This window comes from Tachysurus vachellii, chromosome 17 (assembly GCF_030014155.1).
Source record: "Tachysurus vachellii isolate PV-2020 chromosome 17, HZAU_Pvac_v1, whole genome shotgun sequence".
Classification (NCBI taxonomy): domain Eukaryota; kingdom Metazoa; phylum Chordata; class Actinopteri; order Siluriformes; family Bagridae; genus Tachysurus; species Tachysurus vachellii.
Window position 1 is genome coordinate 19,234,255 of NC_083476.1, and position 114,361 is coordinate 19,348,615.

Sequence of the window (114,361 nt, forward strand, 5' to 3'; positions counted from 1 at the left end):
CAAAATAAAACAAACGAGTCAACTGGAATGAATCGATTGCAGTATTGTGATATATGAGATCAGTTCTGTGAAAAATACTAATTATCTGTTTTGAAAATTTGAATGATAAGTTAACGCTGTTTTTTTTTTAATTATTATATTCAAAGTAGATATTATATATTAGAATATGCACTATTTTTTTATTGAACTGTTGCTCAACCGTTTTACTGAACTGTTGCTGTATTGAGCTCTTGAAGCTTCACAGGGCAGCTTAGCAAGTTCACAGGAAAGTGTTCTGCATACAGGAGCTCAGAGATGTCTGCTATTGGCTAGTATTTTTCTGATTGACAGGAGGGAGATGTCAAGATGTCACATGGACCAAAAGCACACTGTGGTACCAAACCTAATGCTACCAGTAGGAGCCAGCTGACCCGGAAACAGCTGCGATTCCAATTAACGTGAACGCAGCTCAGATCTGGGTTTGAAGGTGTTCAGTAAAGTAACCTGCATGAGCGTTCCAGTCGATGACGACATCATTAGTCTCACATGTAGCACGGGTGCCGGGGGAACGTTATGGGATAGAGAAGACAAGAGGTACGATGCCTTACTGTGCATAATAGCATCAAAATAATAATAATAATAAAAATAACCATCATTGTCTTCGTCATCATCGTTTTTCAAAAATATGGTAATTCATTATGGTTGTGTTCTGCATGCACGTTTGTGATGATGTAACATGAACACGTATACAGGAGGGTTCGATAGAATCAAGTGAGTCTGAATCCAATGGCGTCTGAAGCAATCGCACTCGTATTCAGACCACAGCGAACGTGCACAGCGTGAAAATCACCTTGCTAATCAATCTTACTAGAAAAAGAAACATTACACCCAGTAACATACCTTTTCAGCATTATTGGCTGGTATCTTGCGGAAATTCTCACACGCCAGCCAGAACAGAATGTTCTCCACACTGACCTCAGACTTCAAAAACTCCTGCAAGTTACAATAATCCATATTAACGTTAAGGATTATTCGCTATATACAGCCAAAAGACATGAGCTCTAAATAAACAGTGCAGCAGCTTAAAGAAATTAACACATTTTACGTTTGTTGGATGAAAAAACTAGTCTTGGTTGTTCTCCAGACCCAACACTTGAACGTTGAACATGTTTTTTACCCAACTGATGCCCCAGCAAACTGCACACCTCCACATGGTTCAACAATTAACATGACTCATAATGTGGGCTGATTCTTGTTCTCATCCGTTTGGGAAAAAAGCTTCTCATTGAGTGCCTAAGGCCTGGCGAGCAAACGTCTATTATTCTGAAAGAGTTGCTGATGTGAGTCGATTGCCTCAGCAGGGAAGCTGGCGACGCTTAACATCTCACTTCAAAACTAACACACTGTCAAGTGGGAAAGTATGAAGAAGTGCATCATTTAGAAATCCAGGACTGACTCACATTGATGAGGAAGCTTTTTTGGCAAGTATCCGGGTTCACTTCGAACGCTCACTTCGAAATGAATTAAAACTGATTGATCTTCACTTCCTGCTGCTGCATGTTCTTTTTATAGTCATGACATTGCTCCAGATTAATGCTTGCTATAAAAGACGCATTTCCTTTCTACTTCACTGTATCAGGGAATCATCCTTATTTTGGAATACAGGTACTGATATGGTTATAGGCTTCTGGAAAGTTCCGGTTAGAGCAGTGGATCTGAAAGCTTGGGACTGGGATACAGGAGGGAACATTTAAAATTGTATATTTACAATAATTTTAAAGAAATATATATATTGCAATTTGCTTTAGGTTCAGTGTAATAAAGTAAGTGATGTTTTATTTAAAGGTAAGTAAACTATTTATCTTGTTAAGGGTTCAAACGGACCTGAGGCCTATCCTGGGAACACTGGGTGTGAGGTGTGAATGTGGCCTAGAATGTGGTCTGGAGATGGAATGCCATCCCCATACACACACACACACACACAAACAGTCACACTTAGAGGTGGGAAGAAACTGGAGAACCTCAAGGAAACCCACGCAAAACACAGAAAGAAGCAAATTTCCACACAGACCACGCAGTAACCTGCGCTCAGGATCGAATCAGGGAATGGAACCTGGAGCTGTGAGACTTAACAACCGCCCACCACACTACCCGAACAACTGACGTTTATAATGTTATTCTACACAGCATCAGTCGAGCTGCGGTGCTTTCATCAGTTTTGATGTTAATCACAAATAACAGAATCAGCTGACATTGTTATGCTAACATAAGTTTGTTATAACCAGTTTATGTTATGCTATAAAAACTTCCAGGCTGACTTTCACATGAGAAAGACAAGTATATCTCAGCAGATGCCAGTGAAAAGATTCTGTTCTTAGCACTTGGTAGGAATACTGTCTATATAACAGTCTATAACACTGTCGTAGCAAAGATTTGAAAATAACAATGAGAAGAAGGACATTTGGTACCATTTAAAGGCAGGGTCTCCGATTTTTGAGAAATGAGTCGGGCCGAATAATAAACAAAAATCAAAACAAAAATCAAAACAAAAGTGTGGCCAATGAGCAGAAAGGGGCGTGTCTTGTCAATATTAGCATAGAGAATGTTCAGTGCACATGTGTGACATTAGCAGAAAGCGGTTTTAACATTGACATGGAGGATAAAAACAAAGAAAGAAAGCGAAGAAAGGCTTACGATAAGGTAAGAAGTAGGACGTGTTAATATAGGATCAGCTTTCCAGCGCTGGAGAGAAATGAAGGAGCAGGAAGTTGGCCACATATTCACAGATTGGAGTTTCCTGAGTCAATAACTCCTGAGTTAAACGCTGTTACTACACAAATAACACCTCTTTTCTATCGTAGTAACGTAGAGACGCAGCTACAACCGTGTTTTGTGTAGTAACAGTGTTTAGCTCAGGAGTTATTGACTCGGAAAATTCAACTTTACTTAAGACGCCGAGGCGCTTTTTTCCTTCTCAATACTTGATTAACGTTGGTTTTGCTTTGTTACACAGAACTAATATATGCCTTTGTCCTTTACATGATTATGCTTGTGTGTCATTTTTGCTTGTTTGTTTATCTGCAATCGTATTGTTCTTCCCTTCAGCTATGATAAAGTCACATTTCTTTCCATTAGTTGCCTGGGTTACGTATGTATGTGTGGGCGGAGCTATCAATACAGGGGTGGGACCCATTTGGGTTAGGGGTGTGTTTGTTTTGGTGATTTTACTGTATATGTCGACATTGGCTTTCAAAAATCGGAGACCCTGCCTTTAAGATTGCACAACAGCAGCGTTTTTTTATCAGTCTAAAGTAAAGCGCATCACTTGTTCCTGTTAAAAGATTTTTTTTTTTTTTTAATCAAAACTAACACAGTGTGAAATGGCAAATTGGAGACAAGTGCATCATTTAGAAAGTCAGTGTTGACTCACTTTGAAGAGGAAACTTTCTTAGCAGGTGGCTAGTAAAGAAAACGAAAATGAAGCACACTACTTATTCCTGTTTATAAGATTATTATGAATGATTAAGGCAGTTATTGTTATGACACAACAAGGCTGAGATATGTCTATTTCCTTAGCTTTTAAAGTGTAATCATTTTGCTGTGTATAAAGTTTTATGAATACTCATATGTTATGACACAGTAGTAGTTAAATTATTAGAACGATTTTCTCTCGAAACTAATTTAAAGTGCATTCGTTTGAACTTAAAACGGAATTAAGGCCTTAATTTAAACTGCTTTCTTTTTTTTTCCAAACACAGATGCCTTGACATATGTAATAACACGGTTATGTCTATTTCCTTTGACCCAAAATTGCTTTTGATGTTTGACTTTCAAATCATCGTCACATCGCACATGGAAAACGTCCTAACGAAACTAACACAACGTTACATCAACACCAGGATGTCCTGACAAAACTGCAGGCAAATGGTACGTAGAATACATGGTCCGTATATCCGTATGTCATGGAGGGTTAACGAAGGTGTCATGTAGCTCTCTGGACACTATCCGTAAGTCAGGTATTAGCAGAATGGGCTTTAGTTCATGCCACAATGAAAAATATGCATTTCCAGTCACATCACAACAACAAAATATTTGAATAGTTTTTTTTTCTTTAGTAGCATCTGTTTGGCAAAGACCCCAGTCATAGGTCTTAGACTCACGGTGAAGTAGAGCACTCCCAGTGGATCGTCTAGCAGCCTCTCAAAGCTGACAGCCCAGCTGGCCACCTGACCCACCCCGCTGGCCCTGACGCTCGGCACACTGGGAAGGCTGGTGTTACTATTGGAGCATTGTGAGCTTGTGCGCTTCACCAGCTCCAACGTGTTCAGCTCTGACGAAAAGAGAGAGAGATTTGGCAACTCACACGTGTACGTGTTTTTTATTAAAGATGACATCATTTCAGATATGGCTCCTGTTTAACTCCTTAATCCCTTTTGTGATTCAGTTTTACATCAATGACAACAGCAACTTATTCTGAATCTAAACAAAAAGGGATGTAGTTACATGAAGGAGAAACTTCTGACTGGTCTGATAGAGTTTAAGGGTGTTTCTGTTAAAGTGGGTTCTGTCAGGTTTGGCTTTTTTATAATGAGTTTATTCCACAACTCACTATGAACAAAATAGATAGATAGATAGATAGATAGATAGATAGATAGATAGATAGATAGATAGATAGATAGATAGATAGATAGATAGACTCCTAATAGATAGATAGATAGATAGATAGATAGATAGATAGATAGATAGATAGATAGATAGATAGATAGACTCCTGATAGATAGATAGATAGATAGATAGATAGATAGATAGATAGATAGATAGATAGATAGACTCCTGATAGATAGATAGATAGATAGATAGATAGATAGATAGATAGATAGATAGATAGATAGACTCCTGATAGATAGATAGATAGATAGATAGATAGATAGATAGATAGATAGATAGATAGACTCCTGATAGATAGATAGATAGATAGATAGATAGATAGATAGATAGATAGATAGATAGATAGACTCCTAATAGATAGATAGATAGATAGATAGATAGATAGATAGATAGATAGATAGATAGATAGACTCCTGATAGATAGATAGATAGATAGATAGATAGATAGATAGATAGATAGATAGATAGATAGATAGATAGATAGATAGATAGACTCCTGATAGATAGATAGATAGATAGATAGATAGATAGATAGATAGACTCCTGATAGATAGATAGATAGATAGATAGATAGATAGATAGATAGATAGATAGATAGATAGATAGATAGATAGACTCCTAATAGATAGATAGATAGATAGATAGATAGATAGATAGATAGATAGATAGATAGATAGACTCCTGATAGATAGATAGATAGATAGATAGATAGATAGATAGATAGATAGATAGATAGATAGATAGATAGACTCCTGATAGATAGATAGATAGATAGATAGATAGATAGATAGATAGATAGATAGATAGATAGATAGATAGATAGACTCCTGATAGATAGATAGATAGATAGATAGATAGATAGATAGATAGATAGATAGATAGATAGATAGATAGATAGATAGACTCCTGATAGATAGATAGATAGATAGATAGATAGATAGATAGATAGATAGATAGATAGATAGATAGATACAGATAGATAGATAGACTCCTGATAGATAGATAGATAGATAGATAGATAGATAGATAGATAGATAGATAGATAGATAGATAGATAGATAGATAGATAGATAGATAGATAGATAGATAGATAGATAGATACTTAATTCTCATTGTCACAGGGTGCAACTAAATTAAGTGTCGGCCTTTAAAGGGAAAGCAATTATAGACTAATGATATTAATGATATTAATGATACTAAAGGCAAATAAAGTGAAATTTGAAGAATGCACCGTTTCATTAATACATGATGAGATCATAATAATGATGCATTTTCTTCCCTAATCGGTGATGAACATGTCTCACATGTGACTCCTCTGTTGTTGTTTGTTTGTTTGTTTTTATTTTACCATAAATCTGTATAAAACCTCTTTAGGATATTTGGATTTCAGCACACAGTGTAGACTTGCTTCTGATTTCATTTTGGGGAAGTAATAATAAAAGCTGATGGCTGTAAAAATCAGCTCTAACACCAGAATAACTGTGACTTTAAGTCTTACACGATAACCTGGTAGCTCTATAACGGAAGTGTTACGGTATTGCTGTACTACAAAGGAGATGAATTCATTTCTGGGGAGTCACATGGTTTCTTTGAGCTCGATCAGTCTTCCAGTCTTTCTGCCTTTATAGCTTACATTCATAATGAACTAATGGAGGAAGTAATTGTGGTAACATCTGCACCCCAAACAGGATGTAAACAGGTCAATGCCAGACTCAAAGGCTCATACTGTGACTTCCAGCGTGCGATGCGGATGTCACATGTGAGACACAAAAGCAGTGTGTTTTTTTACGCAGTCAAAAAAAGTCTCATCGAGAACTGAATAGTAACCTTCAATCATATTATCCAACTTTTAAAGTCTTATTATATAAATGATCAGAGTTATATGATATATGTTACGAGATATGTATGAATATAAATGTTCTGTTTTTCACTGAAATAGTAAGTAACAATAACAATAATTTCATCGCTGATGATTTTCCCAGTAAAGTGGAAGCACAATAACAAGCTGCACGCTGTTTGTTCTCATTACTAATACATTATTAATTCATAACTCACCTCCATCTGAGACAGTCAGTGTCTGTAGGTGGGGAGAAAATTACAGTGGATAAAAAGAGACGAGGTTAGATGAGTCAGCGCTATACATCGATGTAGTGATTGTAGTCATCAATCTCATAGGAGCAACGCACACTATTGTTGTGCTCCAAAACTCAGTTTTTTAGCACAGACATATTTCTACAACAACAACAACAAAAAATTATGTTTACAAAAAAAAAACTTTTGAGAGATTCTGTTCGTGTAGAAGCCACAAAGTTTATGAATGAGGAGACTGAAGAGAAAGAAAGTCAGTAAGACGGAAGAAAACAGAAGTAGAGATTTTAACAGAATGGGGATTCAAATTTAAATAAAAACCTAAATAAAATGATTTGGAGCTTGGAAGCTGATAAAAGAGAATATGAATTTCATATATTTGAATTCTACACATTTAGCTGTATTTTAGTGTAATAACTGATGTACTGTAAAGTTTCTTTGTTTTGATCAAAGCTAGGAGTAAAACTTGCGACTTTTAAAAACACAGAATCCTAAATATAACTCTTGAAATTCCAAATCTATGAAATTTTCTGGAAATTGGATCAAAGATGAAGCAACGTGGATTTCCAGGGCAAAGCAGGCGCTTGTAAAAATGGGTGAAATTTGATGTCATCAACAGAAACGAGTCTAATGAATCGAAATATTACCCTATACTGTATATAAATATACTAAATCTACACTGTATATATGTATAAATACAACGGTCAAGTGCAAATGTTTAACCAAATGATATATATACATACAGTACACAGTTATAGAAAGAAAATGATTTGTAATCAGACTCATTGAGCTCATTAAGGATAAATATACATTTCAATTTGAAACGTAAGAATTTATATTCTGGATTTTTAAATTCCTGTAAAGCTGCTTTGTAACGATGTCGATTGTTGAACCGGCTACACAAAAACTGAATTGAATTGAACTGAATTGCATTGAATATGAAATCATGCAAAAAAAATCACATCCATCTGGTACACACATGCATGAAGTAAAGTGAAATTACATGGAATAAAGTGGAACTTCCCCGCAATCATAAAGCGACATAAAATCAAACTGTGAACAGTAAAATGTAACCTTTCCCTCAATTTTTAATAGACTTAAAATCACTAATGGCTTTAGTTAATAAAGGAACAGTTAATAAATATACATAATTATTGGATAGACACAGTACGTAATCAACAACAGGATGAGATATCGCTAATATTAGCTGGCTAGCTTGTTGCTAAAGCTACTTATATTGTCTGCAGATCCTCTGTTCTTGCTGTTTACTATATTAGGAGAGTACGAAACAAGCGTGTCTCTAGAAGTGCTGTTGAACCTGCCGAAGTGGGAAATGACATTATTACAGCTTGGAAATTTCCAATTTTACTACTCCAATACATCATAAAAGCAGTACGCAGAAATGCAGCAAAATATCTAACTTCAATTTTGCCTGAATATTTATCCTTGTTAATCAAGTGTAGAACATCATTGTATGTAACTTACAATTTAAATAAAACCTTAAAATGTCGTGATTTGTTTGAAATTTTTAAATCACCAACATTTCCCTGGGGATCCCGGATACTCCAGCTTTGACCTAATTTACATAAAATGTGCGTTTCTGTGTGTTTCAAATTATAGGTTGTTGTTTTTTTGTTTTTGTTTTTTACAGAAGAGGAAAAAACTTTTATTTAATGTGAAATGTATAAAATTTGAATCAATTTGTCAGCTTCAAGATCCATATAACTGAACATTTATGTGTGTTAACTCTTCAAGTCCAAGACAAAAAGGCTAATGAAGGCAAAAGCTGAGGTTAGAAATTGAGAACTAGCCAAATAAAAAAAAAACAAATAAGTCCATATAATGTGAGCACATCACTGAACTCACAAAAGAATGGAATTAAGCTAACGTCTGAAAATGAGTTAAGAAATTCCTCACACTATAGCTTTGGAAATTTTTAGCAAAGATGTATAAAAGTGTATTATCTACTGATTAAAGTCTGTTCTTTTTCACTATTTCTTCCATATTTAAGTTTCTTTCTTGCTAATTATAATTATTTTTTAGCTGTTTTTCCACACCTTTACACCTTTACATTCAAGCGTAGAAACAAACAAGACCTCTCGTATCCTACCTGGAGTCCACCAGCTTCGCCAGCATCGCTCAGTTTCAGAGACATAGTCTTAGCATGAGAAGAATTTTAGGTACTTTACAAAAACATGAGTTGTCTCCGATATATGTCTGAACTCTGTCGCCTATGACTAAAATGAAACTTCCTGGTAAACCAGGAAGTCTTGCTATAGCAACATGCCACAGGAGGAAGTGTGTGTACTTCAGAGAATAAAAAACGTTGCTGCGAAACAACTTTAATGCTAGTCATTGCTATATATTTAGCAAAGAAAATGTACAAGATATAATTCGGCTTGTCTAAAAAGGTTCCAACAGACATATTAAACAGGTTTTAAAAAGCATCAAGCAATTTCCAAAATCGGGTCTAATAGAGTTATAAAGAATACAAAAGCCATAAGGAAAAAAAATAATAACAACAATATAAAAAGGACAATGACTGCATTGTATGGTTAATAAAAAGCTGAAAGTCAGGTAAAGACCACTATAATCTTATCTGAACATTTTACAGCCAACTGTAGAGAAGTTTTACATGAAGGTCTCTTTACCTTAGTGAGGATGAGAGGCCTGCTCAGCGTCAACGTGTGGTTTCTCCCCAGACGTCTACGTAGAGAAGCACGGAGGCCAAAGTGAGACAACCCTCTTGTGAGTTCTTGGAAAGGCATGGCTCTCTGTGTAAAAAAAAAAAGAGTTCAAGATCAGGAATAAATAGTCATCATGAAACTTTGTTCTGTGAAACCGTTGGATTGCTATAAACACACACGTAAAATGGAACCTGCTCATCTTTAAAACTTAAAAATCTGTGGATTATTCCTTGAACATGAAGCTTGAATATCGTAATGTGGTATAGACATTTATATCCGTATTTATGCATATACCTGCCACTTTAATAGGAACATAGGGATACGTCTGTTCATTCATGTCAGCAAATCAGCGTGGCAAGGGCAAAGCAGCAACGCATAATATCATACAGGTACAGGTCAAGAGCTTCGAGTAATGTTCATCAATCATTAGAACGCATGCAGCTGTCTCAGAAGTTTATCAGCAATGTTGATAGGACGGCTATAGTGATTCAAATAACCACTCTGTACAAGCATAGTGCAAAGAAAAAGCATCTCAGAGCCATCACTGATAAAGAGGACTACGAGTGTACAGTACAGTATGTTGTTCTAATTGAGTTTTTTTATGTTGAAATTAATTGTCATGGTGTTTCAGCTTGTAGCATTGCTGCTTCACAGCTCCAATTTCCAGAGTAAACAACTCCAGAGCGCCAGGGTTCCTGGTCCGAACCTGGGCTTGGTGGTGCTGTCTAAGTAAAGTTCTGACATGTTCTACACATGTTCTCCTGGTTTTCCTCCTACCTCCCCAAAAACATGCAGGTAAATGAAATAGCTTTTTTAAACACTGCCTGTAGTAAATTAGTGTGTATGATGTCTTGTGATGATAGATGGTGTACCATCCAGGATGCATTTCCTCCTCATGTTCCATAGGTACTTTTTCTCTAGCTCTTGAAGTTATTAGGACAAAATTCAGCCTATTACTATGTCATACTGATTGTTACAAAGTACTAACATTGGAGACTGGCACAGAAAGCTTCATCATATCAAATCCATTTATTATTAGCCTCGTGGCGCGAGTCCGAGGTATGAGCTGTCACTATAGAAACCGCAATCGTTTTATATCAGAGAGGGAACTACTGTTAAAACTGTGCAAGGTATAGAAATTTTTTAGAATATAGAAATATCTTGAAATTTGCTGGGGTGTGATATAACAGGAAAATCTGAAACAGAATTACTCTCACTATAAGATCCAGAGATCAGGTTAACGGATTCGACCAATTCAAGGTGATGAAATTCATTAAAAAATTTTTTTTTTTTTAAAAAAACTTCAAAAACCAGCTAAGTCTTGAGATCATTTCTATCAATGCTGATATAAAGAAACCTCGATGTGAACATAATGCCATTAAAACTCCACAGTTGTAATATGCGGCAATGGGAAAGCACCTACCTTGTCTCTGGAAGGTAGAGTAAAATTTGGTCTGTGCTGGAAGGAAACAGATGCGTCCATGCTGCCGGAGTAGGCTGGCGTTGTGTTGAAGACCGGGAGAGAAGTATGGCAAGTTCCTCAGCTCACATGAGATGCCTATCACTGTGTAAACACCAGACCTGTTGTAAAACACAGCTCTGCTGGGTATAAAAGTCACTCAGTGGGAAAACATACTAATCATGCAACTGGTGACCTGAGAAACCTCACAGAAATTTAAAGCTACTGATCCTGTCGAGGCGAGCCATGGAGAGATTATTACAAACACTGGTAACTCTCTTTAAAAAAAGGCTTACTTCATTAACACATCCATCACATACAGTGTTAATGTGCCATGTATAATTATCAGTACGTTATTCCTGAAGTTTCTATGTGCACATAGACCCTGAGCGTAGACGTGGTAGAGCAGAACATCCTTACAACACATGAATGCGTTTCTCTCCATGCGCCATGGAGCTGAACCAGCCTCCGCAAGTCAAGACCGGCCAACCAACCAGAGGCAGCCGGATTCTTCTCACCTCAGTTCCTGTGTTTTGAGCCTAACACCTGTTCCCCAATGAACATATGTGCACTGGTCCATGTGTCTCGCATTAAACCAGTTCGCCGTGCCATTTTGTGTTCCAGTTAGTACGCCGAGGTTGGATGGTAACGCAAGCATTTACTTTCCTGTGCATTTCTGGAGAGTAAATACGGTCGTTGATGACACAGGCTGTGGCACAAATCTTCAGAAAGAACAAGGATATTTTGCTTTATAGCTGAAGATGTTTTAACAGCCTTTATAAGCTAAAATAATTATAGCAAAAAGAGTTCTTAGCTCAGGTTTAAGGAGATTACTTCAGTAGCAAGTGTGAGGTTGGGAACTGCTTGCTGGCAGTGGCAAGTGATAATGGATCTTTAGTTGGTTCTGCATTAAAGAGCAGTAAAAAAAAAAAAAATCAATATAATCCTTTTACAAATCAGCATGTTCACTGTTGGAGCGTGTGAACGTGTCTGAGCGGTGACTGGTGGAGAAGAAAAAAAAACAGAATATTGAATCACTTTGTATTCATCATCGTCATCATCATCATCATTAACGTTCTTAACTTTGCTGTAGGCATGCCTACGTAATCTGTTTAAATCTGAATCCTTGTCTGTTTTTCTCATTAGCATGAAAAAAGGCTCAACTTTTTCAGTGGCATCCTTTCGGTTGAACAGTTGAACAGAGTTTTTTTCATATTGATGAACTTAAAACATTCTCAATATACTATGACAAAATAAAAATGTGGATGAGGGCAAGGGGGCAGGGCTTCCAGCTGGTGTTAATATTGTAGAGGCTGTGAAACTGTGAGTGCTCTGATTTAAAGAGGACAAAAAGGCTGCTGTTATTGCCATCTGATATTAAACTGTGGAGCTGCTGCACAAAATGTTATCGATATAACAGAATTTGAAATCACAAATCAAGCTGCCTATCTGACTTTATTTGTGTGTGTTTGTGTATTTGTCTGTCACAGTAATAGCGCCAGCCTGGTATCCAGCCTGTTAGATTTTCCCCATCATATACCTGGGCTCTTTTTAATTGTTAACATATGAGGTGAATTTAAAGCTATCAATAAAGCAGCTTAGTCAGTAACCTTAGCTGAGAATTCTTCTAGCCTTGGTCTTTGTCAGATTTGTATAGTTTTTATCTTTTCACATATTTTCTGGAGTGCTGAAGGACTGGAGCAGACAACAACAATGATGTACAGTAAGTCACACGGCTGTGAACCTGTGAGCGCGCTGTACAAGGTTTCATACATTTCTGGAGCTCGACAGCATGACGTTCACAACACTGCTACACAATGACATGGCAGGCGAGTGAACTGAGGTGAAAAGTAAAAAGGGTTTCTCAAGGATTCTTTACTTTCTAAAGTGGTTCTTTGCTTAAACCCTCCGTTCTGCGTGTATGATCTTTAGAGCACTTGCGGCCTCAGCATAAAAAATAATATTGAAACTGTTGTAATGTCTATTATTTAACATTTTCTCAGAACAGTAATAAGTCAAATTCTCAGCATCTCAGCAACGATGAGAGTTTAATGATGAGTGATATTTAGAGAGTTATGGATATTTGTCTCTTTCTTAGCATTATTATATATTTTATAACCTTTAATCGCTACAATAAGTGTTATCACCTAATACGTACGATTAATAACGTCTTCAATGGCTTGACAACCTTGCCCTATTGGCAAAAACAACTTTTACTAAGCTACACACAATTATACAAAAATCACAGCGAAACTTCGATGGACGTCTAAATGTTACTTTATGTCAGTGGTCTTCACTATTTTTTTCATGTGAGCCACACTGACAGGACAAAGTCAATAGGAGAGCCACTTTCACCGCAAAGTATGCCAAGTTATTCAGTCTTAAATAGTTCATCAGCATCAGTTACCTCTTTTGTCACTGTCACATTGCTTTGTTGCTGTTCATTTTGTGCACGGGATTGTCTGATAAGAAATCGATCCATTTTTTAGTCCGTGTGTACAGTAAACACAAGTTGTTAACTAGCATGAAACACAAACTAGCTTCTGACAGGCCGCCAAAAACTGGCTATTTCGCAGAACGCAGTCACTGACGAGTCAAATAATATATATAAATATATATTATTATTTGTAATAGAGCACATTCGTTTTTCTATGCTTCCCTGATTGTTTTTGATGTTATTTAAATGAAAAATAAATTTTAACCACATGATCATATCATATTTACTGCCATGCGTGCCGCATATTAAAGCTTGGCGAGCCATGTCTTGCTAGTTATATAGCTAGCTACATATTTTGCTAACAGCTAGTACACATGGCTATGCTACGACAAAGATTATATTCGTAGGCAATTTTAGATAACTGTATAGCTATTTTGTGTACACTATAATGCTAAAGATTTTGAGAGAGACATATTGTTTGTTGTTGACATAGAGTTTGCCAAGCAAAATAATTATTTGAACAAGGTTCGGATTCTCAGATGCTGCACATTTAACACTGAAAAGCAACTTGTTTTCCTTTAGTTTGACTCTTTCTGTCTGTCTGAATCTGTTATGTAGCATCAGCTTTTATGCGAATTCTGTCACCAGAAACAGAATTGGAGTCAATTTGAAAGTCAGTTTGCTTTGCTATTAAAAAAATTAGCATAATTTTTTTTTATATAAACAAAATTGATCGTTGGCTTTCTGTTGTTTAACAACTTTATGAACAATTTTAAAACAACAAATAAAAAAGCAGTTTCCTTTTAAAACGTTATCAAAGTTCATTACATACAAAATAAATAGAAATGATAAAAACGAAGATACAGAGACAAACAAATCCTTCACGCTTTTGTTTTCGATTGAGTAACAAAATTCCCAAAACCCTGTTTAAAACATTTTTTGACTCAAAAAATAAAATATGACAGAACAAAAAGTGACTCGTCAGAATATACAACATCTCATGCTGTATCTCCTCTCACTTAAAGCACATATAAAAGACAATTGAACTCAAATACGAAAAAAAAAAAAATTTAATCTACTCTGAATTGCTCAAAAGCCTGAATTAATTGTGACGTCTGACTTCCCTTAAACACAATTATTGGGGAATTTCAAATTGGACGCTATCGCCCTCTGCTGAACAGGTGCGGTACTACATCAAAAACAATCGCGTCTACTGTACATGACAAGCAAATAAACTGACATAAACATAAAAAAGACTAATGCCATACCACAAAGCCAAGAGATGGAGAAACAAGAGAAGGTGTCAGATGGATGAATGGATTTCTTGCAGTTAAGATCCAGCAATAGAAACAGAGAACAAGACTGAGAGAAAGGAGTCTGTTATGAAGCAGGTGGCACGGAGGGATAATCCAGGTAAGACTTTAATGCAGCAGAGAAGTCTGGGGGAGGTGAAAGGAACAAAGGAAGGTGGAAAGGTTGCTAATCATGGAAGGTTAATCCAATCCGTCCTCGATACCCCGGCCCCCTCCTTTCCAACTCTTCCTCTTCTGAAGAAGAGCACGGCAGAAAAAGGCTCCACTTTGCTAAGTTTGACTAGAACAAGCATTAGAGGTGAGGACTTGAGGACTTGAGGACTTTTGTGCATGACCACATCTCACTTGGACTTGCTTGGATATATATTTTAAAGCATGTAGCTGGACTCTTCTTCCTTTTTCCTTCTCTCTTTTGTGCCTGCATAGTCACATCATCATCATGGGTGAAATCCAAAAGGTATGTATGATCAAATCTGGGGATCAGACACCGCCATGCTAATCCACTGAGACCAAGGCTGTGACAGGGAGTCCATAATTACTTTCACAGATGGTTGGATTTAAGGAATTTAACGATTACTGCGCTGTATGTTATCTGGTATTAATGATAAGTTCTTCATGAAGAATAATTTCCAAAAGTCAGTATTAGGTTTTACATGGGGTTTTATAGAACTGTCCAAATACAAACCTGAATTTTCAAATCTGTTTTGAGTTTTATCTCTTCGGTTGAATTCGTAAGTAAACTTTAATAGTTGAAGTTAAAAAAAAAAAATTGTAGCAAAACCTATTTCAAATTCAGAATTACGAACAATACATCCGGAGACGGTTGAATCAAAGCAGGGAAAATTTCAGCTAATGAGCCTGTAATGTGAAATAATCCTAAATAATGAGATCGTAGTAATTAAATAAATCTTGAATATAGTTGAATATATCTGGTATTTTCTACTATAAAATTACAATTTCAACATTGTAAATGAAATGTGTATAAAGATCAAGAAATAAGCTTTATATTCTTATATTTGGTTAAAAACAATCAGAATATACATAGAAGATACATTTAAGAAAAGCTAGATCGATTTTAAGCTTGAAATTATTAAATATGGCTAGAAATAAGCTTAATATTCACTTGATAAGATTTTGAATTGAATTGAAAACCTTGCATTCATTGTAAGACATCATAATTAGCAAGTAAAAACATTTTGTATTGTTCGTATTTTTTAAGTGTTTTTTTATCTTCTTACTTTGTATATTCTGATTGTTTTTAACAAAATATAAGAATATAAAGTTTATTTCTTGATATTTATTCACAATTCGTTCAAAAGTATTTCAATTAAAATGTTTTTAATTTATCAGAAGATTGTATTTCCGTTTATTTCTAATACACTGAGAAGTGTATATTTCTATAATCTGTAATCTGGTAATAGATTACAAAATAAGCAGATAAGCAGAAAGTTCTCTTTTATCCTCACAAGTTCAAAATTTCTGATTCATTCATTTTAAATTTAACCACTAGATGCACATTTTTATTCCACTTCCTTATCTGTATTTTGTGACCATGTTTGTCCAGGGTTTATTTTCCGTCATTGAGAAACTAAAGGGCACGACAGAGCAGGAGCTCAGGATCGTTCTTCTTGGTCTGGATAATGCTGGGAAAACCACCCTACTGAAACAGCTCGCTTCAGAAGATGTGAACACCATCACACCGACTCAGGTACGTAGCAGTTACACTCTCCATCAAAAACTGTAAACCAATTTACTCTGGTTTCAATTGCATGGTGCTCCAAATCCTCGGATAATACAATTTACCTAATTTAGACATTAGGTAATGAAAGTAGTGTGACCTACAGCTACAAAATAACACAGAGCATAGAACGATAGACTTTTCTAAAGAACAGTTAAGATTCTCACAAATCTCGTTTCTGAAATACTAAAGAAATAACTTATTACACTGCAAAAAAAGGTGGAGACTTCATGACTGTAGTCAAGTCAATTATTTCCTATTATAATAAGATTATAATAAAGTAAACATATGATTATTAAACCTGTTTCTAGACATTTTCTTCTCATTTTAACTAAATGTTTTTATTTCTCATTGTAAGAAGTTATTTCTAGAAGGACGTTAACTATATAGCTACCAAAAAATAAAGAAAATTTAAAGTTTGAAATGAGTTAAATCATTTAAAAACAGCCTGAATAACACTTTATGTCGTTTGAACTAATCTCATAATAAGAAACATTATGCATATGCAAGAAATTTTCCCCTGCTAAGACAATTTTTTTTGCTCTGTCCCAGTGCTAGTATAATACGATCTCGATTTATGTCTTAAAAAAAAACAAGTTCTTCGTATTACTACATGTTGGATTGAGTTTTCCGTTGTCAACATGTCTAGTAGAAAATTCCAGTCACAAGAACGAGTCAGAACGGTGAAAGAAACATTAGCATAAAACGGATGTGAAATTTGACAAGCTTTTAAAAGAGCGAGCTAAAGGTTCTCCTCAGTGGAGAGACATTATTCACACGACAGGAATTACAGTAGTGTATCAAATTATACACAGAGCAGAACAGGATGGAGCTTTGTATTGGGAATCCTGATAGGAAGTTAGCAGTAGAGAACATGAGGAACATAAGGAACCTTTACAAGAACATTGTATCGACATCGAATATATATCATAGACTCCGTAGAAACCTCTATCTGTTTGCTTTAGTGAAGTCATGCTGATGGCAGGCCCTGGGGTCTATTTCTGTCATGTTCTTAACCAAAGTAGAGTCAGCAATGGCCATATATAGCTGAACTTCTTAATGACTTCCTTATAGTTAGGATAGTAATATTAATGGACTATCCACACTGACTAGGGCTTTGGTCTGATAGCATGCTATCTTCAAACCGAAACAACAGGATTTTAGAATTAAATATGATACCCAGTTTCATAATGGACCACACAGGAGACCTGATTTTGAGGACAGAGGATCGAGCGGTGTGTTTAATCCTGTGTTTGAAGCTTACTTAACCATAAATTGATGCCCTGCTGGTTAGCTAAGGTCATCTAAATATAGTTAGCATGTTCCTGTTATTGTTTTTTCTTGTTTCCTGTATAACGTTCTAGGGCTTTAACATTAAGAGTGTAACCTGTCACGGAATGAAACTGAATGTCTGGGACATCGGGGGGCAGAGGAAGATCCGCCCTTTCTGGAAAAAGTATCTGGAGAACACAGATTTGTTGGTGTGTGTTGTAAAAGTTTTCATTTAATTAAATAACTCACAACTATGTAGGACAGAATACCATCATTGTCGTATTAAAGTGGTCTAAAGAAGATAGAGAAGCCTGTATTCTGTATCTGACTCTATCTATTTCTTTCTCCCTGACAGATTTACGTCATAGACAGTGCAGACAAGAAGAGGTTTGAAGAAACAGGCCTGGTGAGAACAAACAATTTAGATACAGTATAGAGAAGATATAAACTGTATACAGAAGGGATGAAGTAAAAGAGAAAAACATGACAAAATTCACGTGAACAAGCGTCTGAAGAATGATTTTTATAAATGGTTCCTTATAAATCTGGACAGCTGTCCATGGTTTAAAAAAAAAGCCATTTATTAGTTACTCATCCGACTGATGGTTTTATCCAAAACGACTTATAATTAAAACAGCCATTAAGATGTCGACCAAGCACAAGATGTTGAGGCTTAAAGCTGTTGAGGTTTTTGTTGTCTCGTGTCTATGTAGGAGCTTTCAGAACTGATCGATGAGGAGAATCTGAAGGGAGTGCCTGTGCTCATCTTTGCCAATAAGCAGGATCTGACCACAGCGTCAACAGCCAGCGAGATCGCAGAGGGGCTCAACCTGCACACGTACCGGGATCGAGAGTGGCAGATCCAGGCCTGTTCGGCTATTTCTGGCGAAGGAGTCCAGGTGAGTTTACTAGAGCTATACACCAGAGTTTATACACCAGACTAGAGCTATACACCAGAGTTTATACACCAGACTAGAGCTATACACCAGACTAGAGCTATACAAAAGAGTTTATACACCAGACTAGAGCTATACACCAGACTAGAGTTATACACCAGAGTTTATACACCAGACTAGAGCTATACACCAGACTAGAGCTATACACCAGAGTTTATACACCAGACTAGAGCTATACACCAGAGTTTATACACCAGACTAGAGCTATACACCAGACTAGAGCTATACACCAGACTAGAGCTATACACCAGACTAGAGCTATACACCAGAGTTTATACACCAGACTAGAGCTATACACCAGAGTTTATACACCAGACTAGAGCTATACACCAGAGTTTATACACCAGACTAGAGCTATACACCAGAGTTTATACACCAGACTAGAGCTATACACCAGAGCTATACACCAGACTAGAGCTATACACCAGACTAGAGCTATACACCAGACTAGAGCTATACACCAGAGTTTATACACCAGACTAGAGCTATACACCAGACTAGAGCTATACACCAGAGTTTATACACCAGACTAGAGCTATACACCAGACTAGAGCTATACACCAGAGTTTATACACCATACTAGAGCTATACACCAGAGTTTATACACCAGACTCGAGCTATACACCAGACTAGAGCTATACACCAGAGTTTATACACCAGACTCGAGCTATACACCAGAGTTTATACACCAGACTAGAGCTATACACCAGAGCTATACACCAGACTAGAGCTATACACCAGCATACATACAGAGTTTTCACAACTTTGTAGAATGGGCAGTGTTAGCTCAATGGTTAAGGTGTTGGACTATTGATTGGAAGGTTGTGAGATTGAATCTTGGGACCACCAAACTGCACTCCAGGGCCCCTGAGCAAGGCCCTTAACCCTCAATTGTTGAATAAATGAGACATTGGATAAGGTTATCTGCCAAATGCTGTAAATATACTATATCACTTGGATTAGTACAATCTGTGACATCATTATCCCAGCAAAAGAGAGTCACTTTATTTTATACATCTCATCAATGAATCCTTTTGAAAGCTGTGCATCTAAAATTATACAAATTCTTTGTGTTCTTTGTGTGTTTCTGCTTTCTCTCAGGATGGAATGAACTGGATCAGCAACAACATTGTAAATAAAAAGTAATGAAGCTGCTGGAAAATATCTTTTTTATTGAAAAATAAAAGTTCTCTGATCTTTGTCTACAAACGAGGATGTGTTCAGATAGATCAGACTGACTAGAATGTTTTGTAATATTTTGTATGTCATAGCAATTGAATTCATAATGACTGACATCAGGGAATATACAAATACAAGTAAATGGACTCCGGAGCAACTTTAGAGAATTATTACAACCTGAAGGCAAGCAAAAGGAAACAACAAAAAAAAAAGCTGTGATGGTTAAATTATTTTCTTCTTTTATTGGAACCTTTTTGCTTTTGTCATTTCAAAACTCTCTATGACAGATCTGTGACTCATTCTAGCAGCAAATAATGATACAAACAGCGTTACAGCCTAAAAAGGGATGAGTCATGTGTCTAAATTGAAGCTTTGTATGCAGTTAGTTCTGAAGCAGTGATGGAGGAACCATCTCAAACAGAGAACCTTCTACCCTGACATGAACTTTTGTACCTTCAGTTGTATTTGTGGGTTCTGTCAGCTCATGTACTGTCTATAATAATCTGAGTGTGTGTGCATCAACAATGAAGTCATTAAAGCATTTACTGTTAATAAATAATAAATAAATATAATGGTGGCATCTGGGCATGGTGGCACCTCATGGCTCTCCCTCGGTTTCCTCCAGGTACACCGGTTCCTTTCCCCAGTCCAAAGATATTCATTGTAGGCTGATTGGTCCTCAGTGTGTGAATGTGTGTGAGTGTGTGACTGTGTCCTATAGTGGGTTTCCACCCAGTCCATTTTGTTCCCCACTTTCTATCCCGAGTCCACTGGTAAGTGTAGAAAGTGTAGACGTGCTATAGAAAATGGATGCTTGAATGGATATGCTCACTGACCACAACACATGTTTACCTGCTTGTTCACGCAATTATACAATTAATATCAAACAAAATATAATATCGAACAAAAGGTGTTAGGAAAAAATAAATCCCTTCTCAAAACGTGGTGTGTTGTGAAGGGTTGTGAAGGTTGTGAAGGGTTACTGTTACCTGTTACCTTTCTGTCTGCTTGAACCAATCTGCCCATTCTCCTCTGACCTCTCTGTTCTGCTTGAAGAACTGGCGCTTACTTATTTATCGCGCTATTCTGTGTAAACTCTGACTGTTGTGCATGAAAATCCCAGAAGATCATCACTCTCTGGAAACACTTGATGCATGATGTGAAGATTAACTCAAGCTCTTGACCTGTATCTGCATGATATTTATACACCGTGAGAGCGGCTGCTACTGCTACGTGATGGCTGACTTGATAATTGCACTGTTAAGCCGTTGTTACCTAATAAAGTGACTGATGCTTGTATATACCTCTTTATTATTTTTTTTACAACACAAACATATTTTAGAAAGTTAAAAAAAATCCACCCGCTTTCTTGCTTGAGGTAAAAGATAACAGATGAAGCCTTTTTCTGTCTTCAACTTTTTTATATTTAATTATTCCATGCTAGCTTTTCCTCACTAATTACTTTTTTGCTTGTTCCTAAGCTGTAAAAAAAAAATAAATAAATAAAAAAAACCTCTTTTACACATTTACACTTACACTTACAGCAGAATTAGTTATTAATATTGCCAACATTTGTTGTGTCATATTTCTTTACAGTACAGGCATGTTAAAGTGTATTTTTAAATAGAGAACAAATCTATTTTTATAGAACTACATACTTGGTAACAGTATATTAGGATAAAACCACTGCTGTAGTTTACCAGTTCTAGCTGCTGCAGTTTTTACTGTTATTTAAATATATTTGTCCTTTATTTCCAAACACATGGAAAAAAAAATCAAATAAAATGTATTTATTAATGCAATATTTTCATTTCAGTAGCTTTCCCAATAATCTACTTAGCTCACTTTTGCTAGCAAGGAATAACAGTGTGTATTGTGTGCTACACTAGCTAGCTATATTGAGATTAGCTCACCTGTTAGCTGTTAATGTTTAGGTGTTTAGCATGTACTACGATTCAGGCTTACAGTATTTTGACAAAGCATATAGCTTTCAGGGAAAACTTGGCTTTAATTTGTATTTATAATTTATTTGTTTAAGTAGCTACCAGATATCTATTTAAACTAGGATGCTATTGATGTAAAAGAGGCTAACAGGTTTAGTTTTATTTCTAGTTCATACTTGGATAGATTTGCTGATATTACAGAAGCGATACTCTTTTTTTTAAAAAAATAACAACTTAGGATCAATAAATAATGACAGAGTCAAAGATTTTAAAAAAAGAAATGAGGTTTTCTTTCTTTCCTCTCCGACTACTGATAATAACTTAAAAACCATAAAAAGAGCATAAAAATTAGAGGAGGCAATGTAAAAGTTTTTGGCTTCTAGGGTTCTTGCATTTCTTTCCACAGGGACCCTCCTCATGCGTAATTATGAACTCTGAGAACGAAAGACTTGTGGATGACTCAGAGTACAGAGCTGCCTCTCAAATTTTCTGGACCATCTGTGAGCGTGTCTAAGGATCATGTTTTTATTAGTGGGGATGCAAAAAAACAGTTCTGCTAATCCAAGTCCATTAGCATTCACTCCCTCTTCTCTATAATAAGCCTATGAGCAAACATGGAGAAACTTCAGGGTCCATTTGATAGCTGGCAAATACTGTATAAGAGTTTGCTACTAAAGACAGGGTCAGATTGATTCAGACTCTTGTGTATAAAGGAAACGACATTTTCTTCATAAACCGGTGAGCCTGGGAGAGCTTGGTATAGCATGTAAATCACATATTTATGCTTAAGAAGAGCTACAGAAGGGTTTCAATAAGTGCTGTGTTGCATGCGTCATGAATGCTAAAGATTCCTGTAGTGAGAAAGCAAACCTTAAGCTGTGCTTTTAGACGGTTCGGATCATCATGCCTGTCGACCTGGCTAAAGATAGACAACTACAGAATGTGGCACTGTGCTTAGAGGCACGAGGAGGTAAGGCATACACAATGTGATTGTATTTTTTTTTTAAATTCTGGTTTCAATCCTTTCAGTAAAACTACATCAAAACATTTATAATTAAAAAGCGTCGGTTTTGTGGGAGTGGATGGCTGAGGCCGGACGACTGTGTTTAATGCAATATCACAGCGAGGATCTAAAAGCTTTCATCTTTATCACGCATGACCAACAGGGCGAGAGAAAGAACTGTCAGAAAGATGCACTGATGTCTACAGCAGGCTTGGAATTGATCCAAACTCCAGTGTCAAGTTTAATGATTCATTGGTTTGATTGCTCAGTTCATCAGAATTTATGCAAATCCTAGTGTCAATTTAATGATTCAGTGATTCAGTTGCTCAGTTTATCAGACTCTTTTCAGACCTCAGTGTCAAAGTTAATGATTCAGTGATTGAATCCCTGTGTCAAAATGAATGATTCAGTGATTCACTTACTCAGTTTATAAGACGTTTTTCAGACCTCAGTGTCAAATGTAATGATTCAGTGATTTAGTTTGCTCAGATGATCATAATTCATCCTAACCCTAGTGTCAAATTTAATGATTAGTGATTCTCAGCTGCTCAGACTTTCGGAAAACATTCAGACTCCTGTGTCGAATTTAAAGAGTCAGTAATATGATTGCTCAGTTGAACAGAAATTATTCAAACTCAAATTTAATAATTAACTAAATCAGTTACACAATTTATCAGAATTCATTCTGACCTCACTGTCAATTTTAATGATTCAGTGATTCAGTTGCTCAGTCAGATCAGCATATGAAGTTTATAATAATAAACATTACAATAATACCTAAAATATCTAGCACTTTTACCATACAGATAGTTTACAATAGTAAATATCTGGTTGATTTAGGGGATTTTTCCTGAGAAAATATTACGCTTTCTGTGCAATTCAAACCAAATAACAGACTATGAAAAAGACAAATGCTTTGTGGCCAATTTGCAGGGAGATAACAGCGGCACTCTCTAATATTAGACCATTATTATTCAAAGTCTGCCTCGGAAAGGAAGGACAATAAAATGTCTGCTTCACTGATAGGGATGTGACGCCACATAAACAAGAAAGCTGACAATAAATGCATGAAACACATGGCCAAAAATGATTTATACCTCCCTGACCCTCATTAGCTTCACACAGCTTGTAGGCATGAAGGGACTGACATTTCTAAAAAACCCTTGTTAAGAAAACAACCCTGTGTATTGAGCAAACCCTCTAGACATCTTAGCTCAGAAAAAAATAATATGCTCTTATACTTCTCCTGTTGTTTCTTCACGTGGGTGGATTTTCTTTCAAGCCTTCACATCTCGTTCGTCCTTTGTCAAGGACGGACCAAAATGAGCATCAGGTAAAAAGACACGAATACAGCGTTGTGTATAAATATACTGTATACTGTGCAAGGTACTGTCCATACACCACAACATGCATGTATAAGTTCAAGGATTTAGTTATCCTGGTTTATAGAACATTAGACTGAAAAACATTTGTCTTTTGTAAACTTTGGTAAGTTTAATATAGAAAAAGAGCAACCATATAATTATATATGACTTCATACATTTTAATCATGATGTACTTGTGTGTGTGTGTGTGTGTGTGTGTGTGTTTGTGTGTGTGTGTGACAGCGTGTCTGGACTTGGGCAAGAAGATCAGCATTCCTCAGGATATAATGATGGAGGAGTTGAACCTGGTCTCAAACAGGGGGTCCAGAATGTTCCAAGAGAGACAAAAGAGAACCGAGAAGTTTACGCTGGAAGGTGCCGGAAAACAAGCTGACAATGTAAGCCAATGCCAAAGTGCAATAACACACTTATATAAAATAAACCATGAAAATTCATGCTTTTAGTTGACTTAGAATATGGATTCTCACTGTGCACAGATGTCAATCTAAACTAGATTTGTTTGTCGCGACAAACTTTGATGTTGGCTTTGACGAGGTAAGTATTCGCAAAGGCCAGTGCTTTTTGGAGGTGAGTGCAGATAAGGGTCAGTGTTACTTTTGGAGGAAAGTGGACAGAAAGATAGGGTGCCAAAACATTTGGAGGCAAGTGGAGACGAGCATGTGACGTCATCCAAATACTCCTGAGGAAGTTCTCCTCATTGTTCTGAGTGTTTTAATATGTCACATGTCCATGTTGTAAAAAGTTTTTTGATTTTGCATATATTGGTGGCGGGGCTGCGGCACAACCGGAAGGCCAGTCGGTACACCAATTTAGCTTGCCGAGTTATAAACCTCCAAATTTTATAATGGGAGTCTATGGGGAAAAAAGGCCACTTTGAGACCCGGTACCGGAAGTACCGGTATGCGGATCGCTTAGAAAAGTAATAGCAACAAACTTCAGACCAGGGTCTACAACATATCTGAATTTGGTGCATGTGGCTCGAAAGCCCTAGGCCGCATTAAATTTTTATAAATTTTTGTCTAAGCTGAAATAGGAAAACAGAATGTCGGCTTCTACAAAGCGACATAATAACAAGGCCATGGAGGTGAGATTTTTGAGTGAATTCTGATATACTGTATGTGATTGTCATTGTGATTGCTATCCACTTTAGCAAAGCCAGACATCATGTCATCAGGCTACAAAAGAAATAACAGACAAAGCTCACGGCAGCACAAAGGTCAACCCACCAAAGAGAAACAACCCGCTGGCTACACTCCATCACAGCGGAGCCAAAAAGGGAAGTCCGAGCGTTCTCGCACCAGGTGACGGCACCGAATTTCAGTCTGTTTATTGAATATGTATTTGTAAATGAAATGATTAATCTGACACACTCTCACTGCCTCAGGATATTCCGAGCCTCTGAAAGAGATTCCTCCTGAGAAATTCAACGTTACTGTAATCCCCAAGTCGTACTACTCACCATGGGAAGAACAGAATGACAGTGAAAGCATGCTGGCTAACATTAGCTCCCATCTGCCCGAACCTCCTTACCAACTCATCCCTGCTAACTACAGATGCTTCAACAGGTTAGCATTAAAAAAAAACATTTTTTAAAGTTAATTACAAAAAAAAGTTCTATACCAGTTTTAGGCTCACTAGTATTTTGAGGAAATCTAGTCTATTTCCCATTCATGCTTTTGCTCAGAGAAGACGAACGGTTAGCATTAACGCTACAATGAATCAGTGGAGAAAATGTACTTTAAATATTTTGTTCCTAGTAATACATTGTACAGCCAAAGACCTGCATCTAAATTTCCGATACGACTAGCCTTAGAAAGCTAGCTTAGAATTATTATTTCTTACATTAGTGTTTTGATCTCACAAAGCGAATACAGACTGCAGCACCAGGTGACAATCATAGTGCGAGATCACAATAAAGCACATGGTGTGGCAAAACTTAGCACCGCTAGCTATAAGACGAGCAGTTGATAAAGACGAAAGGTTTCGTTCTTTCTGTTACTCTTAAGTGTTACTTTCATAATAGTAATGTAATACTTGAGAAAGCTTAATAGGGAACGGCACAGTCATGGGCGACCTTCTGTTTAGTCAGCGTTATCATACGTTTTGGTCAGATAGACAGACTAGCTAGTTTTAATGGGAAGAAAAATAAACTACAATGGACCGTATAAGTAACTTTCACATACACTATACTGGTATTTGATACTGCTTAGTGGGTATTATGGGAAAACCGGATGAAAAAAAATGATTAGATGGGCTACGTGTAATCGGTGTAGCAAGAAAATGCACTTTGATTGAACGAATCTCTAGAACTTGTCCAAGCCATTTTAAGGATTCTTTTTAACCGGAGAGACAAAATGACGTGACATACAGCTAAGTACGGTGACCCATACTCAGAATTCGCTCTCTGCATTTAACCCATCCTAAGTGTACACACACAGCAGTGAACACACACACCGTGAGCAGAAGGCAGCTATTTATGCTGCAGCACCCGGGGAGCAGTTAGGGGAGTTCGGTGCCTCGCTCAAGGGCACCTCAGTTCTGGTATTGCTCGGAACCCACAACCTTAGGGTTAGGAGTCAAACTCTCTAACCATTACAAGGTCGCAGTCAGGACCGTGGCGAGGAAATGACATCAATCAGAGCAATTCCAGACATAAAAAAACACAGGTTGCACCCTGATTTGGAAAGTAATGGAATGTCAAAATAATAAAGCAAACAACTGATATCTTCTACATGAGTAGATTAAAATGTTCGGTTGGTCAGAAATTGTGTTAATTATAATTCATTTTTTAATAACTGTAGATTTCAAATTTCAATGCGCTATAACTTTAGTATGGTAGAATTGCTATAGTAATTTACACGAGGACAACACAACTGGGTTAAAGTAAGCATTACGATGGTGATGAAGTTCTAGTATTTTCTGGAGAGTCTTCAGGATCAGACGTATTATTATTATTAAGCCCATTATAACGATGGGCTTGGTGTTTTCTTATCTAACGAATACACAACAAACTGCATGTTTGGCTGTAGCATAAGAACATCAGTTATTGGGATAATAATTCACTTTGGGGCTGCAACATCACACTGCCCCCATGTGGATTATTTTGCTATAACATCACACTTTGTTGCATTTTATTCCATACTTATGACCAGAAATCTACCTGAAAATTCACACAAAATTTGAGTAAACATGTAAAGAGTACTTGGAAAATAGACTGTAGCCCATGCAAAATATGGTAGAAATTTATTAGATGACAGTCACATGATAAACAGAAGTAATATGATTGCTTGCAAACTGCTAAACTCCATCCTTACAAATTTGACATTGCTCGGCTGAGATCGTGGCGTAAGTCTTCTGACACTCAAAGCCCCACTGAGGCTCTGACATAGTGTGATAGAAAACTACTTACACTCCATTTCTCCATAAGAAAGACTTACAAGACATAGAAACAAACAAACAAAAAAATGTTTTCACAGAGCACCGATGCCGTTTGGAGGGACGCCAGGTAGCACCCGGACCCTGCCTCTGCCTGGATTTGAACTCATGCAGGCCTACACGGAGCCCACACTCACCTGGGAGAGGATATGTGCCAGGCCCAACTTTAACCGCATACCGAGAGGCTGGAGAGCTTAACGCATTACTGACACCATTAAAGTGGTGAAGAACTGCATTTCGATCGTGACACACACACACACACACACCATCAGCATGTCACCATCATTGGAATGTCATCAAATCAACTGCAAACTGAGCCAATAAAACCGAGTATTTTCTACTCAAGCTTTAGAGTTAGATACAAATGTACAGAGAGCAGGATTAGGAAGGAATTTTGACATCACAATATGTCAAAAAAACAATATAAACAATACATATTTGTTCAATCTTGTTACGTCTCTTATTTGACAAATCCGTTCTCGGTACCGATCCTTTGTTTTGTTTGGTAAACGGGGACTAAAAGAGCAGTCAGCAATGGCCTCATGTGGTATTTATTGGTCACTGCAGATTTCTTTGCTTGTTTACACAGAACTGTAAAAAGAAAAACTCCACATTTCTTCCAATTAAAAAAAAAAAAATCCCTCTCTGCATTTTGAAACCTCCGATTCCAAATATAAAAGCATTACGAATTAGGTATGTCCTATCATTTTAAGCTGGCTATAATTAGTTAAGATGTTTATTTCTAGAACAGCAGGAACACTACGACAAGTTCACCAAGTTCATAAAAGGTTACTGATATAAAAAGACTCCAGAAATGAGGGATGGGCTGTTGGCAAAAACAAACAAACAAAAAAAACAAAAAAAAAAAAATGTAGAGTCTTCTTCACTCTCGTACGTATCCGAATAGTAAGGTAGCTTCCTTCCGGGTCTAGGAGCCTCCGTGGCGGCTGGCATGTGCGCCCATACGCAGAGGATCCTGGGAAGGATAATGCACCTGCCCTGGAGGCCTCATGGCCATTGGAGGTGGCATAGGAGGGGCCATAGGATCCATAGAGGGGTAGGGCATAGGGGGGCCAAAACCTGCAGAGAGAAAGAAGACCGTTACAAAAAAAACCCCTCCTTACATAGTTTTAACTGTGGAAATTGCAGAGAGAGAGAAAAACATACCTGGAGGTGGAGGAATGGCTACTCCAGGGGGAGGGGGGATCCCTAAATTCATGACAGCAGGACCGGTGTTAGGCGCCAAGTTGAAATAGTTAGCCGAGATGTCATCGTTGGAGACGGGCGGTGGAGGCAGCGCTGTGGAATACAAGCTTGTTACATGCCGAGGAATATATTACAGTGATTTATTCATTACAGAATCGTATTCCTTTACAAATTTGTTTTCATTTAACACACACACACACACACACACACACACACCCCTCCCCCCCTTGTGTTTCGCTTTAAAATAAACCACTGTGAAATGTATTCACTATATTACAATGGCAGGCTCAGACAAGTACACCTAGACACGCAGCACCGCAATATGCTGTTGTTTAATAACAAGAGCAGACGATATAAATAAGAAACAGAAATAAAGTCACAGTGCAACATTGCAATGTAAACTAGAAAAGATCAGCATGTTGAGGATTTAGCTATAAATAAATAAATAAATAAACTCTTGCAACCTCTGTTAGAGGCTCTCCAGCTTAGGAAGAACTTAGGGACCAACAGTTATTTATAACAATTCCTAAAAGCTTTGTGCAGTTTTAGTTTTTACATTTACAACACAGACACACGTCATCAAAGTGCTGGACACGTGCTGTGCACACGGCGGTTATACATGCATATTAACATGTTTTAACATAATGTATCTCTAAATGTTGCTCATGTTCAAAAGTGAATAGTAAGAACATGAAATTTGGAGGGGAAAAAATTTGATTCCCATATTTCCATACTATTTAAAAATGACATATACAATATTTGACATATACCAAAAAATGTCAGAGACATTTACAATCCAGCTGATTTTTAAGGTTTAAAAGAAAACCCGATTTTTCCCCTTTTAAAGTGAAATTTTAAATAGAAAGTTCAGAAATGATAAATAAACCTCTGACTCTGAGAACAGCAAACAGCCTTCTGAGCAACAGAAATCAGGGTCAGGATTTAAATTCAATTAAAGGTGATTTATATCTTACACACCCTTATCCTTATTTGGTCTCATTTGTATACGACTGAGCAATTGAAGGTTTATGGTCTTGCTCAAGGGCCCAGCAGTGGCAGCTTGGTGGAAAGGGGTTTTGAACATGAGCTACTACATCAAACCGATAAGCAATTTGTGATCCTACGCATGTTATATTTAAATGCTGAATCAGTGCAGCAAAGCACAAGAATAAATACAACACGCTACGACGTGAAGGTGCATCTGGGGGAAAAACGTAGTTTACGCCACCGAGCATTACATGAGAGCAATCTGTGGACCTAAATAAATAAAAAGCTGTTTAATAAATGCAGTGTTCAGAATTTCAAGCTTGAGAACTCCTGGTCTAGGAAACAATAATGTCCTTCGTGGAACTTTTTGTCAAATATGAAATAAGTTAAATATCACTTTCTAGTGCATAGCCCACACAAACTAATCTAATCTGGTGAACAGTAATAGATCGTTATCTGTTTACGTCAAACTTACCTCCAGGGAGGCCGGGCACAGGCTCCAGTCTGATTCCGCTCTCAGTCACGCCTTCCTTTTCACCATCTTTTCCTCGGGCTGCTTGGGACCTGAGACATTTTTATTACAAAAAAAAAAACAACAATATTTACACGGGCATTACACAAGTCAGCAGACATGCTACACAATGGTATTGTTCATAAAGACAACTGACATAGACATACATTTTAAACTCTGTACTGAATCTGAATCAACAGGAATCAACTACACGTGCTCCCAAACACTGTGCTTCAACTTCACAGCTCTGTGACACACGAACGGAGCTTTAAACCCCAGACGTACCTGCCCCACTTGACGTTGAGGCGATGGCCATGAACGATGAGCTTGTTGAAGGATTTCTCTGCAGCCATTTCAGCCGACTGACGTGTGGCGAACTGGATAAAGGCGCACTGCTGCCTCTGCACTACGGTGATGGTCCGGATCTCTCCGAACTGGTAGAAATGGTTTCTGAAATAAACGAACCAAAAGAAAACAGAGCTCTGGTTACTAGTTCAAATCAAGTCCAACACCAGTAGCCCGAGACAATCACAGAGACTGTTGTATTACCGAAAGGTGAAAACACCATTATGTATTGGTGTCTTGTTCTGTACCTGAGCTCTGAATCTGTAATGGTATCTGCTAGGCCTCCGATGTACAGCGTGGTGATGGACTTGTCCTCAGGTGGGTCTAACCTAGGCATTGTGGAGGCTCGCTTCAACAGCTTATTAGCCACCGGGTCGTTGATCCCGTAGTAACGGTCCTTAATGTTCTGATCAGCCAGCGGGTCATCCGGGTCGGTAGGCTTCTCGTGCCTATGGTACAGTTTTACACCAAATGTCACGTCAATCAGAAGAATTTTTTAATTAATTAATTAAAACGCATTTATTAACATCACAGCACAGTGAAATTCTTTTGGGGGTTGGGGTCAAGGGTTAAGGGCCTTGCTCAAGAGTGGCAGCTTGACAATGCTGGGGCTTGAATGTCAATCCCATCCCAGAGTCTTAACCGCTTGAGCCCACACAGCACCCAGTGAGGAGAGACCAGTAAGAGCTGAAGCTCACCTGTAAGGGCACTCCTCTCCTCTACGGCACTCTCCTTTCACCCAGAAAGAGCAGATATGAGGTCTGTTCCTCTTGTAGTATGGAGTGGTGCGAGCGAGCTTCAATAGCATGTCACTGGACCCGGGAGCTTTCCCCAGAGCACCGACTGGTCTTGTGCCATCAGAGTTCGCGATCTAGAAACAAGATGTTTAGAACAGTTTTATTTATTTACTTAAAAAAAAAAAAAAAACACACACAAAGCTGTACACACACACACAACCATGGAAGACAAAAAAAAAAAGCAGAAAGCACAAAGATGAGTGTAGTTGCTTTTTATCTAAACGGATGACGCGAATGCTTGCTGTCAAAGGCGCCAAAAAAGGCTTGTTTCTGGTGCAGCAGCAATTTATCAAAGCACCTGAACATAATGGAAAGTCCCAAACAAACTCAACAAAACATTTGTCCTATAATTAAACAGATTCCAAATTTATACATGGCGATCTGGGGGAAAAGAAGAAAACATTTAACGTATAAAAAGTCCAGATTTACATTAATTAACAAATTTAATTACTAATTAAAATTACTAAATCTATCATTAACAAATAAAATAATTAAATTGGGGGAACAGGGGGAATATTATGATAGACAGATAGACAGACAGACAGGGTATCGGAGCCCTAGAGCAGGAAAAGATAAAAACGGAACAAAATACAGAATATTCTATACGTTGATGTGCATTTGATTAGAATGTAGGGTAATTAATTAAAAAAATTAATGAAAAATGTATTTAATTAAAACGTGCTGTGTTTGCTTCTTTGTCGTCGGGTTTTAATTCACAAGACAATTTATAAAAGTTACATAACGTCGCTGTCGGGCGGAAACCTCGTATGTCCAAATTTGGTCAATTTCATATTTTTCACATATCGATGCTATTGGTCAGTCCCCACGTGGGTCTGTTATTTTTACAAGTTATTAACCAATCGAAAGTCTTGAAAATAGCTTGAGCGCAAATCTCATAACTCCATTGGACACTTCAACTGTCCACCTCTTCCTCACGCCGCGGGAGAGCTTCACGGCATATTTCTCCTCAAGAAGAGTCGCAACGAATCAACACGTCTTCTGAGGTAAATGTCTTCAAAACACTGGGCTCAAAGAAAAAAAAAAATCTTGACCCCCGCTAGTTCTGGTGCTCGTCTGAGGACAGGAATTTAGCGTAAGACAATCCACTGCAACGCGGACTAAACCCTGTGTACTGCAGATAAGGTACGGCGTTTTTTTCATTTAATTTTTAAAATAACAGTTTTGGAGATACGAGGATTCCGCATGACAGCGACGATAAGTAAGAAGCAACACAGCAGACGGAAATTTCATTCTTGTTTTGTCTGAATATTCTTTATCTATATCGTCATAGCAACAACAAAAAAAGATTAAAAAAATACTCAACGCTACAAGTACACTATAGATTTTGAAAACATATATATATATATATATCGTTTACACACACATTCTTGTGTATAGTATATCAGAAAAAAATAAATATATAAAAAAATAATTAGCGAGAAGCCATATAATCACCTCTCGCTCCATATTCTGGGTGTAGTACTCTTTGTTCACGTCCGATCTTGGCATGTCATCTTTAACGGATATCCCTGTGTCTCTGACTTGAATGGGTAAGCCTACAGAAAATTAAACAAAGAAATAAATAATAAAATTAATTAATTAAAAAAAATAAATAAAAAAAAAAGATGCGCATGTGATTGAAGTGCGAGTGTGGAAATGTGAATCAGTTCCGTACCGTACTCCAGATCCAGCAGGCAGGTCTGACACACGTTTTTCATCTTACTGCAGGTCTGACACACTTCCGTCTTCTTAAAGCGCATCCTGACCCCCGGACACCAGCGGAACACGGTGAAGGGACGAGCACAGATCTGAAACACAAACAGAACCCAAAGGCTGTGTTAAATACTTAACATCAAATGAGCAAACTGAGGTAATAAAATGCAGTCTGTTCTCTTACCTTGCACTCTTTGCCATACTTTTCTTTGGTCTGTTACAAAAACAAAGAAATAGAGGTCAGTGAGGAGCAGGTAACCCTAAATGGTTCCTCTACATACGTATGTCATTTTCAAAGCTCGGCCGGCTGTCCATTCGAACTGATAGGTTCACGGTTGCGACATGAGACGACCTTTCATTCCTTTTCAAGTCACATGGATTCCATCTACTACGCTGCACTTTATATTTCTCAGTCCATCCAGAATTTCTGAGTATTTCTTCTGTTTATTGTGGCCAAAAAATCACTTGAACTTGCTGTTGTTTTTGTGCTTTTTTTTGAACAAAAAATAATAATACTTGAAATGGGTGAAACTACAAGTATGTGATTCTTCTTTTAAATTCCTACCACTGAAGACACACATTTAATTACTTTTTATGATCTCTATTCGTGTTTGAGGTATTTGAATCGTAGTATGTTTTGTCTGAATGCGTGTCATGATGATGTCACAAGGCATTTTGAAGCTTGTTCTGGCAACTAAATGACCCATGATGGAGATTTAAGTCAGTCATCTTCCCATAAAAAAGCAGCGTATATTGTAAAGAGCTCAATATTAAAATCAACACTCACCATTCGGATGTATGGATTCTCGCCTAAACATGTCTGACAGAGAATAGGGAAGTCCTGTTTAGGAAAAGACACGAAACAAAGTGTTAAAACAGTGAATGAAGTGAGAACAAAGTAGAAGTAAACTCAGTAATGACAGGATCTACAGCTCTGTTATATTTTAAATTATTTGATAGTTTCATGTGGGATCATTTCCTGTCAAACGCTGCCCTCAATACCAGAATGTCTCTCCTTACTATGACGGTAACATCATCAATGTCCCCGTGTATAACTGAGCAACGGTGAAGATGCCAATAAACAGTAAATGCTGTGTGGTTTCCTCTCATTTCTATTCCTAAAGTGTCAAAGTCTACACTCCAGAACATTCCTTATGGTTCGTAAATAGGGGCCACACTAATTAGTGTTTTTATAAAGATAGTCAAATAAGGATCACATGGTACTGCACGATGCATTTACGTTGCAGATTCATTCAGTCATTCATTCATTTCTCAGCCACTTAATACACTTGTGCTTACATTATGGCTTAAACAATTATTTTTCATCATTTTCAACATATCAGTCAGATTATTTCGTAGAATAAAGAGGATTTTAAATCTCCTTTTGCACCTTTAATTAATTCAATTCAATTTCAATTCAAGTTTATTTGTATAGCGCTTTTTACAATGGACATTGTCACAAAGCAGCTTTACAGAACAAACATAGAACAAAAGATAAACATAAGGAATAGTATAAAGAATTAATATAATAAAAATTCAAGATATATATAGTTCACAGTGTGTATGTATGTATGTATGCATACATGTAATTAGCAGCTTAAAAAAACAGTTTTATGTAAATGTTCATGAATTAACAATTAAAACTTTACCTTCCATAAAAATGAAAATACCTATTAAATTAATAGTTAAATAATAATAGTAAAAAATCTGTTAAGTTAATAGTTTAAAAAAAATACATCAAGAAAATACATCGACATGTGCCTCGAAATTACTGAGGGTCAGATATTAAAGTCTTGCTAGATATCACAAGATTGAAGATTTTTGTAAAATTGTTGGTAGTTTTAAATAATAACGACTTTTTTTAATAGAAATAAATGTCATCATTTAAAGCGGTAGCTAACTAGCTAGCTAGCTAGCTATTACTAGCTAACACCAACGCTGCCATATTTAAACAAGGCAGCTAGCTTTAGTTAGCTTTTAGAGATAAGATATAGCAGAAATTTTACGTAAATGCGAACAAATATAAAAATTACGTAAATACAAAAACAAATATCGTATTTTTTAAAAAGTATTATGCTCAACACAGCGATGCTAATGCTATGCTAATGCTTTTTTAATAGTTGAGGTGAATTAGCTCGGTAGCTAACATTAGCACGTTAGCCTGTTAGCGCCAGTAGGCCAGCTATAGCATCTTGCTATCTGAGAGACAACATTAGCCGATTATCACCGCAGATTCGTGTTAAAAACGTATCTCTAAAGGTGTAAAAATAAACTCTAACATTATAATAACCATAATATGTAGTATTATACTTACCGAGTCCTCCCAATTCTGTCTGTTGTACGTGTTAGAGCCCAAGGAAGTCGCCATTTTCGATTACAGCCAGATGGAAAAAAAACCACCCGCTTTCTGATTAGCTTTTGCTCGTCACACACTAGGCCGCAAACCAAATCTCATCGTCCCCTGTAAATAAGTGCACTATCTAGGGTGAATAAACCGTTACTTTACAGCATAGACCTAGTGCACTAAATATCCAGTAGGTAGTGCCTGACTGAAGTGTTTTCGAACACCGAACACAGGAAAGGACGTTTAGTGCACAAGATATAGCGTGTGAAATAACAGGTTATAAACCCTAGACAACAGGTTATACACCCTAGATAGTGCGGTAAATAGCCTGCGGATGGTTTATTTGAAACGCAACCAGGATTACAGCTGATGTGAAAAGTTAATCTCGCCCTCTAGAGTTTGGGAGTAAAGTGACGTCAGTGTTAAATCATGCTAAAGGGTGCTCAGATTTCTGTATACAGTACGTACTCTCTCTTAATCATTTTCTACCGCTTTATCCGAACTACCTCGGGTCACGGGGAGCCTGTGCCTATCTCGGGCATCATCAAGGCAGGATACACCCTGGACGGAGTGCAGGGCACACACACTCTTATTCACTCACGCAATCACACACTACGGACAATTTTCTAGAGATGCCAATCAACCTACCATGCATGTCTTTGGACCGGTGGGAGGAAACCGGAGTACCCGGAGGAACCACCGATGCACGGGGAGAACATGCAAACTCCACACACACACAAGGCGGAGGCGGGAATCAAACCCCCAACCCTGGAGGTGTGAGGCGAACGTGCTAACCACTAAGCCACCGTGCCACCCACAGTACATACATATATTATTTATTTATTTATTTTATATATATATATATGTATGTGCATATGTATATACTGTGTTTGTGGGTAAGTGTGTGTGTGTGTGTGTTTATATATATATATATATATATATATATATATATATATATATATATATATATATATATTACTTTTTTATTTTTTTTTTTAAAGGTTTATTTAAAGGTTTATTTTGTGATGCATATTTTAAATTTTCAATATTCGAGCATATATTGCCCAAGTTTGTAGATACTGCTGGAATTTGTGAACTTTCCACTGGGTTGAATAAAATATCTATCTATCTATCTATCTATCTATCTATCTATCTATCTATCTATCTATCTAATCCTATTATGTGTGTCTGTATTTCAGTTCGTGATTTTTTGCTTTGTTTTTTAATATCTTGGAAAATGATTTCTTAATGAACACTGAAGGATGCTGTAGTTAGCATCCATGGAGTTATTTTCAGGAAGCATGTTATCCTACATATAGTGTAGGTAGCATTCATAGATACATGCATACATACATACGTACATACATACATACATGCATGCATACATACATACATACATACATACGTGCGTGTGGGTGAGTGTTTGTGAGTGTGTGGGTGAGTGGGTGTGTGTGGGTGAGTGTTTGGGTGTGTGAGTGGGTGGCTGTGTGGGTGTTGGTGAGTGTGTGGGTGAGTGTGGGTGTGGGTGAGTGTGTGGGTGAGTGGGTGTGTGGGTGTGTGTGAGTGTGTGTGGGTGTTTATTGCTGCTTTAACACAAGTGAGAACAGGAAATAACTTGTCTCTCGGACGTTTCACAACATTAATCCAACTATAAACCTTTAAACTGTTCGTCTTGGTGTTCAGTAATAAATGAAACACTGCAGTCGCTGCTAAATCCTAAGCGGAATAACACACTCCAGACCACACGGTTATACCTAACACTCTTATTATGTTAGGATAAGAAGGTTGATCGCCCTCTAGCGGCTTCTACAGTGCACTGCTCTCATTGTGGATGTGAGGGACACACACACACACAGAGAGAGAGAGAGAGAGTTTATCTTGTGTTCTTCCAGCAGCAGAGAAGCAGCTCCAGCTCCACATTAATACCCGGGACGCTTTACTTCAGCTTGGAGTCTGACACACAGGCTTGTTCTGCGCTTTATAAATCATTAATTCAACCAAACGAGCCCGGCGTTTCTACACTGCTGCTTCACTGCGTTTGTACGGGTGAGTAAACAGGTGTAATATTTATACGGATTCTGATCCTTTATTAGTATTTCACGTATATTAGCTAGCCTTGTTTGCTAGCATTCGGCTGAGCAGCACAGCAAACCTCGGATTGCTAACTAACTCACTCACTCACTCACTCACTCACCGGGTTAACATAACAGGACACAAACAAAAGCCTTGGATTTTTATTTTGTAAACAAAACAAAGAAAGGAGAATTAAATAGCAACTAGGAACCGGAAGGAATCCATGTGGAAAGCTAGATATATGAGTGAGTAGCTTGGAGCTGCAGACTCACCTCACTTAGCTGTCTAGCTGCTAATAAGAAGTCGAGATAAAACCACAGATAGTTAAACAGAAATAAACTCACTAACTAGCCGTTTGTTTTTGCTGTTTGTTACCTGTGTGTGTGTGTTTTGTGTGTTTTTATTTATTTATTTATCTATCCCCCTGAAGCAGCGTTTATAAAGCGGTTATAAAGGGTCTCTGTCTTGAGCTAACACTTAGCTAGCTAAATAAAGCTCTTTAAAAAAAAAAAAAAAACTTGACGTGAACGTGAATAAAAAAACGATATAACTCTTAAACGTACGAGAGGAGTTTAGGTTATAAGCGTTTTAATAATCGATAAGTTCAGTCAGTGTGTCTAGGTGTCGAGTTTAGCCACTTAGCTAAACTCCTTTGCTAAGTATATTAGCATGTTTTTTTTTATTTAAAGTGTCAAACTAACTAACTGTTGTTTAAACGCTTTAGCTTTGGTTTGTAGTCGAGTTTCGTTGTTTGTTTCGTGTAAAATCTGAGAAAACGAACGTACTCGAGGATCTCCTTGTTGCTGAGGTGGTGCGAGTTGTTCTAACATTTAACGATCTTAACATTTATCTATTTCTTTTTTTTACATGTAAGAGAAGTTCTTCAGCTTTGGATCCTCGGTGGGACCTTTTAAAAGTTCTCTATACGACTCTATAGGACGAGTTCCCTGTCCTAAAGGGTTCTAGGAAGAGGAAGAACCCATTAGTTTGTACCTTTCCTCCTCGTATCGTCCGTATAAAGTGGAGTTGAAAAACAAATAAAGAAAAACGGGACCTTTTTTTAAATCGGCAGGAGGGTTTCGGAGTGTTAGCGGTGTCGTAAAATATACACGAATTCGTTTGCGGCGAAGAAGGAAACCAAAAAAAAAAAACCCAAACACTATTTAGTGACTCATCCTGTACTAGTCTCGTGTTCGTCCAATAAAAAGCACTTTAATATGCACATGTCCCGCCCCCCCGTGTACATGTATTACTCTATAGTTGTAGCTCTTCAGCAGTAAACGTGGTTCTTATGCGCATTTTTTGGCTGTGTGGCTTCAGAGAATATATTTATATGTATATATAATGTGTATTTTTTTTTTTTTATTTATGCCTTGATTAAGGTTTAATCAAGCTCTAACAATAAATTGTTAAATTGCTGCTATAACTTTATTGTGCTTCTTTGGTGCCGGTTCTGACTGATCGAGAACAATTTGTATACGATATCAGGGATGCTCAAAATGCTTGTCTCTGATTGGTCCGAATGAGTGGGTTTATTTTTTAACACGGTACAGCACGGAGAGCTCAGAAAGTAGCTCTAGCTGTATCGTAAAGGAAAGGTTAATATTAATGCACTTCTTCTAATACATCATTGTTTCTATAGTAACGGCTCAGACACAGGGACTCGTATGGATAACTCCTATAATCTAAGATGTATACACAGATGTTTGTTAACAAATGAAGCCTTTAATCATTGATGTGTGTTTTTAGGAGACATTTAGTTTGTTTTTAGAAGGCTCTTTGGTTGTAAAGTGCTTTGTTTTGGTCATGGGGCTTTTGCGTAAATTATTGTGTGTTGGTGAGTGTGTTGGTGAGTGTGTTGGTGAGTGTGTTGGTGAGTGTGTTGGTGAGTGTGTTGGTGAGTGTGTTGGTGAGTGTGTCGGTGGGTGTGGGTGGGTGTGGGTGAGGGTGTGGGTGGGTGTGGGTGAGTGTGTATGGGTGTTTATTGCTGCTTTAACACAAGTGAGAACAGGAAATAACTTGTCTCTCGGACGTTTCACAACATTAATCTAACTATAAACCTTTAAACTGTTCGTCTTGGTGTTCAGTAATAAATGAAACACTGCAGTCGCTGCTAAATCCTAAGCGGAATAACACACTCCAGACCACACGGTTATACCTAACACTCAGCGACATGCGGCTCTGACGGCCGACAGCGGCTCAAAAAACACACAGCATTTTTTTGTATGATATTTATGATGCAAAGAAAGTGCTGGAGACTTCTTCCTAAAGTCTCCTTAAATAAAATGTCACTCTTTCAATGAACACACACACATACACACAAATTCAAACGATATATTATCTGTGCACCATGCAAACACTTCAACAAGCTTTTTTTTCTTCTTCTCTTCATTTTTTTTTTTAATTGAAATTATAACCGCCGCTATCTGACCAATCAGCATCAAGCATTCAACACGCAACAGCGGCTACGTGTTTGTTTTGAGCCGAAGAAATACCCCAGTGGTTTTCAGCGTAATCCCCATCCATCTGTACTGTACCTGTGATTACACCAGACAAGAATTTCAACACATTTTGATGTACTGAGTAAATAACAGAAACCTGTGGATTTATGGTTAAAAGATATTCGGTAAATATTTTAAATAAACATAAAAAAAAAGGACCTGGCTTTAGGCTAATTGCTCGCGATTGTACAGACTACACAATCGTTCACAGACGAGACTCCGTGATTGATAAATCCTGGTTTATCATGAGCTACGTGTCTATGTGGAAATGGAATAAAAGGAAATGAGACACAAACGTGGTGGAAGGATTGGTTCGAGCGATGCAGGGTTGTGAGAATCTTCTGTTCTGTAAAGAGAACCGGAGGTAGACTGTGGGGAAGAAAAAAAAAAGAAAAACGTATGTTATTAAATTTCTTCTAGAAGCATTATTATCGCGCTTCGGTTTTACGCTCTCGCTCCTGCGCTAACAGATGGATGATGAACCAGATTCAGGGATCTGCTGCGTGTGACATCAGATACGTTTCATTTCCTTTCAGACTCTCATTGGCTGTTTCTAGGTGCCGTTCTTGCTATTTGCAGAGGGTTCAAACTACCCCATCCATCACCGATGCTAATGGGAAATTGTGTACTATCTGTAACTCCTGGGTGTGTAACATGTACATCAGCATTACGTCTGTATGAGCCGGAAGGGAAGTTCTACCTATAACCGGTAGATTCGTACGATCACTTCAGCTTATGGTGGCGAATGTTGTTAGTTTGATAGCTGCATTACTGCGATGTTAACCTAAACATGAACGTACGGTTTCGGGGTCACGATGTCGGGGCACCGAAGTCGGGTCACGACACGTTTATAACGAAACCACGTAGATTAAGCGTTCTGCTTACGAAGCTGCCCGAGTAATGATAAGCCGTATCAGGCGCTAAACAGTCGAAGTGCTGATGAAGTAAGAAGAGTGTTAAGAATCCGTAAGTGGCTTAGAAGACAAAGATGTGTTAGTAAGGGTTTGAGCTTTGAATCTGCTAAAGGAACCAGGCCATGTGGTACAGACACGGTATCCTCTGACACATATCTGTGTTTAAATGCAAAATGTCAACAGGTTATTATATAAAGCACTTTATTTGAGAACACATTCTTTCACAAACCAAAGTTTGACCAACAACAACAACTCTCTCTCTCTCTCTCTCTCTCTCACACACTCTCTCTCTCTCGCTCTCTCTTTCACACTCACTCACATTTCTTTACCACGAAGGCTAAAGCGAGACTGAAGAGGTTAACAAACTCCACAGTGAGAAAAGACAAGCTATTTGAACATACAGAGAGAGAGAGAGAGAGAGAGAGAGAAAAGAAAAGAACGCCTCTGCCTGGTTTGTGTCGTTATAAATCTTCTCAGTTTGAAAGGTGAACGAGAGACCGAGCGCCAAAATGAATAGATTTTAAAAAAAAAAAAAAAAAGAAAGAAAATCTAACTCAGCCTTTCAATAAAGAAAGCGAAGACCTTGTCAAAGATGCCGGAGGGAACGCTGGGGAAGACCTCGAGTCAATAATGGAAGCTTCCAGACTGCCTGAGGTTAGTAGCTCAGGCCTGCGAGAGGTGAACTTTGAGCCTGTGTGGTGGTTTTTTTTTCATCATGTCTGTTAGAGAATATAATATAATATCCAGCGCTTTCCTACGCTCTCCTGTGCTGAATTCATTCGGCTGTAGGTAAGGTCGATATTCACGTCCTCTGCGTTTTTATCCAGTGTCAAAAGACGACAAAAAAGTGTGTCTGCGTCAGGTACGGCACCGGGAATATCCTGATCACATTTTCCTGAGTGTTTTTTTTTTTTTTTTTTTTTTTTTTTAAACACACACGCATACACACCTCCGTCTTCGATAGCGTATTGAAGCCATATGACCTCGGGCAGCCCTCCAATCTGTAGCTCTGTTAATACTCTTCAGCTCATGCTGTGCAGCACCACATGGTTTAACCCTTATGATAACAGGGGGAAAGTCCACCATGAGCAATCAGACAAATTGGACAGGGCAGAGGGAATCCGAGCGTTCTCTCAGAGACTCCCGCTGCTCTCCTTACAACTCTCCATCTATTTCTCTCACACTGGCTGTCTGCTGAACACAGCTCCCGGCTTCACGTACCGATTTATTTATAAAAGGCTGTTATGTAAGAGAGACAGGAAATCATTTGAATCGGTATTGCTCCTGTGACAATCGAGGCAATCAAAGCCATGGATAATAAGCTTCGGTTGTGAAAAGTTTATAATTATAGATTTCTACGTAACGCTATAAACGTTAATCAACCGGGAAGTTTTTCTAAGTTTCTGGTTTGGATTTACATTTTTTCTTTTATGATGATGAGTCATTCTCCTCAAGTCTCTTAATGATCGCAATTGCTTGTATTGTTCACTCACACTCGAGTAGCTTAATTACCCTACAAGCAGCTTGGGGATTCGGCTAATATTTTCATCGCAGCTTGATGGATTTTTATTGATGTTGACGGTATGGATGCTGTAGGTGTTTGTCCATTTTTTGTTTCATGTTTTTTTTTTGTTGTTGTTTTTTTCCTCTAGTAATCTGAGATGATGCACGTCTTGAAACATGATACACGATACAGTACTGAAACAAGCAGCGATTCAATACGACTCAGTTCGGCGGTGTGACGACTCGGTTCAGATTTAGTTAAATTTAAACATTTGTGTCTTTGATCAACAACAATTTTAAAGCACGTCTCAACCCTCTTCCTCATTCTTAACCTTGATTTATTCATTCTTAATTGTTTCAGCTACTTTAATTGATTGATTAGAAGCAAGCGTTAGAACTTGACTCCTAGAGTTCAGCTAGATCTCGCTTTCTCAAGGACTGTCATGAAAATGTCATAAAACATGCGTCGATTTATTATTTTTTTCTTTATTCTTTTCACAATATTATATAACACTAAAACATGCTAAATTTGCCTCGCATTCATTTAAGAGAATGATTAAGACTGTGTTCTCTGTCTATTTACTCTTAAAACTTAAGATTAGTCATCTTATTAGTTGTGGAAAGACCATCTAAAGCATTATGTCTTAGGGTCTTTTTACACCCGGTCACTTCATGTGTTTTCTCTGATCCGATAGCTATCTGATTTGTTAAAACCGTTCCATTTACATTAGGCCACATAAATGCGATCCGATCTTTCTACTCCCGCCCAAAATGCAAATATATTTGACCTCATTTCCGGGGTAATTGAAACGGAACACGCTTTGGTGTATGCGGTTTTCAGAATGCGATCAAAAAGAAGACGAAAAAACTTGTTACGACGGTTATGCTACAAAAAACAGTGTTTACTTAACAGCGATGCAGGACTCGTGAGTCGCTTCCGTTTGGGAGGAGTATAGCGCTGACGTATGTGGCTTGAACAACAACATTCATTTACACCTGTCCAGCTTCGTCTGAAATGCGTCCCAGACCACCTCCTGAAATTTATATTCGTTTTGAAAACGTTTCGGAGGGCATTTAGACCCGGTCTTTTTACGATCGGGTGGCTATCGGATCACAGAAAACGCATGAAGTGACAAGGTGTAAAAAGCCCCTTTGACACGGACAGTCAACACATTTCATGTTCTCATGTTGTATTATCATACCTTGGTTGGCTGAATATGTAACACCTCCAATATTCATTTGATAGATTGATTTGTTTCTGTCTTCAGTCTTCAGCTTAATCTCCTTCCAGACTAGTAAATCACACCATCTTGTAAACACACTGCCAGTGTTTATTCTGGTTTTACTACTTTTTATTTCTTTTCTTTTTTTTTATGCTGAAGCCCAGCATGTATTTTGCTTGTAAGAGATTTATCTGGCTGTGCTGGGCGTTGATCGACTTCACACTTATTTTTTTCTGTCTAAACAGGCAAAGATGGAGGCGAAGCATTTGTACTTTGCTACATGCACATGTTGAACCGATTTGAAATTAGGCTTAACAATGCTAATCTGACTTTTGTTTTTAAAAAAAATGAAGCTCTCCACGATAACAGAGAACATGGCCTTCAAAACGACACACAGCCAGGAATACGGTGCTTGAGTTTCAGCTCGATCCACAAAGCTGTGACGATCCTTCATGTCGTCTGCTTTACCCTCCCTCGCTTGTCGCTGTATGGTAGTTATATATCTTCGGTTTCGTGAACGTTCTCGCCATCAGGTCTCTTCCAGCGTAGGCAGACGAGCACGTTTCTTTTTCCCTCTGCATAATTAAAAAACATGTCGGACCGTTGCGTAACGTAGCGCTTTCTTCTCTAATTAATGTTTCCTTTTTACTGCTATTCTGATTAGTTGTGGCAGAATGCTGACATGATTTAATTGCTCATCAGTGATTAAAAGCATCTTTGTATGAGCAGGGACTTTCAGCCAAGCTGAGATCTGAAGTCTTACTCCAGCAGACTAATGAATGGAACGGAGTCTGATTCGTAGAACAATTGCTTTTACATCCGAACCGTCCGAGAGGCCCCGTAGAAATTTCTCCATTAACTGTTTTTCTTTTCTGGAAAGATCAGTACAGATAACGGAGATCTTTTTTTGGCACTTTTTAACGGAATTACAGTCGTTCATGAACACATTCTTTCTGATATATTGTAGAGACGAAAGGAAAAGCGAAACGAATTTGTGGGTAGAGAAGCCTTTATTATCGCCACGTATACATCGCAGCATAATGGAATTCTTTTCTTCATATCCCATCTGAGGAGGTTGGGGTCAGAACACAGGGGCAGCTATGATACAGCACCCTTGGAGCAGGGAGGGTTAACGGCCTTGTTCAATTGTCCCAGCAGTGGCAGCTTGGTAGTGTTAAGGCTTGAAACTGATCTTCCAAACAACAAGGCTCTGGGCAGCACATTCACATATAAATACATCGTTATACTTTTTATAGTATAATACAACTGAGAAATTGAGGGTTAAGGGCCATGCTCAGGGCCCCAGCAGTGGCAGATTGGTGGACCTGGGATTCAAGCTCACCACCTTACTGCTCGGTAGTCCAAACACCTTGAACACTAGTCTGCCACTTCCTCCATGTAAAGGTATAAAAACATATGAGTCAACACTGAGATAATCGTCCGCCGACAAATGATCCTCTAGGAATATCCGCTAATATCAACACACCGTTCTTCATTCCGAAGCCCTTTTGATATCCTGTGCCTCCGTGTTAATCCCCAAGCACACCTGCTCGACTTCCTGGTCCCTAGGAGCCCGCCTGTTGGAGTCTGGGCTCGTTGTCCGAGGTCGCCCTTGGCCGTGCTTCTTTGCCAGCTCTTGTTCTGCTGCGCCAGTGGAAAGAATAATTAATCTTCAAGTCGAGCGTGCCAAAACAAGGGACCACATAACTGTTTGTGTTCATCGCGGGGGCGCCACCGAATACTGGCTGAGCTCCTGATCCGTCCTCAACCCCCTCCTTCTTCTTCTTCACAATGTCCAAATGATGCCATCTGGTCATCAGGTTTCTTTCCTCTCGTTTCCTACAAGCTCTAGCTTCTGAGCTCCGAGACAGCTTGCGTTCGTTATCTTAAGACGAGACTCTCGACCGATCTGGATCGGGTTAAATTCAACCACTTTGCCGTCGTGTGGATCAAATGGACGGTAATTTAATGTTAGGTCTTGTTAAATCGAGGATGGTGAACAGGTTTACAGACCTGTAGTGCTGTCCGAGAAAATCATGAGCATCAGGAAAGATTTCGGCCGGACTTCCGCGATCCGTCATTCAGATAGTGGCATTATTGAATCTCACACGGCGTTAAAATTCAATTTCTCTTCTGTATCTAATCGAGTGAAATGCCTCAGCTTTACCGCTCGAGCTTTGCTGATGTGTTTAACGGATGTAACTTTTGTGTCTTTCTCGTGCACGTGCATTTTATTTGCACGAGGATGCAGTCAGTTTTGTAGATTCCAGCAGATTCAGATTCAGAGAATCATCCAAGCTACGAGTGACACAAACAACCCGTGTCTAGCTAGCATGGTTAACGAAACCTGCGCGCTTTCCTTGGGATAAAGGGGTAGGGTCTTTATCTCAAAACTTGACCCTTCTTTTGTGTTAATAAACTAACAAACTACCCTCTTATATCCAAAGACCCAAAAATACTAAAGGAAAGTAAAAAACATTTCATTTCTATAATAAAGATATTTTATTTCGCAATGAAGAAATCACACACACATCCTTTTATTCTCCACATGCCCCCTGTTTCACCCCTCAAGTCATTCTCCCTGACAAGCGTACAATAGCTTCACGTTTTTCAGCCCGCCGTTTTCCCCCAGCTTGCCTCTACACCCTCTCCTCGGAGCCGGCGAAGTCTTTATTCAGAGACTTGTTGGGGCTTGTTTTATATTTGTGCTACGGTATTAGATCTTGAACGAGTCGTCTGTAGTAAATGGGACACTGATGAAATACCCTTAGGTTATTTATTGGCAGCGCTGCAGTGTGGTGCCTCGTCTTTCCCACCAAAGCCGCCGCTGCCTTTTGTGTCGTCCTCGTTTCGCCTGCACATGCAATATTTCCAAGACGGGTCTATCGGTTCTCCGTATTTGTTTCCACCATGTGTAGCAGAAATCGATTTATAAAAATTGAACGTTATATAACCCATGATACAGCAGAGAAGCGGTGAAAGATTATTGGAGTTGCAGTTATTGAAATTATTACTGAACGCAAAGAGCATAAATGCTTAAAAACGCAGCTTGTCATGTTACAGAGAAGCTTGTCTCAATCCTTTGGTCAAAACGTCACTACTCCGACACTGGAGACTCCTTCCACGTTCCCTAAACGAAAAATCAGTCACCTTATCGCAAGGAACACGTCGTCTATCAAAGTTTTGGCTTTTTTTTAACGACAGTATTGTTCAACAGGAACAGACGTCTCCGACTGTCCCAAATCCGAGTACCAGCGAGTGAGCTGTTGCTATGGAAACGACTGCTTGTATAAGAACAAGCATGTCGATTATAAACCCGGGGATTGAGTTCCAGCTTGATGGAGATGCCCTTGATGGAGAGTGTTGTTGGACCTTCCGAACATTGACGTGTGAGAATTCAGCAGAAACACAAACTATTTTGTCACGCTCTCACACGGGGTCACATCCCTAACGTCTCAGAGTCGCATCGTCCTTGTTTCAAGTTCCAGTCGAATTATTTATCCGTGTTGCATCAGCATTGTGCAGGGTTCTGCTACATATGATGAAATCGGTTACTCAGGCAATGACCTTGATTTGCGATCTAAATTATCTTTTGTGTGTGTGTGTAAACAGCTATGAGGAATGAAGGCATCCTAAACTACCTTGGAAAAGGTCAACAGACTCGCTCATCGTAAAATTAAATGGATATCAAAGAGCCAACAAATCGAAAGTACAATACGCCCAGTGCCTTGTTCAAATATTTAATAACCCAACAAAGCATAATGTGCATCTTGATTCCCAAGGAGCCCGGAAAATAAGAGTTCTGTACGGCCGAAGAGGTCATTTTTTATTTTTTTTTTTGGTGAGTGTGTTTTGTCTGCTCGTCAGTCCAAGTGTTGACCTTTTTTGCACGTTCTTGGCACAGTGGCACTTTTGATTACTTTGGCACAGGGAAGATTGAAGCTCAGATGTCAAGAGTGCCGGCAAAAATAAGCGGCTTGTTTTTCTGCCTTGCCCCCAATGTTTTGCCAGAGAGCTGACAAGTTGGTGAATCGTCATGCTGAGCCAGGGAGCGAGATGAAAAGGCGTTCAAGTCCACTGCAACTGTCTTCTCTGCAACAGAACTCCTCTAGTGTGTCTTCCACGTCGCTCTCTACTCTATAACCAACACCTCGTGCTGGAACCGAGAACCGTAAAGCCACCTGATTAAATGTATTCAGAGTGACGGTAGTGCAGGGGCCGGTCTGTCTGAGCTCTTCATGTGGCTTTAGCTGGATTCAACACTAGATTGGAGGCAGTGGTTGGTCAAATGTTTAAGGATGTGGGTTTCTGATCAGAAGGTTGGGGGGTTTCAAGCCCCAGCACTGCCAAGCCGCCACCGCCTGCCTGTTGAACAAGGTCCTTAACCCTCTCTGCCCTAGGGGCGCTATATCATGGCTGACTTTAGGCTCAGAACCCAATTTCCTAAGCTGGTATATGGAAAGAAAATAAATTCCCTGTGCTGTAATGTATTACGATTAATAAAGGCTTCTTCTGAGATTCCCATTAAAAGATTTCTGACCAAACCAAATAAAACCTTGATTTCAGTATTTCGGTATTTCTGTCATTGACGTGATGCGTCATCATGGCTGCTCACAGGCTCAGGAGCAAATCGAATATTTTGTTTAATTATGGATTAAATCAGAATGTAAATATAATATTAAACTCTTCATTAACGTTAGCTGGCTAGCTTAATGCAAACAAAAATGCGCTTCCATAGAGACATGTTTTTTTGTTTTTTGTTTTTCTCTAAATTGTAGCACGAATGTTTTCACTGTCTCCGTAATTATTTTTTTTAATAAAATTTTCCTCAAAATTCATTAGTACCTTTTTTAAACAAATCCACACCACATAGGATTGCTTGATATTTAAATGGCAGTTTAGAGGATCTTCTTTTTTTCATTTATTTTCATGGATATTGCTCTGACAGTGAAGACAGATTTTGTGCGCCACCAATTGGAAATGTCACCACGAGTCACTTTCGGACAAACCCCACTTAAACGTTGAAAATAATATATACAAAAAAAATAATATGTAAAACATCATCTTTTAGTATTTTCCCCCACCATGACACATTGCACTAGCGTAGGAGTTCAGCAATAAAAAAACGTTTAATCAAGCCCTGAAATCTTGATCCAATTCAAATTCCCGAGCACGCTGCAAAAACAAAAAACATCTCACGTGTACTTTTACCACACGTCTCAAAAATCGCTGATGCTAGGACTGTGGGATTTTTTTAAGGGACATCAATCGCCGTCGTAGCAGCTTCCACCCTCCCGCGCGTACAGACACGTCCGATCTAAACACCATCAGCACGAAATGGTCAATTATCCTCTTCCTCCACTGCCTGCTCTTGTTAGGGAAAGTATAAATCTGCAAGAAAGTTGAGAGAGGGGAGAAAACAAAAGGAAAAGAAGGGGCTTGGCGAGTTTAGTTAAAAATCTGACGTCCAACTCTTGCTGCTTGTATGTATTGGAAATGGAAAAATAGATTTTGGCATCTCTGTTTATGGAGACGTTCACCAAGACATCTGCTCGTCGAGAGACCTCACTGGTCATGATGTTGAGAAAACAGCATGGAAATGGAAGATTGGGCCTGTGGGACATGTGGCAAGGAATCTTTAATAAAAAAAAAAAAAAAAAAAGGATGAGTCATTTGCAAGGGCAGACGCTGAGTCCTGTATCTATAACGTCTCCATGAGGCATTAGCTAATAGAAGAGACTTTGTGGAGAGCTGCTCTCTTGGCTGTTCCCCAGTGTCCTGCAGTGCTGACTTCTTAATCATACCGCACCGCTGTGATCCGGTGGAAAATTTCTGCAGGGACGCTACGTGTAGGCGAGGAGTTGCTATTCTTCGACTTCAGTGCTACCGAAAACTAATTAATTCAGGAACACGCATCCGGGCGAGGCTTTTAATTTCCGCACGCTTCAACGCAAGTCTCTTAAAAGACGCTCGCCAAAACGGACCGGAATCTTCGACCACACGAAGATCCACACGAACTTGGCGTGAACGTTAAAGGCATCTTCGCAAGCCTTTATTTTCAGGACAGAAGCTTTCTGTCGATCTTTGGGATGAATCGGGTTTGTAAAGACGGATGATGATTTTAGGGTGTTTTTTTTGGGGGGGGGTGGAAAAGGAAACAAAAAACGTGTGTAAAAGTGTAAAAAAAAAAAATAACATGGCGTAAAAAGTTTCCAGCTGACTGTTTTGATAACGTAAATACATTGTTAAACTTAGCTGGCTAGCTTGTCGTTCATGGATACGTCAACATTTTTGTTTTTGTTTTTTCCCTTCATGATTTGTCAAATCCGTCACTCGTCCCTTTACGCAGATACTCGACGTTGGAGGAGAACAGTTGCGCTGGTTTAACTGAAGGATGTATGGATGGATGGATGGATACTTTTATTGATCCTGGAGGAAAATCAAGAATCATTATTTATTATCAGTAGTAAAAATACTTAATACAATGATTAAATTTGTCAGATTTTGTGTTCGGTCGTTAATGACGTGACTCTCCGCAGTCTGGTCCTTTATCCGCCTCGTTAGGAAGCGCCTGTTTCTTTCACACCACCACAATCCTAAACTGTGAACACACCCAGGATGCTGAGGCCGTGTTGCCGTGTGTACAGCTCTAAAATGACCTCCGTCTGGGTGTGTCTCTATTCCAGTGTACCGTCGTTAAGGGGTAAAAAAGGGGTTAAAACCCTGGGCTGGGTTCTGCGACTCGACTGTGTTCTCATGCCTCTGGAGAGCTTTCAGCACCTGCGTGAGCGTGGAGCGGCTCGGTCCAGTTCACATCACATCACAACCCAAAGCTCTGAAATCCGAACCAGACTCGCGCTTACAGCTGCTGATTCATCCAGACGACCCGGAGACACATTCCACACACATTCCACACCGTCTTCTCCGACCGACATCCCAGAATTCTCTTTACACCAGGAATGGGTTATAATACGCCCTTTAATATGATGCTTACAAATGAGTTTCATCACCGAGGAAAAATAAACTAAATTATAACAAGGTTTTTCTTCCAGACCCCCCCTTCTCTCTCTATCGCTCTCTCTCTCGCTTTTTCTCTTTTTCTTTCTGTCTTGTTTCTTTTTTCTTTTTCTTTCTTTCTTACTTTCTTTTAATATTTTTTCTTTGGTACAGTTTTTCTTTCGTTCTCTATTTCTCTTTCTTTCTTTCTTTTTCTTCTTTCTTGCTTTCTTTCTTTTTCTTCTTTCTTTCCCATTTTTTGGTAGAGTTTTTTTGTTCTCTTTCTTTCTTTCTCTTCTTTCTCTTCTTTCTTTCTTTCTTTCTTTCTTTCTTTTTCTTTCTTTCTTTCTCTTCTTTCTTTCTCTCTTTTTTCCTTCTCTCTCCCAGTCCCTGTTCTACAGAGTCGTCCTCTTCTGGTCATGCAGTAGCAGGTAATGAAAAATGTTGCCCGCTGCGGCCAGAATTTAAAACCGTAGCCTGCGGACACCGGGGACGACATTTTTGTCAGTTAAAGTGCCTTTCTGATGTGCAAAGGCACAGGGAGTCTTGCTGGAGGCAACGCTCTTCTGATGCCGTTGTAGCTTTCGCACCCAAACATAGCTCTAGATTTGAGCCCCCCCTCCGAGACATCCTCCAGCGCTCGACTAGACTGCTTTCAGCCTCGGTTCATACGCAGCAGGAGGAGAAGCGGCGCGAGTAATAAGCATCCGTTTTAGAGAAACACCCAGACATGGCAGCTTTGATGATCTCACTCTGACTTTGTGATTAAACAGAAATTAAAAAAAAAAAAAAAACAGCCAAAAAATTACAGAATTCATCAACAGGACCATAAAAGGGCGAAGTCCTTTCTCTCATCATCTTCTCATCTTCATCATAATCATCACGCATGTGTGTGGCGTGATATGCTCGCAGTGCTCAAGAAGCACACTTTTACCAAGAAAACCGTTCACGTTCCTCAGACTCGCTCGTGTTTAAGACGTCTCCTCCTTTTCTGCAGGGATTTTCGTTTTCTTTTTTCATTACCTTAAATCTAAAGATTAGGTTTAATTTGTTATTCACTTTTTGTTCTTCCAGCTTTAATTGCTGCTCAGCGGTGGCACGATTAACAACGCTCGGCCCAACCTTAGCGAGAGGTAATTCTCCTGTCAAAGAAAAGTTGCATTTAATTTAATTGCATAATGTTTTTATTTATTTATTTATTTATTTATTTATTTTTAATGTTTTTAGACTAGAGAAGAAGGAAACATTTTGGCTCAGATGTCGTAATCTCTCAAAGCAGACCTGCATCTTGTACTGAAACAGCTGCATTGCTGTGTGTGTGTGTGTGTGTGTGAGAGAAAGATGGCCTCAGCTGTTCAGACAGGCACCAGTGAAGTGTGACTCTGTTATTGTTGGCTGTCCTCCCAGCGCACCTTCGCTGTTTTCTGAAGCTGTGACACATGCCAGCTGAAGATATAAGACCCTCGGGCAGCTGCAAGAACCATTGACCAAGCCTCCCAGCTTTTATTCCAACTTCAAAAAAAAAAAAAAAAGGCAGGGGGACAAAAATGTCTGAGCACTGAGTAAAAGCACTGCATCCAGCGTCATACCGAGAACCTCGGAGTAGCTCGAGTCGATAAAGACGGCGTAACGAGCTGCAAAATTGAAACGGTGTTGTCGAAGTCTCGCAGTTCTCCGAAGCCCTGAACGTGGCTTTGGATCTTGTGCTCTCTGTTAGACACCTAGAGCAGTCACGTGTATATTCAGCTTTGAACATCTCGGTCGCCATGGCGATATCTTTTATCCCGGATTGAGTTCTTTGTGGTGTTCGCGTCGGTGTAATGCGAACCTGCTTTCAAAAGGTTTTGAGTTTTTTTTTTTCCCCCCTCCCGAAATGGCGCGACAGAAAAACGTTCGACGTAGCGTCCGGAAATGATCGATTCCAATCCCGTAAATGTGGCTTGAGAGTGTAGAGTTGGACGTGGCGTCTAGGTGGGAGGCGTGGCCTAGTCTCTCACCTGTCAGTTACGGTGAGAATCAACACTTCTGGATGTACGTGAGATCATGTACAGTATGTGGAAAGGGTAGATATGAGTGTGTGTGCGCGCACGTGTGTGTGTGTGTGTGTGTGTGATTGATGCTCTTACCTCACTGCCAGATTGCCTGTAAGAACAAGCTTGGCTTTTCTCCAGAGTCACCGAAGCTCCAGTGATTCTGCCAATCCAGCCATGGCCCCGCTCCAGCTTTTCCCTCCTTTCACTCGTATGTAACACGGCTGTCTTTGATGTATCTTTTTAGAGATATGTGCCCCTCCCTCCGGAGCACCAGCGTCTCGTTCTCACGTCTGGCGAAGGAAAGCTCGATCCCAAACGGTGTCTAGTTTCTTAAAAAGGGAGAAATTGACCCGACGTCTTCGCCGCTGTTGAGCATCAGAGCAAGACACAAGATCTGAATTATTAACCGTCCCTCATGTCCCACTTCCTGTTTATGTGGTGCCTAGATCTCAATGAGATTTGGGAATTGTGAATCTGCAGCGGTGAATGTGAATGTCAGTGTACTGTTGTCTTTATCGCTGCCACTTTCTCCGTTTCGGCAGTAAATACAAAGGCAGAGGCGTCGTGTAATGCGTCATAAATACACCTGTTTTACTCGACTTTCACACTTGCGTGCTAATCCGTCTGTAGTCCATCCAGTTCGTCCTGCACGTGCTCCTGTCGCTGCGGGTTTAATCGATCACTTTGTGACGATTTTCCTCTTTTCTTTCAGGATGCCTGTTGCAGAGGCTCCCAGGACTCGAGTACAGACCGAGAACTCCAGGAGCAGACACTTTTGATGAGATCTGAGCAAAAGGAGGTACGTATTATAACCGATGTGACGTGGAGGCGAATCTCCAAGCAACTGAATAGCTTTATTGGTTTGGGATGGCGAGGATTTACGATAAGCTGAGAATCTTTTTTTTTATTACGCTGGCTCACAGTCATCGGCGCTAAAGATCAGTATTGTGCTATTTGTTGAGATTTTAGCTTAGACATACAGTAGGTGAAGAGAAATAAGGACCAGCAAGACGTTTTAACTCGTCTTTAACTGTCCGGTTTGAGGGAGCCTGTGTCCCGTGTGGAGTTGGACCTTATATTGTAACCCGTCCATCTTAGGTTACGACATCTTATCGATGCTTATTGCAGCTTCTTTTTAAGTTCAATGTCTAGTGCAGAGTCAGCCATGAGGCCATCCTTAAAAATATTTTGCTTTGCAGTAACAGTAAAAAAAATAAAAGGGTCGGTCGGTAGGTCTATTTATTTTTTTTTTCAAGTTTCAATGTAAAAAAAAAAAAAAGTACAATTTTGGTGACGGTGATTAAAACAAATTAGCATATCGTGACGTCACTGACTGGGTCTTCAACCCGTGCCTTCGGACGCATCATTGCAAACCTCATTTTGACGCAGGTTATATAGACCACAAACATTTGTTTGAACGGTGACCGCGAACATTTTGTTTACTGCAGCCGCAGCCATCGTTACCAAGCGCGAACCGTTGACTCTGACAGTGAATGAGAGGATGAGACGAAGCGAACGCACAGGCCATAGTGTGACATCCGTTAACCAATAGTGTAAACATAGATGACGTCACAGGTTTTTATTTAAAAGAAAGAACGTAGCCTTCGTTTGTATGTAGGCCTAGGCAATTTATATAATTACAATACTTATTAAAATATAATTACTATTGTTTTATTGCTTTTGTATTAGTTGTTCGAAGACTAAAAAAAAAAATTAGTCGGTCTTAACGCAAATTTACAACCGGCAAGTCGGTCGGACTTAAATCAAAAAAATAAATAAAATAAATGAGTCTGTCCTAAATTGACAGGGTCGGTCGGGTTACGGCAAACAAGGATATTTTTAAGGATGGCCTGATATTGAGCTCCTGGAGAAGATTTGTGGCTGAGTTTAAGGCTGGCAGCTTTGTTGGCTTGGTGGTATTGGGACTTGAACCTTTGACCTTTTGATCAGAAACCCCAATAGCTTAACCCTGTTCTCTAGAACTTCTGTGTGAAAATCCAATCTTAGGAGATCATGCCATCTTTCACGCCAACATCCATACCACAATCCAAATGCAATTTTTTATTTTTTTTTTTATTTCCCCCGTTCTGATTTTCGATGTGAACATTAACTAGATTTGTAAAGTTCGTCGCGACAAACTTTGATGTTGGCTTTGACAAGGCAAATATTCGCAAAGGCCGGTGCTTTTTGGAGGCGAGTGAACATAAGGGTCAGTATTACTTTTGGAGGAAAGTGGACAGAAAGATAGGGTGCCAAAACAAGTGGAGACGAGCATGTGACGTCATCCGAATTCTCCTGAGGAAGTTCCCCTCATTGGGCTGAGTGTTTTGATATGTCACATGTCCATGTTGTAAAAAGTTTTTTGATTTTGCATATTTTGGGGGCGGGGCTGCGGCACAACTGAAAGGCCAGTCGGTACACCAATTTAAAAGTTTGTTCAGAGTATCACCCTAAAGGAGCTGGCCGAGTTTGGTGTAAATAGTTCGAAAGCTTGCCGAGTTATAAACCTCCAAATTTTATAATGGGAGTCTATGGGGAAAAAAGGCCATTTTGAGACCCGGTACCGGAAGTACCGGTACTCGGATCGCTTAGAAAAGTAATAGCGACAAACTTCAGACCAGCGTCTACAACATATCCGAATTTGATGCATGTGGCTCGAAAGCCCTAGGCCGCATTAAATTTTATACATTTTTGTCTAAGCTTAAATAGGAAAACAATGTTGGCTTCTACAAAGCGACATAATTAAAGAGTTAAGAAGCATTTCATTCTACTAGTATTTAAAACTCTGCAGTAATGAAGTTTTTTTATTGGCTCTCACCGCTTCACAGGGTCAGTTGCCGTTATACGAATTCTTGGTTCTTGACTTTGCTCCTTGATGACAATTTAGCAGTTCTGTATGCATAAAAAACCCCACAGCGATATCATTCTCTTCCACACAGTTCCTGACCCAACCAAATGTGTAACCAGAGTCGTGTACCGGTGCGTCGGCGTGAGGTCTGTACGAGTCTGTGTGTCGGCTCCTGAAACAGGCTTGACATGACGCTTTGGCGTGCCGGGTAGAAGAAAGTTTAAAAAAGAAAAAAAGTGCCGCCGTTCACAGTGCCGGAGCTGAGAAGTTTAAAGCAGCGAAATCAAAGCACTGAGCGAAAGCAAAACATGCTGGAGGAGGAACATTCACAACACTCGACACCTGGCGTACATGTGAACGAGGCTTTGCGATACGATCTCAATATTGTGAGAAATTACAGCACAGCAGATTTAAACTCATTTCTATCCATTACGCAAAGCCACTTGCAGGGCAGATCACACATGACCAAAAATATGTGGACAGGTGGCCGTTATAACAACCACAACCTTTGTTGTCACGACATTTGACACAAATATACAATTGTAGAGAACGTCCTTGTACGATGTAGTGCAACAATTTCTCTCCTGTTCCAGCATGACGATTCCCTTGTGCGCAAAGCAAACTTCATGAAGACATGGTTTGTTACGGTCGGTGTGTAAGATCGGTGTGTGGGATGTGGTAGCCTAGTGTTTAAGGTGTTGGGCTACCAATCGGAAGGTTGTGAGTTCGATTCCTACGTCCACCAAACTGCCGCTGCTGGGACCCTGAGCAAGGCCCTTAACCCTCAATTGCTCAGTTGTATAAAAATGAGATAAAATGTAAGTCGCTCAGGATATAAGGGTATCTGCTAAATGCTGTAAATGTAAATCTTGAATGTTCTCCACTGAACTGTGCACCAGACCATCTCGCAACTCTCATAACGGAATGAACACAAATCCCGACAGCTCCACTACGCCGTCTACTATTAAGTTTTTTCCAGAAGACACATTATTACACAGAGGACTAAATATGCCACTGGCAAGCACACATGGGTGTGATGCTGATGTTTCCACATACTTTTGGTCGTATATCGTGCCAGGAAAGCGTGTCATGTTCGTTTTGTCATGCTGTTTCCTTGTTTCATTTCTTTGTAACATTCATAGAAATGGACCATGTGCAGATATCTGGCATTTGGAAACAAGGACTGAATCATTTCCTTTCTGCTGATCATCTCAAATGTGCTTTCGTTTCATCCTTCAGAAGTCGTGTGATATCCAGGAATTAAAGGGTGACACATTAAATGGGGAAAAAAAACAACATCAAGTGTGTGTTCAGCCACTTCCAGGACAGCTTGAGTCGGGCTTAGCATGGATTATAAAACTGAATGTTGTGCTATTAGTTGTGAAGATGAAGATGATGATGATGATGATGAGGATGTCTAACACTTTGCTCCAAAATCCTTATTCGGTGTCCAGTTCTGTTCAGCAGTGATAATGGAACATTATTTTAATATGCAACAAGCCAACCGGCGAGTCCTCGTGCACTGTAAAAGGGGGCGTGGTCTCATTTGCAGCTAACTATGCGTTGTTTTGTACGTCAGTCATAACAAAGAAAAAAAAATCAACACCTCAGAGTTTAAACCCAGCGTTTTTTTTTTCCCCCCCCTTTAATTTTTCACCCGTCTGGCCTGTGACAGCCCGCAGCGAGCAGCGAGCTCGGACCCCGTATCGCTGCTTGTAGCATTTCATCTTTCATAAACCTCTTTTTTTTTTCTTCTCCCCTCACGAAGGGAAATTGCGATAGAAGATGAATTATAAACTTAAATGAATAATTCAAAGCAATCGGTGCAATTTGAATTATTTATAGGCGAAAGAGGCATTTTCCTCCTGGCTTGAATCAACTCAAAGGCGTGAAACGGTCAGGTCTTGTTGCTCTTTTTTTTATTTATGCTGCTTGGCTGCATTTCAATAATCCTATTCGTTTACGGTGTAAACGTTAACATCTAGGACGTTCTGCTTGGAAGACTGAAAACTGAGCAAATGTTTACATTTGAATTACATACACATGACATTCAGTAACATTAAAAAAAAAGTTTTTTGTTAAACATTTAATTTTTTTTTTTTAATAAACATGAAGCCTTCAGGATTCCCACAGAGAAAATATCAAACAAATAAGTTTTTTGTTCTTTTTATTTATTTATTTATTTATTTATTTTTTTGTTTGAATGTTTGAAAAACCTTTAGATTCCCACAGCTATTTTAACCTTGATGCGTCACTAAATGTTATCTTCTTTACAGAAATCTGGCTAATTTGGTAGAACATTTTATTACAAAAAAAATACTAATAATAATCCTTTAAATGCACTTTACTTATATTAAGATGACTTCGTATCTTCTATTTTGTCACCAATTTACACTACAGCATTTCACTTATAGCTCGGTCACGGACAAACACGAACTTTATTTGTTTATTTATAAAAACTCTACTACTTTTTCCCTTAGAATGAGGAACATTTCACACTTGTGGCCTCATTTACATAAAAGCTGTTTTTTTTTTTTTTTTTTGGTTTTCCAGATTTGGCATTTAAAACTAAATAAATTGTCAAAAACATATAAATATATTATATTGTATATAAACAATGGACAGTTTTGGTGTTAAACTATATCAGTAGTTAGCTGGGACATTTTATTGAGTGTCGTTTGGACGTTGGACGTTTTATTGAGTGTCCTGGTGAATCTTCGCCACTTCTTTGGAGACTTTTTTTTTTCCTCCCTGGGGGGAAAAACCCAGCAGCCTTTTTTATAATTTCTTTCTCTATGTTGGTTTTTTGTTTGTTTGTTTTTTTGGAAAATCAGTATTTAGAAATCTAAAATGTTTATGAAAATAAAATAAGAAAAAAATACAGCAAGCAAGAGTTGTAATGGAATTTTTTTTTATTATTATTATTATTATATAGTTATTTCACATAATAGATATTTATAGAATTCTACAGTTATCATAATTCTTAATAATTATAATAAAATATTAAAATAAACAATAATTCCACACACAACCGTACAATAAAAATGTAGTGAAATCCTATTTGGCAAAAATAGTTACAATACAAATTATAAATGAAATTATTTGTAAAAGCAAAGGGGGGAAAAAATAAGGAAAATATCGAAATATAGTATATTTATGAATATGAGCTACTGGAAGAACAGTATGTACTGTGAATAAACTGCAGACGTGTGAAATTGGGAATTCGTATCGTCGCTTACGATTGAAGCTGTTATTCATCATCATTACAGTACCGCTCGTTAGGGAGCTGTTCCTTTTGCTATGAGGTTTTATAGACTCGTCTTGTTGCATCGTAAGACAAGCTGCCCACGAACACGCGAGAACTTTTTCGATAAAAAGATTCCTCTCAGTATAAACACAGCTCCTGGAGCTCTGCCTAGATTACCTGTGCAGCTCCCGTTGGTGTTGTCCTTATTATTTATTTATTTATTTTTTGTTTCATCTTTGAAAATGTAATGCAGACTCGCAGGTGTTCTGGCGCAGAGAGCAGGACGTGTCCGTGAATACTAACACCGCCGTCCTTTCGGAGAATTGATGGCGTTTGCTTTAAGAGCGCCCACCTCTGCTGACGGCCCGGACTCTGATTTATGTTCCTCCTGACACCTTTATGTTCTTCTGTAGTCTTATCTCTTTCCTCCGTCGTGTAATCTGCAGGCAGGGAGTATATACGAGGGGCTTCTTCTCAACTTTGGGGATCTGATGGTGGGTTCGGGTTTGTCCAGCGGGTCTCTGATGAGCAGGACAGTATGCATCAGACAGCAGACGAATGTACCTGGGTTTCTCTCTGTGGTGTGGTTCATCCCTGCAGATTCATCACCACACACACACACATACACACACCACAGAGACATGTTCTGTACGAGCAGCATCTTGACAGGACCCAGGTGGCAGCAGTTCTCTCACCGCGTGATGGTTGTAAAGTGCAAGGCCTAGTGTGACACTTCCTGCTGACAGCCCAATACCCGTGCTGACGTTACCGTCAGCATAGAAACCTGGCAGAAGGAGTAGGAGATGTTGATGAGATTCTCCTTCTGTATTCACAAATGAACCTCATACCGACCCCAATGCTGGTTTTTTTGGAGGATTTTTTTTTTTCGTACTCTGACCAGATTATGAAATGGTCACATGGATGGAAAATGTGAATAACGTTGAACGGAAAGCAGCATGTTTGAAGACCACGTCAGGTTCCTCTCCTGTCTCCTGTCCTCTATGTGATCAGGAATTTGAACCATCAAGCTCTGGTGTCTACTGAGATGCTTTTCTGATCACTGCGGCTGTAAAGAGCGATCGTTTTGAGTCGCCATTCTAATTTGTGACCTTCTTTAAATGAAATCACACCAAATCTGTTAAACAATCCTACAGGAAATCACCTGTTTTTGTCCGATGACTAAAAGGATAGCCAAAGAATATCTCGGATCCCTTTACAGCTCACGCCATTTTTGTTGGGCGGTTCTCAGAACCACTTCTTTCGCCTATAGGCTTCAACCAGGCTTAACCTCAGCGGTCGTAGTACTGTAACTCGTACGAGAATACACATGGTTAATAATCCGTCCTCATGTGGCCCATGCGGGAGATGATGCAGATTAAACAGATCATCGAAGAGATGGATTAGATTAAATGTTCAGCTGCATAAACCACACTGACGGCACAGGGGAAAAGAGGCGAAGCCGAGCGAAGGCCATTTCGTGACGCACTGCTCTGAATCTGGCTTACGCAACCACAGGAGATGTCCTTCTTCCACAACCACGGACGCCTGTACATTACAGAGATTAGAAATTTTGAAAGACTGTCTGTTAATCATCACTTTGCCCAATTTTATTGAGCAAGAACTCGTACTGTGGAATATACGTGACACATACGGAAGCATCTAGAGTAACACTGTAAGAAACTGAAGTTATTTTTAAAACCAAAGAAATTTAAAAACCGTCTAGACAGTTTGTGTTCACCAGTGAAAATTCTATCAGGCCTGCCAACCTTTTATGCATTTGACATGTTTCTTCATGTTGACCAGTTAATCTGGAATCGCTGAGACCTGCATTGATTTAGGAACTCTCAGATATTCTCCCATCTCTCTCGGAAGCCCCGTCCATCCCCATGGTCTCGACTAGACATGCACGACATTTTACTCTCTTTGCTCAAGCTAAATTGAGAATATTTAAAATTCTTTAATATGAAAGAATGTGGGATGTGGTAGCTCAGTGGTTATGGTGTTCGACTACTGATCGGAAGGTCATTGGTTCGAATCCCAGGTCCACCAAGTTGCCACTGCAGGGCCCCTGAGCAAGGCCCTTAACCCTCAATTGCTCAGGTGTATAAACTGAAATAATAAAAAAAATGTAAGTCACTCTGGATAAGAGTGTCTGCTAAATGCTGTAAATGTAAATGTAAGTAAATCCAACAATGCGTGAGACACGGCTAATATTAGACATATAAAGTTAACAAAAGTTAAGTGTATTTATTAGGGATAAAAAGGAAATATTTTGAAATAAAAAGAATCCGTAAGTAGTGTAGGTAGGACGCTTAACATATCACGATGTTCATTAATGCAAGTCTGTAATAATATAATTCTACAACCAATAATCAGTAAAGTGCTACAAATCTATTCGGACCGGTTCGAAACGGATGGAGTCACCACGACGCCCCGTGTCCCGGCGAGCGACGCCGAGTCATTGTGGCACAAGCACCGCTCTTGAAACTAACCACAGTCTCGTGTTTGTCATTGTGCTGTAATTAAGCAGTCGACAACCTCGTCAGTCGAGTATTTGAATCACGTCCTGTTAGACAGTGTGTTAGATGAATGGAGAGAGAGAAGAGGGAGAGAGAGGAAATGGAGTTTCCTCTCGTCGGAGGCAGCTCCTGGAGCTGCTGTGTATATAAATCACAGCACACGGCGTACAACAGACAATTATTTAAGTGGAGTTTAATAGACTTTTCCACACCGCATCAGTCGCTGGGACGTTTATTTAAAAACGGACACGGATGACTGATGGGACCGATCCCAGAGCTTTTACTTTGGCCATCAGCTTTGTACATACCCTGGCCAGCATACTCAAGTGTGCCAGATGGTGCGTCTCCATGTGGAGCGTGGTTGTAACGGGAGGAATGCCAGCCGTCGCCCGGCGCTGGCGTCGGCCCACTCCACTGGCCTTTAGCTCCTCTGGTGCCCACATAATACATCGGCTCGGTCTCGATCGGACCGGTCTGCTTGTTCTGAGCAGCACAGAGGGAGACGAGGGCAAAGCATCTGCCAGAACCACATACTCCGACACCCCTCCACCCATCCCCCCGACTTCACCCCAACTGGCCAGGCGCTGTAAAGCAATAGGACCCTGACCTACTTTCGCAAGTGCTTCAACTTGTTTTATGTCCATTTTTGGCTCCGTAAATAGAGCAAGCACCTGGTATCGATCTGCACTCCTATTAAAATTTGTAGACCTGCCTGGATTCTCAGTGCAGCCAATTTGTTATTGGCCAACAGACGTATTTATTCCGGCCTCATTGAACCACAATTACATTGGGTCAGAATTCTACTTCCTTTGCATAATCATGAATGAGGGATATATATTTTTTTTTCTTTCTGCCATTCTGCATACCGCATCCGATTTATTCGTTCTGCAATATTAAGCATTCGTTGCGCAAACCTGAACAGGGAGCTAAAACGTTTGCTCTTTCAGCGAGAAATCAAAGTCAGTCAAACTCTGGTACTTTCCCGTCTGAGGGATTTTTTTTATATGCTCTGTCAAACTAACAAAGACATCTCTACCACAGACAGTCGTATGGAATAAGTGAAGCTAAAATGGAAAGAAAGCGCAGCTGCCCGACTAGATAAGGAAGACTGGTGGCATTCGGGTGATGCAGAGTTCACTCCGTGGGGGGAAAAAAAACCAAAACAAAACACTGCCGATTAGAGGAAGGATGTCGCTGGGACATGTCATGCAGAGAGTGTGACGAACTGACCCCGTGGTGTTAAAACGTTTTAGAGCCAACCTGAGAGTGCAAGTGTCAAGACTTGGACATTTATATACACACACACACACACACAGCTAAAAGAACCTGATGTACAAGTTCTTAAATTGCCAGGCAATTAAAATGTAAATTCAGGATCATTTTATGCGTAAGGAGGAAAAAACAGACGAGAGGGAACAAAACAATAGGGAAAGAAATGAAAAGGAAAACCAGGACGGAATTGCAATAAAATAATTGGGAATAAAAAAAGAAAGAACGGAAAAAGAACGAATCAAAAGGGGAAAGAATGAAAGTATTAAGGAAATATGTATGTAGGGAATAATGTAATAAGACGAGACAAGAACAAAAGCAGGGAGTGAGCAAGGAATTATATAAAACGTAGAAAAGAAAGAAGGAAAAACAAAGTAAGGAAAGAAAAAAGGAACGAAACAACTTAAGAAGCATCGAATAAAGAAGGGAAAGCGTTTTTAATATCTCACTTCCTAATAAAAATCTTTCGAATGTTGAACAGTTTGACGAGGGCGTGGAACCATGTAGAAAATTATTGGCACCTCTCGACGCATCCTGCCCCAACACACGCTTCCAAAAGTAAACACATTCACACGGAGAATTAAATAATGACCCTCAAGCTGTTACATGAGCGCTTTAACAATTCATTCCACTCCCTTCATAAATCATTGTAGTGGCTGGCAGGCTGCATGTAGACTTTCAGAACTGCGACATTCTTCTCGTAGGAAAGAAAAGAGGCCATGACGGGTATAGAATAAAATCCGCCGCTCCTGCATCCCACCCCCACCCCCTCATCCTTTTTTTCCTGCAAAGTTCAGTGGAAATGCTGCTGCTCTTTTTTTCTCTAACCCTCTCCGGTCCCAACTCAATCATCTGATTCGCTGAGTAACCTCTTTTCCTCTCATAATGGAGCTGTGCATTAGGTATTCTCGGCATGCTGCAGGGGAGCCAGGTCCTTAGGCCTGCTCGCTGAGAGCCATCCTTCACCTGCGTGAGCTCTGAGCATTCACGAGAGGAACTATTAATTTCATTTAGCTCCGTCGGCGCTGCTTCCTGCAGAGTATGCCGGACTAGACATCTCTGCTATCTTTGTTACGAACACTTAGACCTCTTGGATTCAAGATCTTTGCACTTTACTAAAATTGGTGCCTAAGCAGTCACGGACACCCCGAGAGTCTCCTAAGAAGCCGAGCGTTCCGTAGGCGACGCTCCGACAATAGAGTTAATCTTCAAAGGCCGTTCATCGAGCATCCTGCTCGGGATTAAAATTATGAAGAGGTGTCGGAAAAATGCGTTTGAGGACACGCGCACAAGCAAAAATTCGTTATAAAAGCAGCTGATTATGTAAGAGCGAGAACTCGTGAGCGTTGTTTAATGGGGAGGGCTTGGTTAAAAAGAAAGCGAGGTCTGATGAGTGTTTCGAGAAATGAACCGGCTAAATGAAGCTGCAAGAGTTCTACGATCTTACCCCGACCTCCAGATACACCGATTCACCTCCGATCCAAAGCTGGTGCTACAAAGTCTTTCGCCCATTTCGTTTAAAATCAGTTTAGAGGGATTTAGGATTTGATTAATCTCCATTGGGACCAGGGTATAATCCCCCCCCCCCCTTTTTTTTTTAAGTACTATAGTTTAGTTGTATGCATCAAATTGGTGCAATAAAAATTTTTTTGTTTACGGCCATAGGGTAAAAGATGAAAGATGGCCGTCTTGGAACCCGCCAATAAGTCCACAGCTTATGACGGATATTATTATTTTTCTGCAGCAGTGAATGCACTCGCAGAGCTTCTCTCGCAGACAGATTTATACCCTTGACTTTAACCACCTGGCATAGCTGGCAGGGCTTGGCATCGGAGCACCAGGCGTCTCCGCGTGCCAGTGGGGTCAAGTGGGGTAATGCTCTGGGACACGGGTGACGATCACAAGGTGGAGTCTCGCACAGAACAAGTCCAATAGTCACACCGAGACAACCTCTGAAAACATTTATATCCGCGTTTTACTACTTCTTATCCTTCCTCGTCAAAGCAAAGATCAAAGCATTCAAGATAAAGGCAAAGCTAATCAAAAGTTTTCGGTACTTTGGCCTGCTTCGGGGCTGCAAGTCTCCCCGAATGTTCCGTCTTGAAAACGGATTAGCAGACAAGTTCAGGTAGACATGCTAATGTTTGCTCCATCTGCTTTAGTCCTGATTATTTCATTTCTTCCCCCTCGAAACATGCTGAAAATGCGGATGTTGGCAAACGCCACACGGTGCTCTGAGCGCATGAAAAAACAGATTTGACATTCCTAGCATCAAAGCCAGGCAGGAATAATTGCTTCAGAGCTAAACGGGAGTAATTGTGCTTATTTGTGCAGCAACATCTGTGCTTCATGTCTTCCATAGCCTGAAGTTAGATCTTTTAAGATCTATTGAGTCTTCATAGCACTGATATAAAAAAAGAAATGCTGTAAGAACTCGGCAATCACGTTCACGATAGCCGTTCTTTCACCTGTTAATCGACTGGCTGATGGACTGAATTCTTTTTTCCCCAGCTTCTGTATTATACCCTGATCGTTGATGATGTAGAACAAAGCCTGACCCAGTTAGAGATCGAACCATGGGATGGATGACTCTCCTCATGTCATTAGCAGTGGATGTGTTACATTTCAGAGAGGGTCAATTCTGTTTGTTTCCACTGAAATCCAATAGAGTAAATACGCCGTCCTTCTCCTTCTCCTCGTGGCGGCGCGATGCATTATGCATGGTTTTCATTTTGCTTTGCGTTCGCTCCGCCCATCTTTCTCCTTCACCTCTTTTCTCTTCTCTTCCCCACCCTTCTCATTTTCCAAAAGCAATGGGCCTTACAGAATATGCTGAAAAGATTGACACTAGTTATTTTTGCTCTGCCTCAAGGCTCCACAGTGAGGAACTTGGCCACGTTTTCATCATCTTATTCCAGCCTGGTTACTTAGTCCAAGCCTCCAGTCATGTGCTCCATACACTCGACATTCCTCTTTGAATCCATGTCATCTCTGTTCTCATGTTACGTCAGAGAGCACCGGATTATTTTAACCCAAGCTAAGGGCTCCTGTATAACGTCGTGAGCAAACGTTAGTGAATCCCAGTGGCCACTTCTTTTTTTTTTCCTCCATACTTTTCAATTTTTTTTTTTTTTTTTTACCTCGGGCTCCGGCACTAATAAATGGATAACGAACTGGATTCAGGTATCTGCTGCACGTGAGAAGTGGATTTGCTTCCATCTTGGCTCATTTTTGGCTGTTTTTCAGCTCTGTTGTCATTTTTACAAGCTGCACAGGGGTTCACAACATGTGATTTGGCTTCTAATAACTTCGTGCCTACTTGTAAATATCAGAGAAGAAAAAAGAAAGCCATTCACACTGCGCTCACTTAAAGTCGGGGTCCACGTTGTTTGAGAAATGCTTCAGAAAAAGAAAAACGGGCCGACAAACAAAACAAACGTGTAGCCAATGAGCAGAAAGGGGCGTGTCTTGTCAATATGCGGCGGAGAGAGTGTTCAGTGCGCATGTCTGACGTTAACCGAATGCGATTGAAACGGTGACATGGCGGATAAACACGAAAAGCGAAAAAAAAGACTCCAAGTCTTCTGTTTCCATGTGTTTATCCGCAGCAACGTTATGACCTCTGCCTTTAACGTTACCTCTGCCTCGGGTTCTAGGCGTTGAACGTCGTCTTCCGCGTGAAACAGAGCTAAACCTTTCACGGTACAACACACAGTACTACAAAAACACATTTGTGTTACCATAGTATTACTCATTGAGTTCATTTACTGATAAAAATATCCCCTCGGCCAGCTGCCCCAACAGGTTCCGCCATAATAGTTGCGCATGTATGTGTGGGGCGGAGCTATCAAAACAGGGGTGACGCCCATTTCAGTTAGGGGCGTGTTTGTTTTGGTGATTTCAAATGTCAACATTGGCTTTCAAACATCGTGAAAGTTTATGAAAGCATCGGTTGCATCGAAATGTGAAAGCATGTGAAAGCATCGGTTTAGCCTTTAAATAAAAAAATGTTATTTACAAAAATGATTAAGCTACTAAGTCATTTGGCTGTAAACAAAATCTGTTTTTTTGTGTTTAAGAAATCGGAATAGGTCTTGTATTGTGGGCGGAAGTTGTTTCTTTGTCCTGGTCAATGGTGTGAGGTTTCCTGATAAGGTGCGTTTTAAGATGGTTTCTGAAATCCTGTTTCACAACTCTAACATACGGATGAATATTCTACTGACGGATGAGGCACAGTTTTTGTTTGGGGTGGATGGCTGTTCTGTTGTGAGCGTCAGCTAGACAAAAGTGTTTGTCTGGTAGACGAGTCTAATTGGCAAGCGAGAGCAAAACCACAGAAACAGGCCAGGCGCTGTCTCTTAAGCCGAGCTTTTACGCAGCCATCCTATTAGGCTTCAAACTCTGGACAGCAATTCAAATCTGTCATCCCTCCACTCCATCACACTGAGTGCAATCCAGTTAGGCTCAATCATATAACGTCTAATCTAATCACGGCTAATAACAACCTGCACTTCACGACATTTAAATCGACACCCGCACAGCCGTCCCGGATCGATAGCGCACGCCGGGCCGAGAAGGAGATAACACAATCTGTTACATCCATCTTGATGGCACTGTAGCAGTCGGCGTTGTTCACGATCGCCGTGCGAGACGGAGCCTGGCACGCAGACCGGCAGCGTGGGCTACTGTGGGTCTTTAAAAAATGAGCTGGCCTGGAGGAAGAGGCAGAACGCAGATAATGAGATGAACCAAAAGAAGCTAATCCTCCTAATAAGCAGTTTTACATACTTACTTAAAAAAAAAAGAAAGTTAATTCCTTTATTTTAACCGCTTTTTTTCTGGTCAGGGTTATGGTGGATTCTGAGGCTGGCCCTGGACACAAGACTGGAGAATTTACCCTAGATGAGATGCCAGGACACTGCAAGGCACCATACATGCAAATATCTATACACACATTGATACCTAGGAGTGAGTCGTGCTTCGTAAGTTTTTGTGAGGTTGGAGAAAACCTGGAGGATCCGTAGAATCTATCAGGATCAAAACGGCATCCAGATCATTTTAAGCCAAGACAAATTTTATTTATTTCATTTTTTAATATATTCGATTCCCACATTAGGTCTTCATTTGACTGGAGATAACAAAGTCAATCTTGTGAAAAAATGATTGTTACTTTTCTGCGAATACTTCATGTGGAAAAATCCAGATTATATAGTACAAATGCCAGCATCTCATCATCAGCAAGCAACAGAAAGGCCAGGCTGGAATTTGAAGGTTTATCTGTGAAGCCTTTAGCAGAATGATCGCTGGGGGAAAATTCTGAGAACTGCAAAAAGCTTTCTTCAAAATGGTCATGATGGACAGGTTTGTTTTTGTGAGAAAGGAAGACTTGTGATGGATGTCTGTGTGTCTATCTTGTGTAGTGCACATAACCCTACGTCCACCAAACGACCGGTCGTGAGGGATTAAAGTCACGTCCTACGAGCGTGTCGGCGATTCCTGTGATTTTTAATACTGGTGTAGCAGCGCACACTCTGTATTAATAAGAGAAGGAAAAATTTCAAACCGGCCAAGTCTTCGGCTTGAAATCCAACTAGGCATGCATTTCATTTATTGCAAAGCAATCTGAAGTCAGCAAAGCCTCAGAAACCCAGCCGCAACTGACTGAGGCTGCTGCCTAGGCTTGGCAGAGCGTTTTAATGGGATATCGATATCATCGCTTCTCAGATTTTAAGACTTACTTCGCAACCACATGAGCGTGTACACAATTTTTTCCTTTGTTAATTTTTCTCCAAAACATTGTGCTTTTGTTCAACTTCTTTTCCGGTGACACTGCAACCGAAACAATTCATCTTTCTCTCTTTCCTGCCCCAGTTCCCTCCTCATGGTCTTTTCCACACACTGTTGCAAACGGAGCAATCGGCATGCCAGTGTCCTCTTAAACAAAGCCCTCGTTTCTCTTCTCTTACGCTTTCTCTCCATCTCTCTCTCTCTCTCTCTCTCTCTCTCTCTCTCTCTTTTCCCCCACCCACTCTCTTTTTGAGCTCTTTTTGTGCCTTTGGTAGCCCAAGTGGCTAAAAATAGTCTCGCCGTGTTGTGCAGCCTAATTAAGAGGAAAGGGACGGAGGTGCTTCCAAGCATCTGGGCCTAGCATGTAATCGCTGCCCTTGTTCCCAGTCGCAAGCTGATACACACCTCTGCCAATTATCCCGTGTCGCACGTCTGCCGAGGACACTCGTAGAGGAGCTGACTGACTACAAATCAAAATTGATTTTTTTTTTTAAATAATAAACTCCTGAAAACGCTCGTTGTGAGAAAGCAGACGTTGCATAAGCACTTTTGTGTTTCCTGCACCACGAATGCCACCAAGAAAACAGGCAGCGGCATTTTATTTCGGGAATCCGTGCTGCTGGGTTTGCACTATCGGAGGTACGCTGGGAAAAGCTGAACTTGGAAGAAGCAGGTGCACATATGTCATGGGAATACAGGAGGAGGTAAAGGCACGGTTACAGATCAGCTGCAGGCCTATTTAAGACTTCCTTCCAGTCTGGACTCACAGTCTAGCATAGAGCGGTTTATTGTTTAGATACGCCACATGGATATCAAAGTCAGTAAGCAAAAAAAAAAACTACACTCAACAGTGGTGGTTAATATGAAGCTCGTATGAAAGTAGACATTCAGTAGACATCTTTTTACAGGAGAATTTGTAGTGTTTTAGAAGTATTTCTGTTTTTAGATATATTCATAGAAAAGTTCCAAAAAACAAAGTCCTTTTTTTTTTCCCCACGTCAAAGTAAATGTTGATATCAAACTCATTTCTGATCTCTGAGTGTTTGTTCATAAGGAGCTAAGATTTATGTTCAACCAGTAAAACTTTCTGTAAGGTTCTCAACAGAGGGAAAAACACAGGACTTAAACACAGCGACAGCCAACACAACGAGTCCTGACTTATTTTAGATCAGACTCACAGCCAAAAAGCCATTCATTTGTTTATACTTATTGAAAACGTCTCATAAGTCTATTTTTATTCCATCGGGGGTTTAGAAACGAGGACGGTCGTCGCTCACTGCTTTCTCTGGTGGTTATTAGGCTACTGATCGCAACTTGAGGCTCCCGATTACAACTTCTCCAGCTCGGTGTCCTTTGAAATACAGGTTAATTTTTTTGATTAAAAAGAAATCAGGAAAACAAAATGGTAGATCGATTATCAGAGAGAAGAAGAATTCATTTGTTTCAGTCTAGTATTAAATGAAAAGGATTAGATTTGGAAAAGATTTCTTTCTGGACCTGGAAATGGTTACCTTTTTTTTTTGTGTGTGTTAGGATTGGTTTTTATGGCTATGGATGTCAGATGATACCCAAGGTAGTTTGGTAGTTATAAAACTAGATCGTCCTTTAAATTACTTTTAACTGTGCCTAGATCATACTCTGAGTTTGGTAAAACCGCCTTTTCTTGTTATGCGCCTAGATTATGGAATGAAATGCAGAGTATTTTGATGCTAGACGTGCTCCCATCTTTAAATATTTTTAGAAACCTTTTGGTGTCTCATTTGAAAGAATTATGTTCTTGGTTTATTTAACATTTATATATTTTGTTGGTTCTGAGTGCTGGACAGGCCTTTTGTTGTATTGGTATCGTTGTATTTTTGTGTAAAACTTTGTGTGCTGTCATTTTGGCCAGGATTCCCTGGTAGATTTTTTTTATTTCAATGGGATTATTCCTGGTAAAATAAACGATAAAGTAATAAAAAAAATAAAATAAAGGTTTAGACTTAAACTACCTAGAGTTGGTATTGTGCCATCATTATTCAGTCCCTACAGGATTTTGTGAATGTATATTTATATAAAATATATATATATATATATATATAAAATGTGTGTTTATATATATATATATATATATATATATATATATATATATATATATATATATATATATATATATATATATAATATTATTTAAAAATAAATAAATAAATTTATATATATATATATATATATATATATATATATATATATATATAAAAATAAAAAACACACACACATTATATATATATATGTGTGTGTGTGTGTTTTTTATTTTTATATATATATATAATGTGTGTGTATGTATGTGTATAGTATATATATATATATATATATATATATATATATATATATATATATATATATATATATATAAAAAATTTATTTATTTATTTTTAGTCAGCAAGACAAGTACAGGTTTTTCTGTGACAACCTATACATAACTATCTTCTGCAAGAGCAGTTTGACGCATAAATTAATGAGGACATTGACTGTGTGCATGCAGTAATGATGTCACACAACGTGTCTCGACCCAAATCTGCATGAAAATCTTGCGAGCTTGTCTGAATATTTTGGAGTATATTGCTTGATTTTGTTTTAATTTTTGTGATCGCAAAAACTCACAATCCAGGATGGACTGCGTGTTTAAAAAATGATGATTTTTGCTGTAGTGTACTTAGAGGTTATGGCGTCTGAAAGCAAAACAGGCTTTGAAGATGAGCCCCAAGTCAAACAAAGGGTTAAGCGTCAACAGTGAACGTTGTTTTAGACTGTCAGATGAAAGGATGGCTTTATAAGCATTCGAGTCAAACAAGTGGCGTGTTTCTCACCGCTGAACCAGAACTGAGACAAGAGCTGCTTCGGGGTGACAGTTCATCGATTTATTTTTATTTCTCTGTCAAGCACATATACAGAAGCTCCTTCAGACTGACATGTGAAAGGTGGTTTTTTTTTCTCCCCCCCATCAAGCATTCACCTGACTGATGTAAAAACGGGACTCCGCTCGCTTTAATCCGGCTCGGCGCTCCGTTAACGCTCTAGTAATCGAGAATCGAAGGTGTGGCTTTATCTATTACGAACACAGTGTAAATATGGATTTGGGAGAATCTCTGCCACATATCCAGCATGCACCGTTTTCAGATTCTCCTCCCATCTGTTTATCGCATGGACTGGTAGGAGTCGAAGCGACCGGTTAATTCGGGGTGATTGTTAAATGCCTCGGGGCAACACCTGTTAAATTCAGGGTTCTTAGAACTGGATTTTGGTCTCTGCATGATTTCTGGAAAAGCTGAAAAATCTGACAAACACCTACATTAGCGGAGTCCAGGCTGAAGATTGGAGTGCCTTTAGCCTTATCTCTTATGTTGAAACACGTTTATTCTAACATGGATCATCATTGCTAGCTAGAGTTCACGCAGTCGACTGTAGGACGTACCAAAAACTACTGAAGAAATTCCACTTTTCATTCATATTATTGCTGGTCATTTCTATTTTTTTTAATTTTTTTATTTATTTTTAATTAATTAGTATGCAATTCAATTAGTGGTCTCAGATTTTTGGCCTAGTTCCCACCCGAATTTTCCCAAAGACAAGTAGGACGACTCCTGTTTTCCTGTAATCCACCATCCCCAGGGTCAGTTGACTGGATTTTGGGGCCTAGTGGACCTCTGAAACACGAGCTTGAGTCCACTGATCAGACTGGACATTAGATAAGCAGTGTACTGAATACACAGCTCAAGCTGAATTCTGTCCATGTTGTGCGTAGGGGGGTTTGTGTAAGCTCCTTGCCAATTCCGCCTGTCCCTGAGTTAGCCACAGATGGCAGCGCGACAGAACGGTGGCGGCACACTGTGTGCAGGCCGGCGAGACTGTTTACCAGCACACTGGACTGAGTGCCATGTGTGTGGAAGTCAGGGTGTGAGAGCACACAGACGTGCTCAGGATAAAGTCCAACACACACTCGCACACTAACTAGCCTGCCAGAGTGAATATAGCTTGGAGCTGGAGACACATTCAGAGCTGACAAAGAAGATCGAGTTCCTCCTCCGGCTCCTGCACTCCATAACTCGACCTGAAGAAGCACTGACTTCAAAGCTGCCTAATTTTCAGGTGCTCTAAACTCGCCACAATTCAACAGGTCACCTTTATCTGAGATGCCTTTCGTTCATCAATATTCAAACACCTGTGAAGTTTAAACAGTAGTATTTAGATTCAGGGTCTGTTTGCTTCAAAGTGCGCTCGATATGCATCTATCTGCCGTTTGTGTACGCATTTGGTCCAGCTGAGATAAACAGGATTAGGGATTTAGGATTACACTCCCCTGACCTTGTCCAGATTGTCTAGTGTCTAAGCCGTTGAGCATCTAACGCTCGAACCTAACAGGACACAGTTGCAGTTAAGCAAATGTGGAATAAAATCAGCCGTGTGATTATGGGGCCATGAGACAATGAGCAGGCCAAGATTATAAGCTAAGGGGAAAAAAAACATACCTAATGTCAACATTTTCATATCATTCACCACAGGATTTTTTTTCTACTTTGTTTTTGGTCAGTAAGGGATAAGGGTTCGTTTCTAGTGTCCCTGCAAAAAATAATTTTGGAGAGATTCTCATTTTGATTTTTAGCATTAGTAGCTAGCTTGTAGGCACCGATCAAGGAGTTGGCCATATTAAAGGTGGGGTCTTCGATTTTTGAAAGCCAATGTTGACATATAAAATCACCAAAACAAACACGCCCCTAACCCAAATGGGTCCCACCCCTGTATTGATAGCTCCACCCACACCTACATACATAACCCAGGCAACTAATGGAAAGAAATATGTCTTTATCATAGCTGAAGGGAAGAACAATACGATTGCAGATAAACAAACAAGCAAAAATGACACAAGCGTAATCATGCAAAGAATGGCATATATTAGTTCTGTGTGTAACAAAGCAAAACCAACGTTACTCATCTATCGAGAAGGAAAAAAGCGCCTCGGCGTCTTAAGTAAAGTTGGTCACATATTCACAGATTGGAGTTTCCTGAGTCAATAACTCCTGAGCTAAACACTGTTACTACACAAAACACGGTTGTAGCTGCGTCTCTACATTACTACGATAGAAAAGAGGTGTTTTTTGTGTAGTAACAGCGTTTAGCTCAGGAGTTATTGACTCGGGAAACTCCAATCTGTGAATATGTGACCAACTTCCTGCTCCTTCAGTTCTCTCCAGCGCTGGAAAGCTGATCCTATATTAACACGTCCTACTTCTTGTCTTATCGTAAGCCTTTCTTCACTTTCTTTCTTTGTTTTTATCCTCCATGTCAATGTTAAAACCGCTTTCTGCTAATGTCACACATGCGCACTGAACACTCTCTCCGCCACATATTGACAAGACACGCCCCTTTCTGCTCATTGGCTACACGTTTGTTTTGATTTTTGTTTATTATTCGGCACGACTCGGCATTTCTCAAAAATCGGAGACCCTACCTTTAAGTCTGCTGATCACCCAAAAAACAATGCCACACACTATTTATCTCATCTTCAGGAAAAAAAAGGTGGACAAACTCTTAGCCTGCTTCTACAAATGTAGATAGCTTGTTATTGTTATTTATTTAAAAGCCAGTGGAATTTGTACAATGTCATCGACAGCTAGCTTTTAACCCTTTTGTATTTAAATAAATCTGCTTGAATAAATCTGCTTTAACGATTTTATAGTTATAGGTTTCATTTTAAAGGAGTTGTTTTTAAGAGATGTCTTTTATAATTCAGTTTAATTAAGAAATACATTGAGCTCTCACATTCTGAACGTTACTCAAATCAACCCGTAAGCGAGCTTCGGTTCCTTGAGGATAAATTTCACGCATAACCTTAACAGCTGTAATTTCACCATCAAATCTGATGAGCTGCTAATGGGAAACTTAATATAACTTCAGTAATATGGTCCCAATTTGCTTAAAGACTCTTTCAACTCCCAAAAAAGCTTCAACATGCTTAAACGTGTGCTTAAATAGAGGGAAGAAGTCTAACGACTAACACATCTTATTAACACAACGTATTAATGTCTAAATAGATTTCAGGGCAAACTCTTCAGTGTCTGGTGCAAGAGGACCACAGTGAAACCCCAGCACTCGCACCTGAGCGAGCGTACGACACCGATTGCCCTAATTCTGTCACAGACGTCTCTTCACGTAGTTATTGGAAAATAAAAAAGCTTGACATTTCCAGGTATAATTCCCATGTATTAATATTAGCATTTTTGAATTATAAAGAATAAATACTTTCTCATTATATCCCAGATATTTAACAAGGAACCCTAATTTATTATTTTATTTTATTTTTTTTGCATTATAGTAGACTTTTGTTATGGTTGAAAAGTTCATCTACTTCGTTGATAAGCAGCTTTGTCTGTTTTGGGGAGTTTTTTGTTTGGTAGACGCAACAATCTGCTTGGGTTCAGCTTAAAGTGATAAAAGTCCAAAGCCTCCAAATGTAAAAACCTATTCTGTGTTCTGTGTCTTTTTTGTGTGTATTTGGATTTATTTCTAGCTCAGAACCATTTAATTTCCTTGAATTAAAGCTCTGCAGAAACAATTTTTCAGTGTAATGAGAATGTTTTCCGATTACTGCTGAGGCTAATAAATTCATCTCTGGATGGATATTTTTTTCCCTTGGGTAATTTTTATTCAAAGATGCATTCAGTATGCTGCTGTACTAGAGCTAGAGTCAAGACCAAGCCCAAGAGAACGCAGAGTTGAAAACACTCCACCAACATTATTGTTTTGTATTTTTTCTTTTCAAACTTTTATTTTAACAGGACCATTGGCTAGGAACAAGACATGTCTGAGTAAATACTAAAGATTTGTCTCTTCTAGTAAACATCTAGAGACCTGTCTCTTCCAAAAAGACATCAGAAATTATCTAGAGACCCGACTCTTCTAGAAGACCTCTAGAGGCCCGACTCTTCTAGAAGACCTCTAGAGGCCCGACTCTTCTAGAAGACCTCTAGAGGCCCGACTCTTCTAGAAGACCTCTAGAGGCCCGACTCTTCTAGAAGACCTCTAGAGGCCCGACTCTTCTAGAAGACCTCTAGAGGCCCGACTCTTCTAGAAGACCTCTAGAGGCCCGACTCTTCTAGAAGACCTCTAGAGGCCCGACTCTTCTAGATGACCTCTAGAGGCCCGACTCTTCTAGAAGACCTCTAGAGGCCCGACTCTTCTAGACGACCTCTAGAGGCCCGACTCTTCTAGACGACCTCTAGAGGCCCGACTCTTCTAGACGACCTCTAGAGGCCCGACTCTTCTAGAAGACCTCTAGAGGCCCGACTCTTCTAGACGACCTCTAGAGGCCCGACTCTTTTCGAAGACCTCTAGAGGCCCGACTCTTCTAGACGACCTCTAGAGGCCCGACTCTTCTAGAAGACCTCTAGAGGCCCGACTCTTTTCGAAGACCTCTAGAGACCCGACTCTTTTCGAAGACCTCTAGAGACCCGACTCTTTTCGAAGACCTCTAGAGACCCGACTCTTTTCGAAGACCTCTAGAGACCCGACTCTTTTCGAAGACCTCTAGAGACCCGACTCTTTTCGAAGACCTCTAGAGACCCGACTCTTTTCGAAGACCTCTAGAGACCCGACTCTTTTCGAAGACCTCTCGAGACCCGACTCTTTTCGAAGACCTCTCGAGACCCGACTCTTTTCGAAGACCTCTCGAGACCCGACTCTTTTCGAAGACCTCTCGAGACCCGACTCTTTTCGAAGACCTCTCGAGACCCGACTCTTCTAGAAGACCTCTAGAGACCCGACTCTTCTAGAAGACCTCTAGAGACCCGACTCTTCTAGAAGACCTCTAGAGACCCGACTCTTCTAGAAGAAATTATCAAGAGACCGGAGTTCTTCTACAAATTGCATAGCAGGGTTTGCAAAATATCAGAATCTCTGTAGCCCTTCAGGCAGGCACGGTTTAGTGTTTGCTAGCTGAAATGAGGATTTAGCCCAAATAAAAAGAAACAAACAAAAAAATATATATTTTTAATGTAGAATATTGTTAAGGAGACAAAACATCAATCAAAAACTTTTTTCGCCATTCTCTGAAAACCACATCACTGAAAACCTGTATCAGTGGCGGAGACTATTTTTGGTTGGGCGACCTGCCACGACAAAATGAATGTCGCGGAAACACTGTCCCTATAAGATACGGGCGGAGATGCATTTTGGTAGCTCTACTGGAAGACACAATAGCCCCAGGACGCTGGACTAGCGATTTTGCAAGCCCTGGTATTGAGATCCGGGGATGTCTTCTCGTAGCCTTTCATTTTGCACTAGTTCAACTTTGACTCGTTAATTCACCAGCCAGTAGAATAGGAAGATTGGACTGTGGTGTTTTGGCCAGGAAAAATATATGACAGAGGAGCTACTAGGAGCTATTGGCAGGAGCAGGAGCACTAACACCAGGATACTTGTTTGAGTTTTCATACCATTTCTTGGCGCAAGTCTGGGGGGAAAAAATATGTCTTCTGCAGTGTTCTTTTTTTAATCTCTACTTGCTAGGATTTTCTAGGATGTTGGCATCACTGGTAAAACTTCCTCACTTTAATATTCCACACCTTAGCGTCTTTGCATCTCTGACTGACTAATTAAGACATATAACTATTTGATGAACCATCCATAATGGCCAATCCTTTGCAAAAGTGCATTGAAGTGGTCACTTTTTGGTGGGTGATGGTTGATGATTACTAACATTGGGTCTGGAAACACTCCCAGTTGGTCCTGTGTCCAGTCTTTCCAAATTATCGTAATTATATTTTAAATACTCCCCCGTTCTTGTATGTGGATGTTCGAACACTGTGCAGAGCAACAGGGACAGCAGGAGCAGGTTTACAGACAACCCCACAGTCAATCCCACAGTCGTCATCCTCACAGCTCCAAACAAAATTGTGTTGAATTTGTAATTCTTTCATTCCTGAGTTCACCCATAGAAAGGGTTTGGGAGAAATCACTACCAGTTTCGGTCCAGAAATCTTCCAGTGGCTTTAAACGGCAGTCATCTGTGTTTCCGATATTCTGAGCCGCTCAAGCGTGTTACCCTTTTCATTGAATCTTTATCCCGCCAGTCAGTCTGCACAATCTCTCCACTTTGAAATCAAACAAGAAAGGAAAGGATTGAGGAGGCACAGAAAAGCTTTGACAACTCCACATCTTCGTGTGCTTTATTCTTCTCCACTTTAATTGCTAAAGCAGTCCTTCAACTCGTCGTCGCCGTGAACCGTCTTCCTATTCTGCACCTTCTGGTAAATTTATTTTGCAGAACATTCAGGTTCTTTATGTCCTGTCAGGTTTGATTCGACCGCAGGCCACGCCGGCTATATAGCCGCGGTGTGCAAACCGAACGGCTCTGAAACAGATGCTCGGTTTCTTCTGTTACTAATGAACAGTACAAACACAGACCACGGGTTTTTAAGGGTTTATTAATTTTACGGTTTCTGTTTCTATCGTAATATCAGAGATGATTTTTTCCTATTTTGCTACAAGCTATTAATTGATACAAATTTGCACACGTACTCAACAATATAAACTTCTTTTAAAGAGTCAAGAAAGTGTTGTACTCAGATTTAAGAAGGAAGACTGGCTTGAGCAGGTCTGCATTAAATGCCCTTGTTTTTATTGTGCAGGTGCAAAGTAGATCAAGTTCTGCTAACCATCACGGTGTAGAATTAGCTGCACAAAATAATGGTATGCTGCAGTAACGCTATGCCCTTGAGACAGTGTGTGTTAAAGTTATCCCGCCGTCAGAAAATAGGTTTCATATCTTCTAGGTAGGGAGCGCTTCTCTCGAAAGTGGCGGTAGACAAAAAAGAAATGGATCTGGGATGAAAAGATCTGGTATGGTCTTGTAAATGTCAAGGTTATCGCTTTTAAATGTCTCAACACTTTGGTCTATCTGTGTTATTTATATATCTGCAGATCACTGTATATGCTTTGCTTTGTATTTTTGACTCTCGCAAATATTTCTGTCTTTTCCAAAAATCTCTGAGGTAAAAAATGAAATCTTTATGCGTCTTGCTGCTTTTTGGATCGAGTCTCGTTCTCTCTCTTAGCGAAGCCGTTTGTGTGTTTATTATCTTCAGGTTTTTTTTTTTTTTTTATGCGCTGTAGCCTTTCTTTTCTCTTGTTCATGATTAATGCCTCTCGCCTTCGAAAACCTTACTGTTAAGAGAACAGCGAGCACAAAAGGCCGGCTCTCCCGCCTCAGCTTGAGGTGACTGATGCATATTAAAGAACTAGGCCATGAATGGGAAAAGCTCCGGAGCTGTAATCCGACCTCTGACGACACTCAGGCTGCTGTTCTCGTTCCTCTAGCCGACACAATAGAGCTCCAGTGACAGGTATTGTGGTCTGAGATTAAGCCTGGGGTGAAAGAGGAAAGGAATACAGAAGTCTGGGAAGGAGTGATGGGCATCATCCAGACTTTCCCTTGTGGAATTTTTTTTTTTTTTGCCTAGTTTTGCCAAGTCCTACTTCACATTACATCACATCCACCTGATGGTGATATCTGATCACACCCAATGGCTCCAAACTACCAAACCCTACCATTTCGGCTGTGAATTTCTCCATGGTTAGAAGGTCATACCTTCTTTCCTTTGAAGTGAGAAAATAGCTTTTTTTCATCCTTGTCATCTCTGTGCTATTGCTTTGCTTTGGTATTAATGCTTTTTTTTTCTTTCTGTCCTTATACCTGAAAACGCTTTGATTCTTTGTTCCATAACCCACATGTTACGTAGATACCTGCGACGCCTTTGAAAACGGACCTATATTCCACCCGAAAGCAAGCTGTATCTTGTCGCATTGCCATAGTCTCTGCTCCATTGTCGACGTCTCTGTAGTTTGAACAACCTGCAGGCTTGTGCGACAGCAGTGTGTGTAAAATGTATAGCGATTCAGACAAAAAAAAAAAAAGGAAAGATTTTAGACATCACAGGAACCAAAATCGCTCAGAGGTTTGCACAGCTGCCATTTATTTTGATTAGAAAATGGTATGATGGGAATAAAGGGGATTCGGAGATTTGCTGGGGTTTCTAATTCCTTTCTTTTCTCAAATTCTGCACAAGCCATACAACAGATTCAGACAGGAAAACATAAGAATGGTGGTTGAGAAATAAAGAAAACGTGACGATACGTCGCAAGCCGATAACGATTTTGGTCAGCTTGTCGCGTCTCATCTTCCTGCCCTCTCAGAGACCTTCCTATTTACTGACTTAATTTTTTTTAGTTTGTGTTGGTTTAAATCTTTTTTTACTTACCTGTGCCACGTTTTGTATTCAGTGCTCGATTTGAGTTGAAAAGAAGGTCTTATGCACTTTGAAGTGCACAGAGAATGAGGATCAGTCTTAAAGCCGCAGCTAATCAATGCAAGCCACCTCCATTATCCTGTAATCCATTCATTGCTTTCATAGATCTTTCTGCTGTTTAATGAAAGGAACCATTGTCTATGGTGCAGGTTGTGCAGCGGGGGGAAAAATGACCCTAATATTTCTGGAAATTACTCTTTCAGATTAATTGCGTAGATCAGTGTATGACCACACCTCAGAATTTGAAAATGTCTTGCAATAAGCTAGCTCCTTTCCTGCTACTAACGGTTTGCTCTAATTGTTTCCTCCCCAGACCAAATGAAGATCTCGTTCACGCTTCTTGGGGCATGACCCACCCGGAGAGCTCATCCCCACAAGACGCGTTTGTGGTTCAGAAATCTGCCTCGTCTAGCCTCCAACCAGTGTTTTACCCACTGGCTCAGAAGATAAGAAGGTAGAGAGGGCAGAACAGGAGGGGTGTGAGGGTGTTGGGCAGGGGGCTGCTGGTGCATGGGGACGGGCAGCACGCATCTCCATAGGTGAGTGAAAGTCCACCCTCGCCCATGCCGTCCCCTGCCCGCACCAGTCCTCCTGCCCTCTGCAATGGTGACATGATGGAACACATCATGGAAGATCTCTGCTTCGTTCCACACTTTTCTTTCTGCCGTTACACAATAGACTTGATTTGTTAGTGACTCAAGGACGGTGTGTATATATATATACTCATACAAGGGGCAGCAGGGTGACGATGCTGGTGTGTGGACGCGTGAGACGGCTCTACAGGCAGCTCACGCTGCAGACCAGCCTTCTGCTGCTTTTCCTCTTCTGCATGGTAAGTGTGCTCATCTCAGCCTACTTTCTCTATGGGGTCAAGCGGGAGCTGGAGCCCGCGAGCGTGGGCGGGGTGGAGAGCGTCGATGATGGCACTGCCGAATGGGAGGACTCGCAAGCCGCTACCCCTTCTGCTCCGTCAGCCAGGATACTTCCTGCAAGAACTGCCAAGCCAGCAGACACGTCTCGCACGGACCCCGTGGTTCTGGTTTTTGTCGAGAGCCTGTACTCGCAGCTGGGCCAGGACATCGTGGCCATCTTGGAATCAGGACGCTTTCGCTACCAGATCGAGATCGCCCCAGGAAAGGGCGACATGCCTACACTCACTGACAAGAACCGAGGTCGCTTCACGCTAGTCATTTATGAGAACGTCCTCAAGTACGTCAACCTGGACGCCTGGAATAGAGAACTGCTGGATAAGTACTGCGTGGAGTACGGCGTGGGCATTATTGGCTTCTTCAAGGTGAGAATTCAAGTTACAAAAAAAATGTAAGATAAGATAAGATGTACCTTTATTTGTCCCACGATGGGGAAATTTCTCTGTTACAGCAGCAAAGAGAGAGAAATGCAAATATATATTTAAAAAAATAGACATACTATAATATACAGTATATACACAACACAATGTATAAATACAAAGAAGAAAAACCACAACCACGAGTAAGTAGTTATGCTAACAGACATATTGCAAACATGTAATTTTACACGTTTTTAAAATTTCTGTTATTTTAGTGATTTAGTATTTTTTAGATTTAGACTGATGGCAGACAACATTTTGTAGGGCTGGACAAGATATTTTTTTAGAAATTCGTCAACATTGCACGCAACTTTTATTTATTTATTTATCCTCACCACTGACCATACACAGTTCCACATGATCTGAATTGCAGCTACAGAAGGAAAAAGGGGAGAAACGACATCTGTTTGAGTGAATTTTAAAGTGATCTAAATTACCAATAGTACGGCAAAAGAATAGATTTGACAAACGGGCGTTTCATAGATCATCGAGTCCTAGCGATTTTATCTGGATTAAATGCATTTTTAGGAATGAATTAAATCAGTCTTCAGTGAATAATTATTTAAATAATATTTGCTCCTGGGGGTCACGGTGACTTAGTGGTTAGCACGTTCGCCTCACACCTCCAGGGTTGGGGGTTCAATTCCCGCCTCCACCTTGTGTGTGTGGAGTTTGCATGTTCTCTCCGTGCCTCGGGGGTTTCCTCCGGGTACTCCGGTTTCCTCCCCCCGGTCCAAAGACATGCATGGTAGGTTGATTGGCATCTCTGGAAAATTGTCCGTAGTGTGTGATTGCGTGAGTGAATGAGAGTGTGTGTGTGTGCCCTGTGATGGGTTGGCACGCCGTCCAGGGTGTATCCTGCCTTGATGCCCGATGACGCCTGAGATAGGCACAGGCTCCCCGTGACCCGAGGTAGTTCGGATAAGCGGTAGAAAATGAATGAATGAATGAATGAATTAATATTTGCTCTTCAAATTTTTCAAGAAAGGCATTTGTCAAGACAGACAAACATGTCCATCTCTGAACATGGAGGTTTGTAGAATCCAAAATACCCATTTTATAATATCAAATCCCTAATTACTATATAAATGGTGAGTCAATGTATGATTTTTTTAAAGGGAGAGATTGTAATTGAATTATTATTATTATTATTATTATTATTATTATTATTATTATTATTTAAGTTTTAAACAAATTTATTTACATCTTCCCAAACGGTGTGTTGTATGTTTGATCATACATAAGCTCTTTCTTTGTAATGGCTCTGCTGCAGAAGCTATAGCAGAGATATATCCCTTGTTCTGACCCTGAATTAAAGGCGTATTTTAGCAGCATTTACTCATAAAGTTTAGATAGGTTTGTAAAGGAGTTTGTGCACGCAGCTCTGCCTTTACTGCCCGGTACTCCTGACTCTTCTTGTTAAGAACCTTCGTTTCCCTGTCCAGTTATGCCTCAGTGAATTCAGCTCCGAGCGCTTCTAATGTTACACCCTGAAGAAACATGGCTCCGAAAAACTGAACCGGTTTCCCATGAGGGATGCAGTGACTGCAGCCAGCACTTGGCTCGGTCTAATCTCATGATGCTATTTAAAGCACAGCCTTTTCGGCATCCTCCTTCCTCCAGTCACTCTCATCACTTTTCAACCATTTGTGAATTTTTTTTTTTTAAATGGAACGGGTTAAAGAGTCGGACCTCTGATCGAAAGTTTGTGAGTTCGAATCCCGAGTCCACCAAGCGTCCACTGCTGGGCCCTTGATCGAGGCTCTTAACTCTCAATTGCTTCAGTTGTATAAAAATGAGATGAAAATGTGTGTCTGCCAAAATGCCATAAATGTACTGGTTTTTTCATAGGAATGATCAGAGAGTAAAGAGTTGACTGTATAGTGTCGCAACCTCGGATTAATTCATCTCTCAGACAGGGTCTTCTCTACATTTAAAACCCTGATGTGTCAAAATCAAAGAACGAACAACTTCTAAAATGGAAGCGGCTCCAAAGATTTGTGTAGAATCACATTTTTTAATTTTCCATGTCATGAATCAGGGAATTGCCTCTTTTTGGTATTCACTCCCGATGCCTTAGATGGAGAACCGTTCAGATTTGACGCGTCAACTCTACTATCAAATCTTACTATCAACTCCAGTAAAAGTTTCAGCCGTACTCGAATACGTCAGCTATAGTATTATAGCCAATGCCTGCAAAAAATCTAAATCGAATCAAAAACCTAGCTCCAATAATTGTGGAGGTATAATTAGGTATATGGAGTAACTGTAATGGTAAAAAAAAAAACAAGTGTTCAGTGATTTAGGATTAAATTTACTGGTCATGGTGAAAGGGTTTGAAAGGTTTATTTTTTTAGATTTTTCCAACAGTTCCTGGAATTACAAGGCTTTCTGTTTGTATTCTAAAGAACATTTGATCACCCTTTGACCCTTTGTCTGTTAGCCAAAGAAGGGTGGAATGTGAATGAATATTGAATACTTGAGTCTTGGTCCTCAGGGATTTAACGGAAAGTACCTTTCAGCTCGGGTTCACTGACTTAGTCGTTAAGATTTTCAATAAAAGTTCTTAGTTCGGTCATCTGTTTTCACTCATGTCCAATAAAGTGATAATGAAATTTCCTCTCTCTCTCTCTCCCTCTCTCTCTCTGCACCATGCTTGAATAAAGGCAAACGAGAACAGTTTACAGAGCGCCCAGTTAAAGGGATTCCCTCTCTTTTTACACTCTAACCTTGGCTTGAGGGACTGCAGCGTCAATCCCAAATCGCCGCTCTTGCTCATCACTAAGGCTCGCGAGGTGGAGCGTGGACCCTTGCCCGGGGACGACTGGACTGTCTTCCAGTCCAACCACTCCACATACGAACCCGTGCTGTTGGCCCGGGGCAGGACTACAGAAGCCGGAGGTCCTCCAGCACCCCTGCACGCTGCCGTGGTTCAGGACCTGGGGCTTCACGACGGTATCCAGCGGGTTCTCTTCGGCAACAACCTGAACTTCTGGCTGCACAAGCTGGTGTTGGTGGATGCTGTGAGCTTCTTGACAGGCAAGCGGTTGTCACTTGCTCTGGAGCGCTACATCTTAGTGGATATCGATGACATCTTCGTGGGCAAGGAAGGAACACGGATGAAGGTTTCCGACGTCAAGGTTGGTATTTGAGAGATGATTGCTTGTAAGGGGGTAGGATTTGACAAACCAGTGGTACAGAGATTATACAGATATGTCTCATTAGTAAACCATAATAGAGCTCAGCCAAAATGCTGTGGTATTTTTGTTACAAGTAATAACCTATTAATTAATTAAAATGGCATCTCATTTTAAGGTGAGTTTCCCCATTTTGGCTTTTCCTGGGAACGAATGAATATAACAACGCTGAATAAAAATTTTTCGATAGCATGAAGGGATCCTTTAATCGTTCAGACGTTGACATCTTGTTATAAACTCATAGGGTCTTTTTACACCCGGTCACTTCACGTGTTGTCTCTGATCCGATAGCTATCTGATTTGTTAAAACCGTTCCATTTACATTAGGCCACATAAATGCGTCTCTGCGAATCGGATATCGATCCGATCTTTCTACTCCCGCCCAAAATGCAAATATATTTTACCTCATTTCCGGGGTAATTGAAACGGAACACGCTTTGGTGTATGCCGTTTTCAGAATGCAATCAAAAAGAAGACGAAAAAACTCGTTACGACGGTTATGTTACAAAAAACAGCATTTACTGTTTGCTGCATTTTCGCTGGCGGCAGCAGCGCATTTTAAGACCCGACGAGACGCCTGGGTGAAAGATCACCTGCGAGTGACGTTCTTCCGTTTGGGAGGAGTATAGCGCTGACGTATGTGGCTTGAACAACCACATTCATTTACACCTGTCCAGTTTCATCTGAAATGCGTCCCAGACCACCTCCTGAAGTGGTTTGAACGATCGGATTTATATCCGTCTCGAAAACGTTTCGGAGGGCATTTAGACCTGGTCTTTTTACCATCGGATAGATATCTGATCACAGAAAACGCATGAAGTGACCAGGTGTAAAAAGCCCCTAAGATGCTTTTGTAGAAATCTCCAGAATGCAGGATTTGCAGATAACTTACATCGTTTGGAGGTCTGAAATGTCTGGAAAGAGATTCATCTTTACACTAGAAAAATTATCTAGAAGTTTAGAAAATCATCGGTTTGTTTGTTTGTTTTTTACATAACAATGTATCAGGTTTTCCCTTGTGAGCTTCACGGTCAGTAATTTGTCTTTAAAGTGTAATAACGTGTTTTTCTAATCACCTTCCAAATGAACACCTCGAATAGGGATTTAAAAAAGAAAATAGCCAGTGGTATCATTTACCATCCTTCACGTATAACAATCATCAAACAAACAAACAAACAGAAATTGTTGCAGTATCAGTTGCTGTACTCTGAATATCAAGCCACAACACTGGAAGGATCGTAGCTAACTTTTTTAGCACAGGCGTTCTGAAGGTGACCCGGTCCTCAACAGTCGACTGCAGACTAGCGTCTAGATCTGACATTTTTTGTTTTCTCGAGCCACTTTAATGCCAGTGAATTGGACCAAAGTTTAGAGTTTCTTTATCCCCACCCAAAATGCTGTTTTGCTTGGACAAGGGTCAGCTTGTAGGAAAAAAATAAGTGCTTATATTTCTGTTTGGGTTTTTTTATGAATCTCTATAAACTAGACTTGGGCAGTGTGACCAAAAAACTCCAATCACAATACACTGAGGTTTCTGAGGTGCATTATACACACACACACACACACACACACAATATGGCAAAAAGATTGCGGACACCTAAACATCACGTTTGTATTTGGTTCTTCTCCAAACTGTTCCCCTATAGCTTGAAGAACACAGTTATGTCAAAGGATATCTTTGTATGCTGTAGCATGAAGACGAACCAAGGATTCCAAACCTGTTCAAGCAAAACAATGCCTCGGGCACAAAGCAAGCTCCGGGAAGACACAGTGTGTTAAGATTGGAGTTCAGCCTTTTGGGATGAACTGGAACTGGAGTTTCCTCGAAGTCCCAACGTCATCGTCTGATCTCACTAACGCTCTTGTGGCTCAATCCACACAAAATCCCACAGCCGTGCTCCCAACATTTGGTGGAAAGTCTTCAAAGGAGCGGCGTTGCTTATTAAACCAGATTCTTATAACAAATGAGAAATAAATCTGGAGCTCTGTTATGGATGTTCAAAAAGTATAAATTGGGTGCATTATGGTTGGTGTCCACAAACTTGCAAACAAAACAGTGGTGTTTAAAAAAAAAATGCAGTGCAAATGTTAAGAACCCATGATTAGCTTTGGCCAAAATACTACTGAGGTACATGATAGTTTTGTAAATGTTATCCAGAAAATTTTATATTTTGGCATGAACACACATTTGCAGAAGTTATTTGTTAATAGGATGTTTTTTGCTCAGTCGATTAAGGGGGCTGTTTGTGCATGTGTCATGTGTGTGTTTATCAAGCTGAAGAGGCGGTGTGAAAAAAACGAGAAAAAAGGCCCCTGCTAGCATCTCATAGCAATAGTGTGAAAACTGTATGACATCATGGTGCTGTAGCTCCCGAAAAGAAAGGACTTGAGGAGATGTTCTTGAGTCTACCTACATTCCTTGCCTTTCGTGGCCGTGCGTCTCCTTTTTCTTTACTTCCTCCACCATTTTTTCCTTCCTCTCTTTTCCCACTATATTTTCCCTGTCTCTTTCTTTCACTTTCTTTCATGGCCTTCTGGCTCTGATCCTGCTGCATACACAAATAGAGACGGATACACAGGGGAGAATGATAAAAATGTTCAGAGAGAAATATGGATGGAGACGAGAAAAAGCTGAAGCCTGGGAGACAGCCAAGCGGCAGGAGCACCAGTCTGTCTTCTGCTTAAAAAGAAATTCAGAAAGAGCAACCACAAGACGTGGAGAGCTCACCCGGCATCGCCATCGATCAGCCGCCACGTCGAATGACAGCACCGCTAGTTAGCTGCCGTCTCCAACTCCAAAGCCTCTCTCTTGATGACTCTTGGTTCAAAGGGACTACAAAACCAAGCTGCATGCGTGTGTTGTTTCTCTTTTCCCCGCCTCGATCTTGCTCTTGGCTTTTGAAAGAAGTTCTGCGAGATAAAAGGGAAAGCGGAGCCGACATAACCCTAACCCTAAGATTTCCTATTTGGCTGAAGATGTAAAAATATCAATCAGATTGACACATTGCATTTGTGATCGAGACGATTGAAATTTTGAATTTATGTATTAATTTTTTTTATAAAGGTTTGCACTCCATGACGTTATTTGGTTTCAGCACTATATGAGCACTTTATGGCCAGGATCCCACACAACACAACCTTTGACCACAAACATGCACGAGAGATCACTAAATCCAGTTTTCTCACGAAACTGAACATGACATATGAACATATTTTTGTACAAAAATAAACAAAAAAAGAGAATTGAGAGAATGGTGGAGGAAATATTGGTTGGAAAAGGTGCAGGTAGTGAGGATCGTATCTTCTGCAAAGAGAACTGTCGGTGTAGTGCAGTAAAGAAAAGCCTTTTTTTTTTATACCGCATGTCGTGTTTTGTTTTGTTTTTTATTTATTTTTGCTGTTTTTTGCTGAATCTGCTGCAAGTAACGGCAAATTAATTCGATGTCCTCTTTTACTCGTCGGCTGTTACTCCGCGCTGTCGTTGCCGCCGGTCACAGAAACTCTGATGCTACGTGCCAACGTGTGGCAAGCAATCGTAAAGCACCAAAAACGAGTCGCCTCCGGCTGCATTCACGTTACAAGGCTTTTTGCCTGAATTTGATCTCGACAGCATGACAAACAAAATTCTGAATTTTTCGCCAGTCATGGTTTCCTTTTCCAATAAAATCAATTCCAGGGCCCTTTCAGTACAGATTTCTGCTGTGAACTCAATTCAGCTAACTCACATATACGGCACACTGTTATTCTGGCTTTTTATTGGACCCATGGAGCTTTTTAGTCTTGAACACAATCGTTTACTTTTGTTATTTGTAGATGTTTACGATTTCCTGAGGTTTGGATCAAACCTTTTAAATTCAATTAGCCGGTCGAGCCGACTAACGTCTAGAACGACTCGGCGATGAATACATGATGAATACATGATACTGGTGGTTTATTTGATTTATTTTTTATAAATCACAGAGCCCTGAGAGAACCCAAACTCCACTATTAGAACCACAGACTGAGCTCGCACAAGCCTTGAACCCGCTGTAATGACAGCTTGTCAGCTGTTAACGATTAGGGTGAGAAGTGTAAAAGCCAGATGCCTAGCCTTTTCTTTGTGCCGTCATTACTGCCATTTTTTTTCCCCCCCAACTGAATTAGCTGCTGTTGACTTGCTGCTGACACGAGATAATGACGCCAGTGACGTGTGCATGCACAGTGAAGTACAGAAAAATAAACACAAATCTCAGTCTTCTCAGCAGCCCTGTCTTGGATATGCCTCGGTTTTAGGTTTGCATTTGAAATCTTGGACTTGGGCCATTTGTAAGCTTATGGTTTTGACAGTCAAATATAGGACCACCCTGATAAAAAGAGGCTAGATTACAAATGTGTGTGTTTATCTTCAGGGCTCGGAAAGTCTGTGTGTGTTAGACGATTTTAAATCCTTTCTCGTTTATCCTTCAGGCCCTGCTGGAGACGCAGTACGAGCTCCGAACTCATGTTCCCAACTTCACCTTCAACTTGGGCTTCTCTGGAAAATTCTTTCACGCTGGTAAGATCATTCGTCTCAATCGTCATCTAAAGACCTTCACCGTGAATAAGGATTAATGCTTTATAATTTGCCCAGTATTGTCATTTCCATTGTCTTTCTGGTCGTCCAGGCAGTAAATTGAAAGTGTTGAATTTCTATTAAACAGCCTTTTTGTGATTAAAAAAAAAAAAGGACCATCAAGGTCATGCTTATGTCACAGATTATCCCAACTTCAGTAAGCTACACCCCCAACCCATGTACCCTGAACAAAATGTATGTGAAGCTCTAACCTGTATGGACGTTTAATAATCTAAACGATATCCATGAGATGATGCCTGTTGTCACTCAAGACATTAACATGCCGTACGTATTCTTGTTCCGTCTTTGATACGCCGACGTGAGCATTTTTCTCTTCCTCTACGACATTCGTCTATTCGTATAACGTCTTACAGGCTTAGTCTTACAGGCTCAGATGGACACCTGACCATCACAACCATATTGGCCTATTGAAGATCTCATTCCAGATGATGTTCTACTTTCTGCTGTTATATTGACCTTCACTGTTCTGGGAAAACATTCCATCAGACAGTGTGGCTGTGGGGATTTTCGCTAGTGAGATCAGACACTGATGTCAGGTGTAGAGACCTCTAGCATTGACACTGAGCAAGTCAGAGTCAGGGTTCAGTGCAGGATAATTGAGTTCTTCTACACCGAGCTTAACACATCGTGTCTTCATGGAGCTCGCTTTGTGCACCGGAGCATTGTAGCATTGTCATGCTGGAGAAGGTTTGAGCCTCTAAGTTACAGTCAGGTGTCCATATACTTTTCTCCATATAGTGTATCTTACCAGATATGAGGGTTATAAATTTCTCAGATCATCTTTATAGAGCAGCATGTGTATTATGCATCTCGGCAGCTCTGTAAGGATTTAAGACTTTTAAAGTACGGTCCAGTCGCACGCTCTGAGAATAATACATTATTAAAAGCTCTTCCAACTCGCAAGCTTCTAGATTTAATATGAATACGGTACTTTTTGTCCCACTGGAAGAAAACGTTGTGGGGAATCTTGGGAAGATTTTGGCGCATCACCAACATTTTAGATTTTTGTACCAGGACCAAATGTAACCGCTCAAACTTAGATGAAAACCACTGAATCCAGGAATGTTTATGTGGATGCACATGTGTTTCCTCTTCCTCAGGCACTGATGAGGAAGATCTGGGAGATGACCTGCTCCTTTCTTACAGTAAAGAATTCTGGTGGTTTCCGCACATGTGGAGCCACATGCAGCCACATCTCTTCCACAACCAGTCGGTGCTGGCCGAACAGATGCTGCTCAACCGCAAGTTTGCGGAGGTGAGGCAGAAAATAGGAAGCCTTCAGTGTAGGCAATACATTACTGCCTTTCTTTTTTTTTCCTTCACAGTGTAAATGACACCTTTGATCAGTTCAGATCAAATGAACCTCTGTTGTAATTATTGTAATTTTTAAATTAATTCAAACTCAATTCTGATAGTAATTTTAGGGCTTGCTATAATCCCAGTGGGCATAAAGGACACACACTCACTTTTAACACTGGGAGATCACTCCTGATCTGTGAGAACGCTCCTTGTATGTCTTCTCTGACTACTACTTCTCTCTCTCTTTCTCTCTCTCTCTCTGATTTTTCCTCTTACTCACACACAGGAACATGGCATACCCACAAACATGGGTTATGCTGTGGCTCCGCACCACTCAGGCGTCTACCCCATCCATATGCAGCTCTACGAGGCCTGGAAGAAGGTGTGGGGCATCAAGGTGACCAGCACCGAGGAATATCCGCATCTCAAACCTGCACGTTTCCGCAGGGGCTTCATCCACAGCGGCATCAGCGTAAGAACTCTTTCCTTCCCACGCAGACCTCTATACACCTCCATACTCCCAGGTCACACGATCACTGAGTGGAGTCTATAGATATGGTCAGGGTGCAAACATGTGCATATGGCTTCTCTTTGTTGTACACAAACTGCCTCGGTGCTAATGCTGCCTACACATTCGAATAAATATTGTGTATGTAATGTGCTACTAAGTTCAGCATCTCTGTTTCAGAGGTTTCTTCTATCTCTCTTAGTGTTCGGAATGCTAATATGGTTAGTTAAGCTAAAAATAAATAAATAAATACATACATATATACATACAATAGCACAGTCACATTCAAATTAAAATGTCCAGGAAAATTATTTAAAAACAATTACTCCATCTAATTAAAGGTGGGGTCTCCGTTGTTTGAAAGCCAATGTTGACATTCAAAATCACCAAAACAAACACGGCCCTAACCCAAATGGGTCCCACCCCTGTTTTGATAGCTCCGCCCCCACACATACACCAGACAAGTATTGTAGCGGAACCTGTTGGGGCAGCTGGCCGAGGGGATATTTTTTATCGATAAATGAACACAATGAGTAATACTATGGTAATAAAAATGTGTTTTTGTAGTACTGTGTGTTGTACCGTGAAAGGTTTAGCTCCGTTTCACGCGGAAGGCGTTCAGTTCTCTCCAGCGCTGAAAAGCTGATCCTATATTAACACGGGTCCTGCTTCTTGCCTTATCGTAAGCCTTTTTTCGCTTACTGTCTTTGATTTTATCCGCCATGTCAATGCTAATGTCACACATGCGCACTGAACACTGTTTCCACCCATATTGACAGGACACGCCCCTTTCTGCTCATTGGCTACACGCTATTTTTGTTTTCGTTTTTTTTGGCGGCCCAACGCAGTTTTCTGAAGCATTTCTCAAACAACGGAGACCCCACCTTTAAGTGCTCTCCAAATTGTTCCACCCTCAGAGGTGTGTCTTACTCATAATCCTGTTAGCAGCAAACATGGCTGAAATGTGTATTTAGTCCATATGGTTTTATTTCTCTTTTTTTAGTTGATGGGGGGGTTCATTTTATTTAATTTGAGAACAAAAAAATTACCTGACACCAATTCACCGGTTTCCAATGAATATTTCACACCAGCATATTAAAATCAGCATTAATATCGCTGTGAGAACATCGCACTCTGCTGCCACACATAAAATAAAGGAGTTTTATAGTACAGCTGCTTTTCAGCTTTAAGAAAAATAGTTCAAACATATCGCCGCTCTCTCTGTGTGGAAATACGTCATTGCCGTTTCTGGTCCAGCGCAGGATAAAAAGACGGTCGAAGACGCAGCGCGACGAAAAAGGCCACATCTACTATTGCTTTCTAATTGTTCAGCGCTACAATAGACGGCGAGCTGCTCGTTATTTGACTTGCAGATTAGTCGAATAACCTTTAGGAGAATCTTCTGGGGAGACGCTCCACTTTGTTTGAAAAAGGTTTCAAAAATATTATGTCTGTCTCTCGCTCTTTGTTTAGACCTGCGTTCAGATGCATCCATTTAGCACAGACATCCTTTAATCCCAAGATGCTGTTTAACTGACCAGAGCTGCCAACAAACACACACACACACAAACACACACACAAACACACACATGCTCATGCACACTTTCTTTCTTTTATGTCTTTGAGGCACTTTCATTGACTTGCACAGGGTCTAGCCTCAGTAAAGGAAAGGATTTTTCTTTATTTTCTTCATAAAAGCTCCTGATATTATCAGATGAATAGAACTACTCAAAATGGGGGAAAAAATAAAACCGATAAATATCCGTGTTAAACCGTGTTATCATGATCAACATACATATTTGACCCTTCGAGGCATAAAAATCCTACACACGAGCCCAGTCACGGAGATGTAATATTCTGTCATTTTCTGTACGTCGTATATTATTGGCTTAAAGCAAAGTAAAACCAACGTTGCACTTTTATAACCTCCTTCCCTTTAACTTCCTCTCAGGATACTAACATCAAATAAAAGAAGAACCAGACAGTTGTTGTTGTTGTTATTGTTGTTTTTTTAACTCGCTGCCTGAGCCTCCTTTCTCGGTTAGACTAAATGAAGGGTCATCATTTGCTAGATGATGCTAGATTTATATAATTATAAAAAATTTTACATGGGGGCAAATGTATGTTGTGATTTTGCTTTACCTCACCGCTACTAGTCGTCCTCGTACAAGTGCAAGATCGACAGACTATAAATTCTGATAATTTGCTGTAATACATATGTAACTGGTGTCATTGTGGGTTTCACAATTTGTGAAAATCTCCAACAATTATAAATAAACAAAATAATTAAATCCAAAATCCTGAATGGGTCTGGATAATGAACTAGAAGGTAGAAGAAAAATTCCAGGAGCAAAAATGCCTCAGCCCTTTTTTTTTTGTTTGTTTTTTTTAGACAGAGTAATAAAGATTGATTTGTTGACAGATTTTTTAAATAGGCATTGTAGTGTTTGCTCAGTGTTGTTTAAACCCGAGTCTAACTCAGGTCTCTGTAGATTATCTCTAATGGAGCAGTTTCAGCTCCATTTATTATGCTGAAACATTTTTCTAGGCTGAGGTCACTTAGTTTCCACTTGGATTCCAGTGCAGTGTTTAAATGCTACTGCACGTTGTGGCTGACCGAATACGTTTTTCCACTCGAATTTGTCACGGTGAATATAGGATACAGAAGCAAGCGGACTTCTTACAGCTCGTGTTACAAGGGTTTGCTTCAATCTCTGCATTCTGAGATCTTTTGAACTGGAGTGTTTAACCTATCGTTTAGAAGTGGATGAATTTTTCACTTCAGCCTTCGTGTGGTTTATTGTGTTTATCCACTCCTCAGGTGTTGCCCAGACAAACGTGCGGTCTCTTCACACACACTATTTTCTACAACGAGTACCCTGGAAGCCCCAAGGAGCTGGACAAACTCATCAACGGAGGAGAGCTGTTCCTCACCGTGCTCCTAAACCCTGTAAGCTTTGTACTTTTTTTTTTTTGCTGACTGAACGGCGAGCCAGCCGAAATTAATCCCATAGTAATATGCAGAACATACCAGTTTGCATTCAGGGATTGTGTTGTAACTTGTACGTCGTTTTGGAATCCAGATCAGCATCTTCATGACCCACCTCTCCAACTATGGCAACGACCGTCTGGGCCTGTATACGTTTAAGAACCTGGTGAAGTTTGTCCAGATGTGGACCAACCTGAAGCTGCAGACGCTACCGCCCGTGCAACTGGCGCAGAAATACTTCCAGATCTTTCCTGAGGAGAGAGACCCAATCTGGCAGGTGAGGGTACAACATGTCTAATGAGATGCAAAAGTGTGTGTGTGTGTGTGTAACATGCATATGTCCTCATGTATCAGAGCAGAACCAGCTTTCCGTGTTCAAAACCTACTAAAATTGTATCTTTCGAGCTGCCAGGAGAATTATCGAAACCAAACTCGTATCTCTTTCTGTCTCTTGCTGCTTCTCCTGTCGTTCGGTTTATCCTCCTCTTTATTTCTGCTCGACTCCCTCTGTCTGACTGTCACATTTTCTTTCTCCCTCAGAGAAATATACAGACTGCGACTTAGAGCCCTAAATCCTTTATTTTGATCCTCCTTGTTTCCTGTCAAGGTTGAGATCCCGTCCTTTCACTCCGGGCTCCGGCGTTCCGGAGATTCCCTCTGGCTGCGAATAATGTCTTTTCATGTGTACTTGCTCTCCCATAAAGTCCACACAATACTTTTTGTTGTCGAACGCTACAACCGCTCAGAGTCCACACGGAGCATCAATACGAAAGGGGCATTTCTATAAGTCGCCAAAAATAAGAGCGTCTACTAACCGAAAACTTTGAGAGAACTTTTTATCCGAGCATCTCTTTAATACGTACGCTACGCTGTGCTCCCGTGCTAAGCCGTATCTTTTTAGAGCAGACAGATGTTGATCATAAGGAGGCTGTCGCGTGACCGTTATCTCGATCTTCCCCCGAAGGTTACATGACTCATTAATCTGCACAATTCTGTCCAGATGTGCCCACCTCAGCTGTGAGTGACTTCAGGTCAAGCTTGTGGATCACTGGAGATTATGGCTCCTGTCCACCTGTGACGAACGAGATCCTCGAAACATCTGTCTTAAAAATAAGATGCCTTGAATAGCCTTAGAAGTTAGGAGGAAAGTTTATAGCATACGCTTTTGGGTGGTGAAACTTGTAAAAGCGATTTTTTTTTTAAATACCTTTGTACACCACGCTACTGGCTGGAATTTATTTTTCCTTAATTATTAAACTAGTCTGTTCCTATTCCTACAGGCTGGTTTAATTAGATGTTATTTCGAACCCACAGTCGAACCACTGCCCGGTTTCTCCACACTCTGGCTGTGAGCGTGCTATTAGCTCAGGGAGTTTGGGGGAGGAGGGAGCGGTTTTATTTAGCTTAATAAAGCAAGATGGTCTGTTTAACAGCAATAACTCTGCAGGCTTGCTCTGTGATATATTGACGTTTAATAGCAGTCCCTCCCCTGCCGAATACGTGGCGCAAAAGGATTTAAATAGCACCGTTCGCAATTGTAAATGTGCCTGCGTGTGCATGAGTTATGCCTCGTGGTGGCTTGCGGTTTGAATAGTCGAGCTCTTGCAGTCTGAATCCGTAAACTGTAAATCTGTAAATTCGCCGTCTCTCCGACAGGACCCCTGTGAGGACAAAAGACATAAAGACATTTGGTCGAAGGAGAAAACCTGCGACCGCTTCCCTAAGCTGCTCATCATAGGCCCGCAGAAGACCGGTGAGTGTTTTGTCGTTTCGCCCGCCGTCTGATCAGAAGCATGCAGTAGCGCCATCTAGCTGTCATGGACACCTGGGAGTACTGAAGTGAAACAATGCTCCAACTGTTTTCTGTTTATTTTTAACACCGTGTTACAGCCCTGCACCTGTAAATCGGTGGATACAACCTCTTCTAATTGGTCTAGAGCTGCTCCCAGCAAGTTTGTAGTATCGATTCATGTACCGCATTAGTACAGGCAGTCAGTGCTATGACTTTATTTATTTATTTATTTATTTATTTATTTGTAGCTGCCGCTTTCACAATCACAGCAGTAAATAGGGATCCGAGGCTTATTACATTTTAACCTCTGATTTAACCTTCTAAACCGTTAGGTGTTAAAATGGCAACGTTAATCTTTTCACTAAACGCTGGATTAAGGATATGGGCTTTTATAATACATGTTGTAATTACTACAGCGCTTGGACCTGTCCGTTAGTGAGCAGCTCAGTGGAAAAATATTTATTCCCGCAGTACTGAACTGCACCAAAGGTATTAAGACTAGTGTTTGACCAAAGCATATTAATGTAGTTTACCTGAATGTAAAAAGGATCTCAATTGGTCTTTAGGGTTAAAGAGGAAAAAAAAAACATAAATACACATAAAAACAATAAATATTCCCAAACTTTAATATGAACTCTTTTAATCTGACTTGTTTCCAGGAACGACAGCACTCTATCTGTTTCTGGGAATGCATCCTGACCTGACCAGTAATTATCCCAGCAAGGAGACTTTTGAAGAGATCCAGTTCTTCAATGGTCGTAATTATCACAAGGGCATTGACTGGTGTGTTTCTAGCATCTCTCTCTCTCTCTCTCTCTCTCTCTCTCACACTCACTCTCATTATCACAGAATGTTTCTCCTCCCCCTCATTTTCAGCGTTCCTGCCTGCACTTTTTGAGGCAGCATGCATGAGTTAAGTTCAATAGCCCCTGTAAACCACTATGAAATGCTCAGATAGGGAAACCTTGACATCATCTGCAGTCTGGAGCATTAATCACAACCAAAACTGATGTTCCCTTAAATTGAGGAGAGATTACATGTTTGAAAACACACACACACTCTCACACACTCGCGCACACACACACTGTGTCACACAAACACACACACTCTCATGTGCACGCACACACTCTCACACACTAGGGCGCACACACTCTAGCACATACACTCTCTCTCTCTCTCTTTCTCTCTCTCTCTCTCTCACACACACACTTGCGTGCACACACTTGTGCACACTCACTCACACGCACACACTCTCACACACACGCACACTCTCTCTCTCACACACACACTCACACACTCTCTCTCACATATACACAGTCACACACACTCACACACACACTTGCGTGCACACACACTCACACACTCTCCCACACACGCGCACACTTGCATGCTCACACACACACTCTCTCTCACATATACATAAACACACTTTCTCACACACTCTTGCATGCTCACACACACACACACTCTCACACACACGCACACACACTCACTCACACACACACTCTCTCACACACACTCTCTCTTACACACACACACAAACACTTTCTCACACCCTCTTGCATTTGCACACACACTCTCACGCACACACTCGCAGCTATGTAAGTGTAGCTATTAAGATCGTAACGAGCAGCGAGCATATAAGCTCATACCTGTCCGATCTCAGTCTTTCACATTCAGGCGTGTTGTGAGTAAGTAGAAATGCTCAGTGTACAAGTCGTCGTTTACCACTAGACTTCCATCCGTACACGTACTTACTTGAATCTGCTGGCGTTTTTCTTTCATTAACTCTTTTGTTTTAATCTGATCCCATGTATTTTCCCTCATAGGTATATGGAGTTTTTCCCTCTTCCCTCCAACACTAGCTCAGATTTCTACTTCGAGAAGAGTGCCAACTACTTTGACTCTGAAGTAGCAGCCCGTCGAGCTGCCGCGCTTCTTCCTAAAGCCAAGATCATCACCATCCTCATTAATCCCGCTGACAGAGCCTACTCCTGGTACCAGGTCAGTCTCTGAGCACAGAGAAAACAAAAACTTTACTTTAGCCTTATTGTTGCAGTGGAAATGATTGTCATCCTGCCCATTGAACCAGGAGCATGAAGCTAATGCTGGTGTTATCGGAGTGTTTGACATGATCAGCTACACTTTACTGTCAAATAAAAACCTGTCATTTATGACCTCAAATTATTTGTCAGTATGTTTATAATAATCCTTGTTGTTAGTATTATTAACTTGGTTCAGTGATCCTGTTAGATCTAGCGATCAGTAAGAACATGCTAGTTGCCACTTTGAACATCGTTTAGGTCTCAAAATGCACGAATGACAGGAATCCTGTCATTCATTAGTTTACTTTATGGCCAGAAGAAAGAACCGGAAATCAAAGACAGAAAATAGGAACAAAGGAAAAAGAAAGATGGAAAGTATTAGAAAACGGCAAAGGAAAAAAAGACAGATAAATGAAAAAAACAATCAAGGAAGGAATGAACGAATGAATTGAATTTAAGAAAGAAAGAAAAGGAAAGAAAGAAAGACATGGATTAATAAAAGAAAGACAGAAAGAAAATGAAATTTTAAAAGAAAGAAAGAGAGAAAGAATTAATGAAAGGAACAATGAAAGTAGAGGAAAAAAAGGACAGATAGTGCAGTGTAGGCAGACAGACAGACTGACAGTCCCACATGAATGTAGGCAGACTGACAGTCTCAACCACTTTGTTGTTTCTGCTCTGCTGCAGCACCAGAGAGCCCACGATGACCCTGTGGCCCAGAAATACACCTTTCATGATGTCATCACTGCTGGCCACGACGTCCCGATCAAACTGAAGGTGCTGCAGAATCGCTGCTTGCTTCCCGGCTTGTACGCCACACACCTGCAGCGATGGCTCAGCCACTATCATCCCAGCCAGGTGTGTGTGTGTGGTTGTGTAGGTGTGTGTGTGGTTGTGTAGGTGTGTGTGTGGTTGTGTAGGTGTGTGTGTGGTTGTGTAGGTGTGTGTGTGGTTGTGTAGGTGTGTGTGTGTGGTTTTGTGTGTGTGTGTGTGTGGTTGTGGGTGTGTGTGTGTGTGGTTGTGTGGGTGTGTGTGTGTGTGGGTGGTTGTGTGTGTGGTTGTGTGTGGTTGTGTGTGGTTGTGTGTGGGTGTGTGTGGTTGTGTGTGTGTGTGTGGTTGTGGGTGGGTGTGTGTGTGGGTGGTTGTGTGTGTGGTTGTGTGTGGGTGTGTGTGTGTGTGTGTGGTTGTGTGTGTGTGTACTTGGCTGATATAAGGTGTTATAAACGACCCCTCCCACTCTCTCTGTGCTCAGATCCTGGTCCTGGACGGTCAGATGCTGAGGACGGAGCCGTCTGCAGTCATGGATAAGATCCAGAAGTTTCTTGGCCTCACAAACACTCTCAATTACCACAAAATCCTAGCGTGAGTGTCTTCATTTATCCGAGGGCTTCTTCCTGAACACGCTCCTCAACACGCTCCTGCTTCCTTTCTGCCTTTCCTCTTTAATGATGCACAGTTACAGTGAGTGGAAGCCAGTGATTACTGGGTGATTGGTTACGGAGCCCTCGCTGTGTGCGATGTTTGGGTTTGATGTGTTTCAGGTTGTTCTTTTTTTTTTATTTTTATTTTTTTTACATGCATTCATTCATCTGTCTCTTGTTTAGTGTCTGTTTTATTTTCCATTTGCTTGAATTTCTTTTTTTCTTTTGTTCAACTCACCTGTCTTTTCTTCTTTCTCTTTTTGTCTCTCTCTTCTTTTCAAATTTTTCTTCCATCTTCACTTTTTTCTATTTCCCTCCATTTTTCTTTTTCTTGTCCTTTCTTCTGTATGTCTTTCTGTCTGTCTGGATGGTTTATGTTTTGATCTTCTTTCCTTCCTTTCATCCATCCTTTAATCTTTGCTTTCTCTTTTTTTTAGATTTTTTTTGTTTCCTTTTTACCACTTTTTTTCTTAGATTTTCTTTCTTTACTTTCTTTTTAGTCTTTATTTTTTTTTTTTTTTTAGATTTTTTCCCCCTTTTTGCCACCTTTTTTTCTTAAATTTTTTTCTTTACTTTAATTTTGTTTGTCTTTCTTATTTCCTTTGATTTCCTGTCTTTCCATTACAGTTTTTTCTCCCTCCCACGTGTTACTAATCTTTCTTTCATTTTATTTTCTTTGTTTTCTGCTCTGCTTGTCTGCGTACATCTGCGTATCCAAATCATTGCGTACATCTGCGTTCCTTTTCTTTTTCCTTGTTGTTTATCTCGCTCTCTTCTCTTTCTCTTTTCTTTCCTTTCTTTCTATTTTCTTTCTTTTTTTCTTTCTTTCTTTTTGTATATCTTCATGCATATCTGCGTGTCCTTCTTTGCATAGCTTTCATTCTTTCTTGACTGTTCCTTTTCGCCTTCTCTTTCCTCTAATCTTCTCTCACTACCTCTACTCTGACTCACTCTCTCATCTCCCACTCTGCCTTTTTTTTTTTTATTCTTTCATGCCTGACCACATAATCACTACACCAGGCTCATAAGCAGCAACATCTGTTCATCCCATCCCCCCGTGGACAATAGGCCTGGTTTGTCCCGTGTTTGTTTCTGCAAACAGACCTGGCTGTACACCATCTGTCTGCCATACTCTGCTTCTCTCAGGCTGATGTGGAAACCTGTTCGTCTCAGTCCTGCTGACCCGCCTCCATTTTGTTTCTCCGTAGGTTCGATCCGAAGAAGGGATTCTGGTGCCAGCTGCTGGACGGGGGGAAGACAAAATGCCTGGGGAAGAGCAAAGGAAGAAAATATCCTGACATGGACGTGGACGTGAGTGTCCGTGTATTAAAAAATCAGAAGCTTAGATTTATTTATTTTTTTTTTGATTGTTCTTTGCAGTTATGTTTGGACTCCTGAGGCAGGTGAGTGTGGAGTGTGATGGTTTAGGTGAGGACTGGCAGGGACCGTGTAGGGCACAGAGCAGCACCGTATATCACCGAGGTCCTTGATGTCACCTCGAGGCATCTTGGCAGACAAGTCAAAGTTAATGAGGAGTTGAAGGGCATTCTGATGTATCCTGCACGCACCGCAGTGCTGTAAATGACAGCACGCCTTCTAGCCAAAGCTGCGCACCGTCACATTCGGTCCAAAAAAACACACCCACTCTCGCAGCGCTGGCTTCATCTCCACCTTCTTTCGAAATGAAGTCATCAAAAGCGTGTGCAGTGAACCTCGTATTTTTTAAACGGACACATCATTCCTGAGGGGTGGAGAATGGGGAAACAATATGATCTCAATGACTTTGATAGGCCCCTTTGAATATTTCAAGAACTGATGAAATTCTTTAGAGAATTTTATGCACAGTTGATACTTGCGTTTAAAACAAAAAAACGAACAAACAGGAAAACCGTTCTGATCTGTTGATGAGAGCGCTCGGAGTTCAACAGGCGGTGTAACAGGCGGTGTAACAGGCGGTGTACCTGCCCACCTGCGTGCAAGATTGTCTCCCGGTCCGTCTGTCTCTCTGTCTGTCTGCGCGTCTGTTCGTCTGTCTGTCTGCGCGTCTGTCTGTCTGTCTCCCTATTTCTCTGTCTCTCTCTTAGATAAGATGGTTGATTGATTGATTGATTGATTGTCCCACATGTCAGGGGCTTGGGACATACGCTACAGATGTCCACAGCTTTATTCACTCAGATAACCCTTGAGTGAAGAATTCATGAACATGTAACAAACTAGTGCCCTTAGACTTTCATTACAAATAGATTTTGTCTCCTGACACGAAATCATGAGTGTCTTGAGACTTTGGTAACGACATGCACAGCAATTTCTACAGATAAATATTAGCCTTAAACACACAGGATTGTTTTTCTCTAAATTATTCCACTGAAACTGGAGCATCTGAGTGAATTTTTTAACTTCCACAAACGTGCTCTGTGCTACAAATCTCGCTTTCCATCCAAATGAAACCTACGTAAATACACTCAAGTACATGAGCTTTAGCAGCCAGATGTTTGGGGGTTTTATCACTGTTTCATTTGCTCCTGAGTTCTAGATCATATTAGTAACAGCTTAATAAACCCAAATGGCAAAGGATTATTATTATTATTATTATTATTATTATTGTTGTTGTTGTTGTTTTTATTATTGTTATTGTTGTTTATTATTATTGTTATTGTTTGTTGTTGTTATTATTCTTATTATTATTGTTATTATTCTTGTTATTGTTATTTTTATTATTATTACTATTATTATTATTATTATTATTATTATTATTATTATTACACGCACACACTCTCTCACACACACTTGCGTGCACACACACTCTCACACACTCTCCCACACTTGCATGCACTCACACACACACATACACTCTCTCTCGCTCTCTCTCTCGTTCACACACACACACACACACTTGTGTGCACACACTCTTGTGTAATAATAATGTTATTATTATTATTGTTGTTATAAACCTTTATCAACTGTACTGCATGATGGTCTTAACAATTTTCCTCCTCTCTGACAGTCACGCCGTTTCCTACGAGAACACTACCGCGAGCACAACATCGAGCTGTCCAAGCTGCTGTACAAGATGGGTCAGCCGCTGCCGAGCTGGCTACGAGAGGAGCTGCTCCACAGCAGGTAGCTGGAAACACGGGTGCCGGGGGGCAAACACAAGCGACACGCTCACGCTCCTCCACGTGCTCCAGAGGAGACTCTACCTCTCCGATTTCCTCCGAATCAGCTCCAAGCAGCTGAATGAGGCACAGCAGCCCACGGAGGCCACAATCTGGAGGTCAGGGCTGTGAGAGGAAAAGAAACAGAGAGAGGGGGGAAAATGGCAAAGTGCGGAGCGACGGAGACACTGACGATACCCTTGCTTTTTCATTCTGTGAGAGAGCATGGGCACCAGGGATGTCTGTCTGTACACACACACACACACACACACAGACTGTGCTTTTCCTGTGTGTATGTTCTGCTCAAACACCTTTAGACCCAATTTTGGAAAAGACACAAGATACTTTTTTGTCGTCGTTGGAGGAACAGCACAACAACGATCGAACAAGAACCAGGACGGAACCTTCAGCTCGGAATATTTTTCCCCTCCATCCAATAATTTATCCATCCATCCATCCATCCTTTCATTCTTTCACACTCATGTCATGTTGTGTTGTGAAACAGGAGCCAGTCTCTTGCTGTCTTTGGTTCTGTTCTGTTTTTTTTTTCCCCCCTCTTTAAAAAAAAAAAGCCCCTCATTCCATTTCGTATTCGTATCAAGACAAAACGTGACATTTAAACTAAAATCTATATATCACACATCTAGATATTTATGTTGGTGTTACAAGCTACACAAATTATGGTACTTAAGCAACAATAACAACAAATAAGCTACATCCAGAATAAATGTGAGTGTAAATATGGGCACGGACATGTACAGTACTTGGGATCTCGATATTTTGTGCAGTAAACGAATCCTCGCCTTAATTAAACCCTGATTACTTTTCGCCACACGACCCGAAGTGTTACCACATGCCTAGAAACGATTCCAGGATGAACCAGTGTTCCGACTGTAAGAGTATTAACATCCTGGAACATTAACACGGATCAGAATATGGTGTTTTTTTTTTTGTTTTGTTTTGTTTTTTATAATATTACTTTATAATATTTTAGTATTATTCAGCCCCTTTGATTTAACATCCTACGAATAGCTCAAGTCGGTCCTTGAGACTTATCGGAGAATGTATCGTTTCCTTTGGCACATAAAGATGGTCGTTTTGTAATGATTTTGTTCTGGAGTGACTGATTAATTCCACCCCTGAATGTAAGCACAGATTACGATACTTACAAGTTCCTCGTGTGCTCGTTTCTCGTGATGAAGTTGATGGAGCTTTTCTTCCAGCTGCGATTCAAATAACGAACAAAACCTCAACCCCCCCTTTTTTTATTATTATTATTATTATTATTATTATTCCCTTCATCCCTCTTTTATATGGTGCTGATGTTATCAGTGATGTATTTTAAACCATCCCCTATAACCTCTCACGCTGTCGGCCAGACGATCACGTCTTCCGTATGCCTTCCGGACGAAAGGGAAACCCGTTAATCCGTAAGCCGTTTGAGATCATTATCGAGATCGCACAACGATTTCTGAACGTGTGCATGGTGTAGATTCATCAGTTTGCCTACAGGACATCTCCAGCGTGCAATGATTTAGAGGTGTCTTGTGACGTTCTCACATCTTCAGGACCCCGGGTTTGATCTGTATTCATGTGGGTTTCTTCCCAACTGTAGATTGGATACGATAAATGACCTCCAGGAGTGAATAAGCTTGTGTTCGGTGCTTCCAGGATCCAGTACGACCCTAAGAAGAATAAAGTGACAAAAATAAATAAATAACGGGATAACGTAGAGTACTTAAGTTCAGAGCGAATGAGTAAATCATCCTGATCGTGGTTTAACAAGGTTTATAAAGTGAGACAGTTAGAACACGACGTTTTGCTCGAGCTTCCTGATTTTTACCGAAACGTCGAGACGCCACTGACATGATTGCTGATATGAAGACCAGGAAGCCTGATTGTTCCATTATATGGATATTTTCTCTTTTTTTTTCTTTTGTTTTATTTTAATACTTTATTAACAGACTCTCTTGTGATGCTGGAGGAGAGCTGATGAGCTCCGAAAGATCAAATAATGATTTCAAATTAACTTGAAAATCTAGAATTATGAACAGTATTTGATTTTTTTTTTTTTTTTTTTCCTGTATTGCAAACCAAATATGTATGAAAACAGTTCTCCGAGAGTACGATGCCCAATAAGCACAATTTATTTGGTCGTCTTCTCGTTTTTTTTTCCAGATTATAAAAAAACGATCGCTTTCCTCTCTCTTGCGGTTAAACGTACAATCCATCATGATGAAGGCTCTGTATGAATGAACGTCCGAAGCATTCGCTGGAGATTTGTGTTCTTTTGTGTAATATAGAGGGCTCTTGTTTAAGCGCACACTGTCTGTAATACCGACCCATGCACCTTATACACACGCTCACTGTTCTCAACACAAACTTACACAACCACCATCATGCTGCTCAGATCTCCATCACGATGTTGACGATAATGCTTTGTTTCGTTTTTTTTTTTTTTTAATTTCTAACTGTAATAACAATGCAATAATATATTTTCCTGAGAAAGTCGGAACGTTTTGCACCAAGCACAAACCCTGTGTTCTCTGTGTATAGAAAGAAAGACAGAGAGGAGAGGAGAGAAGAGAGACTTTTTTTTATTATTATTATTATTTTCCCTCCTTTTGGGTTCCATATTTCTGACCACACACAAACACAAAGTGGTTCCCATGAACTTCACACTGCCAATCTTGTGCTTTCTGTATTATAATGTAGGATATCAGTAGATAGTGATGTAAATGAAAGAAACTGTAAGGTAAAAAAATAATCATCTGGACTGTACAATCAAACCTATCATTGTTAATATTTTTTATTGTTGGTAGCCAATATTTTTGTGATTAATTTGCAAATAAAGAAACCACTGTCTTTTTACGTCTTTGATGTGATTCTTTCGTCTCGTTTCGCGTTCAGTTTCTCACGAAGAAGTTAAGGAGAAGAGATTGTGGAGAAGCTCGAGTATATTCACAGTGCAGGATACACACCGCCTCTGAGCGTTTTTAATTATGACACAAATTTGCTGCTAAACCGCTGATCTGAAAACGTGAGGTTTTGTTCGAACATCTTTTATACACGTGAGGTTTAGCGGTTAGCATGTTGGTCTCACGTCTCCAGGGTTTGGGGGTTTTGTGGAGTTTGCATGTGGGGTTTCGTCTGGATTCTCCGGTTTTCTCCACCGGTTCAAAGTCATGCATGGTAGGTTGATTGGCATCTTTAAAGTGTGCATGTGGGCGCGTGTGATTTTCTCCTCCAAGGGGTGAGCGTCCTTGTCTGTCCTCTGGTATAGACTCCAGGTTTACTGTGACGCTGTAGGATGTGTGGTACAAATGGGGGATGGATGGGATCTTACACACACACACACACACACACAGCTTTATAGATGAGTCTTACAGTATGTATTTGTAATGTATTTATATTATACAATTACAGGACCATCTGAAGGGTCCATAAGTGAAAGCTTCCCTCAGTCAGGTTAATAATGATAAACAATAAAATGCATTTCTTTTACTACATTCAGATCTGTAAAGCTGAAAGTTTATGTGTATTATATTTACAAAGACCACTCAGAGCTGTACAGGCAGTTTAGACATACATTGACCTTATTTTTAAGGTTACATATTTATCATATAAAACTTTTGCTGTGACTGATTTGGATTGCATTTGCTATGAGCTGTGAACAGATGAAACCTTCAACCAAATAGACTTCCGGTTGAAATTAGAATGCGTTTGCTGTTTACATAATTGCACTTTTTATTCATATAGTACACGATTTATTAATCACACTATCCGGTGTCACCCAGATCAGGATGAGGTTCCCTTTTTCATTCTGGTTCCTTTCAAAGTCGTTTCTTCTTATCGTCACATCTGGTTTGCTTATTAGGGATAAATTGATAAATTAATTAATGGCATAATTTTTTTTTATTCTAAATAAAATCTGATTACAATAATGCACTTTAGTTATTTCAGAAATCTGAAATGAAATAGAAATATGCACAGAATTGGATCATTGTTAACCTTAAATTTTAGCTTTAAGGATGAAGTCAGGAAGGCCTTGAAGAGGATGAAAAGTGGAAAGGCAGTTGGTCCTGACGACATCCCGGTAGAGGTCTGGAAGTGTCTAGGAGAGGCAGCAGTGGAATTTTTAACTAGTTTGTTCAACAGGGTATTAGAAAGTGAGAGGATGCCTGAGGAATGGAGAAGGAGTGTGTTAGTGCCCATCTTTAAGAATAAGGGTGACGTGCAGAGTTGCAGCAACTATAGGGGGATAAAGTTGATGAGCCATACAATGAAGTTGTGGGAAAGAGTAGTGGAAGCTAGGTTAAGGAAGGTGGTGGAAATTTGTGAGCAGCAGTATGGCTTCATGCCCAGAAAGAGCACAACAGATGCAATTTTTGCTCTGAGAATGTTGATGGAGAAGTATAGGGATGGTCAGAGGGAGTTGCACTGTGTGTTTGTAGACTTAGAGAAAGCGTATGACAGGGTGCCAAGAGAAGAGCTGTGGTACTGTATGAGGAAGTCAGGAGTAGCAGAGAAGTATGTCAGAGTGGTGCAGGACATGTATGAGAGGAGCAGGACAGTGGTGAGGTGTGCTGTAGGTCAGACAGAGGAGTTTACAGTGGAGGTGGGACTGCATCAGGGATCGGCTCTGAGCCCCTTCCTGTTTGCTATAGTGATGGACCAGTTGTCAGAGGAGGTCAGACAGGAGTCTCCTTGGACGATGATGTTTGCAGATGACATTGTGATCTGTAGTGAGAGCAGGGAGCAGGTGGAGGAAAACCTGGAGAGGTGGAGGTTTGCGCTGGAGAGAAGAGGAATGAAAGTCAGTCGTAGTAAGACTGAGTACATGTGTGTGAATGAAAGGGAGGGAAGTGGAACAGTAAGGTTACAGGGTGAAGAGGTGAAGAAGGTACAGGAGTTTAAGTACTTGGGGTCAACAGTCCAGAGTAATGGAGAGAGTGGGAAAGAAGTAAAGAAGCGAGTGCAGGCAGGTTGGAGTGGGTGGAGAAAGGTGTCAGGAGTTCTGTGTGATAGGAAAATATCAGCAAGAATCAAGGGGAAGGTGTACAGGACAGTGGTGAGACCGGCCGTGCTGTATGGTTTAGAGACAGTGTCACTGAAGAAGAGACAGGAGTCAGAGCTTGAGGTAGCCGAACTGAAGATGTTGAGGTTCTCTTTGGGTGTGCCAAGATTGGACAGGATTAGGAACGAGTACATCAGGGGGACAGCCCATGTTGGACGTTTGGGGGACAAAGTTAGGGAGGCGAGATTAAGATGGTTTGGACATGTTCAGAGGAGGGAGAGTGAGTATATTGGTAGGAGAATGTTGGACATGGAGCTGCCAGGCAGGAGGCAAAGAGGAAGGCCAAAGAGGAGGTATATGGATGTAATTAATGAGGATTTGAAGCTAGTGGGTGCAAGTGTTGAGGATGCAGAAGAGGGTTAGGTGGGTTAGGGTTAGGTGGAGAGAGATGATTCGCTGTGGCGACCCCTGAAGGGAAAAGCCGAAAGAAGAAGAAGAAGAAGAAGAAGTTAACCTTAAATTTTAGCACTTCTTTTGGTGCATAAATAATATGAAATCTTTCATTATTGTTTAGTTATTGAATTATTTATTTAAATAACAATAGCAAAGTCTGACCCCAGGTTCAAATGCAGTCTGTGAACATGATGTTAATTGGAATTTTGATCGGTGCAATTCCTTTTTTTCACCTGATGGTGGCAGCAGACTGTGTAAACAAGTCAAGTCAAGTCAAGTCAAGTCAAGTCAAGTCAAGTCAAATTAAGAGTCTTTGTTTACCTGCAGATTACATTTAGTAGTGACTTCAGACCAGGGCTCTCAAGTGTCACGCATTGAGCATGACAGTCACTCATTTGGGTCTTTTGTCACGCAGTAAAACTATTTATCATATTTTTAATATGCCTCAGCGCCCAAAATGTATCAGTCCGCACCGCTGTCTCTATGGAACCGGGCAGGAATCAAGCGCGTCTCCCCTGGAGTTCTTAGTCGAGCCTGACACTTATCAGCCAATTTAAAAAAAAAGGAGGCTACACAATAGCCAATCAGAAAATAGCACTATTGTATCTGGGTAAGATTTAACGCAACTAATGAAAAAAAAGCATAACCTGGAATTGTTCAGCATCATCCTCGTTCACCCACAGAGAAAACCCCTGGAGCTGCGAGCATCACTTTGAGCACAGAGTAAGTCGTGATCTTCTGTTTTAAGGTTACAACAAATTCACAACTTGTCTAGGCCAGTGGTTCTCAAACTGGGGGCCCTGAGATGGTGCCAGGGTGCCCCGGTTTACTGACAACACGTGCTCAGAACAAGTAGTCTAGGCCAGTGGTTCTCAAACTGGGGGCCCTGAAATGGTGCCAGGGGGCCCCGGTTTTATGGCATTTTATAAAAGAATGAATTTATCATAAATTCTGTGTAATTAAATCTCAGAAAAATAAGGCTACTAACCAACAGCACTACATTGTATAATTTAATATGTTTTGTTTAATTCAAATATTAAGTTTAAGGGCAAGTAGGGATGCACTGTGTACAAGGGGGGCCGGACGCCGAAAACATTGAGAACCACTGGTCTAGGCCTAGTCATATTTTCCATATTGAACCAATTTGGGACGCTATCAAAGATCGCAGCCTTGGTTTTGGCGCTATCAAAGATGCTGAGAGGGTATTTTCGATGGTCGGTTTGAACAAAACTTCAACACGAAACAGCTTGTCTCTGGACGGGACACTGTCCTCAATCATGACCCTAAATATGTCTGGGCTTGAGCCGAACTGTTTTAAATGGGAGCAACATTACAAATGATAAAGGAGTCCAAAAAGGCAACAAACACAATCAACACCACCAGTCATAATATCTCTCTCTCACACACACACACAAATTAATAAATGGAAATTAAATAAATACTTTGTATTTGTTAAATTGTGTTGTGTGATCATTACCAAACACAACACCCCCATTTTTCATTTTATTTTATTTTAAGTTTTTTTTTTTCGCGGTTAGACTTTTATTCTATACAGTCCTGGTGTCTTTCGATCGCTTCCGTCTTTCCATCTTAATCTTTCAACCCGGAAGTGCTCCGTCCTTCCTTTCCTGTTTCGGCTTCGAGCGAAGACATACTGAGGTAAAAATGTCAGAATCGAAATCCTCACGAATCCTCGTTAGTTTTAACGAATGCGTGTAAAATTGTTCTGTGATTTTGTTCCTTGGGCTAAAATAAACCGTCGTTCTGATATATTGTTAAAGATGAGAGCGGATTATGTGTGTAGTTTAGACAGATTAGCGAGTTAGCTTAGCATAGGTTAGCTTAGCATAGCTTCACGCCAGTCAGTGAGTCTCTCGGCGCTCGCGCATGCCTAGTGAAGACGAAGATATGATTTAAAGTTGTTTGTATTTTGTTTATTTAGTAAATAACTCCAGTGTTAGTTTTGTTTGAGTCGTAGTTTTGCAGTGAAGTTAAATAAAGATGCACAGAATGTCTCATGTGAATGCTAACTAACTAACTAACTAGCGTGTTTGTGTCTAGAGAACATTTCTGATCTAACGCGTTAATATAAAAACATTTAGTTGGTTATAAATTGTCTGTTAAAGTTCTCCGGTGTTAAGGATTAGAAACGAGATTAGTGTCTTTAACGTGTTTGTGCCGTGATGCATAAAATGTCCTTCACCCGTTATAACACGAGTTATAGATGATCAGCTTCTCATCAATACAACATTTATTAGACTGTAGATTTATAATCACATCCTCCAGTGTTTATAACGGTTTATAATCTCACACTCTCCGGTGTTTATAATCACACTCCGGTGTTTATATCAGTTTATAATCTCACACTCTCTGGTGTTTATAACGTTTTATATTCACTCCCTGGTGTTTATAACGGTTTATAATCACTCCCTGATGTTTATAACAGTTTATAATCACACTTCCCGATGTTTATAATCTCACACTCTGGTGTTTATAACAGTTTATAATCTCTCACTCTCTGGTGTTTATAATCACACTCCTGTGTTTATAACAGTTTATAATCACTCCCTAGTGTTAATAACGGTTTATATACACTCCCTGGTGTTTATAACGGTTTATATTCACTCCCTGGTGTTTATAACAGTTTATAATCTCACTCCGGTGTTTATAACCGTTTATAATCTCACACACTCTGGCGTTTATAACAGTTTATAATCTCTCACACTCTGGTGTTTATAACAGTTTATAATCACACCACCACTGTCACCCAGATGAGGATGAGGTTCCTCTCAAGGGTCCTTCCTTTTACCATCTAAGATACTTTTCCTCCCCACAGTCAACTCAGACTTGCTCTTTAGGGACAAATACAAACAAATTTTAATATATCTAATATTAATCTTGAATTTTTGTATTATAATCTTCTATTTTATGTTTATGTTCTGTAAAGCTGCTTTGAGACAATATCAATTGTAAAAAGCGCTATAGAAATAAACAGATTTGAATTTGATTGAATTAACACCTGGTAGGTATTAGAATGAACCTGATTAAAGCCTTGATTGGTTAAACTGTGTGTGTTTTTTCCCCCAGCAATGGCACCACGTAAGGGTAAAGAAAAGAAGGAAGAGCAGGTGATCAGCTTGGGACCTCAGGTTGCTGAAGGAGAAAATGTCTTTGGAGTCTGTCACATCTTTGCATCCTTCAACGACACCTTCGTGCACGTCACTGATCTCTCCGGCAAGTAAGTCATTGACTGCTCTGTCACACGATACCATTACTGTTAATACTATTGATACTATTAAGGACTTACATTTCTGGTGCTGCAGTTTTCCTGAAATTTCCTACACGTGATTAAATGTCGGCACAGAGCGGTGAATATCCTGGTTTAAATGCAAAAAGCATTCACCTCTAGGCAGGTTTCTGTCTGAGGGTTTTACTGTGCAGAGTTTTAACATTTTCATACATTCATACTGTAAAGTTTTAACACTCGGAGATTCACTGATGCTAAATTCAGGATTCTGGTGTTTTCTGTCTACCAAGTGAATTTTTAGTGTTATGTTTGAGATTAACTGGTGGTGGAGGGTGAAAATAGTCTGGTCATGTTTACCTGAGGTGGAGTATGTGGCTTAATTTAAATGTATCATCAGGTACGTCATGAAGCAACATTATGTAGATGCTACATAAAGCAAAATAGAGCTACATAAAATAAACAATTTTGGATATTAATGCAAGTGTAAAATTTGGAGTTCAACGTGCATTTTACTGACAGGGTTTTTGTCGTTTGCTTTTTCTAACAAGGCAATAAAATAAATAAGAACCCAAAAGCTGTGCGTGTGGACCAAGGAGGAATCTTAGTTTGGTTCTATAAAATAAATTTCTGTCTCTTCAGAAGATAAACTAAGGTGCTTGTAGATGTGTTGCTCAGTTTGTTTGATATACTGCAGTTTCTCAGTGATATTGTGCTGTAAGAGTTCAGCAAACGGAACCCTCTCCTCTCTACAGAGAAACAATCTGCCGTGTGACTGGTGGAATGAAGGTGAAGGCCGACAGAGACGAGTCCTCTCCCTACGCTGCCATGTTGGCGGCTCAGGATGTGGCTCAGAGGTGCAAGGAGCTGGGAATCACCGCCCTGCACATCAAGCTGAGGGCCACTGGTGGGAACAGGTGAGGAATCTCGTTTCAGATATTTGTCAAGGAGAGGGATTTTTTTTTGTGTGTGCGCATGTTCATAATGGTTATCGTGACCATTTATAGATTAAAACACAATACACCATAAGCACGAAGATATAAACACTCAACCACTACGATATAGGAATTAGATAATCGAAGTGTGAGCAGCTTGACCAGTGTCGTGAAATTTTGCAAAATAAACTAATAAAGTGGTTTGTTTTAAATTTCCACCAGGCATGTGGTGTTTGTCAGCAACTGTGAAGGAACTGTTTTCCCACTAGGGGGCCAAATAGAGCAATAACTTTATTTTAACTGTTTGTTCCCAAAAGAATGTAATGTAGGGATTTTCACACAGTGAATGGCACAATTTTGTAAATCTTGCGATTTATATAGACGTTTGTGTGGGTGAATACTTATGCAAGAGATATTATATTTGTTTGTAGGTCACACAAGATGTTTGGAGATCTTTTAGTTTTAATTCAGTGTGGCCTTATGTTTAACTATTTGTTGCTGTTTTTCTAAACATTGTTTATTCAGAACCAAGACCCCAGGACCAGGTGCTCAGTCTGCTCTCAGGGCTCTGGCTCGTTCCGGCATGAAGATCGGCCGCATCGGTAGGTCAAAGCCGGACTCTCTCTTTCTCACACACATCCAACCAGCGAAGCAAAAAGATTATACAGGACCAATCCAAATTAATCCCATACCTTCATCTTATCTGTGCTGTAAAAAATAAATGGGCCTTTATGTTAAATATTTCCATCATGATGTCCATTTTCTTATGTTGATGTACAGTGATGTGAATGACAATCCAGTGATTAACGTATAAATTGCTAAATCACTTTTTCTCTTCTGATGTCCAGTGTGTGTTCAGAAAAGCATCTAAATTTCTCACCATTTGATTCCTATACACAAATAGATTTTCCTGTATTTTTTTGTTTTTGTTTGTTGTTGTTTTTTAGGCCTGAATGTACAAATCGTTATCAGCTAGTAGTTATTTTAGTCAATAGTTATAGTTTAGTCATTTAGACATCTCACAAAGTGGACAAAACTGGTGGTCATTATTTTTACATTATACATGAAAACAAAGGAAAGTTTTCAGCCATTTCTACAGAACCAAATGCTCAGGGGTGGAGCTGGACCTGACATTAAACACACTGCACTTTTACAGCCTTAAAGTCTTCTGGCTCAACTCCACCTCAGTACAAGGAGCCGGATCAGGTCCAACTTCACTCCACTGACATTTTGTTCTGCAGCAAGCTTGATCTGAAGTCTTTTGGAAGTAGCCATGGAGTCACACACTGGATATGTTTACACTAAACACAGCAGCAAAGGTTCCAACTAACAGATCGGGCTGTAGTCAGAATAACTCTCTGTATTGAATGTGGGTTGGAAAAAGGTGTGTGGTGGGTGGGTTTTTTTTGTTGTTTTTTTTTGGGTCATGTTTAGCTGTATGAAAAAGTGCAGGAGCAAATCTTGATTATGGCTCTTATTTTTCTTTCTTGCAGAGGACGTCACCCCAATTCCATCAGACAGCACCCGCAGAAAGGGAGGTCGCCGCGGGCGTCGTCTGTAAACTGTTATGGATTTTTTTCAAAATAAAAAGTCAAATAGTCCTTTTGACTCGTGTCTTTATGTTCAAGTCAAAATCTGAACAGATCTTCATTCGCATTATACAAATAAAGTGAAATTTACATGGATTATGTTACTCAAATAAACATTTTTTTATTGTATTTGGTTTTCAGTTGTATATTAGATCACAAACATGTTATGTTAAATGTAGAAACATCATGTTATGTAGACATGATGTAGAAATGTAGAAACATCAGCACAGATGTTTCCCTTTAACTGATCATATGCAGTGTTAATGTAAGTAAAATGCTTCTTGGCCTGAGATGAGCCTTACAGGAAAAATGTAAAACAGGAACTGAAGAGCTGAAGTTACTCCTGATTTGAAACTTTTACTTCCTTTAGCCCTGTGGCCACTTCATTTTTCTGACCAGTGGTGGAAAAATGTAGATTTTGGTCTCAAACCAAACGTACATTAGCATAATAATGTTAAGAGCAATTTCTAGCAACGCTTCGGTGATGTTTGTAAGATTGGAGCCTTTGCCAAACTGGTTTGACTGAATGTTGGTCTCAGGCAGAACTCGAAAAGCTTTGGCAGCTGGGGAATGCCAGAATGTCCTTTAAAAAAATCATTTCCTGGTTAAATGCAAGAACTAATGAAAATAAATGTGTATGAGCTCTAAATGGCTACAGGGTAAATAGACAACGCTCTAAAGCGAAACACACCAAGAAATCTAACTGTTTCACTATTCATTGTATTGATGGCCATAAAGTCCATGAGCTTTAATGTGCTTTTTTTATTGGGCTGAGCAGGTGAGGAGGTCTGGGGTGCAGCCAGTGTTCCAGTTTATCCCAAAGGTGTTCAGTGGGGACAAGTCAGGGCTCAGTTTAGGACACGAGTTCTTCCAAACACACTGTCTTCATTTAGTTTGCTTTGTCATGCTGGAACAAGTTTGAGGCTCTTTATTACACTTTTTTCTGCAAGAGGTCAGGCTTCCAACCCTGTTCCTGGAGTATCCTTGTCCTGCATGCTGATTTAATTAATGAACCAACATATCAACACATATCGGCAGAGGAAAAGGACCAGAGGTTTTC

General features: G+C 40.1%; 6 protein-coding genes across 11 annotated transcripts in view; 4 read left to right on the forward strand and 2 right to left on the reverse strand.

The window, feature by feature from the left end:
* rgs14b (regulator of G protein signaling 14b) overlaps positions 1 to 10,999 on the reverse strand; it is a 23,276-nt gene extending 12,277 nt beyond the window's left edge. The window contains exons 1-5 of one of the 2 annotated variants that reach the window (XM_060891198.1): positions 10,846 to 10,999; positions 9,387 to 9,509; positions 6,703 to 6,724; positions 4,140 to 4,309; positions 880 to 972 (exon numbers count right to left, since the gene is read on the reverse strand). In XM_060891198.1, coding sequence (XP_060747181.1) covers positions 880 to 972; positions 4,140 to 4,309; positions 6,703 to 6,724; positions 9,387 to 9,509; positions 10,846 to 10,905 — 468 coding nt within the window. In that variant the 5' untranslated portion in view covers positions 10,906 to 10,999. Of the gene's footprint in view, positions 1 to 879; positions 973 to 4,139; positions 4,310 to 6,702; positions 6,725 to 8,845; positions 9,165 to 9,386; positions 9,510 to 10,845 lie in introns of those variants that run through there. The other variant, XM_060891199.1, reaches the window with a different exon arrangement.
* A 3,938-nt stretch (positions 11,000 to 14,937) lies between these two features.
* Positions 14,938 to 20,984, forward strand: arl3l1 (ADP ribosylation factor like GTPase 3, like 1). Its single transcript, XM_060890913.1, has 6 exons — positions 14,938 to 15,088; positions 16,196 to 16,339; positions 17,734 to 17,850; positions 17,997 to 18,047; positions 18,355 to 18,540; positions 19,699 to 20,984. The coding sequence occupies exons 1-6, from the start codon at positions 15,071 to 15,073 to the stop codon at positions 19,741 to 19,743; spliced, it is 561 nt and encodes a 186-aa protein (XP_060746896.1). The 5' UTR covers positions 14,938 to 15,070; the 3' UTR covers positions 19,744 to 20,984.
* Positions 20,985 to 22,340: 1,356 nt separating this feature from the next.
* Positions 22,341 to 27,992, forward strand: LOC132859963 (myozenin-3). 3 transcript variants are annotated; one of them, XM_060890969.1, is made up of 6 exons: positions 22,341 to 22,457; positions 22,608 to 22,689; positions 24,330 to 24,484; positions 25,258 to 25,408; positions 25,492 to 25,672; positions 27,584 to 27,992. In XM_060890969.1, the coding sequence occupies exons 2-6, from the start codon at positions 22,623 to 22,625 to the stop codon at positions 27,738 to 27,740; spliced, it is 711 nt and encodes a 236-aa protein (XP_060746952.1). In that variant the 5' UTR covers positions 22,341 to 22,457; positions 22,608 to 22,622; the 3' UTR covers positions 27,741 to 27,992. The 3 variants fall into 3 exon arrangements, with proteins under 3 accessions (XP_060746952.1, XP_060746951.1, XP_060746953.1); XM_060890968.1 differs by having other exon boundaries at positions 22,395 to 22,689; XM_060890970.1 differs by lacking the exons at positions 22,341 to 22,457; positions 22,608 to 22,689 and adding an exon at positions 22,735 to 24,055.
* On the reverse strand, positions 27,327 to 35,563 carry rbm22 (RNA binding motif protein 22). Its single transcript, XM_060890967.1, has 11 exons — positions 35,416 to 35,563; positions 33,889 to 33,942; positions 33,286 to 33,315; positions 33,064 to 33,196; positions 32,844 to 32,944; positions 31,290 to 31,462; positions 30,840 to 31,040; positions 30,532 to 30,696; positions 30,211 to 30,299; positions 28,710 to 28,841; positions 27,327 to 28,622 (listed from the first exon to the last, which is right to left on the reverse strand). The coding sequence occupies exons 1-11, from the start codon at positions 35,467 to 35,469 to the stop codon at positions 28,471 to 28,473; spliced, it is 1,284 nt and encodes a 427-aa protein (XP_060746950.1). The 5' UTR covers positions 35,470 to 35,563; the 3' UTR covers positions 27,327 to 28,470.
* Positions 35,564 to 37,290: 1,727 nt separating this feature from the next.
* ndst1b (N-deacetylase/N-sulfotransferase (heparan glucosaminyl) 1b) lies at positions 37,291 to 104,934 on the forward strand. 3 transcript variants are annotated; one of them, XM_060890491.1, is made up of 16 exons: positions 37,291 to 37,491; positions 53,401 to 53,487; positions 80,011 to 80,991; positions 83,712 to 84,185; positions 88,689 to 88,776; positions 89,955 to 90,109; positions 90,440 to 90,625; positions 93,483 to 93,611; positions 93,745 to 93,927; positions 95,307 to 95,403; positions 96,102 to 96,225; positions 97,272 to 97,446; positions 98,175 to 98,345; positions 98,740 to 98,849; positions 100,117 to 100,219; positions 101,913 to 104,934. In XM_060890491.1, exons 3-16 carry the CDS (start codon positions 80,446 to 80,448, stop codon positions 102,030 to 102,032), a joined length of 2,661 nt encoding a protein of 886 aa, XP_060746474.1. In that variant the 5' UTR covers positions 37,291 to 37,491; positions 53,401 to 53,487; positions 80,011 to 80,445; the 3' UTR covers positions 102,033 to 104,934. The 3 variants fall into 3 exon arrangements, with proteins under 3 accessions (XP_060746474.1, XP_060746476.1, XP_060746475.1); XM_060890492.1 differs by lacking the exon at positions 37,291 to 37,491 and adding an exon at positions 41,554 to 41,587; XM_060890493.1 differs by lacking the exon at positions 53,401 to 53,487.
* A 4,138-nt stretch (positions 104,935 to 109,072) lies between these two features.
* Positions 109,073 to 113,313, forward strand: rps14 (ribosomal protein S14). The gene is made up of 5 exons (XM_060891344.1): positions 109,073 to 109,192; positions 110,621 to 110,771; positions 111,533 to 111,694; positions 112,238 to 112,314; positions 113,206 to 113,313. The coding sequence occupies exons 2-5, from the start codon at positions 110,623 to 110,625 to the stop codon at positions 113,271 to 113,273; spliced, it is 456 nt and encodes a 151-aa protein (XP_060747327.1). The 5' UTR covers positions 109,073 to 109,192; positions 110,621 to 110,622; the 3' UTR covers positions 113,274 to 113,313.
* The last annotated feature ends 1,048 nt before the right edge of the window (positions 113,314 to 114,361 follow it).

Bases quoted from the DNA above. Each gene is read 5' to 3' on its own strand.
- ndst1b (XM_060890491.1), top strand. From the start codon at position 80,446: ATGCTGGTGTGTGGACGCGTGAGACGGCTCTACAGGCAGCTCACGCTG. The intron at 95,404-96,101 runs GTGAGTGTTTTG...ACTTGTTTCCAG, and splicing joins CATAGGCCCGCAGAAGACCG to GAACGACAGCACTCTATCTG. The intron at 98,346-98,739 runs GTGTGTGTGTGT...CTCTGTGCTCAG, and splicing joins GCCACTATCATCCCAGCCAG to ATCCTGGTCCTGGACGGTCA.
- rps14 (XM_060891344.1), top strand. From the start codon at position 110,623: ATGGCACCACGTAAGGGTAAAGAAAAGAAGGAAGAGCAGGTGATCAGC. The intron at 111,695-112,237 runs GTGAGGAATCTC...TTGTTTATTCAG, and splicing joins AGGGCCACTGGTGGGAACAG to AACCAAGACCCCAGGACCAG. The intron at 112,315-113,205 runs GTAGGTCAAAGC...TCTTTCTTGCAG, and splicing joins CATGAAGATCGGCCGCATCG to AGGACGTCACCCCAATTCCA.
- arl3l1 (XM_060890913.1), top strand. The intron at 18,048-18,354 runs GTGAGAACAAAC...GTGTCTATGTAG, and splicing joins GGTTTGAAGAAACAGGCCTG to GAGCTTTCAGAACTGATCGA. The intron at 18,541-19,698 runs GTGAGTTTACTA...GCTTTCTCTCAG, and splicing joins TTTCTGGCGAAGGAGTCCAG to GATGGAATGAACTGGATCAG.
- LOC132859963 (XM_060890969.1), top strand. From the start codon at position 22,623: ATGCCTGTCGACCTGGCTAAAGATAGACAACTACAGAATGTGGCACTG. The intron at 24,485-25,257 runs GTAAGCCAATGC...TATCCACTTTAG, and splicing joins CCGGAAAACAAGCTGACAAT to CAAAGCCAGACATCATGTCA. The intron at 25,409-25,491 runs GTGACGGCACCG...TCACTGCCTCAG, and splicing joins TCCGAGCGTTCTCGCACCAG to GATATTCCGAGCCTCTGAAA.
- rbm22 (XM_060890967.1), bottom strand. From the start codon at position 35,469: ATGGCGACTTCCTTGGGCTCTAACACGTACAACAGACAGAATTGGGAG. The intron at 31,463-32,843 runs GTGATTATATGG...TCTTGTTTCTAG, and splicing joins CCCAGAATATGGAGCGAGAG to ATCGCGAACTCTGATGGCAC. The intron at 28,623-28,709 runs GTATGTTTTTCT...TTCTCTCTGCAG, and splicing joins AGCCATTCCTCCACCTCCAG to GTTTTGGCCCCCCTATGCCC.